At 45.4% G+C, this 126,431-nt stretch overlaps 1 protein-coding gene, 1 long non-coding RNA gene and 1 other non-coding gene across 3 annotated transcripts; 2 read left to right on the top strand and 1 right to left on the bottom strand.

The window, feature by feature from the left end:
• Positions 1-49,405: 49,405 nt before the first annotated feature.
• GPD1L (glycerol-3-phosphate dehydrogenase 1 like) lies at positions 49,406-107,098 on the bottom strand. Its single transcript, XM_043595605.1, has 8 exons — positions 106,827-107,098; positions 92,958-93,135; positions 85,039-85,179; positions 83,376-83,514; positions 70,300-70,412; positions 60,534-60,767; positions 60,133-60,239; positions 49,406-52,317 (listed from the first exon to the last, which is right to left on the bottom strand). Exons 1-8 carry the CDS (start codon positions 106,871-106,873, stop codon positions 52,221-52,223), a joined length of 1,056 nt encoding a protein of 351 aa, XP_043451540.1. The 5' UTR covers positions 106,874-107,098; the 3' UTR covers positions 49,406-52,220.
• Positions 107,099-107,176: 78 nt separating this feature from the next.
• Positions 107,177-125,549, top strand: LOC122492083. Its single transcript, XR_006299532.1, has 3 exons — positions 107,177-108,605; positions 119,780-119,882; positions 125,410-125,549. It is a non-coding gene; the product is annotated as an uncharacterized LOC122492083 (long non-coding RNA).
• On the top strand, positions 117,235-117,307 carry TRNAQ-CUG. The gene has a single exon. It is a non-coding gene; the product is annotated as a tRNA-Gln (tRNA).
• Positions 125,550-126,431: the final 882 nt, after the last annotated feature.

Raw genomic sequence — 126,431 nt, 5'->3', positions numbered from 1 at the left:
CCCAGTTCCTCACCTGCCACAGGTGGGTCTTATTGAGGCTGCAGGAAGCTTGTGGTAGCCCTTCACCAATCCCCCTCCCCACCCCGGGCCCAGCTGGCTCACTTCAGCTGCCAGCAGGAGGAACAGTCTTCCAAATCTCCTTTCTCCCTACTTCAGGGCCCTTACTGGAAACTAATGGCGCGCTCAGATTGGGTACTTTGAAGAGTTTAGCAAAGGGACTACATAGGAAGTTGGGACAAGGATGGGCAACCTCCAGGGAGGGTGCAGTTCCCCAGGGTCAGGACTAGGTGGCGCTGTTACTGCTCCTGGGCCTGGGGGAGGGAGGACAGGAGAGGCTGGATGGTGGGGGTAGTGCTGTCCTACAAAAGCTAAAGCAGCCAGCCAGTGCCAACCTTGCCGGGAAGAAGTTGGAAGAATAAACACCTGGGCCTCTCCTCCCTCCTCTCATCTCCCTCCTCCCTCCAGCCACCTGCTGAGGCTCCCCATTGGTTAAAGAGGGCAGCCTGGTCCAGGAACAGGATGGGAAAGGGTCGAGGGGACATCCAGAGTCAACCCCCTCAGCGTTGTTATCCTGATTTGATTTAAAGTGGGGAAACAGTAAAGGCTCAAAAAAGATGAAATACAGGTGAATGGATGACACTCCCTGGAGGGATGGCCCCGTCATTCTCTTTGTAAATATGTCTTTGAATCCAAGTTCCTTGATATTATCAGAGCAAGATTTTTATTTGGTGGTGATGGTGGAGGGAGTGGGACATAAGCTAAATATATTCCAATCTTATTTTAAAATCTATTTATGTCAAGTAGCCTCATTGGGAAAGGGTTTCTCTCACCAGGCTGGGCCTGGGCTGGGCTAAGAGTGGGGGTGGTTAAGAGGCAACAGTGGTGAAGGATCCCCCTGCCCCAGAACCCTGGAAAGCACTGTCCTTTCAATGGGAAGACACCCAACATTTTTTCCCTTTTTCCAGTAGGTTTACAGTATGACTTCAGCTCAGTTCTTCCTTTTCTCTCATGGTTCAACTAAGACTGGCTTCTAACAAAGACTAAGCTGAGACACATTAGTCTCTCTGCTAGTAAGCAGTCAATATTTGTGGTATCCTAGGACTGAATACCATAGGCAAATGCAAGAGGCTTGGACTGACCTCAGGCATGAACAAAGGTGGCCAAATATTGCTGGTCCTTGGAGCTCTCTGCACCTTATCTGGGAGGCAGTAAGATAGCCAGAAGCACAGTTTCTGAAGCCAGAATACCTGCCTTTGAATCTCAGCTCTGCAATTTATATCGCTGTGTGACCATTGGCAACTGACTTAACTTCTCTATGCTTTGGATTCCTCTGCTGGAAACTAAGAATCTTAATAGGAACATTTGCCTTTTTTGTGCTATTGTCAGAATTACATCAATCAATACTGTAAAGCACTGAGACAGCTGCCACCTGCCACCAAAGAGCAATAATCATTGGCAATTACGATCTCATAGTGTCATGGCAAGTATCAAATGAGTTCATACATGGTAAGGTACTCAGCGTTGTTCCAGAACATAGGAATGTTAGATATCATTTTCAGCCTTCATTCATTCGTGCAACAAGTATTTAGTGAGCAGCCGCCGTGGGCAAGCCCTGGTCTGGGCATGGAGTGGGTGGGGGTGCAGGTGCAGAGGTGAAGAATAGACTAATATCCCTGCCCTTCTGGAGCTTACAGTCTAATACTAATTAGTAGCACAGAGCAGAGGTAGGCTTACCATAACGAGGCTTACGCTGTAAACTCCTCAGATAAACTCCTCAGTTGCACAGACCCTTCCAACGTTTTTATTTTTTTTGGGACAGAGAGAGACAGAGCATGAACGGGGGAGGGGCAGAGAGAGAGGGAGACACAGAATCGGAAACAGGCTCCAGGCTCTGAGCCATCAGCCCAGAGCCCGACGCGGGGCTCGAACTCACGGACCGCGAGATCGTGACCTGGCTGAAGTCGGACGCCTAACCGACTGCGCCACCCAGGCGCCCCTCACAGACCCTTCCAAAAGCTGTATGAGGGCCCCTACCAATGTCTTTACATTTCTTGCCTAACTTTATATTTATAATTGTGCATTGTCTTTCTTAAAGATGGCTCTCAAAATTGAAAAAGCTTCTGACCCCACAAGCCCGGAGTCTGCCTTAACGTTTATTATCGGTAGTAATTATTATTTGCCTTGAAGTTTATTATCAGTAGTAATAATTATTATTTGGGTGATAATCATGATTTTTTCTTTATTTCAAGTTTTTATTTGAATTCCAGTCAATTCAAGGGGTGCCTGGATGGCTCGGTCGGTTAAGCGTCTGACTCTCGATTTCAACTCAGGTCGTGATCTCACAGTTCCTGGGATCCAGCCCCGCATCCAGCTCCGTACTGGCAGCACAAAGCCTGCTTGGGATTCTCTCTCTCTCCCCCTCCCCCTCCTTTTAAACATTTTTAAAAATAAATAAATAAATTCTAGTTGGTTAAGATAATAATCATGATTATTTGCTGGGAAATGAGGCAATGCTGTAGGTGACTTCTGATGTTTTATATTATTACCCTGCATCTTTATGCTTTTAAGTGTCCCAAAGATGTGTCCCACCTTGTGGACTCACAGGCAGGGGATAGAGCCTTGTGTATCCAGATAGGGGTTATGGCATCTCCTCCTTCGTCACCTCCCCCTATTGCCTTTGGCACACTGTGCCATCTAGTTAAGCCCGAAAGCCCATCTGAAAAGAAAATTGCTTGTACCAGCTGCTTCTCATGACAAGTCTCAAGGCTGTGGGCTGGGCTAGGAAGGTGGGAAGGAGGCTTAGAGACCATGGAGCCCCAAACCCTCAATTCACAGAGGCAAGAGCAAGTTGGGTGGGTGGGTGCCCAGAGCCAGGACGTGAACTCGATACTTTTCCCTACGGCAGCCTGGATCCCACCCCTCCAGATCAGGAACAACGCACATTTGTCAAAATATCATGGAATGTGCGTGCAGGTGTTTCTTCCACAATGCGTCTGCTGCTCAGGTATCTGCAACACACATGTAACTATAATTTCCAACCTGCCTGATGAAGTGGCCTGTTTGGATGGCAAATAAGACTTTGTTCCCTCTGAATGCCTCTGTACACAGAGTGTGCCCCACTACCTCGCCCCGTGCAGCTGACTTGGGGAAACAAACATATTTGTTGATAGGCACAGCCATTAAAGTCATACACAGAAAAGTTAGTTTACAGGGTTGTAGCCAAGTTTCTCTCCTTTTGCTTTGTCGGACTGGAAGTATCTAAGCTAGTAGGTTTTAAAGAGTTTGACATTTTAACCATAGCGAGGCGTGGTTTCATATCAATGTCTTGTACTATTTATTGCCATTCTGGAAAAAAAAAAGTATAAAATAGAATTGCCTGTCGTATAGCTCTTTGGGGGAAATTATGTGCAAACTTAATTTACTCCTTAAACCAGACAAGCATATATAATTGTCTGCTGTGGCTAGGGTTGCAGTTTTAAAGAGAGCTGGGAATAGCGGTAGGTGAAAAATAGAAGATTTGGATGACAGCTTTCAAATAATTACTCCATTAGAGCTGGTTTATTAACTTTGGATATGAAATGAATATATCTATGGCATACTTGTCCCAAGAACAAATTATCTTTAACCTTCTCGATATATCCAAATGCCCACACAACTTTCAAAAATTATACTGGGCAACCTCGCCTTTAAAAATGTCTTTCATAAAATAGTCATTTGCATAAAGATTCTTTACAAGTTAAATAACTCAGTTGCACATGATTTTTCAGAGCGTAGCTTTAAAGTACTGGGGAATCTGAAATGGGTGGTAATTTTTATTTCAATTGTTCTGTTTTTCCAGCCGATTCCTTCCTTTTTATAACATGTTGTATAAACTTCCATTGGAACCAGGGAGGAGGGGCGCCTGGGTGGCTCAGTCCGTTGAGCGTCCGAGTTTGGCTCAGGTCATGATCTCATGGTTCATGAGTTTAAGCCCCGCTTTGGGCTGACAGCTCAGAGCCTGGAGCCTGCTTCGGATTCAGTGTCTCCCTTTCTCTCTGCCCCTGCCCTGCTTGCACTCTGTCTCTCTCTCAAAAAGTGAATAAACGTTTAAAAACAAGAAAGAAAGAAAGAAAGAAAGAAAGAAAGAAAGAAAGAAAGAAAGAAAGAAAGAAAGAAAGAAAGAAAGAAACAAAGAAACAAACAAACCAGGGACGATCTGTTTTGCCTAGGTGTCATATTATTTGTATCCCCTCTGACTCTCAAAACTGTCCTACCTTGAGGATATGCTACCTGGTTGCCCCAATTATCATGCAAGTCACACTGGGTTCTGAGGTCTCCCAATGGAGATCTCTGTCCCTTTTCTTTTTATCCTTGTGTCCTCAGTGCCTTCAACAGGATCTGACACGTGGCAGGTACTCAGGAAATGTTTACCGGAGGATCGAGGGCCAGTCACTAAAGGACTGATATTTCTTATAGAGATACATTGATTAAGCCCAGTCTTAATGATTCCCTTATATCTACTGAATTGTATTTGAGCCTATTAGCTAATCAGCACTTGGCCATTAGGAAGTAAACATGGATTAGATAGAAGTCAGGAAGTGGGGGCGCCTGGGTGGCGCAGTCGGTTAAGCCTCCGACTTCAGCCAGGTCGCGATCTCGCGGTCCATGAGTTCGAGCCCCGCATCAGGCTCTGGGCTGATGGCTCAGAGCCTGGAGCCTGTTTCCGATTCTGTGTCTCCTACTCTCTCTGCCCCTCCCCCGTTCATGCTCTCTCTCTGTCCCAAAAATAAATAAACGTTGAAAAAAAAAAAAAAAAAAGAAGTCAGGAAGTGTTCCAAAAACCAGCAATGATCCTAGAATCTTTTTTTTTTTTAATTTTTTTTTAACGTTTATTTTTGAGACAGAGAGAGACAGAGCATGAACAGGGGAGGGGCAGAGAGAGAGGGAGACACAGAATCTGAAACGGGCTCCAGGCTCTGAGCTGTCAGCACAGAGCCTGATGCGGGGCTCAAACTCACAGACCGTGAGATCATGACCTGAGCTGAAGTCGGACGCTCAACCGACTGAGCCACCCAGGCGCCCCAGAATCTTTTGATTTAAAAGGATCAGCCACTGCAGGACCGGTTTGGAAAATGCAATCTACCCCTGCAGGCAAAAATTATTAAGATCTTTCAATATTGACAGTACTATTATGTGCTGGAAAGATAAAATTATTTATAGTGTATGGCTTGCCCGTGGCTGTAGAATGATGTATTTTGATCTCGAAAACGTAAAAATGATACTTTATGAAATTATAATGACTGTATAATCCTTCACGAAGAGATCTAGAATACTTGGAGAAAGGCATACTAAGATTCGGTTTTAATTTAGAAGTTTACTTTTATTTAGCAGAGTAGTAGAAATAGTAGTTTTTGCTGTTTAAATTTATTCCCTTGCCGATATCTTTCCCAAAACATAAATCTCGAAACCACCACAACTAGAGTAAGATTTCCCTCTGATAATGAAGAATATTCAGGAACATTTTCATTGGGTGATTCGAATCTTGTAGCTAGCTGTTTAAGGAAATGCCTACCGTGAGCACTTTGTGCCCCCAAATCATAAAAGCAATAAAACTTTATTGCATAACATTCCATCAGTAAAGAAATGCAAGAAATGAAAATTACTTCTTCCCCAGGCCGCTCTCCAGAAGTAACCATCATTTTCATTTTCAATTTAAGCAGCATTTAAAAAAAAAAATCTTTGAAATTATAAATAAATATGCTAACATCAATGCGAGGGTACTTTTTTCCCAGAGGGCAATATCTCTTTACTTTTTATTGGCGTATAAATCACTTTCCAGTCATAATGCTAAGATCTAATGATCCAAAGGATCATTTCCTTTTTTAAAAAACTTTTTATTTTAAAATGATTACAGTCTCCTTTTGGGCTGAATATTTGTATCCCCCCCCAAATTCGTAAGTTGTAGCCCAAATCCCCAAGGTGATAGTGTTTGGAGATGAGTGGTGTCATCTTGGATGACCCAAGGATTAGTGCCCTGGTTTTGTTGTTGTTGTTGCTGTTTTTAATATTTTATTTTTTAAGTACAGCCAATGTGGGGCTCGAACTCACGACCCTGAGGTTAAGGGTCGCATGCTCCACCAACTGAGGCAGCTAGGCACCCCAGGATTAGTGCCCTGGTAAGAAGAGGTCAGCCAGCTAGCTTGCTCTCTTTCCAGCCCAGAGGAGGGCTTTCACCAGAACCTGACCATGCTAACACCCTGATCTTGGCCTTCTAGCCTCCGGAACGGTGAGAAAGAACTTTCTCCCGGTTGTAAGCCACCCAGTCTTTGGTACATTGTTATAGCAGCACAAACTGACTAAGAAAAGTCTCAAAAGAAGTTGCAAAATTAGTAGAGAGATTCCCTTCCCAAAATTAGTAGAGAGATTAGTAGAGAGGTACCCTTCACCCAGCTTCCCCTAGTGGTTACATCTGATAACTATAGTATGCTGTCTAAACCAGGAAACTGCCAAGATCATTTCTTTTTGAAACATCTAATTATTTTGGGAAAGTCCTGCTATAAATATGACAGGAGGCTCCTAGGATTCTTTATACCCAGATTATTCTACAAGATATCTACATCATAGGGGCGCCTGGGTGGCGCAGTCGGTTAAGCGTCCGACTTCAGCCAGGTCACGATCTCGTGGTCCGTGAGTTCGAGCCCCGCGTCAGGCTCTGGGCTGATGGCTCAGAGCCTGGAGCCTGTTTCTGATTCTGTGTCTCCCTCTGTCTCTGCCCCTCCCCCATTCATGCTCTGTCTCTCTCTGTCCCAAAAAAAATAAATAAAAACGTTGAAAAAAAAAAAAAGATATCTACATCATAGAAGGACCTATTAACAAATACTATTATTATATGTAATCTGACATCAAGTCACAGGCTGGATAGATGTCAACACAGAATATTTCATGGACCTTGGTGGACTATGTGTTGGTTTAAATTCTGTGCCATCCCAGTTTCCAGAAGCTGAATTTAAAGTAACAAACAGGAGCACTTGAGTGACTCAGTCGGTTAAGCGTCTGACCCGATTACAGCTCAGGTTATTGATCTCCTGTGGGGCACTGGACTGACCACTGTATAGCGTGCTTGGGATTTTGTCCCTCTCTTTCTCTCCCCCCACCCCGCCCCCACCCCTCCCTTGCTCATGTTCTCTGTCTCTCAAAATAAATAAACATTTTTTTTTATTTTTAAAAAATGTTTATTTTTGAGAGAGACAGAGAGCTTGAGGGGGGGGGGGGATGCAGAGAGAGAGGGAGACACAGAATCCAAATCAGGCTCCAGGCTCCAAGCTGTCAGCACAGAGCCCAATGCGGGGCTTGAACCCATGGACGGTGAGATCATGACCTGAGCCGAAGTCAGACGCCCAACTGATTGAGCTACCCAGGCGCCCCTAAACATTTTTTTTTAAATAATAAGGTAACAAATGACATTAGTGGGTCAAACACATTTATACTTAATGGTAAGGATTTTGGAAATAAGTTTTTCTTTAAAGTATACCAATATTTTAGCTGTAACATAAAACCAAGCCTCGGGGTGCCTGGGTGACTCAGTCGATTAAGGATCTGGCTCTTGATTTCGGCTCAGGTCATGAGCTAGAAGTTCATGGGCTCAAGCCCTGAGTTGGGCTCTGTGCTGACAGCTTGGAGCCTGCTTGGGATTCTCTCTTGCTCTTTGTCCCTCCCCTGCTCATTCTCTCTCTCTCTCTCTGTCTCTCTCTCTCTCTCTCCACCCCCCGACTCATTCAAAATAAATAAATAAACAAACAAACATTAAAAAATAACAACAACACCTATGCCTGTAAGGCTGCACTTACATTCGCTTCTCAAAAGCTCTGGGTTCTCACTGAGTTTGTAAACACCTACATTTAGTGGGTCGTTTTCTTCACTCAAGATTGCATTTATCAAAATCTGAGAAAACAAATCATACGCTAATGTGGGTATTGCCACAATGCAGTTTTGTGGTTATCGAGCAGGTGGTTTGGGGCTTGGAAAACATGACAGTCTATTTTTATAGGAAAGAACTACTGAACACAGGAAAACAACAAGTCAAAGGAATCTTTAAAATAAAAAATCTATTTATTTATTCAAGAAATACTAAAGATCACTTGGTAGGCAGACACAGGCCTGAGCACAGGGTAGGTAATGCTGGATTACACTTTTTTTTTTTTCCACATTTTGACATCTCAACAACAGACAACTGGCTAATGGCTAAGTGTGGCTAATGGGTTAGACATTTTTAAAAATTTTTTGACATCTCAAATAGAGAGGTTGCTTAAAATCACTGTTGGCCATATGGCAGTTGTAATGTAGTTGTCCCTGCCTATGCATTTGTGAATTTAACTGTAATTCCTGGTTGTAAAACTGGTTAACTGCCAACCATCAGTGGTTTGATCAAAAATTCATTTAGGAAGCATTTGAAGAAGGAAGAGAAGTCCTAGGTGTTGTCTGAAAATCTTCTGTTGACCCTTCTAGTAAGATCTAGGAAGCACGGGGGGTGCCTGGGTGGCTCAGTTGGTTAAGATCTGTGCCGATCGCTTGCTCAGAGCCTGGAGCCTGCTTCAGATTCGGTGTCTCCTTCTCTCTCTGCCCCTCCCCTGCTCACACTTTGTCTCACTCTGTTTCTCAAAAATAAATAAATGTAAAAAAAAAAAAAAAAGATGTGGATATATGGGTATAAAATTGTTTTAATTTTTTTGTATGATTGAGCATTTTCAAAATAAAATTAAAAATAAAAATTAAATAAATCTAAAAGAGTCTATCAATAAATATAAAATAACAATTCTAAATGATAGGAGTCCTAGTCTCCTAGTTTAGTCAACAGAGTTGGGGTTTTTTTTTTCCTTTTTAAGATTTTTATTTATTTTTATTTTTTATCTTTAAGATTTTTTTCATGTTTATTTATTTTTGAGAGAGAGAGAGAGACAGAGAGACAGAGCACAAGCAGGGAAGGGACAGAGAAAGGGAGACACAGAATCTGAAGGAGGCTCCATGCTCCAAGCTGTCAGCACAGGGCCTGACACGGACCTTGAACCCATGGGCTGCGAGATCATAACCTGAGCTGAAGTCGGATGCTTAACTGACTGAACACCCCAAGTACCCCATGATGTATTTTAAAGCCAATGGAATTTTAGATTTGAAGAAATACAGTGGGTCCTAGGGTGGAGGAAAATACAGTGGTCTCTCACAGTGTGGGAGCTTACAGCAGAAGAGGAGGGGACATGTACCTTAGAGCACATTGTGTTAAGTGCTATAATGGGGTGGTGGGAGAACATCTCTAAAGTAACCCTTACATTTTAGAGCTTACAGCTTGCATTGGGCTTCCACATTTGTATAGTACATTGTATCTTCTTAACCATCTTGTGGGGTGGCCGCACGATTAGCCTAGTCTACCTCGGTTGAATGAATGAGCCCATAAAGAAACCGCGGCCCAAAAAGATGAATGATCTTATGGATAATCCATATTATTATTAGAATGATACAACTAGTAAGGGCTCGGTCTAAGACTTGATTCTTCCAACAACTGTTCCTTCTAAACCATTTTTTGGGGGGGGAGGTTGGGATCCCTGGAAGCAGAGCCCGAGCCAATGATGCCCCTATGCAAGTGATCTGTTGGGTTGTTATCTCAGAAAAATCCTGTAAGGAGGAAAGGAGGCAGGATAGAACCAAGGATTGAAGCAAAGCAAAGATGTGAGTTCAGCCAAAGTCCAGCCTCAACCTGATCCCAAGGGAGCCCTGCAGAAGGAATTTCTCATCTTGAGGTAAGGGGGCTGGGCTTGTATACTCCTACATCAGTCTGTTAGCAGCTGTCGGTACCCCACCTTCTCCTGTAGGGCGTAGGCATCGCTGAGCAAAGTGGCTCTGAAGGTGGTCCTCTGGGGAAGGTGAGGAGCTGTAACCTATTAGCCGCCAAAACTCAATGGTAGCTTAGGGAATGGGTATACCAGCCAGGTAGAGGGTGGGGCAGCAAATAGTATCCACAACACCGTTGCTGTTCTTGGTATTATCAGAGACATGGCCTAACATACTTTGTTAGGTGAAGCCTTTTGAGATACCGAATTCCCTGGCTAATGAGCGTCCCATGAAATATTGTGAGCCGGTAGCATTTAGCCACTAGGACTGTTCTGAGAGTTAGACAATGTTTACCGCAAAATAGAGTTAAAGAGAGACTCTGTGTACTGCTTTATCTGTTTACGACAGAGGTCATAAACCAGTGGTCAACGGGCAGGATTTTGGCTCACAGATGTGTTTCATTTGGCCCGTACAGTGTTTCAACATTTTTAAAAGCCTAGCAGCTGACACTTAAAATGGTGGAGAGTCCCTATAAAGATGTGGATTCCTGGCTTCCATCGAACATTTGGAAAGGAGGCTGGGCCAGCATGCCAGTGCTCTAACTAGTGTCTCAATGTGGAGCAAGCTGAGTACTGGCTGCCCCTGGCAGACAGGTGTCCCCACCTCCTGGGTCCACCTCTCACTGGCGTTACGTCTGTCACTGGGTCCTGAGAGTACTTTAGTTAACGGCCTCAGGTGTGTACTCCGTGCAATACCTTGGAGGTGTTTTTTGGAAAATGAAGGGAAAGGTGTACACAGTTGTCTCAGTTTCCCATCCGTGTCTAGTGTAATTAAACATTTTTATGAAGGATAATGTATGTACAGAAAAGTGCACACCTCACAACGTTCAGCTCAGTGTGTGTTCACGAATGAAATACATCTGTGTCACAGCACCCAAATCAGAAACCAAAACATTTCCAGTGCCCCAAACGCCCCCTTGGACTCCCTCCACTCTCCCCTGCCCCAGGGCCCCTGCTATCCTCACCTCTATCAACATGGAGTCGTTTTTTCTGTTTTTAGAGTTGATAACAATGGAATTGCCTATTTGGTATCATTTTGGAGATGTTTTCAATAGGAAATGTCTGACTCCAGTTTGCAATACAAGAATACATTTTACTCTCCTACCAGGCACTTCAGAGAGCATTCTGTCCTCATCATAGAATAATTGCATTTCCAGCGGGACACAATTTAATTGCATTGAGTTTTTCTGTATACTCCTGGGAAGAACTTGGTCAAATAGACATTGTACATGAGGAGAGCCATTTGGGTCCAAGAGGAGTTCCATCCTGGTATTCTGCCTGTGAGTACTGGCTCCAGGAGCAGAGATGTTCACTGTCAGAGAAGATTCTGGAACACCCCAGAGAAATCAGGTTTACTTACAGCAATAGCTTTTATATTTGGCCAACAAATGGTTAACAACCCCCTAGTCAATGCCCAGCCCTGTCGGGAAGGTGAAAGAGAAGCTTTCCCTCCAGATCTCATACTCAGTCTGGCCTGGATAGAAACAAGTGGTTAACTGTTTACAGTTCAAGGTGATCTGAATTCACAACTCTTGAGTCAGACTACCCAGGTTTGAAATCATGTCACCACCAGTCAGTTGTGTGACGTTGGCTCAGCTCCTTAAGCTCTCTGTGCCTCCATTTTCTCATGACTGAGAGAGGTTATAATATTGTATGTCGCAGGGATACCTGGGTGGCTCAGTCAGTTAAGCGTCCGACTTCAGCTCAGGTCACGGTTTCCAGGTTCGCGGGTTTAAGCCCCGCATCAGGCTCTGTGCTGACAGGACGGGACTCACTTCGGATCCTCTGTCTCCCTCTCTGCCCCGCCCCCACCTACGTGTGCATGCTCTCTCTCAAAGCATTTAAAAAATATAGTATATATCGTAGTTATAGTATTATAACTGAGGTTATAATAGTACCTGCCTCGTGGGACTGTTGGGAGAATTAAATGAAATCAAGTAAATGAAGAGCTTGGCACGGTGCCTACCACATGGTGACAGCTCAGTAAATATCAACATTATTGTTATTGTAAAGGAGTGGAAGACATAGGAGGGGAACTGAGGAGGGGCCATAACCCAGGATGGATGGGGAAGGAAATCCTCACTGTAGGTGATCGTCTGGCAGTATTGAAGCCGTCCTTCAAGAGTTAACCAGATGTCACCCAGGTCAACCAAGAGGAGAAAGGACTGGAATAGGGTGGAGAGAGGAAGGATGTTTGGGAAGAAAGAATTAGCCTGTGCAAAAGACAAAGGGCATGAGCATGTCCTGGGCACTGCACTCCAGTGTGTTTGCCTGGACAACCTCAGACATGGCAGGAAATGAGCCTGGCGAGGTACACGAGAATCATATCGTGCAGAATGTTAGGAAAAGAGATAGGAAACCTAGAATTAAGGCCAAGTAGGGGCACCCGGGTGGCTCAGTTGGTTAAGTGTCCGACTCTTGGTTTCAGCTCAGGTCTTGATCTCACGGTTCATGAGATCAAGCCCCACATCCGGCTCTGCACTGACAGCATGGAGCCTGCTTGGGATTCTCTCTCTCCCTCTCTCTCTGCCCCTCCCCTTCTCATGCTCTCTCCTGCTTTCTCTCTCAAAATAAATAAATAAACAAACAAAAATAAGGCCAAGTACGTTACTGCATGTGCTTTCAAGGTCATACTGCAGCACTGAGTAAGAGGCCACCCAAGGATCTCACAGTTGTCCAGGCTACTTACTATTAATTAAGGACTCAGACTTTTGGGAAGGTCCATGAAATTAGTAGATTTGTATCTAGCAGAGATGCAAATAAATTCTGTCTGGTAGAAAAGATAATCTCAAAGGTTAACCAGCTTTGTATGTAATTTAGCAAAATTATTCTTTCTCTTTTAAGAAAGTCTTTTTAAAACCTCAGTTCCTTGGGGCACCTGGGTGGCGTAGTCAGTTGAGCATCGGATTCTTGATTTTGGCTAAGGTCATGATCCCAGGGTCGTGGGATCGAGCCCTGGGCCCAGCTCCACGCTGAGTGTGGAGCCTGCTTAAGATTCTCTCTCTCTCCGTCTGTCCCCCTCCCCTTCTGGTGCATGCACGTGCACTCTTTCTCTCTCTCTAACAATAATAATAATAATAATAAAAACCTCAGTTCCCTTGAATGTTTCCTGGTCCAGAGTTATTTTCTCACTGGTTTCCTCGCTAATGAAGTCAATAATTTTTAACATTTTCTATATTTGGATGAAAGTCTTATTTTTAAGTTTTAAAAATTATGCTAAGAGGTATCGATTTTAACCTGAAACCAGTAGGAAAACATTGAAGTATTTTATGCGGGAGAATGATGTAATTATACCAGTGTTTTAGAAAGTTCATTTTTGCAGCAGTGTGGCAAGGAACAAGTCGCTTATGTGAAATTTAAGTTCGAAAGCCGGTGGACATTTGGTGAAAGTAATGATGAGAATTTCCGAATATCCTGTGGGCAGGCAGTAATTTCTGTATGGAAATTCTATCATGTATAGAATCAGAGGGGAATGGTATTCACACTATAGTTTAGAAGGATATCCTGTATATTAATATATGCTAACAACATTATGGTAATGAGTGATCATAAATATTTTAAGTAGATAAAAGAAGTCGTGCCCTAGGGTTCCTATTGGAAGCACATTAGCCACGTGCCCTCGGATCCGCAGTGAGAATGAGTTGTAGCTTGCCTGCAGCTGGAAAGAAAGCCAGCTTATCTGATTTGAAGCTGCCTCTGACCCTTCTTTCCTCTCCCCATATTCTCCAAATCCAGGAGGTGAAGTGATAAAAGAAAACATGTTGGGAAGCTCACGTTGCCTGAGAACACTGCCTCTAGTGGGAGAAACTAGACCTGGAGGGAAACACGCTCTTCCTGCCCTTGACATTTTGAACCATTTGAATGTACAGGTGTTTTGCATCCTGCTGTGCCAGTTGTGCACTGCACAAAGGAGCCATTATCTGGAGAGGCACCCAGGTGCCCGCATAGCAGGCATTTTAGATCTGGATACATTTTCTGGCAGTTGGCATTAAGTGCCTTGGATCAGGAGTGCCCTTTTTGCACAGAGGCACCAAATGGACTAGTGTGGCCTTAGAAATGATTTTTTTTAAATTTTTTTAATTAAAAAGAATGTTTATTTTTGAGCGAGAGAGAGACAAAGCGTGAGCAGAGAGAGAGGGAGACACAGAATCCGAAGCAGGCTTCAGGCTCTGAGCTGTCAGCACAGAGCCCAACGTGGGGTTTGAACTCACGAACCGTGAGACCATGACCTGAGCTGAAACCAAGAGCCACCCAAGTACCCCTATTTTTTTCGCAGTGTATTTAAAACGTGCTAATATATTGGATTCCTAGAATTTTCAGGGCTGGCATTCTGAAGTGTTTTTCTCATATTACACATTACTATACCACTTTTTCTTCCTTAAGGTGTATCTATTTCTTCAAAGTTCTGGAAGTTGGGCTAAAGCCACAGGTTCTTTGCCTTATTGTTTTATTTTCATCATGTCTATAGATGCATCAGGGCACCTGGCTGACTCAGTCAGTAAAGCAACTATTGATCTCGGGTTTGTGAGTTCCCTCCCCACGTTGGGTATACAGATTACTTTCAAAAATAAAATAAAATCTGGGGCACTTAGGTGGCTCAGTCAGTTAAGCGTCTGACTCTTGGTTTTGGCTCAGGTCATGATCTCGAGGTTCGTGAGATCAAGCCCTGCATTGGGATTCTCTCTCTCTCCCTCTCTCTCTGTCCCTCCCCCCCCCACTCTCTCTGTCTCTTTCTCAAAATAAATAAACAAGTATTTTTTTAATAAAAAATTAAGATCTTGTAAATAAAGAAAGAAAAATAACTGCTCAGCATCTATTTCCTCTTTATTTATTTTATTTTTTTAATATGAAATCTATTGTCAAATTGGTTTCCATACAACACCCAGTGCTCATCCCAACAGGTGCCCTCCTCAATACCCATCACCCACCCTCCCCTCCCTCCCACCCCCCATCAACCCTCAGTTTATTCTCAGTTTTTAAGAGTCTTTTATGGTTTGGCTCCCTCCCTCTCTAACTTTTTTTTCCTTTCCCCTACCCCATGGTCTTCCGTCAAGTTTCTCAGGAACCACATAAGAGTGAACACATATGGTATCTGTCTTTCTCTGTATGGCTTTTTCACTTAGCATCACACTCTCCAGTTCCATCCACGTTGCTACAAAAGACCAGATTTCATTCTTTCTCATTGCCACGTAGTATTCCATTGTGTATATAAACCACGGTTTCTTTATCCATTCATCAGTTGGTGGACATTTAGGCTCTTTCCATCATCTGGCTATTGTTCAAAGTGCTGCTATAAACACTGGGGTACAAGTGCCCCTATGCACCAGCACTCCTGTATCCTTTGGGTAAATTCCTAGCAGTGCTATTGCTGGGTCATAGGGTAGATCTATTTTTAATTTTTTGAGGAACCTCCACACTGTTTTCCAGAGCGGCTGCACCACTTTGCATCCCCATATTTCTTCTTTAAAACATTATCCTCAGGGCGCCTGGGTGGCTCAGCTTGTTGGGCCTCCAATTCTTGATTTTGGCTCAGGTCGTGATCTCATGGTTCGTGAGATCCAGCGAAGATCTTTGCACTGACATCTTCAGAGCCTGCTTAGGATTCTCTTGTCTCCCTCCTTCTCTGCTCTCCCCCCCCCTCCTCAAAATAAATAAACATAAAAAAGAATAAAACATTATCCAGGTTTTCCTGTAGAAAACCATTTCTTTTTTTTATTCTCAACCACATGGTTTACATGGGATTGATCCTACCCTCAGTTCTAGGGCTGGACCCTGATTGACTCAAATCACCGTGTGGGCACTTGCCTGGCTTAAGAAAAGGTATATAACCCAACTGACACCAGTGAGAGATATTTGTTGGGGCTATTTTGCCACCACAGAAGAAGAAAGCCTAAAGCTGCCAGAGGAAAGGTAGTTGGTATAATGAGAATAAATCTGAAAACATAGAGGGAAAGAATTTTCCATGGTGACATCATTTGGGCCCTGACTCACGCTGCTCCTGAAGCCAGCCTTGCCTTGGGTATTTTGATTCTATGAGCCAACATAGTCCATTTATTATTAAGGCAGTTTGGGATTTTGGAGGTTTTAAGGGGGAGATTGGTTTTGTTTGGCTTTGATTTTTGTCATATGAAACACATGATCCTTACCTAATGTGTTCTCTTTTTAATGGGATTTGGATTTATCCATTTTCAGACCACTGTCTGAAAGGATGAATCTAGGCTCCAGTAAATCATTTTTTTAAAACAACTATTTGCTCCTAAAAAGCACTTAACACAAATTGCTGGGGAGAGAACGCCTCGCATTATTTGAAAATTACAGCTATACTTTTCTTGGCCCCTAATCAGAACTGAGTGCCCTGACCGCTCTTTCTTGATATTTTCCTTTGGTAAAAATGAGCTTCGACTTATGGGTGTAGCAGATGGGTCCAACTAGGAGACAGAAGACTATAATAGGTTGACTAGGGGAAGTTGTACATAAGGAAGTATTCGCTATGATGCAAGAGTAACCGTAAGGCAAACGGAAATTATACGGTACCCTAAGGCCGAGGGAGCATACCCGAGGAAGGGCAGACTTGGAAGGTGTTTACATCTCGTTGGAGAAGGTATGGTTCATTCAGCCCAGAGGACAGCAGAGAGTTTGTGGTTCGGCGAGGCCAACGCTGGTCTGCGGCTGCCGGGAAACCATAGGTCACCCTCTGGAATGCAGCCTAGTGAAAGGTGGCATGGGCGGGCAGTGGGAGTCTGGCCAGGGGCAAGAGCCCTTCAGGACACGCCAGCTACACGAGAGCTTTGGTTTCCAAGTCAAACGGGTTATGGGAAGGTTATTGCCAGGCCAAAGCTACACTGTCAAGGAGAGACTGTATTCCCGGCCCGTGGCTGGGGCGGGCCCTGTCAGATGTCCTCGAACCCATACGGCCTAGCGGGGTGGACTCCAGGAAAAGCAGGAAGCGACTCGTCCTCCTGCAGTGTCCTCCCAGTTTCCTCTGCGGAGAAAGCTTGATTATCACCGGGAGAGATGCTTCGAAGAATTCTAAATTGATGACCAACACGGTGTTTTTCAAAGGGCACACCTCTGTCCAACCCTTCAGGTACTATTTGGAGGAGTGGTGTGGGGAAGAAGACAGAAGCAGACAGATCTCACTCACCCCGACTCTGAGAGGGGCTAAGGGTTTCCTGAAAGGGTGGAGCTCAGCCTAGGGAGGTCCCTACTAGAATGTGTTCTGTGCACTGGAATGAATCCAAAAAAAAAAAAAAAAAAAAAAAGGGATGTGCTGTGCTAAGCAAAAGGGCACAATTTATTTGCTGTCAGACGCTTCATAGCCTTCAGTGTGCTCATGTGTAATGAATTTCCCCCCAGACTACTTGAATTTTAATCCTTTTCCCTTCAGGCCTGGCTAACCTGTAAGGACGCCTAGAGCAGGTCAGTTTTTCTCAAAAGGCCCACAAGAATCTCCTTCCTTCTTCTCTTCCTCTTCTCTTTCTTCATCTTCTTTTTTAAGTGTTTATTTCTTTATTTTGAGAGAGAGAGAGGGTGTGTGAGAGGGGTAGGGACAGAGAGAGAGAGAGAGAGGAAGAATTCCAAGCAGGCTCCACCTGGTCAGCATAGAGCCTGATGCGGGGCTCGAACTCACAAAACTGTGAGATCATGACCTGAGCCGAAATCAAGAGTCAGATGCTTAACCGACTGAGCCACCCAGGCGGCCCTCTCCCCTTTCTTTCTTTCTTTCTTTTTTTTTTTTTTTAACATTTATTTATTTTTGAGACAGAGAGAGACAGAGCATGAACGGGGGAGGGTCAGAGAAAGAGGGAGACACAGAATCAGAAGCAGGCTCCAGGCTCTGAGCTGTCAGCACAGAGCCCGACGCGGGGCTCGAACTCACGGACCGTGAGATCGTGACCTGAGCCGAAGTCGGACGCTTAACCGACTGAGCCACCCAGGAGCCCCTCTCCCCTTTCTTTTTAAAGTAAGTAGCGACCAAGAGCCAAGTGCAACTAAATGAAGTGGTAAGTACGGCCAGGACCCCTAGCTGGTGCCGTCAGTGTCCCACAGCATCCTCGGTTTCTTCACCACCCCCTGCGCACAGGCTCCCAGCCTAAGTCTTTGGTGTCTTCGTCCTAGAATGGCCCTCGCGCAGCCAGAGGCCTCATTGCAAACACCTGGCAGTTCACAAGCGTCCTTCCCCCCCGACGAGTCCTTAACTCCGGTGGAAGTGAGCCAGAATGGCCCTCAGTGGGATTTGGCTTGCTCTTACGCTGCAGCATGGGCCTCGTCCCCTGCCTGTCCCACCGTCTGGTCCCTCCGGGTTTGTCCTGGGAGCGCTTCCTGGTATGTCACTTTCACAAGCATCCTAGTCCCAGGGTCTGTTTCTGGGAAATCCAGACGTTCCTATTTAACAGTCAGGAGAAATTGAGAGGTAAATTACCCAAGCTCTAAATAACTAAATAGATGATAGGTGGGTAGGTAGGTAGTTGGAAGGCAGATAAAATATAAATAAAGTGACACTGAGATTTTAAGCTTTATTTTCTTTATTTTGAGAGAGAGAGAGAGAGAGAGAGAGTGCGGGTGCACGTGCAGGGGCAGGAAGGGGGGAGAGAGAGGGGGAGAGAGAGATTAGGAGAGAGAGAATCTCAAGCAGGCTTTGCACTGCCTGCCCAGAGCCTGACACGGGGCTCGATTTCACAAACCGTGAGATCATGACCTAAGCCGAATTAAAGAGTCAGACACTTAACCAACTGAGCCGCCCCGGTTCCCCAACACTGAGACAGAAACCTGGCTTTCTTCTGATTCTCAAATCTGCATGCCTGACCGTAATATTCAATACTGCTTCATGAAACAAGGTCATCCATTAACGTAGAAGTGTCTCCAGAGAAGGACAGCTCTGGGAAAAGGAAGGGCCAGCCACACCGACTCAGCCACCTGTGTATCCCCGATGCCAGGGTGCTCTAAAGTTAATTCTCTGAGGGAAGACTATACTGTACTCAGCTTCACTTCCCCCTCCCTGTGGGACCCAGCAATCTCCAAGCATCAGGAACTGATACCTGGCTATGATAAACTTTTCAGTACACCATGATGGAAAGGGGAAAAAAATGTCAATATGGTAAATTTTGCATGATACCAAATGTATTCAGTTTAAAGGATTCTTCTTTACTCTGAGATTACGTCCTTTGTACACTTTTAATGTTTAAATATCTTTTTTTACATAAGATAGTAACAGTAAAAGTAGATAGCAGTTGATTTTTTAAAATGTTTATTTATTTTGAGAGAGAGAGAGAGAGAGAGCGCACAAACAGGAAAGGGCAGAGAGAGAGACAGAGAGAGAGAGAATCCCAAACAGGTTCTGTGCTGTCAGCACAGAACCCAACACCGGGCTTGAACTCACAAACCGTGAGATCATGACCCGAGCCGAGATTCAGAGTCAGACACTTAACTGACTGAGCCACCCAGGTGCCACACAGTTGATTTTTTTTTTAAATGGTCTAGGGGTGCCTGGGTGGGTCAGTTGGTTGAGCGCCTGACTTTGGCTCAGGTCATGGTCTCACGGTTCATGAGTTCGAGCCTCGTATCAGGCTCTCTGTGCTCAGTGCCGAGCCCACTTTGGTTCCCCTGTCCCTCTCTGCCCCTGCCCCTCCCCTGTTTGCGTTCTAAACATTAAATAAACATTAAAATTTTTTAAAATAAAAAAAATGGCCTAATGTGACACCATTAAATTTGTTAACCTCGTCATTACAGATTTTTTTAAGGCAGGGGTGGGAGTTGTGGGGCAATTTTATTCATCTGAAAATTCAGTTATCTATAATTTCGCGTCCTGGGAGGGGATGGATGGTAGGGCTAGGATCTGCAGGTGTCAGACAGCCTTCTTATTTGAGCAGAACTCTTCCTTAATTGTGATCACCAGTGTTAATCAGGATTGCTTTGGTGGCCAGTGACAGAAACCCAGTGATCGTAGACAAAAAGTGATTTTGCAAGGTTCTCATCACTTCAAGAAGGTCCTGGTCGGCCTCACAGACAATGGAACTAAGTGCTCCAAAACCACCGTGTGACTCTCCAGCTTTCCGGGCACACCAGTTATGTTTTGCTATATAGCAAACTACTCCACAATTTAGCAGCTGAAAACAATGACAGTCATTTATGATGATCGTGAATCTGCAATTTGGGACAGGGCTCGGCCGAGAAGGGAAGTCTCATCTCTGCTTCGTGTGGTATCAGCGGGAGACCTCAACTAAGGGTTGGGAGATCTGCTTCTAAGAGAGTTCAGTCAGGCTGACAAGTTGGTGCTGTCACCTGGAAAGTCTTTCTCCGGGTGTCTCTCTGTGTGGGTCTATCCACGTAGCTCCTCATAGCGTGAGAGCCAGATGTCAAGGACAAGCCTCAGGGAGAGAACCAGAGGAAGCTGTATTGCCTCTGTGAGCTGGCCTCAAAGTCAGATCGTATCACTCTGCCTTTTCTAACAGTGGTGGCAGTCACAGAGGTCCCCTTGTTTCAAAGGATGGGGATAGTCATCAACTCCGTCTCTTGATAGGGAGCAGCCAGGCTCTAGAAAAGTGGGTGGGATGAGAAATACTTCTGTGGCCATTTTTTTTTGTAAACACAATCTGCCACAACATGTATTTTCTTCATTCCCTTGGGTAGGTTTCTGCCAGGTATGGACAACATGGCCATTCATGATCTTCAGGCTCCAAGCTTTAGCCCCTCTTGCCTTTGGCCCCATTTGAGGTGGACCTTTGCACCAATTACAGTGGTAAGAGATTGAATAATGTGGTTTGGCTTATTTTGAGTCAGGGACCTACCACTCTACCAATCACTGTGGCCTAAGGGGCGAGCATGGGATTAGGGATAAGACAGGGGCGAGGCACAGAGCCACAGGAGGGGAGGAGTGCTATCATGAGCTGACAACCACCACAGGCAAGAAGTCCCGACTTTAAGATATGCTCTCTTGGAGGACTTGCTATAAAGGCTGCCCTTCCCGTCCTTCAGTGGGGGACCAGGCATGCGGCCAGGGCCCTGATAAATGGGCTCCCTGTTTGCAACCCTCAGAGAAGACTTGTATTACTTTATAGACCCAATTCTGAGAATATAACTACAGCTTTGGGTGGAAGTTGTAAGAGATTTATGTCTAAAGAAACAAACCCAGCAGGCTTAGCAATAAATGGGATTCATTTCTTTCTGGAAGTTTCTGCCCTGAGAAAGGGATGAAGTTTCAAGCTATATAATCCTTGACGGCTGCAAGCTACCCACATATGTTTCTCAAAACAACTTCTTTGGTTGAACACTTCAGCTTTTGAATGCCAACTCCGGTGCTAAAAAACCAGAAGCCACTTGAGACCATCTGAATAAAATCTAGATAATTTGGGGACCGGATATTCAAGACCTTCCACAGTCTGGCTCCGGCTGAAAATTACCACCATCTCCACTACTAATTTAAGCTTTAACAAGTGGAATTTAAAATAACCTTTTAAATACCTTTCAATAATTTTATTTTTCACCGGTGGTATTTTCCAAAGGAGGTGACTTATGGGCCATCTTTGTGTTCTTCTTCATATCTTCCTGTATTTTAGGAAACCTAATAAGCACTACTTGGGGGGAAATAAAATTCTTCCCTCAACAGAGGGATCCTGTCAAGTGCTGCTGGAACTCTTTGGTGGGAGAGAACACATTGCCCAGCAAGGCTGTCCGTCTTCTGTCGCCAGACAGTTATCATCCTGAGAAGGTCAGTCCATTAAACCTGAACTTGCCTCTCTCTTGCCCAGGGATGCACTTCCGGGCCCTGAACCGAGGTGCACAATTCTACTGTTTCCCCCGACTGCTCTCTGGATATTTTAAGATCCCCATCAAGTGCACCCCACGCAATCCATCCGCGCACTTTTTGTCACCAGTTAATCCTATCCAGGATTCACCATCCTGGTTTCCCTCCGGACGGATCTTAATTTTAAATATTCCCACTGACAGAGGAGCACCTGTGTTCAGTTCAGTATGTCTTCATTCCTTCACCAACTCTGCACTGGGCACCTAGTTGCCAGCTGGGCTCTGGGAGCTAATGAAGGGCAAGGAGGACCCAATCCCTACCTCACCAAGCTTAAAGTGTCTCAAAGAAGATAGGGACAGTCAGAGTACCGGGGGGCCGATATTTTTCCCAAGACGATGACTCCTTTTCCCCACCTGTACAGCCTAACACTGTATCATCTTCCTTGGTTTCTGTAACAGCCCTTTTTCACATGGATGGGGACAATGCCAGGCAACTGGCATCCTGTACCTCTATGGATTTGTTTTATACTTCTATCCAATAGCAGTTCCCATTGTATCGTGTGGGTTTCAGCTCAGCATTCTGATGTGTTGAAATCATTTAAATATGGATCATGCCATTTTTTTTCATTTGCCCTCTCTCCCTGTTCGGGGTCCTCGGCAAAGTTGATAAGTGTGACTTTTAAGATTTTTGTGTTTAAATTAATCGTTGATTTTGCAAATGTGGACAAAGCAAAACAAAACAAAATGTGGACAAAGCAATAAGCACTACCCTACGAAATACCACACCAGTTCAAAGATCCTCATATATACTTAGATGAATGAATATGTACTTTTCTCTGACATTTTAAAAAATTTCCTTTGCTATTTTCCAAATCATTTGATTGTTTATTTTTTCCCCCCAGAGAGTCCTAGCAATTCAATGTAGACTGGTTGTAGCATCTCAGACATAATCAATGGCAGAATTAAATTACAAAGAAATATAATATCTGTACATCAATACAAACACCTGTTGTTTGCAGAATTGTCCAAATTACCATACCTCCACTAACCCCTGCCTTATCCCTTTAGAAAGGAAAATTGGGTCATTTGAATGTAATGCCCAATTTAACTTCATTTGTAGGTATCAAATAGAATAACCCTTAAATGAACATCTCAGGTCAACAATGGCATCTGCTAAACAATTTTGTTGGTAATTTTAAAGCCACGGACTAGTCATGAAGATTCTATTTTTATGCCTATTGTTGAGAGCATCAAGTATCAACAGGAAAGCCAATCCTACTGAGTGAGATCAGCTAATCTAGACAATGGGTTGTCCAGCCACTGCTACCAAGGTTTCTGGTTGAGCTTGCAGAGAGTTCAGAAGTCTCTTCCCAACCCTGGAGCAACTTCTGGTTCCATGTGCTTCACAGAACAACGATCAGAGGCAGACCAGGGGGCCTGGATGATCTATCATTCTCTGATTTCTGGGGGGAGCTCACATTCAGTGAAGACAGGGAAATAAACATGGTTTCTGCTTGTGTTGGCACAGCCTGTTTCAGGGCTGGGTGCACGCATGTGGGTGTGTGCGTATGTGTGCACTTGTGCGTGTGGACTCCTTGCCGGCAAGGACCTGTCTCTGCCCGGTATTTTTGGAGCATGCAGTGTTGATCAGGTGAAATTCCTAAACCAAATATTGCTTCTCATCTTGCTGTTTACAGGGACTGACAGATTTCTTTTATTATCTAAAATTTTTAAATGTTTTTATTTATTTTTGAGAGAGAGAGAGAGAGAGAGAGAGAACAAGCAGGGGAGGGGCAGAGAGAGAGGGAGACACAGAAACCCAAGCAGGCTCCAAGCTGTCGGCACAGAGCCTGACGCGGGGCTCCAACCAAAGATCATGACCTGAGCTGAAGTTGGACGCTTAACCAACTGAGCCACCCAGGAGCCCCCTTTTATTATCTAAACTAAAAACACTTTATACCTTCCAAGAAGTTTATGGACTCTTCACATATGAAAGTGGGCCTGGTTTGATCATCTTGGAAAGCAAGCTGTCTGGAAGTACTTTGAGAAATTAGATGTGTGAATATGTACTGATGGTCCAGCATTCCCCACTCCTGGGTATATGCCTCAGAGAAACTCACTCCTATACCCATGAGGACGTGTGGAGAACATTCATTGCAGCATCCTATGTGTGAGAGAGGGTGATCGTGTCCATCACTAGGAGAGTAGGCTGTTAAAGAGAGGCAGACCATGGAATTCTAGAATCAATGAACTGAAGATACATACAATAATATGGACAGATTTTGAAAATAAAAGGTTGAATGATTAAACTTTGAAAGTAGAAAGAGCCAACCAGCTGTCTCAACCTCCCCAGGGAATCTGTTATGAATGTAGGCTCTCTAGCCCCGTGCAGACCTTCAGAATCGGTGTCTGGGGTGGAGCCCAGAGATCTGTGTTTTTCCCCAGGTAATTCTGATGCAGCTAAATTCAGATTACCATTCACGTGCATTTCAAATGCATACATACATCACACAATTCTCTGTGCCTCTCTAAGGCAGGGTCATATCCAAAGAAATACGACACATTGCAATGTGTGCTCATGGAGAGAATCCAATAAAATAAAATAAATACAGCAGTGAAGCATGGCTCAGAGAGAAGATGATAGTGATAAGCCGAATAATATGAGTAACTTAGTTTTGTAATTGAGGTTAAATATACTTGTCTGGTTCTGAAAATCCCAACAGAGAACTGGACAATAGAGGGACATCAGACACAGGGAATCTCCTTTGCCCTGTGTTTTTTTTTTTTTTTTCAACGTTTATTTATTTTTGGGACAGAGAGAGACAGAGCATGAACGGGGGAGGGGCAGAGAGAGAGGGAGACACAGAATCGGAAACAGGCTCCAGGCTCTGAGCCATCAGCTCAGAGCCCGACGCGGGGCTCGAACTCACGGACCGCGAGATCGTGACCTGGCTGAAGTCGGACGCTTAACCGACTGCGCCACCCAGGCACCCCTGCCCTGTGTTTTGAGTCCACTGACTTCGGTGACCAGCAGAGATGAAGTCAGTGATTTGGGCTGTTTGTGCCTGTCAGTTCCTCCTGTTCCCACTCAGCAAATATTTAAAGACTGTCAGTTTGAAGGACACCTGGGTGGCTCAATCAGTTAAGCGTTCTGACTCTTGGTTTTGGCTCAGGTCGTGATCTTGCGGTTCATGAGTTCAAGCCTCAAATCAGTCTCTGTGCCGACAATGTGGATCCTGCTTAGGATTCTCTGTCTCCCTCTCTCTCTGCCCCTCCCCCACTCTCAAAAACAAATAAACATTAAAGAAAGAAGAGTTTGAGGGGTTACCAAATTATTAGCCTGCCCAAAATGTCCGTATATTTTATTCCGGCCCTGAGAGGGTTACCTTATTTTAAGATACCTGTAAAGCAGGTGAGAGGCCCATGCACATTCTCCACTAATCATTTAGCCAGTGGATCGCATGACCCATCATGGCCCAATGACAGAGAAGCTGAAGTGACCACAGAATGGCCAACTTGTCTCCTGTTTTGTTTTGTTTTTTCTCTTTGGTTTGAGAATCTGACTTTTGACTGTTGAGCAAAGCAGAGGGCTGGTTTCCTTGGCTGAGTCTGCAAGCATTAGACAATGAAGGTGTCAAAGGGTCAGAGGCACCTCAGAGGTATAGCGGTGAGCAGGCCGCCACTACCCCAGCGAGGGGACCTGGGAGTTGATGGTAGAGGGTCTGCGGGCTGGGAGTGGAGAAGGCTGGGTTCCCAGTGGGTCCTGAGAGCAAGACCACATTATTTATCATCCGTTCCAAACCGAAGGACATTCCACATTGATAATAGGACGGTCATCTAATCCCCAGACTTTATTCCGATTTCGCGACATGACCCATTAATGTCCTTTTTCCACCCAGGATCTGATCCCATACTATGCGTTGCATTTAGCTGTCCTTTTTCTTTAGTTTCCTTTAACCTAAGATAATCTCTTAGTCTTTATTGTCTTTTATGACCTTGACGTTTTCCGAGAGTATGGATGGGCCATTTGTTTTGTAGACTGTCCCTTCATTTGGGTTTGTCCAGGGTCTTAGTGATTAGGTTCGGTTTGTGTATTTTTGGCAAGAATGTCACAGGAGCACTGCTGTGGTGACTTGTTCAGTACATCTGTCTGGAGGCATCTGATGTGTGTTTGTCCCGTTAGTGATGATTTAGTCACTGGGTTAAAGTGCCTGTCAGATTTCTCCATGTGAAGTGATCATTTCCCCACTTTGTAATCACAGTCACCTTTTAAGGAAACTATGTAAATATCAAATAGTAGGGGGGGTTCTGAGAGTCAAAGGGGGTGCTGTTGACATTCCAGCTGAGATAACCCAAGTAAACTGGGGTTATTCTAGGGAAAGTAGGACATATGGTCCCCCTTGTTCTGAAGGACTTTTGTGACTTCCTGGCCAATGGCCACGTTGCTCCCAGCCACACCTCATGGGTTACATTTATGGGGAGGCGTTTTCTGCGCCTCCCCCACTCTGCCCCCATTCCACCTTGCAGAGACGTCCATCAGAGACTGGTAACACTTAAGCATACTTCTGACTCTGCCCCTCAGACTGAGGGCTCCTTGAAAGCAAGGAACTCATCATTTCATCTTTATTTCCTAGGACCTTACTTGGAGCTGATACAAGAGAGACACTACCTAGCTGAATTCATACTGGCTTTCTCTGAACCTTGCCTTTCTCACCTTAGGCAAAGATAATGAACTTTACTGAGTTGTCCTTAAGAATCTACTGTAATGAGATTTTTTTTTTTAAATTTATTTATTTTGAGACAGAGAGAGAGAGAGAATGATCTGGGGAGGGGCAGAGAGAGAGGGGGACAGAAAATCTGAAGCCGGCTCTGTGCTGACAGCAGTAAGCCTGATGTGGGGCTCAAATTCACAAACCATGAGATCATGACCTGAGCCAAAGTTGGACGCTAAACTGACTGAGCCACCCAGACACCCCTGTAATGAGATTTTATAAGTAAAAGCACTTGGTAACCAGGAAAGTGCTGGAGAAGTCCAAGGCATTGCTGTGAGTAGCTCAGAAAGGCCCAGATGGGCACAGCTGGGTCTCCTCTCAAACCTGGTAGGGAGCAACCCAAATTTAGATCTGAAATCTGCTTGTCCACTCCTATTCCTGAGGGTCGTTCCTGTGGCTGTCTTCTTTGTCTCAGTAGTCTCAGGACCCAGCACAGAGCACAACCAGACGCGCTCAATAATTGTTCGAAAAGAACACCTGCTTGAGTGAGTGAATTTAGCCCCGTTCTGTCTTCTTCGTGTTCAATCCTCCCAAAAGAAATTTAAGAACTGACACTCTATATGATACAGTATTGTGTAACCATTTGGAAAGACTGTTCATGAAGAGACCTATAACAAGTAAAGAGAATGAATTAGTAATTAAAAAAAAAAAAAAACTACCCAGAAAATAGGCCCCACACCCAAATGGCTTCACTGGTAAATTCCACCAAACATTTGAAGAATGATTGCCAAATCTTCACAAACTTTTCCTAAAAAGGAAACACTAGGAGGGAACACTTCCCAACCCATTCTGTGATGCAAGTTTTACCAAAACTAGACAAAGACATCATAAGAAAACTACAGGTCAATATCTCTTATGAATATAGATTTTTAAATCCTCAGCAAATTACTAGTATGTACAATCCAGCAATAAGAAGAATTGTACATCATGACCAAGTGGATTCCATCCCAGGAATGCGAAGTTGGCAACATATGAAAATTGATCTATGTAATGTACCACATTAATAGAATAAAAGGGAAAAAGCCACATGATCATCTCAACAGACACAGAAAAGAAATTTGAAAAAACCCTGTACCGTTCATGATAAAAACACTCAATAAACTGAGAATAGAAAGGAATCTCCTAAACCTAATAAAAACAAAATAAAACAAACCTACAGCTAACATCATATGTAATGGTGGAAGACAAAATGATTTCTTCCTAAAATCAAGAACAAGATAAGAATGTCTGCTCTCGGGGCACCTGGGCGGTTCAATTGGTTAAGCGTCTGACTTCCGCTCAGGTCATGATCTCATGGTTCATGAGTTCGAGCCCTGCATCGGGCTCTGTGCTGACAGCTCACAGCCTGGAGTCTGCTTTGCACTTGATTTTAGTCAAAGGGCTGAGAAGCGATTGGAGTCTGCTTTGGCTTCTGTAGCTCCCTCTCTGTCTGCGCCTCCCCCACTAGAACTCTGTCTCTGTCTCTCTCTCTCCAAAATAAATAAACCTTAAAAAAAATAAAAAAAAAGAATATCTGCTCTCACCACTTCTACTCAACATTCAACTAATCAATAAGCTATTTAGTCAAGAAACTGAAATAAAAGGCATCCAAATTGAAAAGGAAGATGTGGGGCGCCTGGGTGGCGCAGTCGGTTAAGCGTCCGACTTCAGCCAGGTCACGATCTTGCGGTCCGTGAGTTCGAGCCCCGAGTCGGGCTCTGGGGTGATGGCTCAGAGCCTGGAGCCTGTTTCCGATTCTGTGTCTCCCTCTCTCTCTGCCCCTCCCCCGTTCATGCTCTGTCTCTCTCTGTCCCAAAAATAAACATTGAAAAAAAAAATTTTGGGGCGCCTGGGTGGCGCAGTCGGTTAAGCGTCTGACTTCAGCCAGGTCACGATCTCGCGGTCCGTGAGTTCGAGCCCCACATCGGGCTCTGGGCTGATGGCTCAGAGCCTGGAGCCTGTTTCCGATTCTGTGTCTCCCTCTCTCTCTGCCCCTCCCCCGTTCATGCTCTGTCTCTCTCTGTCCCAAAAATAAATAAACGTTGAAAAAAATAAAAAAAATTTAAAAAAAAGAAAAAAAAATTTTTTTAAAAAAAGAAAAGGAAGATGTAAAACTATATGTCACCTATTTGCAGATGACATGATCATATCATTATATATATATATATATATATATAATTATAGAAGTTTCACTAAAAATTATTAAACATGGTTAAGCCTGGTACTCTTGATTGTACATCATGGCCAAGTGGAATTCAGGTCATGATCTCATGGTGCATGGGTTTGAGCTTCACGTCGGGCTCTGCACTCACAGCACGGAGCCTGCTTGCAATTCTCCCTCTCTATCTCTAAATAATAAACAAACTTAAAAAAAAATCACAGATGTTCAAAGGACCCAAAATAACTAAAACAGTCAAAAAGGAAGAACTAAGCAAGAGGATTTCTCTATTTGAAAACTTTCTCTCTAAAGCTACAGTAATTGAGACAGTGTGGTATGGATATAAGGATCCATGAAATAGAATTGAGAGTCTAGAGGTGCCTGGCTGGTTCAGTTGGTACAGCATATGACTTTTTTTTTTTTTTAAGTTTATTTATTTTTTGAGACAGAGAGAGAGAGAGAGAGAGAGATAGTGAGAGACAGAGAAAGAGAGCACGGCAGAGGGGTAGAGAGACAGGGAGAGAGAGAATCCCAAGCAGGCCCCTCCCTGTCAGCTCAGAGCCCAACATAGGGCTCATACTCACAAGCCTCGAGACCATGACCTGAGCAGAAATCGAGTTGGATGCCCAACCGACTGAGCCACCTAGATGCCCCAAGCATCCCAGGGTCATGAGTTCAAGCCCCATGTTGGGTGTGGAGCCTATTTAAAAAAAAAAAAAAAAAATTAAGTAAAAAACAAACAAATAAATAAATTAAATAATTGAAAGTGTAGGAAGAAACCCATTTATCTATGGCCAGTTTGTTTTTGACAAAGGTATCAAGACCATTCAATGGAGCAAGAAGTCTCTTTAATTAATGGTGCTGGGACAACTGGATAGCCACATGCAAAAGAATGGAGTTGACCCGTGCCTCATGCTATCGCCATATACAAAACCTAGCTCAAAATGAATCAAAGACCTAAATGCAAAACTACAAAACTTTCGTAAGAACACATAGGCTTAAATCTTCATGACTCTGGATTGGGCAATGGTTTCTTCGATATGACACCAAAAGCACAAGCAAGAAGAGAAAAAGCAGGTAAATAGGACTTAATCAGAATTTAGAATTTTGGGGCGCCTGGGTGGCGCAGTCGGTTGAGCATCCGACTTCAGCCAGGTCACGATCTCGCGGTCCGTGAGTTCGAGCCCCACGTCAGGCTCTGGGCCGATGGCTCAGAGCCTGGAGCCTGTTTCCGATTCTGTGTCTCCCTCTCTCTCTGCCCCTCCCCTGTTCATGCTCTGTCTCTCTCTGTCCCAAAAATAAATAAACGTTGAAAAAAAAAATTAAAAAAAAAAAAAAAAGAATTTAGAATTTTGTGCTGCAAGGACACAATCAAGAAAATGAAAAGAAAATCCTCTGAATGGCAGAAAATATTTGCAAATCATGTCTGACAGGGAACTTGCAACTAGACTATATAAGGAATTCTTACAACTCAGTATGAAAAAGACAAATAATTCAACTTAAAAATGAACGTAGGATCTGATTACACATGTCTCTAAGAAGATATACAAATGGCTGAGAAGTATATGAAGAAATGTTTAACATCAGTAGTCATCAGAAGTGCAAATCAAAACCATAATCAGATACCACTCATATGCACTAGGATGGCTGTAATTAAAAAGACAGATAATAACAGGTGTTGGTAAGTATATGGAAAACTTGGAACATTTGTGCACTGTTGGTGGGAATGCAAAATAGCATAGCTGCTGTGGAAAACAATGTGACTGTTCCTCAAAATGTTAAATATAGAGTTACCATATAACCCAGCAATTCCAGTCCTAAGAGCAAACCCAAGAGAATTAAAAAAAAAAAAAAAAAAGTCCACACAAAAACCTGTACATGCATATTCATAGCAGCATTTTTCATAATAACTAAAAAGTGGAAACGACCCCCCCCCCATGAACTGATGAATGTGGTATAGCCATGCCATGGAATATGATTCAGCTCTAAAAAGAAATGAGGTACTGATTCATGCTACAACATGAACCTTAAAAACACCGTGGTAAGTGAAATAAGCCAGATGCAACAGACCACATATTATAGGATTCCATTTGTATAAAATGTCCAGAGCAGGCAAATCCATACAGACAGAAAGTAGATATAAGTGGATGCCAGCAGCTGAGGGCAGGGGACAATGGGGAGTGACTGCTAATGGGTATAGAGTTTCCATATAGAGTGACCAACCTTCTCAGTTTGCCTGGGACTGAGAGATTTCCTTGGGGACGTGGTAGGATTTTCCAGTATTAAAGCTGGGACAGTCTCAAGCAAACCAGGATGAACTGGTCACCCTATTCCATATGTGCAAATGAATATGTCATATTTGGTTGTCTCTGGGTTGCTTTTTAGCTCACAAATTCTTTGAGATTGTATTTCTGGGGGGGAAAAAAAAAACACGACAACACGTGCTCAAAGAGAGAAACAAGAAAAGCCTGTTTTTCTTTCCCCGTATGGTACATGATACTCCCTGGGCAAGCTTGTGTTCACACCTTAGACCTTCCCAGGGTATCACAGCCACCAGTACCAGTGTTCCCTGATTGTGGGAGAAGCGTGGGTAGCGTGCACCTAAAAAATACCCCTGCTCAGTTTCTAACCCCAGACTAATTAAATCAGAACATCTAGGGATGGGACTTAAGCCATGAGTATTTTTTTTTTTTTTTCAAAGCTGCCCTGGTGATTCAAATGTGCAGCCAGGTGTGAGAACCAATGGTGATGTGATCTGACAGTTGCCCAGCCCCCTTTCCCCTTACTTCCAGCTGGCACCAGCCCCTCTCATGATTGGATCACCAGATGCTGAGGAATATGAGCTGAGCCAATCAGAGTCTCTCTCAGGAATTTGAAGAAGACCTTTTGGGGGAAACTTGAGAAAGGTTGGAGGGGCCATGGTAGGTCACAGGCGGAGAATTGGGGAGGGTTGGGGGAAGCATGGGGGCCAAAGGAAATTGAGGAAGACCAAGGAAAAGACAGGGGGACCCAAGCAGAAGGTCACAGACCAGCTGTGCGAGTCCTGCCCTGCTTCCATTCCAGGGTTTTCCTCATTTTAGTCCATTGTGTTTTTATAACCAAGTCTCATTTCCTGGGGCACCTGGATGGCTCAGTTGCTTAAATGTCCTACTCTTGATTTCAGCTCAGGTCATGATCTCACGGTTCATGAGATCAAGCCCCGCTTTAGGGTCTAGGCTGAGAGCAGGGAACTTGGGATTCTCTGTCTCGTACCTCCTCTCCCTCTCTCTCCCAAAAATAAATAAATAAACATTTTTTTTTAAATCCTCATTTTCTTAGCAGTAGAGCGTATTGTATTGTCTATAGACAGCTACAACAATATCTCCATCCCACATGCTCTCCTCAGGGTGATCTCGCCATTCCCTCATTGGGAGATGGCTTTTAATTCCTCTCTCCTTGACTATATGCTGTAGCCAATGGAATGCAAGTAACACTATGTGACTTTCAGGGCTAGGTCAGAAAAGCCATATAGCTTGCAACCTGTTTTCTTGGAATCTTCACTCAGGGAGGCCTGAGCCACCACGTAAGCAATCTGACGACTCCGAGACAGCCATTTGCATAGGTCACGTGTAAGCGGTCCAGTTGACAGTCCCAGCTGAGACTTAGCCATCCAATCATCCCTACCAAAGCACCAGATAGGACCCAGACCAACCTATCTACCAGCCGAGAACCACTGAGTGACCTCCGTCAACCCCATGAGAACGGCTCGGCCTGAGCCCTGCCTGCAGTGCAGACTCACTTAATCCACGAGATAATAAAATAGTTGTGGTTTAATCAATAAGGTTGGTGTAATTTATTACCCAGCAACAGTACCTGGAAGAGGTAGTCTAAGAAAACCTATATTCCTTGTCATCAAAAGAGCATGAGGAACCCACGCAACTCTATCTCTCCGGGTCTGTCCCCGTTCCTCACTCACCTTAACTTAGTTTTCACCAGGCCTCAGCCACCCACCTCCCACTGGCAGCAGGTGACCTTGAATTGTGGATAGGAATTGCTGATGATTTTCAGTCAGAATCGTTCCTAGTAACCCACAGCACAATTATAAACCCACAGCACTATTAAAAGTATTATGAGAAAATTTAAGCGATGTATTTTTTTAATTGTGGTAAAATATACACAACATAAAACTTAACCATTTTAAGCATACATTTCGCTGCCATTATGTGCATTCCTGTTATACAGCCCCATCGCCACCCTCCATCTCCAGAACTTTTTCATTTCGCTACCCTGAAACCCTGTATCCATTAGACAACTCCCCATCTTCCCCGCCTCAGCCCCAGGCAACCACCATTCTCCCTTCTGTCTCTGATTTTTATTGCTCTAGGCACCTCAAGTAAGTGAAAACATACAGTATTTGCCCGTTTATGTGGGGCTCATTTCACTTAGCATAATGTCTTTAAGGTTCATCCATGTTACGGATGTGTCATAATCGCCCGACTTTCTAAGGCTGAAGAATATTCCATTGTATGCATAAACCACATTTTGTGTATCCAGCCGCCCATTGACGGACGCTTAGGTTGCTTCCACCTTTTCACTGTTGTGAATAATGCCGCTATGAACGTGGGTGTGCAAATATCTGTTTGGGTCCTTGATTTCAATTTTTTTGGGGGGTGGAATTGTTGGAGCCTGTGGTAACTCTATTTTTGCCAAGGAATCACTGTATTATACAGTTTTCAAAGGCAGTTGCACTGTTTTACGTTCTCAGTAGCAATGCACAAGGCCTCCAATTTCTGTACATCATCGCTAACATTTGTTGTTTTCTTTCTTTTTCTTCCTTTCTTCCTTTCTTGCATAGCCATCCTAATGGATAGAAGGTGGTATTGTGGTTTGGATTGCATTTCCCTAATGATTAGTGATGTTGAGGATCTTTTCAATAAATGTGCTTATTGACCATTTGTATCTTTTCTTTGGAGAAGGGTCTATTCAAGTCCTTTGGCCACTTTTTAATCAGGTTGTTCGTTTTTCTGTTGTTGAGTTGGAGGAGTTCTTTATACATTCTGAATAATAGCCCCTTATCAGGTACATGATTTGTAAATATTTTCTCCCGTTCTGTGGGATGTCTATAAGCAATATGAAAAGAGCTGGGGAAGGCTTTCGAAGCATAGTACCAAAACAGAATTATCAAGAAAAGAGTTGATGGATGTGACTACTTAGAAATATAAGTGCTGGCTGTAATAGAAATACCATAGAGGCGCCTGGGTGGCTCAGTAGGTTAAGCGTCCAACTTCAGTTCAGGTCATGATCTCATAGTTCATGAGTTTGGGTCAGTCATGTCAGTCTCTGTGCTGACAGCTCAGAGTCTGGACCCTGCTTCAGACTCTGTCTCCCTCTCTCTCTACCCCTCCCCCACTCACGCTCCGTGTCTCTCTCTCTCTCTCTCAAAAATAAATAAACATTAAGAAAAAAAAAAAAGAAATACCATAAGCCAAGTCAAAAGTCAAATGATACAAGAAATGTTGAGGGGCAATATCTGGCAATGGATTTTTAACATATACCAAATAAAACTCAATAAGCAAACAATGCACCTCAATAAAACCAGGGGTGCCCCGGTGACTCAGTCAGTTAAGCATCCGACTCTCAATTTCAGCTCAGGTCATGATCCTGGTTCTGGAATCGAGCCCTGCGTCAGGCTCTGCACTGATAGTGGGAAGCCTACTTGGGATTTTCTCTCTCCCTGTCTCTCTGCCCCTCCCCAACTTTCTCTCTAAATAAACACACATTTTTTAAAAATTAAATAGGGCAAAAGACACAAATACGCAGTTACAAAAGAAGATACACATAATCTTTTCTGCACATCCATTATACACATAGAGCCTCCATGAAGTCCCATGGTTAAGGGTCAATAAATGCTTCAACCTTCTCTAATTTCAGCCTTCCAAATAAATGAACATGCCTGAGCATTTCCTGTAAGTTGCTGACTGCTTAATGCAGGCAACTTTATCCCTGACTTTTGCAATGCTGCTGTCTGAAGACTGGCCACAATTTTTGCAGAAATGATAGCCCCGTAAGAAAAAGTGCTGGTTTTCAGTCATGAACATACCAACTGTAAATTCCATTACATTGGTAATTTTGCAGTGTTTGGCTTTAACGACCTGTTGTGTTTTCTATTTGATGAGCAGGTCCTTCTGAGTGTCTCAGATTTCTTGCAAGTAAACTTCTTTCCTTTTCTAAATGTTATTATCTCTGAATCTTGAATTTACTGGTAATCAATGAAATGCAAATTAAAATACCAAGATGCCATTCTCACTTATTAAACGGACGGATTTGTGTTTTCAAAGATACTCTTCAATGCCAACTAGGTGGTCCCACCTGCGTGGCAATTGGTTATATTTATTGAGAGCTTTTAAAATATACCCTTTAAACCCTATAATTCCAGCACCAGCAATCAACCAATGGATGTAATTAAGTTGTATATCCTAAAATGAAAAAAACAAACAGTAAAATATGCCATCAACTTACAAATAGGTAAATATGCTTTTAATGCCGCGGGAAAATGCTCTTGATTTAATATAAATGAGAGAAGTGGGATCCTATAAGGTGATTCCGATTTTGACAATAAAACCATGTACGTGGCATTAAAAAGTATGAGAAAGAAGAAAGCATTTTAGTTACTTCCTCTTTAGTGGAGAAGAAGAGAAGTTACTCTTTTTTGCTGCCATTTAGTAACAGAACACTAAAACTTACAAGGTTCAGTTAATTGGGAATTCTATGTAATGTTCTGTATTAGGGTCAGTTAAGGCGAGTGGGACCAGATGTGGTGGTTAGAAATGAAGAAAAGAAGAGCAAGAGAGATCACATAATGTAGGGGAGGCAGGGGGAGAGACAGAAAAACCTGGAAATTTAGGCAGAATGAACAAATGAAGCACTATTGTGTGTTCTCTCTGTGTCTGTCTGTCTGTCTGTCTCTGTGTCTGTCTCTCTGTCTTGCACACACACACACACACACACACACACTGTTCAGGCTGTTGTTTGAGAAGGTTCTGTAGCAGGAACCAACAAAGAAGTCAGCCCTCTGAACTGACAAGAACACAGACTCTCCCACAGATACAAGCACCACAGTGGAAGAAAAATGGTGTTCACATCAAGTCCTTGTCAGTAGAGCGCGTGCAGGCTGGAGATTGCAAAGGACATCAGAGACTTCTCAGAAGTCGTGGTGGGTTGTTCTGGAAGGAAAACAAACCTTGTTCGAATTGCTCAACACCCCTCTGTGGAAATCACCAGTGAACATCATGTACGTGCTCCCACCTCCGGGAAGTAGGAACATCCGGCTCAGGCTACTGAATTATTTACTGGAGTTCTAATTTTAAAGAATGAAACCAGTTTTGGGGCCCCTGGGTGGCTCAGTTGGTTAAGCATCGACTTTTTTTTAAAGAATATTTTCTTTTTTTAAGTTTATTTTAAGAGAGAGAGAGAGAGAGCAAGCATGGGAGGGGCAGAGAGAGACAGACAGAATCTCAAGCGGGCTCCACACTCAGCGCAGAGCCCCATGAGGGGCTCGACCTTACGAACCGTGACATCATGACCTGAGCCGAAATCTAGAGCACAGGCTATTATGTACAAAGGACGTGTGTGTGCGGACACGCACGGGGCCGGCCTGTAAGGTAATCAGAGAGGCAGCGTACCAGCAAATGCAGCAAAAGTCCTTAGCAGATTTCAAAACAGGAGTAATTGCCGATGGCAGGCAGGTGCCACACCTCTGGGCCGGTTTTGCTGGCTTCCGCGGATGCAGAACTGGCCCCGTGGAAAGAGCTTTCACCTGCCGGGTCCCATAAGGTCTGTCCTCTCTCAAACCGAGCCTCGTACCTTGAATTGCCCAGGCTGGAGACCTCTCTACTGGATGCAACCCCCACCCCCACCCCACCCCCAAGGAGTCTGCTCTCAGTAACAGGGACTGTCCCGGAGCTGGAATCAGGAAACGCTGACAGACTCGGGAGATCTGGCACTTGGTAGCCGGAAGACAGAGCGGGGCTCCCCGGCCCAGTGTGAGAGAATGGACGAGGCAAAGAGCTCAGCAGTTCAGCAACCCGTGCAGAGAACCCGGGAGGCTATTTGACGCCTGTCCGTGCTTGGCGTGGATTGCAGGAGCCTCGGGGGGGCCTTTGATTCTCACAGTCGCTCCTCTCAGTGAGTCAAGGTGGCACGAACGCGGAGGTGGCTGAAAAAGAGCAGAGACAGGAGATTCAGAGGACCTCCCACGGGTGTCTGTGACTTGGACAGTGGCAGGATGTACAGGACAAACATAGCTTCCCTCCCCTCCCTCCTGTTTCCTTTAACTGGGAGAAGTGGCCTCGGCCACAGGGCCGGGGCATGGCCGTGTCACGACGCGACACGGAGGTGGGGCAGGATTGTGAGCGGCCGGGAGTCGCGGACAAAGCCCCAGCCGAGTGGTAAAACCCTCCGTGGACGCGCGAGGTGGGGCCGCAGTGCCCGCCGTGGCCTGGGAGACGGCTGTCGTATTGTAGCTACTGCCAGGAGATCCCGATGGGTCGGCAGGGGCCAGAGACACACGTTAGGAAGCCAGTGGCGGGAGGAAAATCCCTGGGGAGGTCAGGAGCGCGGAGGCAGCTAGGTCTGCTTGTTGCTGTTGGCTGCCACGGCTTCCTTTGCAAAGATAATAACATCGGGATTGGGTTTGTTCAAAAAGAGATACATCCTGGTGTCTCCCCAAGATGTTTATTCTTATTGTATTTGATCTGTCGGCAGGAGCAAGGGAGATGCCATTAATGGGTAAACGCTGCTAAAAGCAGTAGCCATTCCTTGCAGAGCAAGTTCGTAAACCGAATGCTGAAAAGGAGCCCCGAGAAAGGTAGCGCATCCTTGGCCGCATGCCCTTCGCAGGGGCTTCAGCTGTGTTTTCTTAGAAACAGAGACCATCTTTGTCAACAGAGCTTTGAACATCCACTCAGGGAGGGAGGTCAGAGAGCAGAAGGTGGAACTGGCCGTCACGCTCCAGTTCCTTAGAAAAGGGTCATGTGAACCCTTCTCAGCCGTCCAGTCAGTTTTGGTAAACAGAATTGCAGTCTTTTTCTTTTTTTAGAGAGAGAGAGAAAGAGCATGAGCAGGGGAAGGGCAGGGAGGGGGACAGAGAGAGAGAGAGAGAGAGTCCCAAGCAGGCTCCATGCTCAGGGCAGAGCTTGAAGCGGGGCTCAGTCCCACAAACGTGAGATCATGACCTGAGCCGAAATCAAGAGTCAAACGCTTAACCGACTGAGCCACCCAGGCGCCCGCAGAATTGCGATCTGGATGGCTTGAAGCTTATAGAATAAATATTCCTAAATTAAAGTGGTTTACAGAAACAAGCTGGGGTTGCTCCTAAGGGGTATGTGTGGTCAGGGCTTCTCAGGCCTGGCTTCTCAGTGGAATGACCCCGGGAGTCGGGACCCACTCTAGACCAGTGAAATCTGAACCTCTGCAAAGCGGGTAGGTCATTGGCATTGCTTCAGCCACCTTCCAGGTGGTTTCCACACGGACCCAGGGGAAGAAATGGTGGTGTAGAGCAACACTTTTCAGACTTGAATGGGCAAATGAATCACCTGGGGATCCCCTTAAACTTCAGAGTTTCATTCAGGCATGTCTGGGAAGGTCTGGAGAGGACGCATTCCTACAGAGTTTCCGGGGAGGCGGTGCTGTCCGTCCAGGGGCCACACTTAGGACAACAAGGGTCCCTAGAAACTGCTTCTCTAACTAGGGGGATTGGACCAAGGATTTTCACCAATAAAGCACAGTTCAAAGTCAGTAATAAACCTTTTCATCGTTTTGGTCGAAAAGAACTTTCCTTTGTCGTGTGTGTGAGGAGGACAAAGGTAAGCAGTCAGATCAGATAAGCCGAAATCAGAAGAACAATTTGCATATTCGGTTACATTTTTCAGTAAGTGGTGCTTCAGCTGAAAGATCAGTAAACAAAAGATCGTATGTTTTGGAATATTATTCGGTCATAAAAAGGAACGAAGTTCTGATATATTCTACAACATGGATCTCGAAAATATTATGCTAACTGAAAGAAATTAGTTATAAAAGGCCACATAGTCTATATTCCGTTTACATGAAATGTCCAGAATTGGCATTTTTACAGAGACAGAAAGTAACTCTCTGGCTTATGGCTGGAGAGATGTGGAAATAAGGGGCTTAATAGCTAAAGGGCACGGGGTTCTTCCTGAGGTCATAAAAATGTCGCCAAATTGACTACTGGAAAACCATTGGATGATACTCTTTAAATGTGTGAATTGTATGATATGTGAACTATATCTTATTCAAGTTGTCAAATAATTACTGAAATAAGGGGCGCCTGGGTGGCTCAGTTGGTTAAGCGTCCGACTCTTGACTTCAGCTCAAGTCATGATCTCACGGTCTGTGAGTTTGGCCCTGCCCTGGGCTCTGTGCTGACAGCGCAGAGCCTGCTTGGGATTTTCTCTCTCCCCTCCTCTTTGCCCCTCCCCTGCTCACACACACACTCTCTCAAAATAAATAGATAAACTTAAAAAAAAAGTTACTGAAATAAGATCTTTGCAGTTCATAAAATCAACCAAACATATCAGAATATGTCATATCCTTTACGTATTACATATACAGTATACATTATATTCTTTGTGTGCCATCTTTATATTATATAAATATATTTATGTATATTTATATGTATAACATACAAAATCATATACAAATATACTCCTACTATTCCATCTACAAATAGACTTGTAGGAGCAAGTCTATTAAAAAAAAAAAAAGGCAAACAACCCCACAGGAAAACAGAGGATATGCATAGATAACTCACAAAAGAGGAAACAGGAGAGGCCAATATACACATGGAGAGAGGCCCAGCCTCTTTGGAAATCAGGGAGACTCACATTCACATTTCAACCAGCTAGGGGCACCTGACTGGCTAAGTCAGTGGAGTGTGTGACTCTTGATCTCAGGGTTGTGAGTCTGAGTCCCAGGTTGGATGTAGAGATTACTTAAAAATAAAATCTTAAAAAAAATATATCGATAAGATACCATTTCAGCCCCATCAGATTGGCAAAGAAATTACAAAAATCAGTATGACAACACTGATGCTAAATGCGGAGAAGTGAGAATTCTCCGGTATTATAGCTGGTTGGAGAATAGATTGGTTCAAAATATTTGGAAAACGATTTAGTGATGCTTCAGCAAATTTGGAGTGTGTGTACCCCGTGACTTACTAGCATATACATTTGAGAAAGTCTCACCCATGTATACAGGAGGCACGCATAGGAACATTGTCCCATTTTTTCTGTATTAGTAAAAAAACTCCAAGTGACCCACATACCATCAGTAGGGAAATGGATAACTCTATTGGGGTTTATTTTTTTGTATATGGAGAATTAGACTGCAGTTAAAAATACATGAATTTTGGGGCGCCTGGGTGGTGCAGTCGGTTAAGCGTCCGACTTCAGCCAGGTCACGATCTCGCGGTCCGTGAGTTCGAGCCCCGCGTCGGGCTCTGGGCTGATGGCTCAGAGCCTGGAGCCTGTTTCCGATTCTGTGTCTCCCTCTCTCTCTGCCCCTCCCCCGTTCATGCTCTGTCTCTCTCTGTCCCCAAAATAAATAAACGTTGAAAAAAAATACATGAATTTGAGCTCTTCTGTGTAACAAAAATATTTAAAATATGATTCATATTATCCCATAGAAATGAGACTAAATAGAGCAAAGGTACAGGAGAAAGTCAGGTTTACAAATACGTATATTGCTTGGGTCCGACACACCACCATTCTGCCACATCGTACTGGTGAAGCGGGTCACAAGCCCAAGCACTGATTCGGGGAGCGGGAAATAGAATCCACGTGTAAAGCCTCACGGCTGAGGGCGTGGATGCAGGGAGGGCTGCAGAACTGGAGCCATGATGGAAATCTACACATCGCCACGTGTTTATGTGACATGGTCAACATTATTGTGAGGGCAGAAACCAACGGGAACAGAGCGCCCCCTAGACATCAGCTCTGGGCTGCACGCCGAGGTATCCACAGCACCTTCTGGCTCAGGGAGATAGAGTCTAGTCCGGAAGACAGAAACCATACGCAAAAAGATCAGTAACATTCAACCTAAGGAGAGAATTGACCTATGCACTGAAGAAAAGGTAAGATTCGGTGGCCAGTGGAGTAAGGGACACTCTGGGAAGGAGAGGAGGCTGGAGAAAAGGAGGTTGGTGGTAGCCGTGCCTCTCTGCCTTTAAACTGATCTAATGCCACGTCCCCTGAAATGACATAAGTTATGGGAAAGTGGTTGGAACACAGTAGCTTCTGAATAAATGTTAACAGAATCTAGAAGTTTAGCTCCAACCCTGATGTCCCTCTATATCCCGCTCACTGTCTCAGCTGCTACCACACTATCCTTTTGTCTCTTACTCACTAGGCTCTCTGCCATCCCAGGGCCTTAGCACATGCTGTTTCTTTACTTAGAACACTTCTCCCTCCCCTATTTAATTGTACAGCATCCTGATACAAGTTTAAGGGTCACCTCCTTAGGGAAGCCTTCCCTGACTTCCCAGACTCAGCCAGTGCCGTCCTTACAAGCTCCCTTAGCATATTATATGCCCTCAGTTAGTGTCCCCTTGATTCAGTGATGGTTGAATAACCCTTGTGCAGGACTGCCCTCAAGTGATTACTCCGGGCATTTGCCACAACTGATTTTTAAACGGGCTCCCAATGGCTTTCACACTTTTTTTGACCGCAGAACCCAAAGAGAATGGGACACAACGTGTCCATTAGAAGGTGCTCAGCATCCCTAATCATCAAGGAAATGCAAATCAAAACCACAATGAGATAGCACCTCTCGCAGACTAGTATGGCTATTACAAAAGAGAGAGAATGTGTCGGTGAGGTTGTGAAGAAAAGGTAATCCTCGTGCACTGTTGGTGGGAATGTACAGTTGCTATGAAAAACAGCATGGAGGTTCCCCCCCCCCCCAAAAAGATAAAAATAGAACTACCATATGATCCTACAATCCCACTTCTTGGTATATATCTGAAAGGAAATGTAATCAGTATCTTGAAGCGGTATCCCAACCCCCATGTTCATTGTAGCATTATCCACAATACTGAGACGTGGAAACCACCTAATTGTCTGCCAGTGAATGGATGGACAGATGAAGAAGATGTGGTATATATACAACGGAGTATTAGGCATAAAAGGAAGGAAGTCTTGCCATTGGCAACAACATGGATGAACCGGGAAGACATTATGCCAAGTGGATTCAGCCAACAGAAAGGCAAATACTGTATGATCTCACTTATATGTGGAATCTGAAAAAGGCGAGGTCATGGAAGCAGACTGTGGAACGGTGGTTGTCAGGGCCTGAGGGGAGGGGCAGATGGGGAGATGTTGGTCAAAGTGTACAGACCTTCTGGGGCGCCTGGGTGACTCAGTTCAGCGTCTGACTTCGGCTCAGGTCACGATCTCAGTGTTTGTGAGTTCGAGCCCCGCATCAGGCTCTGCTCGGAGCCTGGAGCCTGCTTTGGATTCTGCGTCTCCCTCTCTCTCTCTCTGCCCTTCCCCCGCTCACACTCTGTCTCTCTCTCTCTTTCTCTCTCTCTCAAAAATAAAGAAGCATTTTTAAAAGTGTACAGACTTTCAGTGACAAGACGATCAAGTTCTGGGGATCAGCAGCAGGTGACTACAGTTGCTAATACTCTATTATATAGGTGAAATTTGCTAAGAGAGTAGATCTTAGGGTCTTTCATCACCATTACTACAATAAAAAGGTAACAGCTATATGAATCCTGAATAAGTTAACTAGCTTGATTGTGGTAATCATTTCACAATGTATTCGTACAGAGAATCATCCCATTCACACCTAAATACACGCAACCGTTGTTTGTCAATTATACCTCAATAAAGCTAGAAAGAAAATGACAAGGGCCCCTGAATGAGTAAACCCTGAGTAATGGGGTGTGAGATTTGTAAATTCCTCAAAGAAATAAAGTGTGAACTTCTGTCCAGTCTTATGTAGCTACTTCTGGGCCTTGGGCTTCCCCTTCCTTCCATATCTCACGGATACCTCCTTAATCCGCTCTGACTTCATGAGTGCCTCGCCCAAACAGCACCTCTGCTCCTCGTTCCCTTTTGATCCATAGTCCAGAATGTTCTCTTGCCCCCAGGCGTCTCTCCACAGAAGGCCCTAAGCAATTCAAACCAAATATGGATTTGTCTTTTTCTCCCCAGATTCTTTTCCTCTTAAAGTTCTTTAATGTGCTCAGGGAACTGTGAAAAGCAAAGTACATGTGTTCTGACTTCTCCAGAGACCTGACATTATTCACAGATAAGAAAATTGAAGCCTAGGGAGGTGAAGCAACTTGTCCAAAGTCACACAGGTCCAGAAATTGAATCCCCACCTGACTCCAAAGTCTTGATATGGGAGGTGGACCCGTTTTATGGGGCCAGAAGCTTTCACAACTTGGGGGGCAAGAGGTGATCTCTTTTTAAGAAGAAGCATACAGGGGAGCCTCGTGACTCGGCTAAACGTCTGACTCTTGATTTGGGCTCGGGTCATGATCTCTCGATTCTTGAGTTTGAGCCCCATATCAGGCTCTGTGCTGATGGGTTGGGATTCTCTCTTTTTCCTTCTCTCTCTGCCCCTTCAGCTCTCTCTCTCTCTCTCTCTGCCTGTCTCTCTCTCTCAAAGTCAGTAAATAAACTTAAAAAAAAAAAAGAAAGAAAAAAAGAATACAAATTTAAGAAAACAAAGGCACAGGGCCATAGAAAGAACCTGTACAAGTACGGGTTCTTGGTGCTTCCATTTCACTAGCTTCCTGAAAAAAACGGCCTCTAAATGAAAATTATGCCATCTCCAAAGATAACAGACAGGCAAACCAGAGGTAAGATCAGGATGCAAAGAGGTTTTTTTTTCCTTTATATACCACCCTCCTTGCTGAAACTTCTTTAAAGCATGAAAGATGCATTTTTTAGAAATATTTCCCCAAGTATGTTCTTGGGGGTCTTTCCTGAAAACAAAAAGCGGGAAGCAGATATTTTTGCTTTTGTCAGAATGTGGGTATCAGAACGTGAGGGAGAAGAAGACGGGGATTTTAAAAGACAGACATAAATGGGTATCCAACATCCTGGAAGGGAAAGAGATCCAGAAGGAAAAAAATCTAATCAGATGTGTAAGTGGATACAGGGCCAGGGTGTAGACAAAACTGCTGTGCATAAAAATTTGTGGTCGGTTTTGAGTTAAAAGTCGGAATGAAACATAGACACTGGACAACTGCCTAGCACAGACTCGGCTTAGTTCATAAGAAATGCATGGCCTTGGGGCACCTGGGTGGCTCAGTCAGTTAAGCGTCCGACTTCGGCTCAGGTCAAGATCTCACAGAACTCACAAGAACGTGAGTTCGAGCCCCGCATCGGGCTCTGTGCTGACGGCTCAGAGCCTGGAGCCTGCCTCACATTTTGTGTCTCCCTCTCTGTCTGCCCCTTCCCTGCTCATGCTGTGTCTCTCTCTGTCTCAAAAATAAACATTAAAAAAAAATTAAAAAAAAAAAAAAAAAGAAATGCATGGCCTTCCAAACACTTGACCAAAAGTCCCAAGAACAGTGAACGATGCCATTTTTTTTGGCAGGCTGCCAAATGCCTAGGAAAAGTCCTTCCCAAAGAGTGACCTCTAGTGGACAGGAGGGTCATAGCTCCCTGGAACCCGGAATTTCCTCAGACAAGCGTCTTAACGCCTTTCAGCTTGTTTTTTCACAAGAGCGTTCCAGAGTTTGGCTTAAACAGTGAATGTGTGGTGTTTAAAAACTGTATTAATATTTCTTCTTTCAACATTGCTTGTAAATGGCTAACTTAACGGCCCATCCTGTGCCTGTATCAACCTTTGGTACCACCAACTATCACAACTGTTAGTTAAGATGGCTACTTTAATAATTGCTGTTTTGAACACCAAATTTTACCTTCTACAATGAAACCGGTAGGAAGGACTTCTGAATTCTTGATAAATACAAAATTTCATGTTTTTTGGATTTATGGGTTTGCTTTAGGTCTCTATTATAAGGGAATCCCTAATGGAGGGATCTGATGGACGTTAGAGGAGTAATTAGGAAAAGAAAGTGAGATCAGAAGCTTGAATTGAAGTCACCCTTTTGAAGGTTAATTTGGCAGTGCTCGTTAAAACATAAAACACACATACCTCTGAGCCAGCAGTTCCGGTTTTAGGGCTTTATCCTTTAGATTTTACTCACATAAGTGAGCTGAGATTCATGTGCGAGGCTGTTTACAGCAGCAATTATTGTAATAAGAGAAATAGAGGAAACCACTTAAATATTCATTGTAATAAATTATGAAATAGTCATAAATAAAGTAGGATGCAGATATTTAAAGGATATGGGAGAGTCATATTCTTCAATAGTAAGACTATAAAAGAAAGTTTTAGGGGCGCCTGCCTGGCTCAGTTGGTAGAGTGTATGACTCCTGATCTCGTACGTTTGAGCCCCACATTGGGGTGAAGAGATTACTTAAAAATAAAATCTAAAAAAAAGTTTTAGAACAGTGTTACGTTTTAAACTCTCATACGTGCATGAACATAGGACGTGTACGCAAGTTTGCAGAAAGACTTGTTTGATTTTGCCTATGAACAGCCATTGTTCAAAAGGGGTGATGTAGGGTGTTAGGAACACAAACTCTTAAGCCAAGCTGCTTGAATTCAAATCCTGCCTTTGTCAGTGATGATCTCTGTGATTTTGCCAAGTCCTTTAGCCTCTTTGTATCTCAGTTTCCCCCTCTGTATAGGGGGATGATAAATTTCCAGGATTAAATAAACTCATATATATGAAACACTAGAAGAGTGCTAAATGTGCTTTGCTGCTATTACTTTAATTTACAGTTTCCGAAACTACGTGTTGATATATTTAGGGAAATTAGGTGAAGGGGACTTGGAATCTCTCTGTACTACCTTTGCAACTTCCTGTGGATCTATAATCATTTCAAAATAAAATGTTTTTAATTTTTTAATGTTTATTTTATTTTTGAGAGAGAGAGAGAGAGTGAGAGACAGAACTTGAGTGGGGGAGGGGCAGAGAGAAAGGGAGACAGAATCCGACATGGGCTCCAGCTCTGAGCTGTCAGCACAGAGCCTGACGCGGGGCTCGAACCCACGAACTACAAGATCATGACCTGAGCCTAAGTCGGACACTTAACAGACTGAGCCACCCAGGCCCCCCAAAATAAAAAGTTTTTTTAAAACACAGCTTAAAATAAGCAACTGATGTGAAAGACTGTGAAGACAGAATGTTCTACAAAAAAAGCAAGGTGCAGAACACAGTGTTTAGTAAGCCCTTTTGTGTAGAAAAATGAGGAAGGGAATAAGAATATAGATTTGCCTATGTAAAATGAAATTCTAGAAGGGCATATTAGAAACTAGTAACAGTGGCTACTTGGGAAGTGGGCAATAGACTTTATGTTTGAACTAAGTGGCTGTGATACCAATTCAAAAATATTTAAAAATAAATAAGGGCAGTAGGACACTCTAGTGTTAAAGACGAGCATGTTATAAATCCTGGACCGTGCTGGCATTGATTCTGGAGAAGGAGGGATGATTATGTACACCAAGTCTTGGACTGAGCTAGTTTAGTTCTGTGGAGGAGAGGAACAGACATACCCACAGGCTTACCCACCCACATTCCTGCACAGCATCTTGTGTCCAAACAAAAGATGCCCAAATGGATACTAACCATGATGCTGTAATGACCAATGGGTAAATTCTCCCAAATTTCTTGATATTTCTGTAAGCTCTGGCTCTTACCTCCTCAAACGTCTTTTTAGCGACATCTTAGGTAAGTTATGCTAGCTGCTATTAACAAATAGCTCCTAAATCTCAGGGGTGTAATACAGCAGTGAGTTTTTATCTTTATACCTGTTATAATACAATGTGGACCAACGGTGGGGGAACATTCTCCATGTAAGGATCCAGGATGAAAGACACCCTGTCATCTTCCACATATAGCTTGCGGGTCATCCTGGAAATTGATAACCAATCAGCACACAAGAAGAACAAAGAATCGAACAACATAACCAACCCCCAAAAGTGGCATTTTTTTTCTTTCCTCTTGCCAGTGGCCAGAACTCAATCACCTAAAACTGTTGGGTTGCTAAGAAATATATTTCAACCGTGTGCGTCACAAAATAATTAATTTAGTGAACATGTAGAATTATCTCTGTCGCAAGCAACTAGTGATAGGATCACACGATTCTTCTCCTTTCATGTTAACGATTTCCTGCTTTTCACGGACTTTTTTACAAGGGATCCTGAACTAGACTGCATACATATCATTCCCACTTGCTCCAGTACCACTGGACCTTCCGTCCAAACCAAAGGTAACATGGCTTACTTTAGAAACTTGAATCACTTATAACTTCAGTAAATTGGTAGAATATTATGCTTAGAGTCTCCTAATCTAACTTATTTCCTCAAAAAAAAAAAAAAAGTTCACCATCAACTTACTTTATATACCGTCACAAAAATTTACAAAGATTATGTGGTAAAATTATAATGGCAACGCATTACGGAAAATCACACACACTTGATGGCATACAATTAATTCTGGACAAATTTCAGCCTTTATTTTTTCAAAAACTGTGCCGTTCTCTTGTGAACTATCACACGTGTGCTGGGTCTTCTTATCCTCTACTTATCTCCTAAGTTCCTGAATATTTGCTTTGCTGCTTTCCGTTCACATCTTTAGGTTTGTTTTTACAGTTTGCTAATTCCATCTCTAGTTCCTGCCAAATCTACTCTTTAATCTGTCCAGTGATGTCATTTAAATTACATTCATCTCTACACATTCTTTTTTTTTTGAGACAGAGAGAGACAGAGCATCAACGGGGGAGGGGCAGAGAGAGAGGGAGACACAGAATCGGAAACAGGCTCCAGGCTCTGAGCCATCAGCCCAGAGCCCGATGCGGGGCTCGAACTCACGGAACGTGAGATCATGACCTGAGCTGAAGTCGGACGCTTAACCGACTGAGCCACCCAGGCGCCCCTCATCTCTACATATTCTAATAGGTTTGTTTTCAAGTCTGCTTAGTGGAGTTATTTTTTTCTGTAGTAATTTGTCCTTAATTATTTCATTTCTCTTTTTATGTTTTTACTTTCAAAATTACCGTTCAGAGCGTCTACCATATTGCTCAATTATCTGAAACCTTGAGCATCTAATTCTTCTGTTTAAGAAAATCTATTGAATTTCACTCATAATGAGATATTTTGTAACTCTTTAAGTGCAGTCACCATCTGTCACCAATGTTATTACAGTATTATTGACTATATTCCCTATGCTGTACTTTTAATCTTTGGGGCTTATTTATTTTATAACTGGAAGTCTGTACATCTCAATCCTCATCACCTATTTTGCCCACCCGCCCACCCCTCCCTCTGGCAACCAACAGTTTGTTCTCTGTATTTAGAAGTCTGGTTTTCTGTTTTGTTTTTTAGTCTCCATATATAACAGAAATTACATGGTACTTGTCTTTTCTTAGCATAATACCCTGTGGGTCCATCCATATACATACACCACATTTCTTTATCCATGCATCTATCAATGGACCTCTAGGTTGCTTCCCTATCTTGGCTCTTGTAAACAAGGCTGTAATAAACATAGGAGTGCGTGTATCTTTTCAAATTAGTGTTTTCATTTTTGGAGGGTGAATACCCAGTAGTGGAATTATTGGAACATGCGGTGACTCTTATTTTTAATTTTTTGAGGAACCTCCATGGTTCTTCAAAAGCCCTACACCGTGGCTGCACCAATTTACCTTCCCACCAACAGTGCGTGAAGGTTCCCTTTTCTCTACACCCGGGCCAACACTTGTTAGTATTATTTTTTTAATGTTTATTTTTGAGAGAGAGAGAGAGAGAGACAGAGTACAAGTGGGGGAGGGGCAGAGAGAGACGGAGACACCGAACTCATAGCAGGCTGACAGCACAGAGCCCGATGCGGGGCTCGAACCCATGAACTGTGAGATCATGACCCGAGTTGAAGTCAGATGCTCAATGAACTGAGCCATCCAGGCGCCCCTTGTTTTATAATTTTTAAAGTGCATATGCAGTGAGACTGATTTATGCGAAGCCTGTGCGGCTGGGACCCAGAGTGGGTGTTTGCGCTGGTTTTGTATTCGGTTCTGCCACTTACCTACTGGCATGACTGGGCCCATGTTCCAATTGTTTTTCTTTTTGCTTGTGGTTTCCTGGGTATCAGAATTCAAACCCCAAACCCGTCTGTGGTGTTGGGCTCACGGTTACAAGTTTTCAGCAGAGACCTTTTTCTCCACGTGCAACACCTTCCTTGTTTGTGCCTACGCATGGGTTTTCTTGGCCAGTTTCTTCCCCTGACAGTGTAGCCCGTGGAAGGCTGTAGTTCTAGCATTAAGCTTTACAATCCTAACCCTTCGATATCGGAGAGCACCCCCCCTCCTTCCCCTGGAAGCCAGAGAGCCACCTTACTGCTCTAGCTGTCCGTCTCTAATTATTTCAGCCTCCTGGGGATTTCCCTTACATTCTGGTGAGATCAGCCCTGCGTATAAAAGGGATGCTGGTTATATATTCCTAGCTTTTGTAGGTATTTGAGGTGGTGGTGGTGGTGGGGATTTCAAATGTATTAGTCCACTGCACGGCTAGAACTAGAAGGCCTCCACCCTACGATGATGATTATATAAAAATATCACCAAGCAATGGGAAGGAACAAAGGCAAATGGAAATAGATGTGTTTGAGGAGTGGGATTAGAGATGAGAACTTCGTTTTAGAAATTACCCTTTTATTATTGTTAATGCAACACAATTCAGGAAAAAAAAAAGAGCTGACCTAAATAACTAAAACTCTTAGCGAAGCCAGTTTGTTAAAAAAGGGCCAGCAGCACAGGTTGGGTCATTAAATGTTTATTAAATCAAGCTTTTAAATTATATCCACCTACAGTCTGTAAACAGATACAGTACGCACGTAAGTAAAAGGCTCTCGGATTAGAAGTGGTGGAAAAACGAAAGATCCCTCTGTACACGGGCGCCTCATCCCTCCGCGGGCCGATGCCATGGGGCCAGGTTTTAGTTACGAGCTGAATGATAAACCAGTTTAGCTGAACTCCACCTGCTAGGATGGATTTCAAGACAGATATTTGTTCCACATGATAGTAGGCTGGATTATAGCAAGGCAACAGTGTAGTTTTTACATTCACAGATTGGCTGAACAAATTAAGCTTTTCTTCTAGATGTCTCCCTCCCTATTACCATAATTAGTAAGAAATGAGAATTAAAATAAATGATGGACCACAGGTGGTTACAAAAATAGATAACTCGTAGAGTAATAAATATCTACAGTTAGCAGAGCACAAACTTATAAAATTTGTCTTTTTCCATAGTGTGCAGAATATTGTAAGTATGTTCAAGAGGTACAGTCAGCAGACTTCAGATCAGTGAGAGAACATTCGTAAAGAAAAAAACCATCAAGTACAAAACCCAGATTAGGAAGCCGAATGCAGATGAGAATATACGTAAGACAAAATCCTAACTCCTCACATCTAATTATCCTACTTAATAGACACCACGATTAGCTTACAGCCCTTTACGTATCTTAAAAAGTAACTCTTTGTTACCTATGTACAAATTTTAAAAAAGAGTAATCATGAGACAAGCAATAATTGATTGACTTAACAGTGGCACTAAAATCAATAAAATTTGTAGATTTTGTGTGCTTTCATATACTTCTGTGTATAGGGATTTAAAATGCCCCCCAAAATGCTTTGGATTGAGTTTTTAAAATTCCCACAAAAATCTATCCTACGGTCATTTCAGGTATAGAAGGGAAAAAGCCCCAAACTGAAAGAAAAAAAAAAAAAAAGTCAGAATCCTACAAAGTGACTGAAAATCCATGAATATGTAAGTGACATTCATACGTTCCCTTAACACTTACCAAGTGCTATGTAAGGTAACTATAATGCTATCCTGAAATCAGTCTCATTTGAGAAGATACAGTGATTCCCATTCTAATTCTAGAATTAAAAGCACTTATTTGACATAATGTGCGTTTCAGCGAGGTTGACATCTACCTGTTGTACTGACAGTGTCACCTTAAATAAAGCTTCATCCAACAGTCACGGCAGGCCTGAACTGTAAAAGCTCGGGGCTAACACCACCACAGGTAGGTGGCTATTCATCCTAACTTTTGCAGGGAGTGAAGGGTACACTGGAGCTGTCCTCAGGTCACCCCAGCCTCGAACAGCGTTCCCTTGAAAACTCGGCAAGTTTCTTTACCAAAAACACCTCCGTAGTCTAGAATGTGTTCGAGACCTGCCGGGTTAGAGAAGTTCCGCTGACACACTGACGTGCATTGTCCACCTTCAAGAGGGATGTGCACGGGCAGCTTTCCCCAAACACACTTGACCTTGCCAGGGAACACCTGAACAACCCGCGATCCCAGGACGCTCACTTCCCGTGGAGCATGGTTTGAGAAGTGCCGATCTGGGTAGGATTTCTCAAGTAGTGGTTCTCAAATTGTAGTGAGCATCAGAAACACATGGAAGGCAGACTGAAGCATAGATACCTTACCCCGCTTCAGTGCCTGGGGTGGGGCCTGGGAACCTGCATTTCTAAGAGGCTCCAAGTGAAGCTGATGGAATGAGGACCGCGCTTTGAGTGGCATGCATCTAGACAATGCCCCACGCACATGTCGGCGGCAGAAAGCCCTGCTAGAATCTCAGCAAAGGCTGCACATGGCATCTGCCACAACCAGTTAGCTGCAGGTCTTCCAGCCCGGTGATGCCTGAGGTCTGGGCACCTTGCTGGGGTGGGGGGGGACGCTGGACTTGACTCCCAGCTCGGCCCCCACTCGCCAGGTGACCAGGGCACGGGACTGCAACTCAAAAGACGAATAACAGAAGCCCCCTCTCAGTGGATCTGTGAGGCTTAGAGGAAATGTTTGCACAAAGGTCTGCCTAACAAAAAGCATCAAACAAGGGTCATTAATCAGAAGAACGGGTCAGTCACAGCAGGAAAATCCCCAATGCATTTTCTGCCTTCCGCCACTGCTAAGCCTTTATGAAAGGAAGCACATTCTGGCAGCCAGGGAAGAGAAAAGGGGCTAAAAATGCAGAGAACTGCAGCAAGGGGGAGATACATTAAGTGGATCACCTCATTAGAAGTATCTAATTGTCAAAAGAGAATCAACCCACAATCGAAGTAGTTAACTATGCTGGCTTTGAGCTAGAGTTTGAGTTACAGTATGTTGATCTTTGAACACGCTCACTCCTCCATTCTACCACGTTAATGCTGGTTCGGTCTTAACATGAAGATGATGAGGACAAAAAAAAATCCCTTCGCTCAAATGCATATGGATACAATGTAAAAAAATTTAGCTGAGATAGTTCCCATCTGCAAAGCTACCACGGTGGGAAATTTTCAAAAGTAATTTTTAAAAAGGACCTTTAATTTTGGTTCATAGAAACATCCACGGCATGAGAGATGAACACAGACACGCACGTTCACACACGTGTCTAGTTGTTGCCCAACACATCTTAGCCGGCGAACTGCTTCTGGCAATTCAAACACCAACCGGTAAAAATTCATACACACACTCACGATGGGATTAGGGTCAAGCGAACGTCGTATTGCCAAGTCCCAGTTTCCATTTGAACGAAAAAGACTGATCAAGAAAGGCAGCACGGTCCCCAGCACACCGCACGAGCCACTTTATACGTGCTCTGGATGGCTCTGGAGACAAGACAACATCTCTTGCACGGGTTTGCCTTCGTAGCAGATCTGATACACGGCTGTAAACAACGGGAACCTGGTTGGGAAAAAAGAATGTGAAAAGACAAATTAGGCCATCTGGTTTACCCCCCTGGACAAAGTCGTCTTCCTCTCCTGCCTAACGGATCGCAGGCAGGCGTGCTTCTCTGGACAACACAGTGAACGCCTTCCACATCCGTTACTTGGTCGGCAGAGAGCCTCTGCACTGCGGCTCTCGTCGGTACGACCCAGACCACCCTCTGCCGACTTGTTTGGAATGCACGGTCTACAGAGGAGTCATGGTCATCCTCGCAAGGGCCATCTGTGGTCATTTACATGCAGCTCAGGCTCTTGGTCAAGTCTGGAGCGAGTCCAAGTTTCTGTCACTGTGTTAAAAGGCGGGAGAATAAATTTTAACTTGCAAGGAGGTACTGCTCTCCCTTCTCCAAAGGGGATCACCCAAGGACAGAGATGAGGCAGCCCACACGTTACCAGAAATAGTTCAGGCCTGGAACACTCCTGCAAGAATCAATGTGGGCACCCACAATTAGCAAAGCACTGATCTCAAGTTGGAAGCCGCGCTGTGAACACAAATATAAAGGAAGGTTTGAAATGGCCGAGGGTATAAAGGTTTGTGCTAATAAACCACTGTGAGAAAAGACAGCATTATCCCCAGGGTACAGCTGGCTCAGCAAGTATTTTTTAATTTATTTTTTTAATGTTGATTTTTTTATTTTTTAAAGAGAGAGAGAGAGAGAGAGAGAGAGAGAGAGAGAGAGGAATCCCAAGCAGGCTCCACACTGTCAGAGCAGAGCCCAACACGGGACTCAATCCCACAAACCAGGAGATCATGACCTGAGCCGAAATCAAGAGTCGGATGCTTAACTGACTAAGCCACCCAGGGATACCAGTATTTTTTTTTAAGTTTATTTATTTAAGTAATCTTTACACCCAACATGGGGTTTGAAGAGATCAACCCCGAGATCAAGAGTCACATGCTCTTCCAACTGAGCCAGCCAGGAACCCCTCAGCAAGGATTTTTTTTAACGGCAGATATCACTAAGGAAGTAACAGTTAATTTCAATCAGGCTTGAAACAGTTAATTTCAATCACACACACACACACACACACACACACACACACACACGCTTACAGCCCAAAGTGAGTTTGACAGAATCAATAGAGTCTTAAAGGCCATTCTGAAAATGATCTAGCTGGAATCCTTTAATGACAACTTAATTTAAGAAGAGCAAACAGCTCTGATAGGTCATACGTCTATCACTGGCACAGAATGTTTTGTTATTTTTTTTTGGAGTCAAATCTGACTCCATAGCCTATGAGCTCTGGGCAAGTTTCACAACCCCTCTCACCCTGTTTGCAATGTAATATGGGGCCAGACCTGTTGTCTTACGTGACTTCTATTTAATGTGTACAGTGTGCACGGTGGGTATGCAGTAAGTGACAGCTTCTACACACAGTCACAAGATGGCCAGCGCGTCCTAGCAAGCTCCCAGAGGACAGAGCCCCAGTCTCTTTTGTTCACCTCTGCATCCTCAGTGCATGGTTGGTGGGGAGGGGCTACTCAGGTGCTCAGCGAGTGTTTATTGAATGGACTACTGTGAACGGGAGTGAGAGCCTGCAGACTTTTGCCCCTTTTTTCTTTCCATGGCTTAGTCTTCCCGTCCCTATGATGAGAAACTGTGCGTCCCCAAAGCACGGGGGCAGGTGACGAGTGGCCACCCAAAGCCATTCCCAACCCCCTTCTCTCTTTACCAACGTTGCCAATAGCCTAGTGCTCACTTTCCCAGCCTTTGCTTCTCCTAGAATTAGTCAATGAAGCAAGTTCTAGTGAGCAAGACACAACACATCCGCGAAGGGCTTCTGGGGAAGGCACTCCTCTCCCCGAGAGGCACTGGAGGGAAACTCTGCTCCCCAGGACTGCATCTGCCCTGGGTCTCCGAGTGCAGCTGTGTGAGTGTGTGAGGTATGGAACTGCTGCCGCCATCTTGAGCTTTTGAGGGAAAGCCAATGGAATCACTGAGATTCTAGTCTTTTTTCATTTAAATCCAAATCAGTTAACATATAGTGTAATAATGGTTTCAGGAGTAGAACCCGGTGACTCATCCCCTACCTATAACACCCACTGCTCATCCCAACAAGTGCCCTCCTGATGCTCATCACCCATCTAGCCCATCCCCCCACCCCCATCCACCCTCAGTGTGTTCTCTGTATTTAAGAGTCTCTTATGGTTTGTCTCCCTGTTTTTATCTTATTTTTTCCCTCCTTCCCCTGTGTTCATCTGTTTACTGAGATTCTAATATTAAGGCACCGTGCCAACACCAATAACGTCCACCTCCAAAATCCTTGTTCTATGAGAAAAATAGACCTATTGTTTGAGCATTTAAAAAAAATTTTTTTATGCTTGAGAGAGAGAGAGAGAGAGAGAGAGAGAGAGAGAGTGTGTGTGTGTGTGTGAGCAGGGGAGGGGCAGGGAGAGAGGGAGACCAGAATCCCAAGCAGGCTCCAGGCTCTGAGTTCTCAGCACAAAGCCCAATGTGAGGCTCAAACTCATGGACCATGAGATCATGACCTGAACCAAAGACACCTAATCGCCTGTGCCACCCAGGTGCCCCACGTTTGAGGCGTTTTTAACGGGGCATTGCTCTTGCAGCCAAAAGTACCCCTGAGTTTCACAACCAGCACCTTCCAAAATGGATTATGTAGATGGGATGCTAACAAGATATATGGGGTATGGGGGAAAGAATTTCTATGGACAAGTAACTTCTTTAATTCTCACAACCACCCTGTGAGGTGGATAATAACATTACCCCCACTTCATAGACAAGGAAACTGAGGCACAGTTTCTGACTCTGGAGCCAACATTCAACCCCTCGGCCATACTGACCGTCTAAATGCTATTTTCTATAACGTAAAACGCTACAAGGCCAATTAGATCCATTTGGGGAACTCTCTAAATGAGGTTAGAGGTGAAAGGAGGGCAAAAGACAATATTTCACAGAAAAATATCGACATAAGCCGATCAATCAGCCATCCCACTAATGGATACTGAGGGCTTACAAAGTGTCAGGCTTCAGCCAGGTGCAGGCTGTAAGGTGTTATAAATCAGGCCCCGGGGCGCCTGGCTGGCTCCTGATCTCAGGGTCATTGAGTTCAAACCCCAATGACTGGGTGTAGAGATCACTTAAATAAATAAAACTTAAAATTAAGAAAAAAAAAAAGATGCCTAGGTGGCTGGTCGGTTAAGTGTCTAACTTCGGCTCAGGTCGTGATCTCACAGTTCGCAATGTCGAGCCCCTCATCGGGCTCTCTGCTGTCAGCATGGAGCCTGCATCAGATCCTCTGTTCCTTTCTCTCTCTGCCCCTGCCCCACTTGTATTCTCTTTCTCTCTCTCTCTCTCTCTCTCTCTCTCTCTCTCAAAAAATAAATAAAACATTTAAAAGAAATAAAAAATAAATAAGGCCCCAGCCATCAAGGAGCTTACAACACTGTTCTGGCCTGAATTGTGCTTACAGTCCCCAAGTTCATCCAATGAAGCCCCAATCCCCAGTACCTATATTTGGAGAGAGGGCCCATGAGAAGGTAATTAAGGGGTTCATAAGTGTGGGCCCTAAACCAGTATGGCTGGTGTCCTTACGAAAAAAGGAGATTAGGACTCACACATGGACAGAGGGAAGACCGTGTGAAGACACAGGGGGAAGATGGCCATTTACAAGCCAAGAAGAGAGGCCTCCGAGGAAGGCACCTGCAGACACGTTGACCTTAAACCTCCAGAACTGTGAGAAAACAAACTTCTGCTGCGTAAGCCTCGCGGTCTGTGGGATTTTGTAACGGCAGCCCTCACAAATGAATACAAACATGTTACACTCACACATGCTCACAAAGATGCACGCACCGGAAATTTAATAAAGCCAAGCTGACAGCAGAAGAAAAACCCAGACAACTTTACTCTGTATCCAGGGGAGACTGGTTAAATAAACCGTGGTTCTCCCACACAGTGGGATGTTCTGCAGCCATTAAATGAGATGTATAGGTGTGGATGGGGCACGATCTTCAAATCATATCCTAACGTGAAGAAAAGCAAGGGACAGAGCCGAACGAGGAGCACAGCACCCATTACAGAAACGGAAGCAGATACTAAAAACTCAGAGAGTGCCTGCGGCTAAGGTGGGGATCAAGAGCCACTTTTCACTGTGTGCCTTGTTCCAGAATTTGGCTTTCTTTAAGTTTTATTTGAGAGAGAGAGAGAGAGAGAGAGAGCGCGCAAGCCTGCAGGGGAGGTGCAGAGGGAGAGGGAGAGAGAGAATTCTAAGCAGGCTCCAGGCTCAGCGCAGAGTTCAATCCCACAACCCTGGGATCATGACCTGAGCTGAAATGAAGAGTCAGATGCTGTATTATGCACAGTGAAATAAGCCAGTCAGAGAAGGACAGATACCATATGTTTTCACTCATATGTGGATCTTGAGAAACTGAACAGAAGACCATGGGGGAAGGGAAAAAAATAGTTACCAACAGAGAGAGAGGGAGGCAAGTCATAGGAGACTCTTAAATACAGAGAACAAACTCAGGGTGGACAGGGGGTGGGGGAGAGGGGAAAGTGGGTGATGGGCATTGAGGGGGGCACTTGTTGGGATGAGCGCTGGGTGCTGCATGTAAGCGATGAACTACGGGAATCTACCCCAAAAACCAAGAGCACGCTTTACATACTGTATGTTGGCCAATTTGACTGTGAATTATATTAAGAAAAAAAAAAAAAAGAATTAAACCCAATGAAATAAAAAAAAATAAAACGAGAAAAAAAAAGAGATGCTTGGGGAGCCTGGGTGACTCAGTAAGTATCCGACTCTTGGTTTCCACTCAGGTCATGACCTCACGGGGTCAGGCCCTGCATCGGGTTCCGTGCTGAGAGCGGGGAGCCTGCTTGGGATTCTGTCTCTCCCTCTCTCTCCGGCCCTCCCCGACTTGTGTGTGCACATTCTCTCTCTCCCTCTCTAAATACATTTTTTTTAAAAAGCATCAAATTTCTTTTTTTAACAAGAGCATGTGCTCCCTGCCCACCCCCTCCAAATCTGAAGAAAGAAAGTGAAACTGTACATTTATGTAATAAGCCCACAGCACACGAGCAGAGGTACGGTCTACACCTGGGGCCCGCGAGCCACAGCCTGAGAAGCCAGTCTACTCTGTGGCCTGTTTTGTACTGCCCGCAAGCTAAGTACGATTCTTACATGTTTCAAAGGCCGTAAAAGGAAAAAAAAAAAGGATATATGACAGAGAGCTATATGCAAGCTACAAAGACTAAATATTTATTATGTGGTTCTTTCCACAACAAGTTTGCTGGCCGCCTGTGTAAACAATATGTTCAAAGCGGGGAAAGTTATTTGTGTCTGGAGGATATGGATGAAGGCTTCTCCGAGGACAGACCCGGGCCACCCCGAGGATGGTCAGGGCTGACGTGGACGTCGAGCAGGGCCGTCCAGGCAGACCAGACAGCAGGAGGACAGACGCACACAGAAGTCCGAGAAGGAGGCGTCTGGGGCAAAGGGAGGTCTGCTTCAATGAAGAAGGGGTCGTAGGGGTTAACAGGAAGGTTAGAAAGTACAGCTGGAACACGACTGAGAGGCTGCCCCAGATGCCAACCTAAAGGACTCGCTCTGGATGTGCAGGAAGCTTGTGAATGTGAACACTCCAGGGAGAAGGCACCGTGGCAATCACAGGTCCACCAGTTCCATTCGGTGGATAATGAAAACTGGGGCACAGGACAGATAAAAATATGACCTACCCAGGACCACCTGGCTCGTAAGCCACAAGGGGGCCTTAAATGCTGCCCTCCGGCTCACTGCTGTTTCTGTAGCCAGGGAGAAGAGAAGGGAGAGGAGACGGAAAGGGAGGAAGACCCGGGTAGTGATGGCTGGGATGAAAAAGGGAAAAAATCAAGGTGAGAGGTGATGTCGAGGGCAGAGAGCGGAGGGAGGCTCGGCCTGAGCGGCTCTGGGAGGCGGTGTAGGGGAAGGGAGGGCCCCACAGGATCTGCACTGCGGCCTGGGGGGAGCGTGCTGTGCCCTAGAACCCGGCAGCGACCTCATTAAGCCCAGGCTCAGGCCTGTTCAGTTTCTAATCAGAAGAACGAAAGTGGGACAGGACAGAGGAGGGGCATCCGCTCAGAGGTGAGTGTCGCCTGCTTGATTACACCTGCTTTTTCAAACAGGCGGGTACTGATCCCAGAATGCCAGTTCCATTCCGCGGCCTCCCCGAGCTCCACGATGACTACGTAACCCCGGCCAACTCGTCCAATGATAGGATCCTATCGAATACACCCCACGGTAGCACACAGATGCCACTTTAAAACCGTGACTGGGAGATAATCATCATCCGCCAACAGCCAAGTATTTTCCTAAGACTTAAAAAAAATTCCTGATACATACTTAACGGTCATCAAAGTGGGCCCGCCACAAACACACTACTGTGTGCAGTTAAGTACGTGAGGAAAACCGGGGCACATCAGAGGCGGGATCTTCCTTTCAGTCGCGATTTAAAGGTAGTTCTCCACCTCCGGAGGCCTGTTTGTGACTTCCATCTCTGCCAGGCCGCTCTGCAAAGCCATTTCAGAGAACTAAAATGCAAATTAAAGACGGAAGACCAATGCCCTGCCCTCCTTCGTTTCCACTTGTTCGTGGGGAGCGCGAAGGCTGCTCAGTCTGTACTGGTCCCGAGAGGACAGCTGGGCGTAGGGGAGGGAACGGTGTGTGGTCGGGAACAGCAGATGTCCGGACTGGATGAAGAGGATGAAGGGAACACACCAGCACGCACGTCCGTAACCACCACCGACCGGCTCAGCGAGAAGCGTGTGCTCCAGATTGGCCACTATTGGCAGCTTCACCGTTACCCGGCCCCCTCCTCTTCCGGGCGACCAGGCCTCCCCCCTCCCTCCCGAAGAGTTCAGGATACACAGAATACGTCCATGTGCGCATTTATTAGATGGTGTCTAATATCAGCTGGCATCCTGGTTAGGGATGAAGGTTCAGCCAACCAGCAAGATAAAGGGCTGTGTGGCAGGTAGGCCACAGGGCGGCCACGGAGAGGGTGGCAGCTTTTGTGGTGCTATAGGGTTTACTCCCTCGATCGAGTGGCAAATGGAGCCGGCCCAAGCCCACCTTGAATAGTTTCGCAGCTCGGAAGGGTCACAGAGGACCCAGAGACTGCAAAGCTGCTCACCAGACCTTAACACAGGGCACTTCCTGTGTTAGAATTCCAGAGTAACCTCCACTTTCCTCTTTTCTCAATTGTTTGACATTTTATTAACAACACTGTATCTTTTTTTTTTTTTTTAAATCTTATTTATTCATTCTGAGAGAGAGAGGGAGGAAGAGCAGAGAGAGACGAGAATCCCAAGCAGGCTCTACACTGTGAGCACAGAGCCCAACGCGGGACTCAGACTCACAGATCTGTAAGATCATAACCTGAGCCAACATCAAGAGCTGGATGTTCAATGGACTGAGCCCCCCCAGGCGCCCCTCAAGACTACATCTGTTTATAACATTTTCTTTTTAATTTAAAACCTAGGACACGGGGCTGTTGGCAAACATCCTGCAGGAAAAAGCAGAACCTCAAACTTCACGTTTTGTAACGAGCTTCACGGAATTGAGTTCTGCTCCCTGAGGTGGGGCCCGGGTCTGTGTCAGCGCTCCTTTCCAGGGCAGGAAGAAGTTTGCGTCGCGCTAAGGACGGAACTAATCCAGGGGAGTTCTGCACGCACCTGTCAAGCAGCTGTGCCCGTGCGCACCGGCCGGGCTGGCGGTCAGGAGGGAAGCAGGGGGTGGCCCCCCTCTGGTCGCAGGGACATTGCGGGGAACTTACTTGTCGATCAGCCCCTTCTGTTTCAGGATCCGGTACACTTCAGCAGAAGTCTGAGGTCCCTGGAGCTTCTGTCCATTCAGCATGTCTTTCTCCAACTCTTCAATGGTCTTAAAAACAAGGATGCAAACGCTATGGTAAAGACTAGAGAATCCCTTCTTTCAAGAGGTGAGCTGGGGAAGGGAGCTGCGATCCGCCCCCCTACGAGCCAAGGAAAGAGAGACCTACAAGCTACAGGGCTAAGGCCTCAGTACTCTTAAGGGAAAGGAGACAGGCATGGGCAGGACACGCCCAGCAAACGACAAATGGTGGGCTCTATCCCCGCTGCACTGTGGCTCGCTGCACTGTGGCCCAAGAGTCTCAAGTGAGGGAGGAGGGGTGGGCGAGGGCAGGCCAGGGGCTACCTTCCCGGTTCTGGCAAATGCCTCGGCCACCCTGCGGTTCCGGCCTCCGTAGCAGGTGGTGATCAGGTCGGCCACGCCGCAGCTCTCCAGGAAGGTGGCCGTGGACACCTGGCCCTTGCAGAAGATCTTGGCGAAAGCGATCATCTCCATGAGCCCCAGGCGGATGACGGCAGCTTTGGTGTTGTCTCCGCTGTGGAGGCCATCGCAGAACCCGGCGCCCACGGCTACGATGTTCTGGAAGGAATCGGGGAAGCCCGGGCATGCCCGTCACAAACCCGCCGCAGACAAGGGGGCTGGGAAGGTGGGGGCAGAGGCGGAGGCAGGGACCCCCGGCCCGCGGTCGGAACGCTCCGCCCCAGCGACCCCAGCGTCGGCTCCTGTGCCCTGACTGTCAAAGACGAAAGGAGGGACCAGCCTTCTGTGCTCCCGTTCGTAGGACCAAGAGCCCGGGTCTGGGGTTAGTAGGAGACAGCAGCTGAGGAACATCAGCCAGAGAGCTAGAACGGTTGCTCGTAGTCTCTGGCTAAACATTGTTTGCACAAACTGACTTTCTGTCTTTTTTGTTTCCAAATGCCTTATTCAGCTTGAACGGTCATACGGGAAGGTATGCAGGTCACAAGCACACGGCTCGATGATATGCTCCCAAACCAAACACCGCCCTGTAACCGGAACCCTGATCCAGAAACAGAACGGAACCAGTGCCCCAGAATGCCACCCTCACACCCTCTTCCAGTCTGCACCCCCAAAAGGTAGCCAGTCTCCTGGCTTCTACCAGCATAGATTTGCTTTACCTGTCTTGAAATTTTATGTGAAAAGAGGCACACAGTATGTAACCGTTTGTGTCTTTGTCTCAGTTGGAAATCATGTTTGTGAGATTTAGCTGTATTTTTACCTACAGCACACTGATTTTCATTGCTGTTCTGCACTCCACCGTGTGAATACAGTGCAGTTTGTTTTAAAATTTTTTTAATGTTTATTCATTTTTGAGAGACAGAGAGAGACAGAGCATGAGTAGGGGAGGGGCAGGGAGAGAGGGAGACACAGAATCCGAAGCAGGCTCCAGGCTCTGAGCCGTCAGCACACAGCCCGACGCAGGGCTCGAACTCGCGGACGGCGAGATCATGACCTGAGCCGAAGTCAGATGCTTAACCGACTGAGCCACCCTTGGCACTGGGGTAGTTCCCAGTTTGGGGCCACAGCAAATGGTGCTGCTGTGGCCACGCTGGCCCATATCCCTTGGTGACCACAAGCAGGCATTTCGGTTGGGTGTGTACCCAGCAGTGGAGTTGCTCGGTCCGTAGGTCTACGTATGTGCCGGTCAAGTTTCAGCCTTTTGCCTCATGCAATTATCCCTATGCAAGCACTCGTGGGGCCCCCGCTCTTGCATGAACTCGCCACACACAAGGCAGATGAGACACAGACCTGCCTCTCCAGAAGCGGATAATCTGGTTCAGGGGTCAGCAAACGAAGGGCCAACTGCATGTTTGGGTAAATAATGTCGTACTGGAAGCCAGGCACCCTGCTTATTTTGTGTACCATCGGTGGTTGCCCTGGCGCTGTTAACAACAGATTTGAGTCGTTGCGACACAGACCATAGGGGCCGCAAAGCCCACAACATTTCCTGTGTGGCCCTTACAGAAAAAGTTTGCCTACCTCTGGCCTAACGGGACAACAAAACGTGTGACGATAATTATAACCTGGGCAGAAAGTGATGTTCTGCAAGAGGTACCGAAAATCTGATTTTCCTTTCAACCCGTGTGTCTTAAGCATGCCGTGTGGGGGCGGGCCCTGGTGGCAGAGGACGTGGGGGCTGAGGGCGCCCCCAGGGAGGAGCTGCAAAGACAGAATGCGGCCCAAAGCTTGTCCTCAAAGAGTTGACGATAGGGGCGCTGGCTGGCTCAGTCAGTTAAGCGTCTGACTTTGGCTCAGGTTGTGATCTCGCGGTTCATCAGATCGAGCCCTTCATTGGGGTCTGTGCTGGCAGCACAGAGCCTGCTTCGGATCCTCTGTCCCTGTCTCTCTCTCAAAAATAAATAAACATTTTTTTTAAAAAGTTGACACAGGGCGCTTGGGTGGCTCAGTCCGTTAAGCGACTGACTTCAGCTTGGGTCATGATCTCACAGCCCATGAGTTCGAGCCCCATGTCAGACTCTGTGCTGACAGCTCAGAGCCTGGAACCTGCTTCAGATTCTGTGTCTCCCTCTCTCTGCCCCTCCCCTGCTCGCACTCTCTCTCTCTCTCTCTCTCGCTCAAAAATAAACAATAAAAAAAATGTTATAAAAAGATCAGAGACCCGACATGAACACGTGCAGGTTTTGGATGAATTCACACTTTCTGTGTTCTCGATAGTCTCCCCGGGAGGTTATGAGCTGTTCGGACAGAGCAACCAAGCAGCCTCGAGGGGGGTCAGTCTCGCCCTACAGAGGCCCGACTCCATTTAGACCCTGCTTCCTACAGCTGCAGGTAGAGCTGACGAGGAATCGGGTCTTCTGCAGAGCGCTTAGGTTTCCAAAAGCTACCGACTTCTGTCCGGACCCTGCAAAAGCCTCCCAACCCCTTCCGGCCACACAGGCAAAGTGAACTTCAGGCTTCGTGAGGCCCCGACGGCGGCCATCTCTCCCCAAGCACCCACTGTGTGCGCTCACTGACGCAGGAAGTGGGCGGTTCCTGGCGTGGCACACTCTAGGGTCTGGCAGCATCCGGAAGAGAGGAGGGGACAGGCAGTGTGAGAGGAGCCCTGAGGTGCGGAGGGGCAAAACAGCACCCTGACCTTTTACGTGGGGCGCTGTGCAAAGACGAGCCGGGGATGGTAAGAACACGCAGGGCTGGGTCCAGACAGACCCAGACACCCCTCCTGGCAGAGGAGCCGGACTAAGCAAGCCATGGGGAGGCACCAAAAGCACACGCACGATATCCAGATGGTCTCTGGTTCTGACTGTGCTGTGTGACCTTGGGAAAATTGCTCCACCTCTCTGAGACTTCTTGGCCTCAGTATTAAAATTTGGGGCTTAGAGAAGATCTCTCAAGGCCTTTCTAAGGTGGTGACATCCCTCCAGGAAAGCTGGTACAGCTGTGGCCTGCCCTGGGGCTGCAGATAAGTGGGACAGTGCTGAGGCAACAAAGAGACACCTGGGGACCTGTAGGAGGACTGACCACCAGGCCGTGAGGCCAACTGCCGGGTGAGCCTGCCAAATGGTTTTATTGAAGTTACCATCGCAACATGTCAAGGACCCAGATGGTTAGACTGTTAAAATGGCTCTCCGACGCTCCCTCGACTGTCTCCTGTGCCCCCTTCGCCACGATGGGACCCATTCTGGGGGTTACTTGACAGACCAACCACAATACGAGGCTATATATCGAAGGAGATAAAACAGCTTCCTTCCACCAGGGGGCTCCTAGACACAGAGGAGAGAGGGATTATTTACGAAGTGCCCCCCGTGAGGCCCCTGTGCACAGTCTCACCGGCACTCTCCGGAGAGCCCTCACACGTGTGTACCCAGCCCCCTGACGGGCTCAGGGAGGTTCAGCGGCTTCCCAGGAAGACCGGCCCTACGTCCGGCCCCTCAGGCCCACTCTCTTCCCTGGGCCTTACTGCTTCCAGGGTGTGGCTAACCTGGCCCGGCCACTCCCACCCCACCTAGGGTCAGAGACCTTCCTGAACCCTCTGCAGCCAGTCAGGTGTCAAAGGGGAGTGCCTCTCTGGCCTTCAGGAAGGCTTAGGAAGTAAACAGGGTAGGCTTAGGAGAAGAAAAGATTTATGGAAGGAAATAACAAAAACAACACTTAATCTTATCGAACCTCTAAGTGCTTCCTGTAGTATTAACTGGTTTAATCGTCACAACATTCCTACAAGGCGGGTCCCATTATCATGCAAAGAGGAGGTGAGGAAACCCACACACAGGGGACGTAGTTCCCCCAAGGTCACACAGTGGGTACCTGCCCGACCAGGCAGCCTGGCCCCAGAGTTCTCTCCAGGGGGTAGATCACACTGGGCCGCTGGGGGTCAGTGAATGAAAGGCACAGAGGGGCCACCTCAGATTCAAGATAAGAACTTTCTAACAGGAAGAGCTGACCTCACTAAATCTAAAAGACGTGGAGGTAAAGGAGTGAGCCCTCGGTCACTGGAAGCATCCAAGCAGGAGCTGTACTGGATGAGCCCTGAGCTCCAGAGTAATGCTTCTGACCTTTCGTGTCACTGCTCCCAGAGAAAAAGCAAATGAGGGTGTCCAAGGCCTGGGACTGCAGCCGGCCTCTTGGCCCTCCTGTCACCCCCTTCCCCACAGGGCACACAGGTCAGGATCACCCCAGTTTCCCCCAGACGGCTGACCTCCCCACTTTAGAAGGTGGGGGAGGAGGAGCAGGAGACCACGGCAGGGTAAACTCCTCCCTTCTAAGGGGACCCTGGGCGCCGATCCAGTTTAATCGCCTTATGATGGATCTTGAAACCCTCACTCTCTCCCCTCCACCACTTATCACTGTCAAAAGAAAAATAAACACATTGAGCCAGTCAGATCGTGTTTGAATAGCATCCGAGCAGATGTCCTCTGAGATCACTCAGCTGTGAAAGTTATCATTATCCACTGTGCATTTAAATCTGCTTTAAACTATTCTGGAGCTAAAAATACCATGATTTTCAGAAGACAGGCGCGCGCGTAAGCCCTTCCCCATTTCCTGGGTTGTGGCAACGTTCAGAGGCAATCATTCGCCCTGAAGTGCCATCTTTGCAATTCTGAGCCAGGGCGGGTTAGATGGGACTCGATTCCTTCCACTCCTAGCCTCCCACAGAAAGAACATAAAAGTGGAGAAGCCGGTCGAGGCCGCCCGCAGGCTATGCAAACACGCTCCCCACCTAGGAGGCAGGGCGCCAGTGAAACGCAGGCCGCGGTCACTGCTTCCTGTATCCCCAACACTCCACCCGATTCTGCCTGAGGCCACGTACCGGAGCTTTGGGCCTAAGGGAGAACTCTGACTGCACAGTGTGGGCCTACCCCCAGCAAGGCTGGCAGGTTAGACTCTGCGTAGGGCGGACTGGCTGAGGTGTCAACCCCGCCCGCACGCAGCCCACCAGGCTGGGCACCCCGATGAGATGCGGCCTTAGAAATTTCTGCAGTGATGTAAATGCCTTACATCTGCTCGCCCCACCGGGTAGCCAGGAGCCACTGGGACTCACCAAAGACTCGTGTGGGGCCGGAGTCTTTGAAACTGAACTGTTAATTTTTTTTTTTTTTTTTAAGTTTTAACAAATTCGAATGTAAATGCAAGTGGCCACACGTGGCTAGCGGGACCCATCAGTGGCCCCGGCACTAGGCACGAGGTGGTGCAGCACAGCATGGCTTATCACAGCTAAAGCCCTGGAAGAAACGTGCACGCCCAGCAGTAGGGGTGTGTCAGGTAGCTGTGGCACAGGTTAGGGGTTTATCTCCCCACCTACTCTCCTCCTCCAGAGTCACAGCGTCCCTGACTTTGATGCAAATACGTGGCTAACCAGGGGACCCGACGTCCCTTGCAGCTAGGTGTAGTCACACGATGAGGTACTGCTCATTCACATGAAACCATCTGCCTCCTGCAGATGTGATGGCTAGAGCTCTGGTCACCTCGTTTGTTGTTGTTGTTTTTTAACATTTATTTATTTTGAGAGACGGAGAACGCAAGCCGAGGAGGGGCAGAGAGAGGGAGGGAGAGAACCCCAAGCAGGCTCCATCCACGCTGTCAGCACAGAGAGCACAGAGCCTGACACGGGGCTGGATCCCACAAACCACTAGATGATGACCTGGGCTGAAACCAAGAGTTGGATGCTTAACTGACAGAGCCACCCAGGCACCCCTCTGGTTACCATTTTAAAACATGAAGACAAGCTGGGGCGCCTGGGTGGCTCAGTGGGTTGAGCGTCCGACTTCGGCTCAGGTCATGATCTTGCGGTTCGTGGGTTCGAGCCCCACGTCGGGCTCTGTGCTGACAGCTCGGGGCCTGGAGCCTGCTTCGGATTCTGTCTCCCCCTTTCTCTCCATCCCACCCCTGCTTGTGCTCTGTCTCTTTCAAAAATGAATAAACATTAAAAAAAATTAAAACAAAACACAAAGACAAGGGCCAATCCTTGTGAGCTGTTAGGAGCCTGGCTCCCTGAGGATTGTGTGGAGAGGAGCTTTCTTTCGGATTGAGGATGTTTACATAAGAAAGAAATTCACTTCTATGGCGTTCAGGGGCTATTATTTTGGTTCTCTGCTAATGAAACCCAATCCTGATAAAGCATCTCTGACGCCACACACAGAAGAGTAGATAACTGTACAACTCCATTATAAAAATTCTAGAAAACATAAACAGTAGTGAACAAAAACAGAACAGCCTGGCTGGGGTGGGGACTGAAAAGGGACACAGAGAATCCCTTGGGGATGATGGAAATGTTCCCTATCGTGATTTTCAGGGTTATGTACACACCTGTTAAAACCCACTGTCTTAGGAACTTAAATGGATGCAGTTTAATGTACACGAATTATGCTTAAATAAAGCTGATATTTAAAAAAGAATATCGCCTTACTGGAGATTAATATAGGTCAGAGGTAAAGGACATTCTGAAGGCAGTAAAATGCACTGTTCTAATATGATTTTGCAGAAAACCGTTACATTTTCTTTTTGGTTTTATCCTTGTAGTGAGTTGTTTTCAATTTTTATTTTTGTAGCTCAAACGTCATGTTTTTGAGCACAAAAAAGGGACAGTGTACATTTCTTTGATTGCTAGTATAGACATTGCTAAAGATTGTTAATTTAATGTGAAAGAGGCAAACATGTGATACTGTTTGAACAGTAAGACCCAGTTTTTGTTTTTAAAAGCAGCCCTACGCCTACGTATGCTCACTAAAAAGACTGGAAGGGTATACAAAGCATCAACAGTGCGTATCTTAGGACATAGGGGCTATCGGTGATTTTTACTTTCTTTACATCCATCTGTTGTGTGAAACAGTGAACGTGCACTACTTTTATAATCAGGAAAAAACAACAGACTATTAATGGATGTTGGGGGAAAAAAAGGCAAGGGAAAAAATTAAATTTCCTGACAACCTACAGGCCACTGACAGGCCTTTGAGACAGGAAGAGTGACCTTCCTCTAGGGACTCAGCTGCCTGGATGTTGATACTTTGCTAAGGGCAAAAGGCAAATCTTAGCTTAACAACATCCCGACCTCCAGGAGCCTACGTCTCCTTTAACGTATAAAAATGCCTTTGGAAACTTCCTTTATCTCTACCCCCCAAATCTATGTTAGCAATCATCCTCCAAGCATATGGCCCCTGATACACATCTAAAGGGTCTCGCGACTCAAGTTTTAGTAGGCAGGAGTAAATGACATTTTCCTAACAACAGCTGGCCCCCTCAAGGTCCTGGAAACCTCGCTTCCAAAATTCCTTAGAGACTTTCCCGATCCCTAACCCCTCCCAACTTGAAAGTAGACAGTCAGTCACCCCTCACAGCCCCAGTGCAGCTCTTTCTGCCCAGGGGTTCTGTCCCTGTGCTTTAGTGAAACCACCTTTTTGCACCGACGATGTCTCAAGAATTCTCTCTTGACCGTTTGCTCTGAACCCCAACATTTCCACATCATCAATTACGTACTAAAAGAAACGTATGTCCATCTGTCCTTGCTTTGGCAGCCTCTGACAAGGGAGGGATTCATTCTATTCAACTGGGCACAAACCAGAAAAGTCAGGCTGTACATCGTAACCAAAGAACACCAGACTAAGATTCTTGGAACCCGCTTCCACACTCCGACTGTGCCAATATTCGCTACGTTTGAGTGATTTACTCTCTCTGGATCGCCATCTCCTTATCCGTGTGACCAAATGGTTAGCCTCAATTACTGCCAAAGTGCCTGTTTCTCGGTTTTCAAAAATCCCAGCTCTGATGCAAGCCGACGGGAATGATGGTAACTGATCCTGTTTCAAAGGATAGCCAGAGGAAGCATGATGAATGGTCCTCAACCCCATCTGTCTCTGCCCCCCACGAACCACTCTCTGTCCTGGTAGCAGGCACAGATCCGCTATGGGCTTCCTGCCAAGAAAAATGAAAAGCCAGTCTAAGCCCAGACACAAGACCAGCATGAGGTCCCATTAGCAGAAGCTTTTCCAGAGCCCTCAATCTAGAATCTTTCTTTCCCCCCCCTCCCCCCACCCCAAACACCCTTTGTCCCGGGCAGGATCTCACAGCTTCTCCAACCACCACCAGAAACATCCAGTCGCTTAAAAACAATTTTGGAGCAACACAGGCTGGGGCTGAGCAATTAGGCGTTCACGAGGCCCCTGTTGTCAACTGGTCATTAGTTTAATGAAGGACTATTAAAAACACATAAAAATCTCAACCAACAAAAATAAACCAAGCAGCCAAAGCCAGGGTCTTCACTGTGTAACAGGGCCCGCCAGTCGCGGGAGGGACGCCCCACGCGGACATCCAGAAGTAGGGGCGTGTGCTGCCTGGGAGCCCCAGGCTTTAGCTGGCTTTCGTTCCTAAAATCCTCATGGTGTAAGGACCTGTGACCACACACACACACGATATTAATTCTAGAAAGTGGTGTTAAATTCTGATGAGACAAAAAGGAGGTACGTTCGATCTAGAGAGAGGGCGGGAAGGCAGTCTTTGGTTTCTCGTCTCTTCAGTGTTCTTTCAGTCTTTGCCATTTTTACCTGCCAGACTGCATGACTTCCTTCCCGAGGTGCTCAAATTCCTGAAAAGCGGCTTTTGTTACAAAAGAAATGGCTCAAAAGGGACTGGGGGGGGGGGGGGTATTCATTCACATTGAGGTCTTTTTTTTTTTTTTTTTTTTTTTGAGAAGGCAGTTCTAGCAGCTGATTCCAGGGGGAGAAGGATCAAAAAGGCCAGCCAGCTCCTCACTCGCTGTTTCCCAGAGTCAGGCGAGAGAGGGACCCACGACCGAGACTTTTATAGGCAGAGCGGAACAAGTCAGGAGCCCCTGTGGAAACCCTTCCCTTTACCCTCCCAGGCCACTGGCCAGTAGAAGCTGCTTATGTAATCGGACCATTTCCCTTTCCGGACAAAGATAAAACCATGCTTGTGGTGCCTGGGTGGCTCAGTCGGTTACGCATCCGACTCTGGCTCAGGGCATGATCTCACGGTTCGTGGGTTTGTGGGTTCGAGCCCCGTGTCGGGCTCTGTGCTGACAGCTCAGAGCCTGGAGCCTGCTTGGGATTCTGTGTCTCCCTCTCTCTCTTCTCCTTCCCCCGCTCATGCTCTGTGTCTCTTTCTCTCTTAAAAATAAATAAACATTAAAAAAAAAATCTTTTTAAACCATTCTTGGAAAAACCTTTGTCAGCAGCAGACTATTTTTCCATTAAAAAGAACAACCAACCAAACTATCAAAGCAACCGAGTAGCATAATTCAGAGGCAAGAAGTCCCTTTCTGGCTCAAGACAACATAGGAGAGAAATATATGAATTAATGGAATGCTTTGGTCTCTGGTAAAATTCTATGATCAAGAGACTTTCCACGCTTTTTAAATATTAATGCTGCCAGTTTCCCAAAGAATAAAACACCACACTTTCCCCAGATTTCCAAGTAAAAGCAAACCCCAGTGGGAGAGGAACTTCCCACCACCCAGGAAAGGCTGGGGCAAAGCCGGAAGTGAAACACAAGGCTCTCAATTCACTATTCTTCGCTGAAGCGCAGGCATGAACACAGAGCCCACTCTTCAGGCTCAGATTCAACACCGCTAACAGTGGCCGGCCGCAATTAGCTCCTCGAGCAGAAATAACAAGGCTGACTTTACCTTCAGAGCACCACAAAGTTCGACGGTGTCTGCATCATCAACCACAGTAATTCGAAAATTCGGAGTCTGCAGAAGTTCTTTGAAGAGAAGGCCATTCTCCATTATCTTGCTGCCTAAGGAAAGGTTACCCAAAAAAGGCAATTGAGAGGAATGCGGAATCTTAGCTTCCCCGTCTAACCCGGTTTAAAATGTTTTTCTTACTACGATATGTGTATGTATCACAGAAAATGCAGCAAATTCAGAGGAATAGAACTTGAAAATAAAAATGTTCCATAATTCTACTGCAGATGATCATTAACAATTTGGCACACATCTTTAAGTTCCTGAAATATGAGTAGACATAGTTCTTCTCCGAATTGGCAACATAATATATATGTGGTTTCATAATCTGCTCTCTCCATTTTATGGCATGAATAACTTTCACTGACATAGTTTCTACATCATCTTAAATAGCAGCTTTCTCTTTTCCTGGGGAAGTGTATTCTATTTTATCTAAGTATCTTTCAATGTTTAACACCTAGCGACTTTCTGCTACCACGAACACCTATGGACCAACGTCTACGTTTACATCTGTAACAGATTTGTGTTCAAACCACCCACCCTGTCCTTTCCACGGGGAAGAGTGCATTCCTTTCCACTAATGTTAGGCTTGACCACACGGAGTGCCTGGACTGAAAGCAAGTGGGACATATTTCCGCACCTCTTAACTTCGGGCTCGGTCATGTGATTTGCCGTGGTCAACAGGACACTAGCCGACGTGACGCAGGAGGTCTTGCAGTCGGCTTGTGCAGAAGTGGGGCTGGTTTCCTTGTACCGCTGCCTTCACTGTGAGAACGTTCCCCGGCTAGCCCCTTGGGCCGAGCAGGAAGATGACGGACACACGGAGCGGAGAAACACCCAGCTGAGAGCAGCCGACCCCAAGGGGACCCACGGGTGTCAGCTGTGCTCTAGGCCACCGAGATTCTGCGATCTTACTTAGCATCAGGATGGCGAGAGAGAACCCATACAGACGCCAACAACTGTGTTCATGGACTAAATAGTGGAAGATGCAAATGCATTCAAAAGAGTACTTGCTTTCGCTACCGCCATGTCCGTGCCTGGAATGGGAGGGACACTTTCTCATGTTTTGTTTAGGAACTCAGGCCTAAGACTCAAACAAAACTTTACACATAAAGCCTGTTGTGAAATCTGCTCTGATGGGCGAGGGTGCGGCGTGGGGCTCAGCTCTGGGAAGGCTCTGGAAATCAGATCATAAAACTTCCCAGCCAAGTCGTGGCTCTCAAGTCACACACAGACGGCAGAAAGCTCACTGAGCACTATCCGATTTGGGCTCCGCCCGCCTCTAGGTCCACAAGCTCGTTCCCACGCGGGTCTCTGCACATTACCATCACCTGGGGACCTTTAACTGCACCGAAGCCCAGGCCACATCCCAGGCCAATTAAATCAGTCTCCAGGGCAGCAGGCATCAGTAACTTGTGAAGGGCCCCAGGTGACTCCTGCAGACAAGTTTGCAAACTCCTGATTTAACCTCCTGCAGGCTCAACTCCCTCATGAGTGAACCGTAGGGCACTCTCAGGACTGCTGTGGGGTTAAATAAGAAGCGGGTGTGAAAACAGCCTATTAGAGCACACAGAGGTCCTATGTAATGACGATGGGGATAGCTGACACATGCTTATGGCTGATTCTCCCCGTTTACAGACAGGAGGCCCAGAGAGGTTTACCAACTTGCCCAGGATCACACAGCTCAGAGGAGACAGAGCCCAATTCTACCCCAGGTGCTCTGAGTCTCTATGCTATGCTTCCTGAGTGTGGCCGGGGGCGGGGAGGGTTGAGGGGAGGAAGACAGACCAGAAACAAACAAACAAACAAACAAACAAATCACAGAGCTGTATTTTTCCAATGCAGAAAAGAAGTGATTGTCAGCAATTACGAGTACATCCATAATTAATATGTGAAAAGAATCCAGGGGGGAGTGGAAGGTGAGGGGCGCCTACATGGGGTTCATGACCACGTTCTGCCTCCTTCTGTTTGTTTTGTTTAAATAAATTTCCCACAACGAAATGTTTAAAATGTCTACACCCAATACTCAGAAACACATTTTCTATTCCACAAGCATTGCTATTATCTATGATTTAGCTGAGTTCTCCAAATATTAGAACTGTGTCAGTTTGAGCAAACGGTCGTCTTCCTTTTTCAAACAGTCTAGCAGACCACGCGGGTGATTCTGTGCACTCCTGTTTCATCACCTGGGTTGGGTAAACTCGCCCCCCCGCCCCCCCGCCCCCCCGCCTCCCCGCCTCCACATCATGACATCATCACAGTCTTTCTCCTGTGTCCCTCACCGTGGGCCACGGCTCAGAGCCTCCAGCATGAAGGACGATCGTTAAGCATCACAGACAAGCCCTTCGCTCAAGTCACTACAATCCAGCTGTCTGCGGCTGGAAGCAAGGTGCTGTTGTGAGCAATGTGACAGACAAGACAGGCAGGGAGGAAGGTGCTCTCCACGTGCCACTGATACAGGTGGGGTCTGTCGGTTCCTCTGTGGCTGCAAATTACGTACAGTGTCCCTTAGAGAAGTGGGCTTGGTTGACAGCAATCCCACCTTTTCTCAGATGTAACTTCAAGAAAATTATTATAAGTCCTAGACAGGAAAGCACTAACTGTGTTATTACCAGTCCTAAGTAGTGGTAAGGCAAGCAGGGACCCAGACCAGAACGGGTAATCCCAACAGCCGTGGAGAAGGGCTGCCCCAAACTCAGTATGAACCAAAAGACAGGGGTGTCTCGCTTCTCTTTCGTGCCAAGTTTTAGAGATAATCAGCCTGTTTATAAAGTCTCCTTCAAAACCCTCTTGCGGTCTGTGATTCCACATTTGTTTGTGTATTTGGAAGCTCCAGAAGGAGCTTATGAATCCTTGACACTTAGCAGATGCTGGATACATAATAGGTTTCGAAAAATATTCGTGAGGTGACGGTAAGTCTCTAGTTTTGTGAAGCCAGTCCCAAGAATGAAGGGAACTCTCACCGCAAGGGGGCACCACAGTTCAGCGTGCTGGTTAGTATTTTTACAAGATCCTGAAAACAAGGCTGTTTTTTCCATCTTCCTCCACAGAAGATTCAAGGGGGCTAAAACTCCTGAGTCTACCATAACTAAGAATGAGTTGGTTGCTAATATTATCAAGAAAGGAGATCTGGATTAACCACCGTGGCAACCACCCAATGCAGGAAGTTAATGTTGATACAATTATCTAACATGCAACTCCTCTATTCCGATCTCGCCAATTACTGCAAGGTTGGCAGCCATGACATCTTTCCCCTCCCCCAACCCAGGATCCCACTGCATTTGGTAGTCACATCTCTTGAGTCACCGTTAACCCAGGACCACTCCTTAGCCTTTCATTCTTTCATGACACTGGCATTTTTGAAGAATGCAAACGAACTGTTTTGTAACACATCCTTTACTTTGGGCTTGTCTGGTTATTTCCTCGTGGTTAATTCAGGTTATATAAGATAATTTAGGCATTTATCACCTTTATGTTCTCTGCTCCTTTCAGTGTTTTACTTAACTTAATTCAAGTCACTCTTGCCAACCATTATCCAATCCAGAGAGAAGGCAGAGGGCACACTGGATACATAGAAGCCAGAGGGAAAGAGACACAACCTTGTGTGCATTTGTCTGTTTTTACAAACCAAAAGAGCCTCATGTACCCAACTAGAAGCTTTGCTACAATGACTAGGGCTTAGAGGTATGTAAAAATTCTAGCTAAAATCTATAGGTAGACAGAGGTTTCAATCAAGGACTGGAGAGGGCATCTCAGCCTTACAGAAGAATGATGGCGACTAGCCATATGCAACCAACTTAATGTGGGGGACAAAGGCAAAAGAAAAAATGAACTTTCCTTACAACTTGCAGCCCATTGACAAGTCCTTGAGGGGCAGAGTGACCTTCCTCTAGGGACTCAGCTGCCTTGATGTTGATACTTCGCTAAGGGCAAAAGGCGATCTTAGCTTAACAGTATCCTGACTTCCAGGATCCTGTAAGTCTACTTTAACATATAAAAATTCCTTTGGGAGGCCCCTGGGTGGCTCAGTTGGTTGAGTGTCTGACTCTTGGTTTTGGCTCACGTCATGATCTCGCGGTTTGTGGGTTCCAGCCCCACATCGGGCTCCGTGTGGGCAGTGTAGAGCCTGCTTGGGATTCTCTGTCTCCCTCTCTCTGCTGCTCCCCTGCTCAAGCTCTCTCTCTCTCTCAAAATAAATAAACACAAAAAGAAAATTCCTTTGGAAACTTCCTTTATCTCTATCCCCCCAAGATATATGTTACTAATCATCCTTCAAGCATATGGCCCAGTGCTACACATCTAAAGGGTCTCATGACTAACGTTTTATTAGACAGCAGTACTAAATGATCTTTTCCATTTTTAAAAATGTTTTAAATGTTTATTTACTTTAAGAAAACCACCTATTTGCACCAAAGATGTCTCAAGAATTCTTACTTGACTGTTTGCTCCTGAACCCCAACATTTCCACATCAAACTGATTGCCAAAACTGATGGCCGATTTATTATTGGCAAACAGGACTGAGTTGGAACAAACAACTGTTTTTAAATAAAAGGAATGACATAATTTCACAGGCTACACCAAAATCACAGATGGATAAAAGAATTAATACTGAAAGAATAAAACCTACATATTGACTAATTTTTTTTTTTTTTTTTTTTCTGGAAGGATACTTAGAAACTGCTGACAGGGATTCCCTTTGGGAAGAAAGAGGAAAATCACAATTTTTTTTTGTTTGTTTAATAGATGCTATTGCTACCACGTTTTCAGTCTGGCAAATGCATGTGGAAATTTCATGTTTTTCCTTTTTTCATATGAACAATTCCTGTGACAAGACAGATTACCTTATTCCCTAATTTCTTACCGTTCAGTGTTGGCACAGAAAATAGGTTACATAAGTTTAATGCTTCTTGTGATAAATGTGAGGGGTTGGCCATTTGGTGATTAAGGCTGCAGGATGTTTGCGCGGCAGACCTATCCTTGGCTACCTCATACTGTGTCAGACTGTATTTGATTAAAAGCGATCAATCTCGCGATTTTATATAATTGGCTCCAATCTGTTAAACTATTTGCTAAATAAATTAGATCAACCAGTAAAGTTCACAGTATCTTCCAGTAGGGCAGTGTAAGGTGGACAGCAGATTCGAGACTATTCCCTCCTGCCCAGGTGATCGTGTGTAAGTAACTCACTCTTCATCTACCAAGCAGGGAATGGACTGAAGGACTCCAGAAGCTCCTTCCTGTGCTGCTAGCCTGTAACTGCTGGAGTTCCTGTGGATCTGTCTGTGAAGAGAACTAGCCCCCTTCCGTGCAGAGGAGCTCCAGAGGTGGGCCCAGAGATTAGATAAACCCTTGTATCTTCCTTCACAGGAATGATCCTGAGTTACTGGCGAGTTAGGAACCCACTATAAAGGACACTGTTACATGTATCTAAAGAGAACGAGCTTGGAGTCAGACAGTCCCGATTCAAATCTTGGCTCAACCGATGACTGTATAATCTTGGGTAAGTCGCTATAACTCCTTAAGATTTGCTGAATGTTCTTATTGTTTTTAACTCTCTTAAAGTTTTATTTTAATTCCAGATAGTTAACACACCGTGTTATATTAGTTTCAGGTGTACGATATAGTGATTCAGCACTTCCATACATCACCCAGTGCTCATCACAAATGCACTCCTTAATCCCCATCACATATATAATCCATCCCCCCACCCCTCTGGTAACCATCATCAGTTCTCTATAATTAAGAGTCTGTTTCTTGATCTGTCTCTCTTTCTCATTTTTCCCTTTGCTTGTTTTCTCTTAAATTCCACATATGAGTGAAATCATATGGCATTTATCTTTCTCTGACATATTTTGCTTAGCATTATACTCTCTATATATTGTTGCAAATGGCAAGATTTCATTCTTTTTCTTGGCTGAGTAATACTGCATTCCATTATAGATATAGATATATAGATATCTCACATCTTTGCCCACTCACCAACCAATGGACACTTGGGCTGCTTCCATATCTTGCCTACTGTAAATAATACTGCAATAAACATATGTTCTTGTATTTTTTGGGGTAAATACTTAGTAGTGAGATTGCTGGGTCATAGGGTAGTTCTATTTTTGACTTTTTGAGGAAACTTCATACCGTTTTCCACAGTGGCTGCACCAGTTTGCATTCCCACCAATGGTGCAAGAGGGTTCCCTTCTCCACATCCTCACCAGCACCTGTTGTTTCTTGTGTTGTTGATTTTAGCCATTCTAAATGTGGCTGAGGTATGAGGTGTGGCTCACTATAGTTTTGATTCGCATTTCCCTGATGATTAGTCACGTTGAGTGTCTTTTCATGTCCGTTGGCCATCTGGATGTCTTCTTTGGAGAAATGTCTGTTCAGGTCTTCTGCCCATTTTTTAATTGGATTATTTGTGTTGGAGGGGCTGAGATGTAGAAGTTCTTTACATATTTTGGATACTAACCCTTTACCAGATATGTCATTTGCAGATATCTTCTCCCATTCAGTCGGGTGCCTTTTAGTTTTGTTGATTACTTCCTTCATGGTGCAGAAGCTTTTAATTTCGACGTAGTCCCAGTAGTTTATTTTCCCTTTTGTTTCCCTTGCCTCAGACAACATATTTAGAAAGAAGTTGCTATGGCTGATGTCAAAGAAATTACTGCCTGTGCTCTCTTCTAGGAATTCTATGGTTTTAGGTCTCACATTTAGGGCTGTAATCCATTTTGAATTTATTTTTGCACCTGGTGTAAGAAAGTGGTCTAGTTTCATTCTTTTGCAGATAACTGTCCAGTTTTCCCAGCACCAGTTGTTAAAGAGACTGTCGTTTTCCCCTTGTATATTCTTTCCTCCTTTGTCAAAGATTGACCATACAATTGTGAACTTATCTCTGGGATTTCTATTCTGTTCCATTGATCCATGTGTCTATTTTTGTGCCAGTACCATAGAGTTTTGGTTACTACTGCTTTGTAATAAAACTTGAAGTCCGGAAATGTGATGCCTCCAACTTTGCTTTCCTCTTCCAAGGCTGCTTTGGTTATTCAGGGTCTTTTGTGGCACTATACAAATTTTAGGGTACTTTGTTTTAGTTCTGTGAAAAATGTTGTTGGTATTTTGACAGGGATTTCATTAAATGTGTAGATTGCTCTGGGTAGGATAGACATTTTAACAATACTGTTCTTCTAATTCATGAGCATGGAATGTCTTTCTGTTGGTGTCATCTTCAGTCTCTTTCATCAATGGTTTATAGTTTCCAGAGTACAGATCTTTTACCTCTTTGGTTAGGTTTACTCCTAGGTATCTTATTTTCGATGCAATGGGATTCAATGGGATTGCTCTCTTAATTTCTCTTTCTACTACTTTATTATTGGTGTACAGAAATGCAACAGATTTCTGTACATTGATTTTGTACGCTGTGACTTTAGTGAGTTCATGTAGCAGTTTTTTGGTGGAGGTTTTTGGTGGAGTATCATGTCATCTGCAAATAGTCCAACTTTTACTTCTTCCTTACAGATCTATCTGGATTCCTTTTCTTTTTGTTGTCCGACTGCCGTGGCCAGGACTCGCGGTACTATGCTGGATAAAAGTTGTGAGAGTAGACATCCTTATCCTTGTCTTCTTCCTGACCTTAGGGGAGAAGCTCTGTTTTTCCCTATTAAGGATGATGTTAGCTGCGAGTTTTTCACATATGGCCTTTATTATGTTGAGGTATGTTCCCTCTAAATTTACTTTCTTGAGGTTTCTATCATGAATGGATGTTGTACTTTGTCAAGTGCTTTTCTGTACCTGTAGAAATGACCATGTGGTCTTATCCTTTCTCTTACTTATGTGAAGTATCACATTGGCTGATTTGCAAATATTGACCCACCCTTGCAACCCAGGAATAAATCCCACATGATCGTGGTGAACAATGTGTTTAATGTATTGTTGAATTTGGTTTGCTAGTATTTTCTGAAGAATTTTTACATCTATGTTCATCAGGGATACTGGTCTGTAGTTCTCTCTTTTTTCAATTTTTTAAAATCGTTATTTATTTTTGAAAGAGTGAGTGCAAGCAGGGGAGGAACAGAGAGACACACACACACACACACACACACACACACACACAATCAAAAGCAGGCTCCAGACTCCGAGTGGTCGGCACAGAGCCTGATATAAGGCTCGAACTCATGAACTGCGAGATCATGACCTGAGCTGAAGTCAGATGCTTAACTGACTGAGCCACCCAGGGACCCCTGTAATTCTTTTTTAGTGGTGTCTTTATCTGGTTTTGGTATCATGGTACTGCTTGCCTCATCGAATAAATCTGGAAGTTTTCCTTCCATTTCTATTTTTTTTTTTTTGAATAGTTTAAGAAGAACAGATATCAACTCTTCTTTAAATATTTGGTAGAATTCGCCTGAAGCCAACTGGCTCTGGACTTTGTTGGGAGGTGGGTTTTGTTTTTAAATGTTTATTTACTAATTTAGAGAGACAGAGAGAGAGAGGGCACGCACGGGGGTAGGGACAGAGAGAGAGGGAAGGAATCCCAAGTAGGGTCCATGCTGTCAGTGTGGAGCCCAACGCAGGGCTTTATCTTGTGATTGTGAGATCATGATCTGGGCAGAAATCAAGAGTCGGAGGCTTAATTGACTAAGCCACCCAAGGTGTCCCACGGGAGTTTTTTGATTACTGATTCAATTTCTTGTCTGGTTATTGGTCTGTTCAAGTTTTCTACTTATTTCTGTTTCAGTTTTGATAGTTTATAAGCATCTAGGAATTGACCCATTTCTTCCAGTTTGTCCAATTTGTCGGCATATAGTTGTTCATACTATTCTCTTCTAATTGCTTATATTTCTGTGGTGTTGACTATTATTTCTCCCCTCTCATTTGTGATTTTGTTTGTGTTCTTTCTCTTTTTGTCTTGATAAATCTGGCTAGAGGTTTATAAATTTTATTGATTTTTTTCAAAGAACCAGCTCCTGGTTTCATTGATCTGTTCTACTGATTTTTTTTTTTAGTTTCTATAGAATTTATTTCTGCTCTAATCTTTATTATCTCCTTCCTTCTGCTGGTTTTAGGTTTTGTTTGTTGTTCTTCTAGCTCCTTTAGGTGTAAGTTTAGGTTGTTTGAGATTTTTCTTGCTTCCTGAGGTAGACCTATATTGCTATAAACTTCCTTCTTAGAACTGCTTTTGCTGCATTGCAGAGGTTTTGGACCTTTGTGTTTTCATTTTCATTTGTTTTCACATACTTTTTCATTTCCTGATTTCCTGGTTAACCCATTCCTTGTTTAGTAGTATGTTATTTAACCTCCATGTATCTGTGGTCTTTCCAGATTTTTTTCTTCTGGTTGACTTCTAGTTTCATAGTGTTGTGGGCAGAAAAGGTACATGGTATGATATCAACCTTCTTGTATTTGCTGAGGCCCGTTTTGTGGGCTAATATGTGATCTATTCTGGAGAATGTCCTATGTGCACTTGAAAAGAATGTGTATTTTGCTCTTTTAGGATGGAATGTTCTGAATACATCTGTTAAATCAATCTGTTTCAGTGTGTCATTCAAAGCCTTGTTTCCTCGCTGATTTTCTGTTTAGATGATCTTTCCATTGATGTAAGTGAACTGATAGAGCCCCCTAGTATTACTGTATTATTATCAATTAGTTGTTTCATGTTTGTTATTGGCTGTTTTATATATGTGGATACTGCCATGTTGGGTACAAAAATATTTACAATTGTTATATCTTCTTGTTAGACTGTCCCCTTTATGACACATAGTGTCCTTCTTTGTGTCCTATTACAGTGTGTGGGGTGTTTTTTTTGTTGTTTTTTAATGTTTATTTAGTTTTGAGAGACAGAGAGAGACAAAGCATGAGCGGTGGAGGGGCAGAGAGAGAGGGAGACACAAAATTTGAAGCAGGCTCCAGGCTCTGAGCTGTCAGCAGAGAGCCTGACGCGGGGCTCAAACTCTGAGTGGCGAGATCATGACCTGAGCCAAAGTTGGATGCTTAACCAACTGCGCCACCCAGGCGCCCCTACAGTGATTTTTTTTTTTAATGTTTATTTTTTGAGAGAGACAATGCAAGTGGGGGAGGGGCAGAGAGACAGGGGGACACAGGATCCAAAGCTGACTGTGCACTGACAGCAGTGAGTCTGATGCAGGGTTCGAACTCACAAGTAGTGAGATCATGACCTGAGCTGAAGTCAGATGCTCAACTAACTGAGCCACCCAGGTACCCCTTACAGTGTCTGGTTTAAATGTTTTTTTAAATGTTTATTTATTTTTGAGAGAGAGAGAGAGAAAGAGAGCGAGCAAGCATATGCACACATGCAAGGAGGGGCAGGGCAGAGAGAGAGAGGGAAACACAGAATCCAAAGCAGGCTCCAGGCTCTGAGCTGTCAGCACAGAACCCGACGCGGGGCTCGAACTCACAAACTGTGAGATTATGACCTGAGCCGAAGTCTGAAGTTCAACCAACTGAGGCACCCAGGTGCTCCTACGGGTGTTTGTTCTAAAGTCTATTTTGTCCAGTATAAGATTGCTATTTCAGCTTTCTTTTGACATCCATTTGCATGATAGATGGTTCTGCATCCCCGTGCTTTTGGTCTGCAGGTGTCTTTAGGTCTGCATATCGATGTAGGCAACATATATGGGTCTTGTTTTTTTATCCGTTCTGACACCCTATGTCTTTTGACTGGAGCATTTAGTCCATTTACATTCAAAGTAATTACTGACAGATATGTATTTATTGCCATTTTATTACTTGTTTTGTGGTTGTTCCTGAAGATTTTCTCTGATCCTTTCTTGTTTTTCTCCCTTTCATGTTTTACTAATTTTGTTTAGTAATATATTTGGATTTCTTTCTCTTTATTCTTTGCATATTTATTCGTGGTTTTGATATATGGTTACCATTAGGTTTGTATATAACATCTGCATACGGCAGTCTATATTAAGTTTAAGGTCATTTAAGTTTGAACCCATTCTTCTCTCCTCTCCTCCCTGTTTTAGGTATATGTTATTATATTTCATATCCTTTTTTTGTGAGTTCTTTGTCTGATTATCCCTAGTTTCCACAATGTCAATGCACTTAAAAAGAAAAAGAAAAAGAAGTAACAATGTCCTAAGTTGCAGACATCTATAAAAATCTGGTTCCAAAGGCAAGGGAATTAAAAGCAAAAATGAACTATTGGGACCTCATGAAGAGAAAAAGCTTCTGAACTGCAAAGGAAACAAATCAACAAAACTAAAAGGCAACCGACGGAATGGGAAAAGATATTTGCAAACGACATATCAGACAAAGGGCTAGTATCCAAAATCTACAAAGAACTCACCAAACTCCACACCTGAAAAACAAATAATCTGGTGAAGAAATGGGCAGAAGACATGAATAGACCCTTCTCTAAAGAAGACATCCAGATGGCCAACTGACACATGAAAAGATGCTCAACATCGCTCCTCATCAGGGAAATACAAATCAAAACCACACTCAGATATCACCTCAAGCCAGTCAGAGTGGCCAAAATGAACAAATCAGGAGACTATAGATGCTGGAGAGGATGTGGAGAAACGGGAACCCTCTTGCACTGTTGGTGGGAATGCAAATTGGTGCAGCCGCTCTGGAAAACAGTGTGGAGGTTCCTCCAAAAATTAAAACTAGATCTACCCTATGACCCAGCAATAGCACTGCTAGGAATTTACCCAAGGGATACAGGAGTGTTGATGCATAGGGGCACTTGTACCCCAAAGTTTATAGCAGCACTTTCAACAATAGCCAAATGATGGAAAGAGCCTAAATGTCCATCAACTGATGAGTAGATAAAGAAACTGTGGTTTATATACACAATGGAATACTACGTGGCAATGAGAAAGAATGAAATCTGTCCTTTTGTAGCAACGTGGATGGAACTGGAGAGTGTTATGCTAAGTGTAATAAGTCATACAGAGAAAGACAGATACCATATGGTTTCACTCTTATGTGGATCCTGAGAAACTTAACAGAAGACCATGGGGGAGGGGAAGGAAAAGGAAAAAAAAAAAAAAAAAGTTAGAGAGGGAGAGAGCCAAACCATAAGAGACTCTTAAAAACTGAGAATAAACTGAGGGTTGATGGGGGGTGGGAGGTGGGGGGGGGGTGATGGGCATTGAGGAGGGCACCTGTTGGGATGAGCACTGGGTGTCGTGTGGAAACCAATTTGACAATAAATTTCATATTTAAAAAAAAAAGAATCTGGGGCTATCTTTTCCCATGCCTGATCTCTCTCAGAGCTTCCTTTTACAAAGCTGCACGGAGAATCATTCACATTGCTGGTATGTCTGACAAGGGTCGAGTTAAGTTCTGGAGCGGTAGATAAGCTTAAACTTGCGCAAGGCATCTGCAAATCCGGTGCTGTTACTTTTCTACGAGTCCTTTAATGTGGTACGTGGGCACCTGAGAATTCCAAAGCCCTTTTTAAAAGAAGTGAAAATCTTCACAACCCCAATGTTGTAGAAGAGTAGAAAGAGCTTTCTATTTTAGGAAACAGGACGGCCAAATTCGTGCCTGGGTTCTCTACCCCGTGTGACCACGGGGCAGGTAACTTATTCACTGAGCTTTGGACTATTCACCTGAAAACAGGGATTCTCCCCACCAATTTTTATCATTCCAATTTTTGGTATATGGGTTGTCGAACTGAGCACTGGAATCCAATGAGGATCCAGATACTGGCATTTGTGAATTTAAAAAATCTGGGTTTTCTAATGCCAGGACAGCCCCACCATGGATGTAATCACCTGTTTGTCTGTGTAAGCAACTTTGCATTTTTGGATCATGGCAGGTCAGAATGGTCTCCTGGCTTTCCTTCATTCTGGAGGCTGGTGAAACATTTTTGTACCCCAGAATGGCCTCCCTGTATAAAACCCCCACCCCACTGAATATTCACTCCAGGAATGTTATGGGGGCAAGGAAGAGTCCGCTACAAAAAATAACAGAAATTGAAAATGTATGTTTTAAAACACCGAATGTCTGGGCTCCCAGCCCCTCCCCGCCCTGCAGCCAACCTCACCGATGGTGGTCTCACAGAACTTCTCTGCAGCCACCTCGCTGGCAATGTTGGCTCCCATGAGCACGCTGACGTCAATGCCCATCTTCTCCCGGATGATGTCGGAGATGAGCTTCAGCCCCTCAGGACCTTCGTCTATGCCCTGTAAGGATGCCAACAAGTTAGGGGAAAACAAATGACCGAATGAAAGAGGCATGACACAGTCACTTTGTAAATAACAGATTCAGGCAACCAATGGCGTATGCGATGTAGAAAAAAAAACAGCGCTTATAAGAGTAACATACACACCATGTATACAGTGTTAAAAGAGTAACAATAAAACGCAAAGAAAATAAACACACGTAACCACCCAGAACATGACCTACACCACTGAAGCCTTGTGTGTCCCTTCCCAAGTTCATCCTCCTTCTCACTACTGGTCCTCACCCCTACTATCCTGAAGGCTGTGTACTCTGCTCCCTTCTGTTCTTGACCATTCTGCCACATAAAGCTATCCCTAAATATGTGAGGCCATTATGCCTGCTTTTGAAAGGCTGTAAGTGCAATTGTACCTTTGGTCTGTGATGTGCTCTTTGGTGCTACATTATTAGTTTAGACATTCATCCATGTGGTTACATGAATGCTCTGGTTTGTTCCCATTTACCACCATGTAGTATTACCGCTATTCATTTATCCATTCTATTGATGACGGACGTATGAGTTATTCCAAGTTTGCTCTCATGAACATTCATCCACGAACCCCTCTAAAACACAGTCTCTCTAGAGGTTCCTAACCTTTTTACCATGTGGCCCCCGCATCGTTTTATGGACTCATTCTCAGAATCTGATATGCATAAAGCAAAATGCAGGAGATCACCCAGGAAGCCAATTACGTTGAAATTTAGTTATCAAAGTGCTAAAAGAAACAAAACCAAATTTGTGACAAAGTAATATACATGCTATTTTATTAACGCAATTAGAAAGATGATGCGGCAGGTTTAACAATTACCGTAATTTCAAGGTAGTGATCAGCATAAATGACACCTGGAGATAGCTGAAGCCATTGTACAGTGGTAGGAAAATACCCGTGACCTCTACTGAGAGCAGGGCCACAGGCACTGCTTAATGCCACTGTGACCGAAAACCTGGCTTTGTGGCTGGCATTCAACACCAAAAGAAATGCCCATTTTAGTCACAGGTTAAAATGAATAAAAACGTAATTTTTCTCCCCACCTGAATTCTGTCTGTGGACCTCTGGGGGTGGTTTGTGGACTTCTAGTTAAAAACTCCCTCTTTGGGGAATATATCCAGGAGTGGAAACAAACGAGGATTAATTTCCCAGCAACACAAACCACCAGTGATTTCTAGAACACAGCAGAGACCCATGTCCTGGACAGGAAGGTTCATCAGGAGGAGCCCACCCTCACATCACTGCCACCGCTAACCACTACCTCCCCCCCCCCCCCCCCCCCCCCCGCCCCATCCCCAACGCTGAGCTCAGCTAGCCTCCTGGGGTGTGTTAATGATTCCCTTCCAGGCATCTTTAAAACAAAAGAAAACAAAAAAACTGCCATAACCTCCCTTTCAGATCCTATTTCCAACAGATGGACGTGAGAGGATGTGAAATTCCCCTGTAACCGACAGACATCCCGCCCCGCTCCCCTGCCTGGGGTCAGAGGCACGTTACCTTGATGAGGGTGATTCCCAGGGCTTTCTTGGGCACTCTCCCGGTGATCTCATCACAGATTCTGTGAATGAACTGGTGGGGAATGACAAACACCAGCAGGTCTGCATCCTGCACGGCCTCGCTGAGGTTTGGGACAGCAATCTGCAGCGGTGAGGAGGAAACAGTTACTCGCACACCAAAATAGGCCTCGCCCAATGATTTCATCCACTGACCGTTTATCAGATGCCTACTGTGCGCAGAGTGCCGCGCAGACAGACGGGAAAGGCACGCGGGCCTGCGCTCTGCCTTCTCCTTCAGGACACCCATCTGAAGCTGGGGCGGGGGGGGGGGTGCTCCCTCTGTTGCTTAGCAGGTGGGCAAGTGACTTACCTTCTCCATGCCTCAATTTCCTTACCTATAAAAGGGAGTCATAATAATGCTGTATGGGTTGCTCTCCAGGTCCCCCAGTCTATTTTCTGCCTTTCTTTGCCCTGTTCTGTTCCCCAGGGGGCTGTTTTTTGTTTTTTGGGTTTTTTTAATTTCAAAGAGAGAAGGCATGAGCGGGGGAGGGGAATAGGGAGAGAGAGAGAGAGAAAGAGAGGGAGAGAATCCCAAGCAGGCTCCACGCTCAGTGTGGAGCTCAACCCAGGGCTCAATCCCACAGCCCTCGCATCACGACCTGAGCCGAAATCGAGAATCAGAGGCTCGACCGACTGAGCCACCCAGGCACCCCACCCCCACCCCAGGAGGCTGCTTTCTGTGGACTGTTTTCCCTGGAGGCCCTTGCTCTCTGCCTTCCACTTGGCCTCAGCCAAAGTGGGGCACCGTCAGGAGAGTTAAGGTTGGGAGGAGAGACAGGTCAGGGTATTTATCAGCCTCCCGGGGCTACTCCTGCCCTGGCTTCATTCTAGTTAAACCTCTTGGCAGGCAGTCCCTCTTCCATGGCCAGCTCTGGCCAGGCTGGTTGGTTTGGTGAGACCGCTCTGCCCCCTCGCCCTTTCACAGGTGGTTATGACTGCCTGCTGTTGCTAAACTCTGAGCGCTCCAGCAAGACCTTTTGGTTTCCTCGACCCTGACCATAGCTCTATAAACAGTCCCGCACCAAAGTCTCCTAGGTGAGGCACTTTGAGGGTGCTGTGGTGAATAGTAAGTGGTTTCGATCGTGTTTGGCACTTGGTACCCACTCCATCCCCGTCAGCTATTATGGCGATTGCTTCCCTTCAGATGACTATGAAGATGGATTTTAGAATCGGACACAGGCAGAGAAACACACATGCACGCGCCCGCACACGCACACACACACACTCGAGCAGAAGTAAAGGCGACCGGTGGGGACGTGGGGCCACGTGATCCCTAGCAGAAGACTGCTTACTGCTCCCCGATGTCTGATCTCCCCTTCTTCCTCAGCACAAGAAGCCTGAGTTTGGAGCCAGGCTCATAAATGCCCAGAAAGTTTACATTCCTCAGCTTCCCTTGCAGCTAGGTGCCCCTTGTGATTAGGTTCTGACCAACGGGGTGTCAGTGGAAGCGCTGTGACTTCTGGGAAATCCCTGTTGTCAGGGGGGAACGTGAAGAGATGGCTGGACAACGAGGAAGAAACCAAATGCTGCGATGGCAGAACAGGAGGATCACAAGAGTCCCTGACACCATTAACACGTCACTAATACGATAAACATCTCTTACACGAGACGGGAAAAAGCAAGTATTTACTTTCCTTAGGTCACTGCTATGATAGGTCTTCTGTCACATGCACCTGAACCGGACTGTAACTGATACTCCCATTAAGCATTGCTGGTTCCCCAAACGAAGCGACTGGAGGAAGATTCCTCTCTGAGGACGTGCTATGTATGGGCCACAGGAGCGTCATTCGGGATGGCTAAGCCTCCTGGGAAATCTAGTCTGGGCGTTGTGATGGAGACCGCCAGCTCCTCACCAAAATTCCTTCTTGCCTTCCTCCATAATCACAGAGCTGGAAGCTGGTCACTAGTCACCTCGCTAGAGACTACATTTCCCAGCAGCCCCTGCAGTTACACAGGCCAAAGACCAAGCTCCCTTGCATTTGGAGATTCTACCTCCTCCAAAAGAGCAATTTCTTGATCAATCCCATTAGCCTCCGAATGCCAATTCCCAGCTGCTTTGTCCTTGAGTGACAAAGCAGTTTATGCTCTTACATTTATTTGCCTGTGGTCCGACCCAGTGCCCTCCCAGCCTTTGTAAAAACTCTGCTCCCTCACTCCGCCTAGGGTTGCCGGCCTTTCTTAGGAGGGGGTTTTCAATCTGTACGCCCTCATACAGCGCCTGGCAGCCTGAATTTTAGTTAAAATCTTTTTTCTTCTCTAGACCTATTGATCCTCCTCTTCCCCATCCATCCTCAACATACACACACACGCACACACACATGCACATGCATACATGTGCACACACCTCCGTGTCTGCCTTTTCAGGGCATTTTCCAACATGGTAAAATGGAAAAGACACCAGAACCAAAGAGAAAATATGGAAAAGATGTACATTTGAGTCCCATATCTGCAAATGATCAGCTGTATGACCTTGGACAAGTGACGTATCTTCACTGACCTTAATCACCCCATATACGAAGGGGTATAAAAATCACTTTTCCTACCCAGATACTTCACAGAGACCTTTCAAATTAAGTAATATAAATGACAGCACTTCAAAATGATATGAAAGAGACTGTTTATCAAAAAATCTACCCGCTTTAAAAAAAGAAAGAAAAATCTACCTGCTCCCCACAAATTCTTACCTTATTTCTTTTTTAATTTTAGAGAGAGAGAGAGAGTAGGAGAGAAGGGCAGAGGGAGAAAGAGAGAGAGAGAGAGAGAGAGAGAATCTTTTTTTTTTAATGTTTATTTATCTTAGAGAGAGAGAGAGAGACAGTTGGAGCATGAGAAGGGTAGGGGCAGAGAGAGAGGGAGACACAGAATCCAAAGCAGGCTCCAGGCTCCCAGCTGTCAGCACAGCCCCACACAGGGCTCGAACTCACAAGCTGTGAGATCATGACCTGAGCTGACGTTGGACATTCAACTGACTGAGTTGAGCCACCCAGGTGCCCCAAGAAAGAGAGAATCTTTTTTTTTTTTAATTAATTAATTAATTAATTAATTAATTTTTTCAATATATGAAGTTTATTGTCAAATTGGTTTCCATACAACACCCAGTGCTCATCCCAACAGGTGCCCTCCTCAATGCCCATCACCCACCCTCCCATCCCTCCCACCCCCCATCAACCCTCAGTTTGTTCTCAGTTTTTAAGAGTCTCTTATGCTTTGGCTCTCTTCCACTCTAACCTCTTTTTTTTTTTCCTTCCCCTCCCCCATGGGTTTCTGTTAAGTTTCTCAGGATCCACATAAGAGTGAAACCATATGGTATCTGTCTTTCTCTGTATGGCTTATTATTTCACTTAGCACCACAGTCTCCAGTTCCAACCACGTTGCTACAAAGGGCCATATTTCATTCTTTCTCATTGCCACGTAGTACTCCATTGTGTATATAAACCACAATTTCTTTATCCATTCATCAGTTGATGGACATTTAGGCTCAAGAAAGAGAGAATCTTAAGCAGGCTCCACACTCAGCGCAGAGCCCGATGCAGGGCTTGATCCCACAATCCTGGGATCGCGACCTGACCCAAAATCAAGAGTCAGATGCTCAACCGACTGAGCCACCCAGATGCTCCAAATTCTTACCTTTTAAGGACTCCACCCATCCCTGTGTCTCTTGTTAAAAGACATGCAAGGAAGCTGCCAGCTGGTCTGGATTTCTTTCTGTCTCTTACATTTCCTTCTCGAATAAATCAAACAACTTGTAGTTGGCTGGGAATGCGATGGGTCTCTAGAGCAATGGGACTGGGGGCTCACTTAGCACGTACAGACATTCCTTCACTCTCCTCGGTGGAGTGCTGAGGGTTTAGCCCACAGAAGCAATGTGTAATACGAGTTATATTTGTATGGTTCACATGGTCCATTCGCAGAACACTATTCCTCGTGCACAGTATCAAAAGAGCTCTCCTCTTTGGGATGAGCACTGGGTGTTGTATGGAAACCAATGTGACAATAAATTTCATATATTGAAAAAAACAAAAAAGAGCTCTCCTCAACTAGCCCGGTAACTGGAATACCTTCTTGCAGAATAAAACCTTTGGCTAAGACTTTGCCTATCTTTTACTCTCAACAAAATCAAGACACTTTTAGAAATGCTGACCTAGTTCACAGGCTTTCTGTCAAAATCTTTCTGAGGGTGTCCACCATTAAAGATCCTGAAATACATTCAGAAAGACAACTCAGAACAAAAGGGCTTGCCTTACTTAGGTAAGGAGGAAAAATAATCAAATTAGAACCAAGGCATCATGGTTGGTCCACTTAATGTTCAGACTTTCAGGGATCCAGGGCTCTTGGTCCAAGCTTTTATACACACACACACACATATATACACACATATATATCTCATATATATATATATATATATATATATATATATATATAATCATTTAAGACTGAGCTGGTAAAATGTATGTGGAGAAGCCTAAAGGTTCTCTTGTATCCCCCGGATTAGTTATCACTGTAAGTATATGGACACCCTGGCCTAGCTTGATCTCCGGTCAGCTAACTGGACACCCACAGGGAACCCACCTACATTCTTGAGGGAGCGAGTATTTAGGTTAAACACAACAGCATGTGAGTAACACACATAGCGAACTCGTAGCTGGCACACAGCAGAGGTTCAAAAATATTATGGTTCCCTCCTGTTCTTCTAATCTGCATTTTGGCCAAGATGGTAAGTGAAATTTACGTCCTTGGCTCTACATTCAGAAAAATGATCCTCAGATACAGACAACCTTATCTGAAGAGTGTTACATAAATATGCCACTGCTGGTAAGTAAGGTTGCTTCTAGAGAAACACAGCTGTTAACTGCCTGGATTCCCCAATACTACACCAGTAAATATGAACTTATTATGTAGACTGGTGGTGCCCAAAGGGTGGTTCCTGAAGCAACAGATCACCACCACCTGGGAACTTGTCAAAACTGCAGATGTATGAGGGGCACCCGGGTGGCTCAGGAAGTTAAGCGTCTGACTTCAGCTCAGGTCATGATCTCACCGTCTGTGAGTTCGAGCCCCGCATCGGGCTCTGTGCTGACAGCTCAGAGCCTGGAGGCTGCTTCGGATTCTGTGTCTCCCTCTCTCTCTGCCCCTCCCCCGCTTGCACTCACACACGCTCTCTCTCTCTCAAAATAAATAAACAAAAATTCTTTTAAAATGTGAATCCCCAAACATGCTGGGGGGAGTCCAGACTGGTACAACTACTTTGGAAACCAGTGGTGTGATGTGGTGAAATTATAGTTGTGTGTTCCCAGTGACCCTGCGACGCCACCCCTACGAACGCGGGCCATGACAGCAAAGCGCTGGAAACCACGCCAATGTCCATACCAGAGAATGGATACATTCACTTTCACGAACTTACAGGGCTTCAGATATCAACAGAGTCCTGGGAGCAGCTGGTACTTCCTTTCCTCCCTCTGTCCACACACAGGCACATGGGTGGGTGGTGGAGTCAGTCAGTGTGGGGGTTGGGCTCTGAGTGGCAATGGCTGTTGACTCCTCTAGGTTACTTCTTTCCCCTCCTCCTCCCTCCTGGCTCCCATGCTCCCAGGTAAGGGCTTCAGCTTCACAGACCTACTTGGCAGGTTCCCCTCCCCAGCACTCCTTGAGCACTGCACCAGGAACTGCAGAAAAACAGAAAACTAGAAAGTCAGGTTCATGCACTCAGGAGTGAACAGGTACATAAGGGCCTGACACAAAGCACAGTGGACGGAACGTACTAATAAAGCATGTAGTTTACAGAAGGGAAGGAACCATCGATCTGACAAGAATGAGAAATGAAACTTGGGAATTTCCTCCTCCAAGCATGGGTCAGAGATGACCTCAGAGGCCTTTCACGGCAGTGGGAACAGAGGCTCCCTTTGTTCTTCCCCTCGGATATTTGGACAACTTAACTTCTGAGCTCAGAACCGTAGGGATCCTTTCTCTCCCTGCCAACAACACCAATAACTGCCCGGCCCCAGCGTAGTGATACGGAGCAGAAAGTTCTCATTGTCCAAAAGACAATGGATCCAACAGGATGCGTCCACCAGGAATCAAACCCTAGCCTCTAGTCATGTGACCCTGGGCAGGTTCATTAACTTCACTGAGCCTCAGTCTCTTCCGCCATAAAATCAACATCATCGTTCTAATAGGAAAACTGATAGTATCAACCTAAGAGGGTTACTGAGAGCATTAAATGAGACAAGATATATAAACTACTTAGCACAGTGCTTAATAGCAGTGTACCCTGTAACCAAAAGCCAAACATCAAGGGTGCCTGGGTGGCTCCGTCGGTAAAGCATCTGAGTGTTGATTTCGGCTCAGGTCATGATCTCACGGTTCGTGAGATGGAGCCCCACTTCGGGCTCTGCGCTAATAGCCCAGAGCCTGGTTGGGACTCTCTCTCTCTCTCTCTCTCTCTCTCTCTCTCTCTGTCTCTCTCTCTGCCCATCTTTCTCTGCCCCTCCCCCACTCATGCTTGAGCTCCTGCACTCTCTCTCTCTCTCTCTCAAAATAAATAAACATTTGGGGAAAAAAAACAACAAGCCAAACAACAGTCTTTAGTGAGCAAGGTCTTTGTATCTCCAAACTTCCTGGCATGTATCAGTTTACAAATCTGTCCCCCTGCTGGGCTCCTTGAGGAAAGCTGCGGTTGGTCGGTTGGTCGGTCATCTTCTCCCCCTTCCTGTCTCTGACAACTGTCACTGTGCTTTGCAAGAGCTGTACATGTGCATAAATGTTGATAAGTATACGTAGGGATGAGTATTTCATTAACAAAGTAGAGTTTTTCCCGGTTACCCAGAGAATCAGGCAGATAGGAATCGGGCAGTCACAATGGTCTGCTTTTCAGACTACTGCAGAAAACCACCAAGGGGCGAATCTGGCAACAGAAGTTCACAGATTCCACGCATCTCAGGCTAGCAGTACAGTGCACGCTTTTTGTTCCTCTTGCTCATTTCTTCCTCCCCCCATTTCCTCCAAGTCCCTGGAATGAGGCCAGGCAATTAACCTGTATTTTTCCCTCTCAGCCTAATAAGCCTGAATTTTAAACTGTCAGTCTTACAATTTTCTATTTTCTCCAATCTCGGTCTGTAATTTAGGCCTTGACCCTAATTTTAATTACAGACCGTTGCATTAGCTGTCCTCACAAGTAGACTCAAGTCTATGTGCTTAGAAAGGGAATACCAGGACAGGGGCATCACAAGTGGCAGAAGGCAAAGGTTGTTGGCTCCATCTTTGATGGGACCGACACTTTGAATGCCAAGAGAGTAGCCTGCGATGGGCTGAACTGTGTCCCCTCCCCCCAAAAGTCGTATGTTGAATTACTAACCTTAGTAGCTCGGAATATGACTATATTTAAAGACAGAGTCATTGCAGAGGTGATTACATTAAGATGAGTTCACTAGAGTAGGCCCTAATACAACATGACTGGTGCCCTCATAAGAGGGGGAGGTTAGGACACAGACACACAGAAGGAAGGCCATGTGAAGGTGCCGGAAGAAGGCGGCCATCTCCAAGTCAAAGAGAGCCTCAAAAGAAACCAGCCTGGCGACACCCTCATCTTGGACTTGAACCCTCCAGAACTGTGAGGAAATAAATTTCTGTTGTTTAAGCCACCTTTCCTATTGTACTTTCTTACGGCAGCCTTAGCAAACGAATAGAAAGCCCATCTTCAGAGTCAGGCAAACCAAAACTGACCAAGCCAAGAAGCTGGTGGTAGAAAGGAACAAAGGAGGAAGGAAGGAAATAGTTTTCGCACTCCCCCAAGCCCCAAGTGCGAACTCAGCCAAGCGTAACTTTCAGAATTGACCCAAAGTACTATCTATCCCAAAGTCTTACCACATTTTCTGGCAGCTTGTGTCCTGGGAGATATTTCACATTTTCATGGTCATTATTTATAATGTCTGTCAGTTTTCTCCCATTAACGGTTTCTTCAAAGACCCACATCTTGACTGTGGAGGCAAACTTCTTAAGTTTCTTGACATTATTACCAATTATTTTTGCAACAGCTGAACCCCTACAAAAGAAACAGTGAAGAAGAAAGAAATTAAACTCACTTGGGCAGAAGAGAAAAAGCATTCAATTATAATTGAGAAGAATCCTGTTCTGACTCTGATTCAAGCACTGGGTTTATAACTTAACAGGTGATGTCCTATCAACCACAAGCCATTGGAAGCGTAGTTGTTTTCACCTGGAAGGAACACCCTCCCCACCCCCCGTGATCAGAAAAGCCCCCAGCATTTGGTACAAGGTGAAAAACAGCACCCCTTGAAACTAGTAAGCATCAACCTATCTTGGAAGACAGTATCACAGGCAGAAGAGAAACCCACCTAGAAGACGGCATAAAAATAAAACCTGGAGTGTACCCCAAGCCTCCGAGGCAACCAGGCTCTGTTTCACATCCATCATGAGATTAAAATGTAGCTACCGTAGAACAAATTGTGTTCTGGTGAAGTGCAAAGGCCCAAGTTACAGTCGTCATGGAAAGACAAGGACCTGAGTGACTTCCAGAAAAGGAGCAGGGCAAGGGCGCGAGGCTCAGATGCCTGGGTATTTGGTCCCCCCAGCAGACGTCCACCCAGCCGGCCTCTCGCCCAACAGACTCCCGGTTTATCCTGCATCTCTGTTCCCCAAGCACATTCTGGTAACTAATTGGCATCCCACAGGCTTTGCCACAGGGGAAGAGAAGGCACTCCCAACTAGTTGACACGGGTCGTCTGGGGCTGGTGGCCACCGCAGCAGCTCTGTTCCCGGTCAGCCCAGGCATCTCTGCGCCCATCTCACGATGCCTCTGAGTGCACAGTGGGCCACGGGCGGCTGATTCGGCCGGGAAGACTGTGAATGGAGAAAGTCACTTTCCTGGTGCGGGAAGCAAGTCCTTCTACCTCGTTCACGTCTCTGAGTGGGTGGTAAGCTTTTGAGAGCAGAGAACACATCACCTTTTCTCTACTGAATCACTGGCATCTAGCCCAATGTGTCATACACAGTAGGCGCCCAGTAAATATGTGATAACGGGGATGAATGGGTGCACGGGTGATCGGATGAAGTTATTGGTGAGACCAGGGAGGAGGCAGAACAAGATCCCTGGATGACCTCGCGTGTAATGTAACTGGAGTTTCCCTACTTATTTTTGTCATGTCATTTTCAGCACCCACGAACCCCAAAGGATGTACAGACATGGTCTGATGGGCTTAGTGCTTAACAGTTGCAACAGTCATTTGAATTTCCGGAACTAACTCATTTCGGCAGATGCTACAGGTTTGCCTTTGGCTGCAGATGCTTGGTTTCCCCAAGAGGAGTTTGTAAAGACAGGAGCAAATGGATTCCAGTAAGATCACACGGAGGGATCTAGAGGTTCTGGCTTGTTTTCCTGCCGGATTTACTACATTTGGATTCCTCGTGCCCAATGCCCCGTGTCGGTCTGCTCACTCGCCCAGAATCACACTTGCTCTCTGTGACCTTGTGGGAGTTACTCAATGCCCGGGAACGCCTCTGTGAGCCTGAGCTGTGACCGCCACGGGAGTTCCTGAGCAGCTGTTTCCCAGATTAGCATTAGGGTGACAGTGATCGTGGGGAGCATCTTGGCCTCTCTTCTACAAAGCGTCAGGAGAATCGGATTAATCGGTATTTAGCTAACAAACTGTCCTGCTGGCTTCGAGTAAGAATTTCACAGGTAAAGGTACAGAGCTTTGATTTCTTTTGTGAGGGAGGGCAGCACCAAAGTCCGGGGCTTGTGGTGCAGAGCAGCAGTTCTCCAGGCTGGCGGCCCCGTCAGTCCCTGTGGAGCTTTAAAAAGTACTGAGGCCTGATCTGACTCCGGAAGTACAGGTTTCATTGGTCTGGGGTGTGGCCCAGGCCTCCGGATTTCTAAAGCTCCCAGGTAATCTAATTTACAGCCAAAGTTGAGAACAACTAGCTTGGTTTATCCATTTATCTTAGGAAAGGGAAGGTGATCGGGATCGTGGGAAGAAGCATGGAGTTTAATTCAAGGACAAATGTAGCAAGGAGAAGAACAGAAACATTCTGGTGTCTGTAAGGCCTCGTCTTGTTCTTTCTGATTAATTTACACAATAATCTGCTTTTGTTTTTAAGATCAGTACTTAAAACACGGTATTTTATTGTTTTAAGCTCTTTTATAATCTGGTAAAATCTCCACATTGAACCAAATATTTTGTTTGCTGTCCAGCTTTCTTTTCTTTTTAACATTTATTCATTTTTGAGAGACAGAGTGCAAGCAGGGGAGGGGCAGAGAGAGAGACAGACAGACAGAATCCGAAGCAGGCTCCAGGCTGAGCTGTCAGCACAGAACCCGACATGGGGCTCAAACTCATGAACCATGAGATCATGACCTGCGCTCAAGTCAGAAGCTTAACTGACTGAGCCACCCAGGTGCCCCTGCTGTCCACCTCTCTTCAGTATTGTTTATAAAACCACCAAAAGTATAATCCGCCTTGACATAACAAAAGCCATATATGACGAACCCTCAGCTGACATCATACTGAGTGTTCTCACCACCAAAAATGTGGAAAGGGGGCAGTCAGAAGCTTTTTATTTTAGGAAATAAATGTTTATCATTTGTTTTTATTTTCTATTTTGTAATTTTCATTTTTATCCAAGATACTTATCACCTTGATTTGTGATGGTTTCACAGGTATATCCGTATCTCCAAACCCATCAAACTGCACACAATATGTCCAGTGACTTTTATGTATCAATTACACTTCAAAAAAGCTGTTTTTTTTAAAAAAGGAAGTATGTATAATCTACACCCCAAACTCCTTTGTGACTCTGAAAGGATACTAGCTGTGTTCATTCCATAGATATTATTACTTTTTTTTTTTAATGTTTATTTGTTTCAGAAGAGAGAGAGAGAGAGACAGAGAGAGACAGAGAGAGAGAGAGAATGAGCAGGGGAGGGGCAGAGACAGAAGCCCAAGCAGGCTCTGCACTGTCAGCACAGAGCCTGATGCAGGGCTTGAAGTCACGAATAGTGAGATCATGACCTGAGCAGAAGTCGAGTCACAGGCTTAACCGACTGAGCCACCCAAGTGCCCCCTACTTCTCACCAACATGAAGGAACAGGATGAAATAGAGCAAACGAAGTGCTCTGGAGGGACCTGAGTCTTTGGAAGGGACTGGAGGTTATTGCAAGTGATGTACCCTGTTCTAAAAAAAAACACACAACAAACCACACAAAAAAACAAAAAACAACAAACAAAAAGGGGGCTGGCCTGCAGACAGCCGGTCCAAAAACACTCACAGATACTAGAACTGAGCTTAAACTAAGAGTAGTGGCTATAGTCCACGAAGGCAGTTCGTACGTGGCTTGCTTGTGGCTGGAGCGGGGCTTCCCCGGCCACACTGGCGGAGCTCTCCCTGTTTCAGTGTCGTGCTACGGCACAAGCATAGCCAGGCACGGATCTCACACTGCAGGGGTCAAGGGCGCAGGCAGCCATTTCCACACCTGGCCCGGCTCATTCATCTCCTAAACGACAGGTGGGACAGCGACCTTTCAGGTCCTTTCCGGGTCTATGACTGCGTCCAGTGTTTTCCCAGGTGAGGAACAGGTGTACCCCCGGTTGGCTGAGTGCTACTCCCACACACGCCACCAAAGGACACTGACTCACTTGTGCCCTTTCAACTCCTATGGCCCTCTGAGAGAGTGTAGAATGTCTCATTTAAGTGCTGCTGTGTTGTCCCCACCTCTCTAGCATGTGCTAATTTCCCTTCTTCACCAAGTCGCCAAGTGCCTCAGCCTCTGAGCCTTGGCAGGGGGCAAACAGTATTTGGCAAGAGCTCTGTAACGCTGTTCTGTTTTCATTCTACTGGTTGTTGTCACCTCCTACGTGTGATATTTACAGTAGTGACAGGTTTTCCTTTAAAGTCAACTTTTAAACAAAGTGTAATAAGCAAATAACGCAGGGGTGAAGCAGAGCCAAAGCCATAAGGGTGGAGCCTGCAAGATAGAAGTTTAATCCTGTCCAAACTCTTCACCTTGAAGATTAAGACAGGGAGGATCGGAGTCACTCTGACCTTCTATCATGCAACCAGGTACTGGCAGAACTGGAAGAGGGACTCAGGTCTGCTTGCGGCCAGTCCTGAGTCTTTGCCTAGATGTATAAAATCACACTTCCCGCGAAACTGTGCGGACTAGGGGCGCCTGGGTGGCTCAGTCAGTTAAGCCACCGACTTCAGCTCAACTCATGATCTCGTGGTTCACGGAATTTGAGCCCCACGTCGGGCTCTATGCTGACAGCTCGGAGCCTGGAGCCTGCTTCGGATTCTGTGTCTCCTCTCTCCCTCCCCCACTCTCAAAAATAAATAAACAGAAAGAAGGAAAGAAAGGAAAGAAAAGAAGAAAAAAAGAAAGAAAGAAAGAAAGAAAGAGAAAGAAAGAAAGAAAGAAAGAAAGAGAAAGAAAGAAAGAAAGAGAAAGGAAAGAAAGAAAGAAAGAAAAAGAAAGAAAGAAAGAAAGAAAGAAAGAAAAAGAAAGAAAGAAAGAAAAAGAAAGAAAGAGAAAGAAGGAAAGAAAGAAAGAAAGAAAGAAAAAGAAAGAAAGAAAGAAAAAGAAAGAAAGAAAGAAAGAGAAAGAAAAAGAGAAAGAAGGAAAGAAAGAAAGAAAGAAAAAGAAAGAAAGAAAGAAAGAGAAAGAAAAAGAAAGAGAAAGAAGGAAAGAAAGAAAGAAAGAAAGAAAGAAAGAAAGAAAGAAAAAGAAAGAAAGAAAGAAAGAGAAAGAAAGAAAGAAAGAAAGAAAGAAATCACGGAGACTGATTTGCAACTTCTACAATGCTATGCAAATGAGCTTAGAAGGGACAGGCAGGAGGAGGGATGTTCCAGTGCCAGCTACCTACTGGGACTTAAGATCTCCCTTTAATCTTTACTGCAGCCCCAAGAGAGGTCCTCATTATCCCCTTTAACTTCACAGGTGAATAAGCTGAGGATCAGACGGTAAGTTACCCAAAGGTTATGCTGCCCATCTAGAGCCAGCAGTTCTGATCCAGATCTGTCTCCAAAGCCCACGCCTTCCGCCACTTTAGATCTGCCTTGGTGCAGAGCCATCCTTTGTTGAAAATGCATGGTGCACACCTAACAAGTGTAGACACTGCTAGGCGAGTCCGCACCCTCATGGAGTGTGGAGAGTGGTGAATGGAAACTGGCGTCGCTGCGGCACGCGCACAAAGAAGAGTAACTGTGCATTGGTGACCAAAGTCGCTAAGCAGATGACGCGGTGACACATCAGAGGTCAGGGAGAGCTGGGAGGAAGCACGGCGGGGAGAGGGCTTCACCTTGGGGAGGTGCGGAGCCTTCCAGGCCCTGGAGCAAAGGTGCAGGAACAGGTGGGGCCCAGAGATTATCTTCTGCTTTTACCTGGAACCAACACTAGTAGGGACAGGAGGAGGAGGGGGGAGGAGGAAAGAGCGGGAGAGGGGGAAGGGGAGAGGTCAAGGAAGGAAAGGGAGAGACAGGGGAGGAGCCAGTGGGGGAGAAAGGGAGGGAGAGGATGGCATTGCAGGGGAGGGGCAGAGGGCAGGGGTGGGGGCCAGCCCAGAAAGGGGTAGGCCTACCAGATGTCAGGCACTGGTTTTTGTTGCCGTTTTTATTGAAATATCATTGACATATAACATTGTGTAAGTTTAAGATGTACAACTTGTTGATTTGATACATTTATATACTGCAATAAGATTACCACCAAAGCACTACTTTAAACATCTTACCCATATTATGTTTCATTCCTCAGCAACCCTTTGAGGAAGTTGATATTATCATCATATATAATGATTATTACATAGTATATGTAATACATATATTAGAATATCCATCTGTTATTATCCCCATTTTTTACATGAAGAAACCGAAGCCCAGAGACCACCCAGGTAGACCAAGAGTCACGCTCCAGGCCATGTCTTCAACACTCTGCTCTCCCTCCCTGGGTCCCAGCTGGATAGACACCCACCTGCTGGAGGTCCTAACCTCCAGCTTGGCAGGCCCACCTGACCCCTTGGCATTCACTCTCTTGCCTTCTGGCCCCTTCTTCTCTAAAGAGCTGAGTATTTTCAGCAGGCTGGGGATGTGCTCCATCAGCCAAGGAATGGCCACCTATCAAGTTAGGAGCAAACTTGACAGAATTCTTCACAGAGTGCAAAATCCTTCTTGGCCAGAAAGGACCCTCCAGTCCCTCCTTCTTGTTACTAAGGAAGTTGAGGCCCAGCGAGAAGAATTAACAAGGGTTCAGCCAGATTTTCCACATTCCATGCCCCAGTCTCTTCTGGAGCTGATCCTAACTATGGAACCAAGAAAAGGGTGGTCAATTTTGTTTTAAATAACATCTGCTTTTATACTCATAAAAGCAATACATGAAAGATGAAAAGACAATTATGAATAATCTCACCACCCAGGGAGAACTACTGTTAACATTTTGTGTAATTCTTTGCGTTCAAGGGCTTTTTAAAGTACAATCAAATGCCAGAGTATTAGATGCAAATGTGAAAAATGAAGTATTTTAAAAACTGATTCAACTTGGTGAATGTTCATTTGATCTCTGGATAGGGAAGCTTTCTAAGCTTAAAATCAAAGGAAGAAACCACAGAGGGAAAAAGATCAATGTGAACAACTTCACAAAGAAAAGGAGGGGGGAAACATGAAAAAAGCCTTTCCATCTATCAAAATTCAAAAGGGCCGAAGAAAAAGCTTAAGGTAGAATGTTACATTTAACCAAAAAAAAAAAAAAAAGAATGCAAAATTGTACACTCCACATGACGGGCAATTAACAAAATACATACCACCTCGCACCCATTAAGATGGTTACTACAGGGGAAAAAAACCCAAACAAACCCAGAAAATAACGAATGTTAGTGAACGCGTGCGGAAATTGGAACCCTTGTGCACTGCTGGCGGGAATGTAAAACAGGGCAATTGTTATGGAAAGCAACACAGTGGTTGGCCAAAAAACCAAAAATAGAATTACTGTATTATCCAACAATTCCACCTCAAGGTGTGTACCCAAGAGAACTGAAAGCAGGCACTCAGATGTTTGCACACCCATATTCAGAGCAGCATTACAGTGGTCCCCCTCATCTGCCCTTTCCATTCTCTGGTTTCACTTACCCTCCACCCCCACCCCACCCCCCACCCCCGGGTGCCAGGTCCCTGGTGTGGGCAGATAGCCGGCCATCTCTCGTCACCACAAGAAAGGCGACGACAGGGCACTTAGGTATTTTGAGAGTGATGAACCACATTCACGTAACTTTTATTACAGTCTCTTGTTTTAATTGTTCTATTTTATTCGTTATTATCGTTAATCTCTTACTGTGCCTAATTTATACATTAAACGTTGTCATTGGTACATACGTAGAGGAAAGAACACAGTATTTACAGGGTTCTGTACTATCTGCAGAGGGTGGAAGAAACCCAAGTGTCCACTAATGGATGAATGAATAAACAAAATGTCCTACATAAACACAGTGAAATATTTTTCAGCCTTAAAAGGGAAACACATTTTGACACGCTACACCAGGAATGAGCCTTGAGGACATTATGCTAAGTGAAGTAAGCCAGCTACAAGAAAGACAAATACTGTATGGTCCCACTTACAGGAGGTACCATAATTATAGGAACTCCCTCTTGCTGCTGGTGGAATCTAACCACCAAATAGAGAAGTCCGAACTAGCCTGCTGACGAATGAGAGACACACAGCCCAGTCACTCCTGTCAGCTGGCAGGAGCCTGCTCCCTGCCAGACACACAAAGGACGTCACCTAGGACCAAGAATCCCAGGCAACCCATCACTGGACTGCAGCCTTATGAGTGAGACCAGGCTAGACCAGCAGAAGAAGTTCCCAGCTTAGTTCGGATTGTTGATCCCAAGAATCACGAAGGTCTCTCAAAAAATAAATAAATGTTTAAAAAAATTAAAAAAAAAAATGGATTGAGTTCCCAGCTCCCAAATGTGGAAGGGACTGAGCCCCAAAAGACAATGATGGCAACCGAAATTTAAGAAAAGAGAGTGGGTTCACCAAGGCAATGCTCAGAGATTAAGGAGCGAAAGTTGGAAGTGACAGATTTTTCACTCAGATGTAAGGTTTTTCTAACAAGTTGCTAGATTAATTTTAGGAAGATGAGTTGCCTTAAAAATAGTAAACTATGATCATCTGCCATGTGTACAAGAGGGGGGAGTGCCTGCTCTGGAGGGAAACAATGATTTTCAAGGAGTCCTTTCAATCTGTTCATTCTTTCTTTCTTTTTTGAAGATTTTATTTTTAAGTAATCTCTCCACCCAGCGTGGAGCTCAAACCCACAACGCCGAGATCAAGAGTTCCGTGTTCTACCAGCTAAGCCAGCCAGGTGCCCCTCAATTTGATTTTTCTTTTTTTCCCCTGTTTTTTAAGTAGGCCTCACACCCAGTGTGGAGCTTGAGCTCACAACCGTGAGATCATGACCCGAGCTGAATTCAAGAGTCAGACGCTCAACCGACTGAACCACCCAGGCACCCCCAATTTGATTTCTCTTGATTGGAATACTGTTATATTAACTTTTGTTGGGAGGGTCAGATAGGAGATAGTCAATATTTCTACGACAGTGAGGTCTGTCCTCAGGTACACGAATGCTTCTCTCTGAAAAGGACAAGAATTTATGGAAACACAGCCATTAAGCATCGAAGCTTCAACTCCACCTTATGAACCACTGACCCCAAATGGTCTTCTCTTGACCTCCATTTTGTCACCTAAAATAGGGATAATATAGTACTGCACAGACTTGTTAGGAGGCTTAAGTGAAGAAATGCACACACCTGACATACAAAAGATGACCTCCCAGGGAGGGAAGGAAGCGGAATAGAATAAGGCTGGCAGAGGTGAAAGGTCAGAGAGAACTGAGGGCTTCCAACACACCCCTAACAAGCAGCCATGATTTTTTATACCGATCTTCTTCAGCTGATGATGGGGTTATGTCCCAATAGATCCCCTGTAAGTTTAAAATATCCTAAAATACCTGGTATCCCTAACCTCTCGAACACCATAGCTTCAACAAGCCCCCAACACTTCCATTAGCATACGGTTGGGCAAAAATATCGAACACAAAGCCTGCTTCACAAAGAAGCGCTGACTAGCTCAAGTAAATGGCTGAACCCCGCACGGAACGTGACACACGGAATGGCCATGTGGATACAGAATGGCTGTCCACGTACTGCTTGTTCACCCTCGTGACCAGTGGCTGGCCGGGGGCTGTAGCCGCGGCCTGGCACCATGCCAGGGGATCCACTGCATGGCGCCAGCCCTGGGGGAGAGCCAAATCCACAATTCAAAGGGTGGTATCTACTGAATACTCATAAATATATTTTTTTTAATGTTTATTTACTTCTGAGAGGGAGGGAGAGAGAGACAGAGCATGAGCAGGGAAGGGGCAGAGACAGACGGGGAGACACAGATGTCGAAGCAGGCTCCAGGCTCCGAGCTGTGAGCACGGGGCCTGACACGGGGCTAGAACCCACGAACCGTGAGATCGTGACCTGAGCCGAAGTCGGATGCTTAACCGACGGAGCCACCCAGGCGCCCCTCTACTGAATACTTATAAAGCATAAAGTCGAAAAAGTGCAAGTCAAACCATCATACGTTGGGGACCTTCTGTACTGAACAGAGTTCAGTTAAGAGGTGATGGAAATGGGAGATTAAGTATCAGGGCTTTCTCTTTTTTAGCTGCACAAACTTCTTACTCTGGTTCACAGAGGAACTCTGGATCTTTTCTCAGTTCAGCTCCCACCCAGCCTGTCACTAAACTGTTCCTCCAGCTTCCAAAGCAGAGAGGTACATCAGTGCCACCTGTGGACAGGGACGGGCTTATTTCTGACCCCAGAGGAGCTAATTTACAGCCACTCAGATGGCCTCTGAGTGGGCATGTAGCAAAACTCAGCACAGAAACTGAGTAACACAGACCAAAGAGTGACAGAAGGGGGCTAAGGGCCACAGAGCTACATTCCAGATGGTTCCAGCAGACCAAAAAAACATTCAGCTTCAGTCTTCAGTCCAAAGTAGGCCAAAGCTCTCCCTGACCTTCAGTCAAGCTGTGGGGTGATGGTGAAAACAAGGACAAGAGATAACTCATCAAATTCCTCCAGCTGCGTATCAGTTACGTTCGTTGTCTTTTACCTTCTCTCCCTTCTCTGCCTCTGCTTCTTGGTCAGAGTCCAACTGGATCATTTGGTGACCTAATGATGGTACCGGTCAAGGTTGATCCAATAAACACAGTGGTCACGGTAGCTGACGTCTACTGAGTGCCAGTCTCTCTGCACTCTTCCTGAGTCATGCCATTTAATCCTGACCAAAATCCTAGATACCAGGTACCAATATCATAACCAAGGATTCTTGAAGACACAGTTTGCTCAAGGCCTTACAGCTGGCAAGTAGGGGACCAGGACTGAAACCCAAGGAGTGGGAATCCCAAGCCCCTCCTTAGACCACTCATTGTACCACACTGCCTCCAAAGGAGGTTTGGGACTTGGACATAGGCTCCCTACCACCCAGAGGTTTGGGTGTAAATACAGCCCTGAGGTTTTAGTTCTAGCACTGAATCTTGCCAGGTGTCTGGGTCATTTTCCCAACCTTCTGGTAAAGAAACTTTGTTTCATCTTTGGAGGAACTTAGGAAGCTTTAGGGTTTGTTTTGTTTTGTTGTTGTTTTTCTGAGTTACCAGGGCCATGCAAAGTCACGCAGGTCAGGAAGCGCCGCCCTGCATCCGCCTCTGGCCTCCTGTCTCTGACCTGTCTACAGGAAAGGAGGTGCCAAAGGGCAGGACGGGGGCATGTTATACAACCCCTTTATGTGACTCCCATGTCATTCCTGGCTGAAGCTCCCGGTCAAGTCAGCTAGATTCAGTCTTCCGTTGTCTGTATTGCAAGTAATGATCGTTTACGTGGGGGAGGCACTCGAATGTGAGGATGACAGCTATGGGTTTAGATGTGACAACACCTTTACTTACTTAAGCTCTCTCAGCTACTGCCAAGTCCCAAGTTTAAACACTGCTTAAGCCACTTCACATTCTGCAAGTAAGGTTCAAATCTGGAAGGGCAGGTCCATCTTCTAGATAATATTTTAAAATTCGCAAAAGGCTTGGAAGGCGCCTGGGTGGCTCAGTCAGTTAAGCATCCGACTTCAGCTTAGGTCACGATCTCGTGGTCCGCGGGTTCGAGCCCCGCGTCGGGCTCTGGGCTGATGGCTCAGAGCCTGGAGCCTGGTTCCGATTCTGTGTCTCCCTCTCTCTCTGACCCTCCCCCGTTCATGCTCTGTCTCTCTCTGTCTCAAAAATAAATAAACGTTAAAAAAAAATTAAGAAAAATAAAATAAAATAAAATTCGCAAAAGGCTAAAGTCCTGTAAGGAAAAAAAATCTGTCCCCACCGCAGGGAATATGAGTCATCAAGGGTAGGTAGTAGCCTCGGTGATAATTCTGATGCAAGTGATCTTTGGATCACATTTTAAGAAACACTATTTAAAACGTAACATCTAATCTCATGACAGATATTTCATTTATCTTCCAACTTATCTCAGCCCTGAAGGTACATTCCTTTCAGGCAGGGATTATGTGCAATTGTGGAAAGGCCACAGGACCTACATGGGGCAAACACATGCCTACTGACCAGAGAGAGCTGAATGCCCCACAGGCCCTATGGAGCCTCCGCAAGCTGTTTTCAGTTCCTGAATTTCTGAATCTCTCCGGGGAGGTCGCGATCCTCTCTCTAGGACTGGAGTGGCTCCGCCCCCAGGGCAGTGGCAGGGAAGCCACAATGTTCCTGTCTGATCCCATAATTAATGGAGCTGGGCAGCTGGCCTAAACCATCAGGATGGCACATTTCTCAATTGCTGTGCTCTAAGGTCACCAGCCAAGTTCTACTCCATTTCCTTGGGCTGAAGTGGGCCAAGAAAACAGTCAAGTACATCAGTGTGAAGTCGTGGGAAGGTAGCCAAATCCCACTGGAGGGGGCAGGAGGTTTGCTTCCCTCCTCCAGCTCCAGGCCCAAACACAGCATGGCAAAGCTGTGCTACTTCGGCACCTTGCAAATTAGGAAAAGGCTCTGTCATCCGTGGTTCTGTGTCCTCTTACAGAAGAGGAAACCAGTGTCAAAAGAACACGTGCTAACAGTGCTTTCTTTTCCAGTCCCATGGCCAACAGGGCCGCTGTAATCTCATTCAAGTGACCTTGGGACCTAAACTGGCAAAGCCAACCTACAAGTCCAAATGAAGCTTTGCAGTGGATAGGTACCAACTCCAATAAATGTTGCGTAGAACCCTGTGGTTGGTCGAAAAAGGGAGTTTACAGAAAAAGTCATAATACCCTAGTATTTGCAGGGCAGAGAAGGAAAGGGCTATATGTAAGCATTCACTTGCATCTGATGGGGTCTCTTCACAAAGGCCGGAAGCAACTGATAATACTGATTTTCCTCCAGGAGATAACCTGGGAAACAAGTCTGAGTGTAAGATATTTCACTGGGTTTTTTTTTGCAGGGTGTTTGGTAACTTCTGGTTTTTGAATGTGAATATATTACATAATCAATATAATTACATTTTTAAAAATTAGTTTTCAAACATTCGTTTAATTTTTATTTGGCATATGCCGGGCATCAGGGTAGATGCTGTCCTCAAGAGCTGGATAGGGAGGGGTGGAAACAGATAATGAAATAAATCATTACTATGGGTGATGGGGGGCGGGGGGGGGGGGTGGCACCGAGAGAGGCCACTGGCCTTGCCGGGATGGAAAAGTGGAGAACCAGATAAGGTTTACTTCAAGGACTGAAAGGGCACAACTCTGTACTATTTATTCTATACCAGTCCCTCAGATGTACGGGGGGAAAAAAAGTGCACAACAATGGGAAAGTAACTGAAAATATCAGAGGCTGTATTACATTCCACTTCCTCCCTCCCACCTGGCCCCGCTTTCCTCTACACTCACCCAACATACGAGAGAAGCAAAGTTTGATAAAGGGAACTAAAAGGGCTGACATTTACAAAGTGCTCAGAAGAGCGCCTGTCACAAAGTGCTGGTATAAATGTGAAAAGTCAAATAGAGCCTAACGGAGACGTGAAGCTTCGCAAATATCCCTCCCGAGAATTCCCAACGCCGCTGGACTACTCCGGGAGCCAGGCCTGTCGGAACTTGGATTTTCTTATCTGCACAACCTTACTAAGATACGGGACGCCTCAGAAGCGGTGGGCGAGACCCGCACTTGGAAGGGCAACGCTGGTCCCGCCCACGACCTGGGTGGCAAGCGCCCTTTAGCCCCCTCCCCCTCTGCCTTGGTTTCCTCAACAACGAAACTACAGTAAAAATGCTCGAGTCTCCACCAATTCCTCCACCCCGGCGATCCGCCGAGGAGAATGGAGAACGCTCTCAGAATGGTGCGCAAGACACCCGGGCGTGGCGAGCAGGTGGCCTCCGTGCGCCCGCCGCGCGGTGACGAGAGCGCAGACAGGTGCCCGCCGACGCGCAGTGCCCTCTCGCCGCGCTGCCCCCCGCGGGCACGCGGGCCCAGGGCCTCCCGGGCCAGTGCCTCGGCGCGGCCTCCCCGGGCGCGCGGTGCCCAGCCCGGCCGCGAGGCCGCCCGCCCCGCCTCCCTGCGCGCGGTGCCCGGTGCCCACGCTGCGGCGGGGACGCGCGGCCCTAGCCCGCCCGGGAGAGGGGCTTCCTGGAGGCGGAGCCCGCGCCGCCGGCCCGCCGCCGCTCACCAGTTCCCCGAGCCCACGATGCACACTTTCAGGGGAGCCGCTGCCATCGCCAGGCTGGAACGCAGCAGCCCGGCCCGTGCCTCCCCAGCCGGCCGCCCGCCTGCCTCCGCGCCCACGGCTTTGCCCACAGCGGCTCGCGAGGGCCCCGCCCCTCCCGCCTCTCCGCCAATGGCCGCGACCACCGCCGCCCGGGCGCCCCGGGCCACAGCTGACAGCCTGGGAGGGCCCGCCCAGCCACTCCCGAGAACCACTGCGCACGCCTGAGCCTGGCCGGCCTCCGGGCTCGGCTCCGGCGCCGACCCGCCCCTGCCCGAGGCATGCCGGGACTTGTAGTCCACGCCCCGCCGCCCTCCGCAGCCGCGTGCCCCCGGACCGCGGCCGCCGCCGCGCCACGTGCAGACGCGGGTGGTTGCGCCTCTGCTGTCTCGCAGCGCCAGGGGCTGCAGCCCGGTCCCCGCAGAGCAAACCCTTCCGGACCCGGCGTGGTGCCCACCCCGGCTGGCGTTCTTCTCCCCACGCGGGAAGAGCGGCTAGGCTGCAGCTTGGAACCGAGAGGATCCCAGGGTGACTCTAGAGTCGACCGACCTGGACCAGAGCGCAAAGTACCCACACCTGCCTCTTGAGGCTCTGCCTCGTTTGTGGAGACAGGAAACAGCCTGGCACCCCTTGAACTGCGTAGTGGATTTGTGTTTTCTGGGGCCTTCTGGACGTAGCTGGACTGTACCTGAGCTTCAGGATGGACACTTTTTGGGTAGTCAAGAGAGAGAGAGAGGCCTGGGCACCTGCGGCATCGCACTCCCCCACTTGCTTGGCAGGACGTGCCTCCTCGTTATCTTTGCCCCAGGATTCCTGGAGAGCTTGTGGGTCTGAGGCTACTCCTTCCTAACAAATAGAACATTCTTGATTCATTCTGAGTGTCACTTTCCCCCAGGCACCGTGCTAGATGCTGGGTTACGCAAGTGGCTCTCTGGAGCTTTGAAAAATCGCCGTGCCCGGGCACCACCCCAAATCATCAGAATCTCCCGGGATGGGACACAAGCATCAGAATTCTTTCCAGTTCAAGATGATTGCAAAAGGCAGTAAAGATGAGAACCAAAGAGCTTAAAAATCAGTGAGACTGGCTGAAGAAACGAATGCTCTAATCCCTAGAAAAGTACTAGGCCCATTATGTTTGATGCTCAGAGGATTAACAATGATTTTTGTTTTCATTTTTGCATCGTGTGAAAAGTGTATGTTTATTACTTACACTGTTTATTTAAGGGAATACTTAAAGGAGTGGGTGAGACAGATTTTCTCCATTCCTTCACTGACGGTTTGCTCTCAATTATTTTGAGCTAATGGAAAGACATCTAGGCAGGGATGATATGAAAAATAGACTTTTCAAGCTTTATTAGTTTTTTCTTGCATTTTTGTTAGGAGATGAGGTTGTCAAATAATGAATTTATGGACTTGGGGAGTATCCATGCGTTGCAAAAATTCATACCAAGCGATCCATTTTTCGCCTTTGCCTGAACGTTTTATACCTCATCTGGAAACTCCTGTTCTCTAATGTCGCAATGACACCTGCATGGTAATGAGCTGCCGGCTATTCTGTGGGTACATCCTTCAAAGCCTTGTCACCCAGTGTTTACTGAGGACCCGATATGCACCACGCATTGTGCCAGAACATAGTGAGTGCTCATTTATTTCTACAGACCGGTTACAAAGACTAAGACAAAAACTAAATAGGTGAAACCCGTGAACATAATGTTGAGAGAATAAAGCAAGTCAGAAGAGAAGGTAAGCGATGTGATTCCATTTCTATTATTAGAGAAACAGGCAAAATTACACGCGTCAGTAGGGATACATACACGCATCGTAAAACTGTAAAGGAAGACGAGGAAAAGACGAACACGAAATGCAGGATTGCGGTGAGGGTGGAGGGGAGGGTTGGTTATTCTTTGTAACTTCTGCATATATTATAAACACTTTTTTTTTTTAATTTTTTTGACGTTTATTTAGTTTTGAGACAGGGAGAGACAGCATGAACGGGGGAGGGTCAGGGAGAGAGGGAGACACAGAATCTGAAACAGGCTCCAGGCTCTGAGCTGTCAGCACAGAGCCCGACGCGGGGCTCGAACTCACAGACCGCGAGATCATGACCTGGGCCGAAGTCGGCTGCTTAACCGACTGAGCCACCCAGGCGCCCCCACAGTATTGTTTTTAATGTAACTAGACCCTCCATTCCTCTGGCTCCAGAGCACATTTTTCGCAGTTGTGTTAAGCCCTTCCCACCAACCTCCTACACAGGCGCTAACACCCTCCTCTAGGCCCTTCTGACTTCCACTGGCTGCTGGGTCCCAGAGCCAATGCTGCACATTACATGACAGCAGCCTCCCATTTGCGGGTAGCACGATCTGTTCTGGTTATCGCTTGCTGCGTAACAAACCACCCCCAGACTTAGGTCTTAAAAAAACAACCACATTCAATTATTTAGTCCCCGAACCTGCGGTGTAGGCCAGGCTCGGAGGGGAAGGGTCATTCCACCGTGGGGACGGACGGGCAAATAGGACTGGAGGGTCCATCTCCGGGAGGGCTTGTTCCCACGGCTGGCTAGTTAGTGTTGGCTGCTAGCTTGGGGCTCAGCCTCCGCTGCGGGCTGCAGTCCTGTGGGCCTGAGTCTTTGTGTGACCTCTCCGGAAGAAGCGTCCCCGTGGCAAAGTGCCTGGGCTCCACCAGCAAGCATCCAGAGAGAACTGAAATGGAAGTTGCCAGTTTCTTAAGACCCAAACCCCCAAATTGTCACAGCCTCACTTCTGATTTTTCGGTCAAGAAATCACAGAGCCCAAATTCTAGGGAAAGGGACATATAACGAATCCTTCCAATTAAAGTAAGCCAGATTAAAAAAAGAAGTTATTAAAATTATAAGGAAAAGAAAATACATGTATAGTACTCTGCTGTGTTTATTGAAACATAAAGTCATGGGTTTGAACTGAGCAGGTCCACTTATAGGCAGATTTTTTTCAATAAATGTGCATACAGTACTGTAAATGCTATTTTCTGTTCCTTATGATTTTCTTTTTTTTTTTTTTTTTATTAAATTTTTTTTTTTTCAACGTTTATTTATTTTTGGGACAGAGAGAGACAGAGCATGAACGGGGGAGGGGCAGAGAGACAGGGAGACACAGAATCGGAAACAGGCTCCAGGCTCTGAGCCATCAGCCCAGAGCCTGACGCGGGGCTCGAACTCACGGACCGCGAGATCGTGACCTGGCTGAAGTCGGACGCTTAACCGACTGCGCCACCCAGGCGCCCCCCTTATGATTTTCTTAATAACATTTTCTTTTATTTTGTTGTAACAATGTAGTGTGTAATATACATAACATACAAAATACGTGTTAATTGACTGTTTATGTTGTCAGTAAGCCTTCCGGTCAATAGTAGGCTATTAGTAGTTGAGTTTGGGGGGAGTCAAAAGTTATATAAGGATTTTCAACTGGCGGGGCGGGGGGGGGTGTTTGTCAGCACCGCTAACGCCTTGCCTTGTTCAAGGGTCATCTGTGTATTTTCATACCTCAAGTGAGGAAATTGAGGCACAGACTCCAAAAAGACTTTCTAAACATCCTGTGGGGAGTCAGGGCCAGCCTGTTTGTTTTTTTTTTTTAATTTTTTTTTTTTTTAACGTTTATTTATTTTTGAGACAGAGAGAGACAGAGCATGAACAGGGGAGGGTCAGAGAGAGAGGGAGACACAGAATCCGAAGCAGGCTCCAGGCTCTGAGCCATCAGCCCAGAGCCCGACACGGGGCTCGAACTCACAGACCGCGAAATTGTGACCTGAGTTGAAGTCGGACACTCAACTGACTGAGCCACCCAGGCGCCCCAGGGCCAGCCTTTTTGGATTCCATATCCTATCTATACTCATCTAACTATGCATTCATTCAATACATGTTCACTGAGCACCTACTATGTGCCAGTCACTGTACTGCGTCCCAGGGTTTAAATATTAGACAAGAGAGGTGGGGTCCCTTCCCTCTTAGAAACTTAAATTTAGAGGGAGATAGAGGCCAATTAATAAATAATTACCCTATGGTGTGGTAAATGCTACTGGTTTGCTATGGCAGCCCAGGGAGGAAAAAAAAAAAAAAAACCACTCCGGTCCCAGACTTTGGGTTTCTGGAAAGGCTTCTCAAATAAAGTAAGATTTCTGCTGAAGCCTGAAGGGAAAGGTGGTGTCAGCAACGTGAGGGGGCGGGAGTGCACAAGTGAGCCCTTCCAGGCGGAGGGAACAGCGTAGGCAAAGATTCAGAGACTAGAGAGAGAATGACATATTCAGGAACTGAGAGGAGGTCAGTGTGGATGGAGGGAAGGACAAATCACCAGCTTGTGTCATGGGAAGAGTCCTCTGGATGAATTAATTCGTGGGAGGAGGGCCAGGAGGCAGAGGCCAGGGAAGAGCCTGCTGTGGTATTCTCTATGAGAAATGACAGTGGCTTAGACTAGGGTGGAGAGACCCATGTGGTGGGGATGGTGATGGGGAGGAGTCAGTGAAACTGAGACGTACCTAGGAAGCAGAAAAATAAGACTGACTCCTTTCTTGAGTGGAGAGAGGAAGGAATCTAGCGGGCTTGGGCAAATGAACGAATATCGCTTGCTAAAACAGGGAAAGAAGAATGGATCTGGAGAGAAGGATGGTGAGCTCTGGACAAGTTAAGCTTAAGGAGGGGTGCCTGGCTGGCTCAGTCATTTGAACGTGCACCTCTTGATACGAGGTTGTGAGTTTGAACCCCACCTTGGGTGTAGAGATTACTTAAAAAATAACATCTTTACAAAAAAGAGAAAAGGTAAGCTTGAGGAGCCCATCTGGTATTCAAGTTCAGATTTCAGGGAGGCATTTGGATACGTGGGTCTGAGATAGACTCGTTTGCAATTCATTAGCATATAAGGGGAAAGTCCAGTGGTCGGTGCCTAGAACAATGCCAGGCACAGAGTGGATGCTCAGTAAATGTTTGTTGAACGGAAGTGATTGAGATCACTCAAACGGGCCAAGTAAGAAAGCAAGACGAACCAGGACAGGATTCTGAAATGGACTAAATAGTGCAAAGAAAGTCTAAAGCAGAGGAGTCTGAGGAGATAAAGAGCTGCAAGAACGTAAAGTATGGAAGACGGCATTTCAAGAAGGAGGGATGGTCGTAAGGAGGTTTGAGAGTGGTAAGGTAAGATACAGCTGGAGAAAGACGGCTGCTGGCAGAGCCCCTGGGTACGGTTGTGCAGGTAGTGCACTGCACCATGCCAGTGAGCACAATGGACATTGTGGATATGGCAGATTATTATGCTTAAGATGACCATTTTCTGACAGATGGAAGCAAGTGCCTTGACGGAGGGGCACCTTTCCTAGTCCACACAAAGGTATTTTATGGATTAGCTACCACCCTGGTTGCTGGTGACCCTGGTGAGAATAGTTTCTCTTCAGTTTGTGCACAGAGTATCAACCCAGCTTGCAGTGAGTGGAAGTATAAATGGAAGGCAAAGAAGAATCTCTCTCTCTCTCTCTCTCTCTCTCTCTCTCTGCCCCTCATGTGCTCCCTCTCTTCTCTCTCTCTCAAAAAAAAAAAAAAAAAAAAGTGGAGCTTGAAATTGTGCAGACAATGTTTTCTAGAAATTTGGCTGACAATAGAAGATAAGGGATAGGGACATATGGGAAGAGAAAGGCAAAACTAAAGAGGAATAGGAAGAAATCTTAGGATGTGGGAGTTTTGTTGTTTTGGTTTTGGTTTTGGTTTGGTTTTATGTGTAAAGGCTAGAACAGTTTATGTGGAAGAGGTTAGAACATGTTGTGAGTGAGTAGAAGTGAGTAGAGAGTGAGAGATTGAAAATACAGGACAGAAGTGAGAAAGTGAGAGACGGATTAGCCTTAAGTTAGATGAGACTCTTTGAGGAGGGCATACCTGAGTGAATTAAAGAAGCCAGTCATGGGAAGATGGATAGAAAAGCATTGCAGAAAGAGAGAATAGCCAGTGCAAAGGCCCTGAGGCAGTAAACAGCCTGTGTTTTTGAGGAACAGAAAACTATAATACAGTAAACAAATGTGAGAGGACAAAATTTCAATCATAAAAGGTAGTCAGGCCATATTAAACTGTAGGGCTCCGTGGACCATGGTATAAAAAAAAGGGGGGGGGTATTTTCTGCCAACCAAATCTGGGCCAACACAAGCATCAAAATAAATAATAACAGTAATAAACTTAAACACTTTGGGTTTTTTTGTTTGTTTGTTTTGAGAGCGACAGAGCATGAGCTGGGGAGGGGCAAAGAGAGGGAGACACAAAATCAAAGCAGGCTCCAGGCTCTGTGCTGAGCCCTGGGCTTGGAGCCTGCTTGGGATTCTCTCTCTCTCTGTCTCTCTGTCTCTCTCTCTCTCTCTCTTCCTCTGCCCCTCTCCTCTGCTCTCTCAAAAAAAAAAAAAATTGATATTGTTACTTATTTTGAAGTCTGACACAGAATTGCCATTTAAAAAAAATTTTTTTTTAACGTTTATTTATTTTTGAGACAGAGAGAGACAGAGCATAAACGGGGGAGGGGCAGAGAGAGAGGGAGACACAGAATCGGAAGTGTGCTCCAGGCTCTGAGCCATCAGCCCAGAGCCCGATGCGGGGCTCGAACCCACGGACTGTGAGATCGTGACCTGAGCTGAAGTCGGACGCTCAACCGACTGAGCCACCCAGGTGCCCCAGAATTGCCATTTTTGAAATTTTTCCAAATAAGCACATAAACTGTTGCCCTGTACTATTCAATTTCATTTCCTCTTAGCATATTTATTTTAACAACCTCAGTCCTATTATTTTAATTTAATCAATACCTTTTCTGGGGCGCCTGGGTGGCGCAGTCGGTTAAGCATCCGACTTCAGCCAGATCGCGATCTTGCGGTCCGTGGGTTCGAGCCCCGCGTCGGGCTCTGGGCTGATGGCTCAGAGCCTGGAGCCTGTTTCCGATTCTGTGTCTCCCTCTCTCTCTGCCCCTCCCCCGTTCATGCTCTGTCTCTCTCTGTCCCAAAAGTAAATAAACGTTGAAAAAAAAATTTTTTTTAAAAATACGTTTTTTGAAGCATTAATGAATTCATATGGTTCAAAACTCAGAAGGATTGGAACAGTATGTAGTGAAATTGTTTCCTGGCCTTTTCCAGAGGTGTCCCAGTTCCCTCCCTTGAGGAAACGCTTGTTACCAGTGACTTGCATATCCTTCCAAGAATCTTCCACAAATAGACAAATGTATTTTTCTTTCCCTCCTCTTAATAATTTACACATTCGTCCTGTTACTTGCCTTTCTACTTAACATTATTTCACATTAAAAACATCAGTCAGGGTGCCTGGGTGGCTCAGTTGGTTGAGTGTCTCACTCTTGATTTTGGCTCAGGTCACGATCTCATGGTCACAGCATCGAGCCCCACATCGGGCTCTATTCTGAGCCTGTAGCTTGCTTGAGATCTTGGGATCTCTCTGCCTCCCTCTCTCTGTCTCTGCCCCCCTCCCAGTCACATGCTCCTGCTTTCTCTCTCTCTCAAGATAAATACATAAACATTTTAAAAAGTCAGTCGATGTCAAACAATTGGCTGTACGTAATGAAAACTTGAAATTGAAAATGGAAAGCAGAAATGTAGCTGTTTAGAAAATTCTCTCTGAAGTCTCTGTTTTTTCTCGTTACTTTAAAGCACAGCAAACTTTTTCACAGGTATTGGTTAAATTCATTCTTCTAATTCCAGGGAGGACTTCTGCTTGGTCTGCCCTGGAGACACATTTCATCCACTACGTCCCCCCAGTACACATCCCCCACCACTTTGCTTCCTAATGATACGACGTACAATCCCCGATGGTGACATTGGTTCTTGGTACAACTAGCTTGAAATGAAATTGCCCATCTATCAGATTGCTACTGAAAGTCTAATGAGAAATTACAGATTTTTGGCTGAAACAATGCCTCATTCTGGAAACTTATATGGCCTTTTATCTCACTTACTTGGGGAATAGAGACATAACGGATAAAAGGCGGTCTTGGCTGCTTGCAAGAACCAAAGAGAGCCCCAGACGCTGAGCATTAACGTGTTCATATCAGTTGTAATGTGCTCACATCAAGGTGGTTTTTTTTTAATTATCAAAGGGGTCTGGGCACCAGGTTTTATTGACAGACTGCATCTTTTCACCAGTCCCTTAGATTGGGACACTGTAAGGATCTGTCCCTTCTTTTAAACATCGCACCGCTATAACCTGCCTTTACCTTAGGACCCAGTTCTTGGCCAAGCGCTGGGTGTTACCATTTATTATATCTGGGGAACCGGCTAGCTTGGATCCCTTGGAGAACGTAGGAGTTTTAAAGATGAACTTTCTAGACTTAGTATTGTACCTTACCAGAGAAAAGCAGGGATATCTATTCCATTTCTGTTTGGGTGAAAATCAAATACCAACTAGCATTTGTTTCTAGAGTTGAGCCTTGTTCATTGGCTGATTCTACAGGTATTTCCTGAACTCCTGCCATGTGCCAGAACTGACAATACGATGTTGACTAAACGAAACAAAGTTCACAGTCCAAAAGGAAGGTTAGATAAAGAAACAAGTATCTTCTATGGAGTCCTGCCCCATATTGTTCTGATAAGAGACAGGGGGCTCTGGGAACAGATGGGAGCCATGCCAAAGCTGGACCCAGGGCACCAGTAAGACTTTCTGGAAGAAAGATTTCTGAAGTGAAGGTTGAGTACAAATTAAATAGGAAAGAGTTTTTGAGGTAGAATAGCATACATGGAAGCTTGAAGGCAAAAGAAAAATAGCCATTGGTTCCTCTGAGGACCTGAAAATTCAGTAAACAGAGGACAGACCAACAGATAAAGACAGATGAGGCCAACCAGTGGACAGGGGCCAGGTAATGTAGGGTTTTGTTATAGGGGTTTGGGTTTTATTTTGGAGGCAATGGGAGAATATTGAAGTGTTTACGCTGAGTGATGTAGTCACATGTCTTTTATTTTTTATTTATTTTTTTAATGTTTATTTATTTATTTTTGAGAGAGAGAGTGAGCGAGCACATGTGCGGGTGGAGGAGGGGCAGAGAGAGAATCCCAAGCAGACTCTGTGCTGTCAGCACAGAGCCCGATCGATACAGGGCTCGATCCCACAAACAGTGAGATCATGACCTGAGCCGAAATCGAGACTCGGACGCTTCGCCGACTGAACCACCCCAGCATCCCAGTCATATTTGTCTTGTAAAAGATCACTCTGGTTGTCGCAAAGAGAATGTTTTAAAAAAGCAACGTAGGGGCGCCTGGGTGGCTCAGTCGGTTAAGCGTCGGACTTCGGCTCAGGTCATAGTCTCGCGGTCCGTGAGTTCAAGCCCCGCGGCGGGCTCTGTGCTGACAGCTCAGAGCCTGGAGCCTGCTTCGGCTTCTGTGCCTTCCTCTCTCTCTCTGACCCTCCCCCGTTCATGCTCTGTCTCTCTCTGTCTCAAAAAATAAACGTTAAAAAAAATTAAAGAAAAAAAAGCAATGTAAAACACATAGTTTTTAAATGATATTGTACTAAATGATCCTAAATGGAAAGTGATAACCCTTCTCCCAGATTTCACGCCCCGGAAATAACCACTTTCAATTACTTTGCTACTTCATCCATTGATTTCCATATTTCTAAATAATGTTCCTATATTACTATTTCTTTTTTCACGAAAGTGTTGTGTCTAAATAAGTACTGCTTTCATATGGTTCTAGAATAAAACACACAGAAAGTAACATAGTAACGAGTACCTCTCCTACGCCCTCCTCCCAGCCTTCTAGCTCCTACCTAACTCGCTTTCCTCAGGCGACCGGGGTCATTAGTTCTCCGTGCACGTCTATACACAAGAAAGTAACAAGACATGTTTACTTGCTCTGCCTTTCCTTTTTTTTTCCACACAAAACGTGGGAGAGTATCTTGTGTCAGTCGTGATAGATAAAGTAGGACGTGTTGCAGTAATAAACAGCCCAAACGTCGAAGCGGCTTCTTTCTCACGCATGTTCCATGGCCATCCTAGGTGCTGTCACATTGTCCCCACCCGCACTGGCCACCCAACAGAGCCTCTGTCATCGGGAGCGGCATGTTTGCAATGCTAAGGGGCAGGGAAGATGACAAATTTCTCACTGGCCCCTACAGCCTTCCTCCCAGAGGTGACCTCTCTCATTTCCGCTCCCATTCATTGACCAGAGCATGTCACACACCTGGCAGTTTCAAGGGGGCAGGAACGTGCAAACTTACCACCGCCCAGGAATCAGAGTTCCAGACACGCTGGCAAGCAGCCCTGACGGTGACCTTTTTTACGTACCGTTCTGCAAATTGCTCTTTTTCAGCTAAGAAATAACTGCATCATTTCACGCCCAAATCACCTCCGATGTTTTGCAATTACATTATAAAATGAGGGGTGCCTGGCTGGCTCAGTTGGCAGAGTGTGTGACTCTGGATCTCTAGGTCGTGAGTTCGAGCCCCACCTTGGGCACGGAGCCTACCTAAAAAACAATAATACAAGTAAAAATAAATAAATAGGGGCTCCTGGGTGACTCGGTTAATCTTCCGACTCAGGCCTCAGGTCATGATCTCACAGATCAGGAGTTGGAGCCCCGCGCTGGGCTCTGCGCTGACAGCTCAGAGCCTGGAGCCTGCTTCTCCCTCTTTCTCTGCCCCTCCCCTGCTCGTGCTCTGTCTCTCTCAAAAATAAATAAACATTAAAATTACATAAAAAAGAAATATTTCATTAATTATGCCACTTGCGTAACCAGAGCATCTTTGCTCTTTTTTTTAAAGCAGATGGACATTTGCATTATTTCTAGTATTTTCCTTTACCAAAAATGCTACAGTGAATATTCCCATGTTGTCTTGCGTGCATGTAAAGATACCTCCAGGATAATTTCCTGTAAGCGGCAGTGCTGGCTCAAAGAGTGGACGGACACCTTTGTGGTTTTGAGAGGTCAGGCCAGTTCACACTGTTCCCAGCAACATGTGACAACACGTACGTCCCCACAGCCTTGCCAACGTGTGCCAAAAGCCACCCTTGGGGGAATTCACCAGTCTGACAGGTGAACACATTCTCATTGTACTTTTGCCTTGCATTTCTCTAACTGTGAATGAGGTTTTCCGCTACTCCTTGATTTTTTAGAATTCAGATGTCTTCTTTTTTTTTTTTTTTTTAATTTTTTATTGCATTTGTTTATTTTTGAGAGACAGAGAGAGACAGCACAAGCCGGGGAGGGACAGAGAGAGAAGGAGACACAGAATCCGAAGCAGGCTCCAGGCTCCGAGCCATCAGCACAGAGCCCGCCGTGGGGCTCAAACCCACGGACTATGAGATCATGACCTGAGCCAAAAGTTGGACACTCAGCCGACTGAGCCACTCGGGCGCCCCAGAATTCCGACGTCTTCTAATAATAAACGAGGATTCACTTCATCAATACTATCCCCCCCACCTCTTGAGCACGCACACACTTCCTCCCCTGCACCCTCTCTGTTCCGTAGTTACATCATGGTTTGGGGTCAATTCAGTAATCAGTTTGCCTTATTATGACAGGTGAGCATAATTAGCTATCCTCCAAGAAGTGTATTATAATCAGATATCCTCTTATATACTCTTTTCCCCCATCCCTGAACTTAATAATTGTTTTTTAATTATTTTTTTTTAATATTTATTTATTTTTGAGCGAGAGAGACAGAGAGCTTGAGTGAAGGAGGGACAGAGAGAGACACACACAGAATCTAAAGCAGGCTTCAGGCTCCGAGCTCTGCACGCAGCCCAGCCCTGGGCTGGAACTCACGAACCATGAGATCATGACCTGAGCCAAAGTCAGACACTTAGACTGAGCCACCCAGGCGCCCCAGTAATTGCCTCTTTCTTTTAACACATATTTTTTTCTACTAATTCTTAAAGTTTTTCTCATTTGCTTCATTAGATTGAGTATGTTCCCATCAGTAGTTTTTCCCAAAGAGCAAATGTAATAAATAATTTATTGATTCCGTTTTTCCCCCTGGCAATTTCTTTCCCAAAGCCGTATGTCTTTTTTTTTTTTTAATTTTTTAAATGTCTGATTTTATATTTGAGAGAGAGACAGAGCATGGACAGGGGAGGAGCAGAGAGACTGAGGCAGAATCCAAAGCAGGCTCCAGGCTCCGAGCTGTCAGCACAGAGCCTGATGCAGGACTCGAACTCAGGAGCAGTGAGAGCATGACCTGAGCCGAAGTCAGACACTTAACTGACTGAGTCACCCACGTGCCCCTCCAAAGCCATGTGTCTTTTATGCCATCTGGCACTATTTGCTCTTTAAGGCTGTTCTTGGATTCCAAGTCCTCCTATTTCTTGGATTACTCTTTATTTATAAAGTAGAGCATATCAGTTAGTAACTCCCAGAAAATTGTTTTTCTCTCTTTATTTTTTTAAACGTTTATTTATTTATTTTTTGGAGGTGGAGGGAAGAGAGAGAAGCAGAGAGAGAATCCCAAGCGGTCTCCAATGCTGTCAGCACAGAGCCTGACGCATGGCTCAATCTCACAAACTGAGATCATGACCTGAGCTGAAATCAAGAGTCGCCGTTTAGCTGACTGAACCACCCAGGCACCCCTGTTTTTCTCTCTTTAATGCCTTTCTTCTGACCTTAGCTTTGATATAGAACTAGTGTGACATTCTTGCATAAAGATCATTTTCTTTCCAAATTATGAAGACACTGCCCCATCAGTGATTGGTATCCAGTGATGTTCTGAAGAAATAACGGTTCAATTCTGAATCTGATTGGTGAAGCGTTTTCTGTACTCTGGGGCCCATTCCTCCTTTTTCCTTTAGTAAAGTCACGTCTAACTTTTAGCCTCACTGGAGATTACACTTCCTAGCCTTCCGTATGGTGCTTTCTAGACAGGGGACCAGGCTCTGGACAGGGGACCAGGCTCTGGCCAGTACAGTGTGAGTTGAAACTGTTTTCCATTTCAGGTTGTGACCTGGGAAGAATCAGCCTACTTTCCACTTTTCCTTCTTCCCTGTGCTGGGGTGTGGACATAATGGCCCCCTTGAACTCAGAATTGGAAACTAGATGGTAAAGATTCCTGAGCTGGCCTTCCAGCCCTGGACTCAACCTCCGAACTATGACGTTAGTTAGCGATTCATTTCTACTTTGATTATCCACTCCATCCTTCTATCTGTTTCAGATCCTTCCCCCAAACGTTGTTCCTTTCTATATGACCTGTTTTTTTCCCTCACTTGGAAAGTTTTAGGATTCATTTTATCCCCCGTGTCCTGAAATGGCATGATTATAACCCCGTCATGGGCCTTTCTAAGTTCAGTGATGCATTTTCAATCAGAATTACTGTGTTTTTCAGTTCTGTGAATTTTTTTGGTCTCATTTCTTCAACAAGTAGCTCTTTCCCATTTTCTCTGTGGTTTCTCTCTGAAACTTTGCTCATGTAGCGTTATGTCATTCCTCATTTCTGTTTGCCTGTCCCACGCTCACTTTCTGGATTTTATCTTTCAACTCTTTTTGGTGTTTTTTGTTTTGTTTTGTTTTAATTTTTTTAATGTTTATTTATTTTTGAGAGAGTGAGAGAGAGACAGAGCACGAGCAGGGGAGGGTCAGAGAGAGGGAGACACAGAATCTGAAGCAGGCTCCGGGCTCCGAGCTGTCAGCACAGAGCTGACATGGGGCTCAAACTCACAGTCTGCAAGATCATGACCTGAGCTGAAGTTGGATGCTTAACTGACTGAGCCACCCAGGCGCCCCAGGTTTTGTTTTTGTTTCTTAAGGCTATGTTGTTTTCAGTTTCCAAGAGTTCTTTCGCATTATTCTTTTTAACTCTTTGAAAACATTAAATGTAGGGTGTTGTCTTTCAATGTGTTGTTGTTTTTACTTTACCTTACTTGCGTTGTCTCTCATGTTGGAAGCTTTTGCCGATGTTGGATGGTGTGTGCTGTGTGGTTCATATTTAAGAGTGAGGTGTCTCTAGAGGTGCCTGGGTGGCTCAGTCGGTTAAGTGTCCGACTCCTGACCTCGGCTCAGGTCATGATCTCCCAGTTTGTGAGTTTAAGCCCCACACTGGGTTTTGCAATAACAGCTTGGAACCTGCTTGGGATTCTGTCTCTCCCTCTCTCTGCCCTTCCTCTGCTCTCTCGCTCTCTCTCTTAAAGTAAATAAACTAAAAAAAAAAAAAAAAAAAAAAAAAGTGAAGCAGCTCTAGATACGTTGGCAGGGCTTGTCAACAGAGGGTGACTGGGTGGCAAACAGGTTCTTTTGGCAAGCACACCCACATGTCCGTTTCCTGATGACTTTTCTCCAGAGCACACTAATTTCTCAAGAGGAGGGTTCTATAGTTTCCTGGTTGGAGGCGGGGGAGGGGGGACATATATCTCACCCTCGAACTTGTGGAAAGGAGGGACATCACCCCTACACTCCAAACCAGCTTTCATTTGTAAAAGTGTTACTGATTCACTTTAGCAAGTCACGGATTACGGCGTATGCATGTTCTAATACACGTGTGTTTGCTTATTCATTTAACCAATATTTATAAAGAGTCCTCCACTCTGTGTATGTGTATGTGTTTGAGAGAGAGAGAGAGAGAGAGAGAGAGAGAGAGAGAGAGAGATTCAGGGAGACAGGGAAAGAGATACTGGGAAGACAAAATTTCTGTCTTGGCTTGCAGCCGATGTGATCACCATGTATGTCCAGGTAATGACTGTGGTAATGAGGACAGCATAGAGGCACCGGGGCAGTGCTAGGCAGGGAGGTCATCTGCGGGAAGGAGTCCAGTGGGGAGGGACTCTACTCCTTTCTGCTTATTTCACAGATACCGAGTTTTCTTTCCTGCTTGCCCCGATGATATATTATAGACTAATATGCTTTGATAAAAGCTTTGACACGTCAAGACCCCTATCGGTCATTCATATCTTGGTATTGATTCCATTAACCAGGTAATCACTTACACTTAACTGAACTGTGGAACGTCAAATGGTAAGAAACAAAGATCTCGAAACGCCGATGTATCTGCGAAAGCTGAATATATCCGCTCGCCTGGAAAGAGCTATGTTGTCCAGGTCCGATGTCCCAGAGCGGACACCAAAAGGACTAGATACAAACAAAAAAGGACCAAGCAACAACTGAGGCAGTCTTGTGAGCTCATGTCTCTGGGCGGCGCACAAGGAGGATTGTAAATTCTTCCTTGGGAAGCGTCACCTTCCTTCCAGGCACCGCATCACCGAGTCTGGGAAGCTTGGATTCAAATAGGTCCAGGAGGGTTTCTGTAAGATTCTGGTGGGCCCAGAACAGGATTCAGCAGACAGGATTGTTTGAAGATGATCAAAACTTAGCAGGGTTTTCTTGTTGTTTGGTTTTGTTTTTAAACAGGGACCACGTGCTTACAGAAATGTGGAGTGGGCCAGGCAATGTTGCAGGCAGGTGGAGGTTCTCCAGGCGGGACATTCCTGAGTTAGGGAGAGCACTAAGGGGGCTTGGAATAAAGGAAGTGGCCTCTGGCAGTGTGAGAGGGATGTAGGGAAGGGAAGCATGCCTGTTTGGAAGAGGAACTTAACAAACTTGGCGGCTTTATCTAGATTCTTAGGGACACCCTCCTCCCCCACTTCTAAAAATCTTCTTTGGGTGATCTTGGCTCCCTTCCATGCAATGCAGTAAAGAGCAAGTTGAAAAACTGATGGCCATTTAGATGAATCAAAAGGAACTCACCCAGTCCTTTTGGGCAGGTGTACCCATTCAGACACCTTCTTTCTCTCTAGATGGTCTCTTTCCATTGCCTTTCTCTGCCTTGGGTCTTTGTTCTCATTTTCCTATTCCACATTCTCTCTCCCTACTTATTCCCACGTTTTAATTTCCCTGTGCTGCCCAGGATCCACCCCTGTGGACGTTTCCTGAGCTGTACGTTTCCTCTATTACTGTAAGGTCAAGATCCTTCACCTCTATCACCTTTGAACTTCAGGAAATTGTACCGAATGTGGAACAGATTGACGAATGTCTTCATAGATAAAGATCTCTGATAACTTAGTAGAGAGAAAACTGAATATCTTAGCAGAAACATGAGCACGGGATATGAAAAGACCATTTGTAGCAGCAGAAACACAAATGACCAGTAAACATGAAGAAATGTTAAGGATCAGCGGTAGTTCAAACATTGCAAGAGGAAACAACACTATGGTTCAACTTCTTGTCTAGTAGTTGACATAGATGTTAAAAACTTACAGTATGCTAATACCCAACGTTCACGAAGATGGGAGGGAAGGAGCCCTGTCATACTCTACAGATGGGAATACAGAAGTGGCATCATTTCCCAAGACAATAAATTGGCTTTATTCCACTTCTATTGAAACATCTTAAAGGTGGGCAAAGAGAGATAATAGCGTATTACACATATGTTTAATTATGTATGTAAATAATAAATTAATATCAGTATGTAATATCGTAAAATTAGCAACAACCTAAGTGTCGAACAGTAGGTTATATTATATAGTTCAATGCCATCTAACCATTAAAATGATGTTATGGAAAATAATGATATTAGAATAATCAAGATACATCAAATGAAAAAGTTTATAAAATTATGTGTATATGTATAGGTAGGTATCACCAAATGACAAAACTAAAACAATTTGAGTTTGGTGTCTTTTAGTCAGGAGAAAACAATTCATGGACTGGGGGAGTACAGTACCTCACAAGGAGTGGAGTTCTCTTCCTGAGGGATCTGAGGCAAGAGCAAGTTTTCTAGAACAGTAGAAGAGGCAATGTGGAAATAGAGCAAGAGTGGCTCAGAGACTGTGGATTTCCTTGTAAGGCTAACAAGTGCTGTTTTCTAGGATAAGGTGAGCTAAGCTAACGCCGAGTCAGAGGATTGTGATTGGTATACGTTGGGTTTCTTTGGTAGGTGTTTCCTGTTTTCCCTAAGTGCTGACTTAGGTTTACATTTGTGATGTGGACCAGGCCACTGGAGTGGCCTCCATTTTGTGGGTCCCAGTATACAAATTACCTTGATCAGTATACACGCACATGCCACACACACACACACACACACACACACACCCCTGCATGTTAATGGAAAAACAATCAAATGATTGAATACCAAATTATTCAAAATATTAACAGTGGCTATATGTAGGTGATAGAGAACAGATGATCTTTTAAAATTTATCAATGTCTTTTAACTTTGGTGTAATGATATGCATTATTTCCAAAGCAAATCAACAACAGTAAAATATTTTCAAGCCAACTAGAATTCAAGTTTCCCTTGGTTATCCTAGGTGAAGAGTGAGGCAATTATAAGTGGAACAATCACTTACATTTGAAGAGAGGTCCCCAGACCTTAACACAAAGGAAGGAACAAACATTTTTCTTCTGGTTTCATACGATACAGAGGCTCTGTTCCCAAGGGGCAGAAGATACAGAATGACTCTTCCCAAAAGATGGTGAGAATTCCTGATTCTGTTTGAAGAACATAGGATTTCCTTTTTTTTTTTTTTTTTTTAATGTTTATTTATTTTGAGACAGAGAGAAAGAGAGCATGGGCAGGGAAGGGGCAGAGAGAGAGGGAGACACAGAATCCGAAGCAGGCTCCAGGCTCTGAGTTGCCAGCACAGAGCCCAGCATGGCAGCTCGAACTCACCGGCCATGAGATCATGATCTGAGCCGAAGTCAGCCGCTCAACCAATTGAGCCACCCAGGTGTCCCAGGACATAAGGTTTCTGAGCCTCTGCCATTTTAGACCATGCTTTATGGGCTGCCATCAGATAAAGCTGATAAGGACTCAGGGCTGATGGTCTCTTGGTTTCTGGAAGAGAGTCTGGGTGAATTTCCAGAGACAGGACTATAATTTTTGTGGTGAAATCACAAGAAGAGAGCTGGGCGGAGACAGAACAGGCTCCCGCAGAAGGGTGGAGATAGAGTCTATGTTTCTATTGATCAGTGCTGCCTCCCGAATAGCACCACCACAACCAATTGAAAAGATAATGCTTAGGGGGCCTGGCTGGTTGAGTCCAAGGAGCATGAGACTCTTGATCTCGGGGCTGTGAGTCTGAGCCCCACCTTGGGTATAGAGATTACTTAATTAAATAAATAATTAAACTTAAAAAAAAAAAAAAAAGATAACACTGAGTTTATTGCTGACTGTACATTACCTGCCCAGAGAGCTTTGGCAGTGGCTAGAAGGAGGAAAGTAAGATTGAAACTGATTTAAGATTGGGACTTTGGCTCATGGTGGTTCTTTCACCGCAAGTGACGTGGTGAGGATTGGGTTAGGATCAGGATACAACCATCTAGGATTGGTGAGGATTTTGAGGTGAAGGATTCAAAGAAGCTTAAGGTGCCAAAGTGTCTGTTGATGGCTTCCCCTGAAGAGTTGACGGGTCTCTCAGGAAGTTCCTGTCATGAACAATCCATCCATTTGTCTGAGCAGAGTCTTCTGGAATAAAAAGGCGTGCTAAAGAGGGCGGTGGGATGCTAACGTTAAATTATTGCGGGGAGTTTCAGTCCTCAGCTCCAAAGTTCTGTGTGGGGGATGGTTTCCACTCTCGAATTTAATGTTGAGAATAAGAGTTCTCATTTTTATATATTTTCGCTCATCTTGCTTTCCCAGGTTGGCTGCCTTACCGGGAAGAGAATACATTGACTGCAGTAAGTACATTCACCTGCCATTTGGATTCCTTTTTTTAAAATTTTTTTTAATGTTTATTTATTTTTGAGACAGAGACAGCATGAACGGGGGAGGGTCAGAGAGAGAGGGAGACACAGAATCGGAAGCAGGCTCCAGGCTCTGAGCACAGGCTCTGAGCCTCAGCACAGAGCCCGCCGCGGGGCTCGAACTCACGGACCGCGAGATCGTGACCTGAGCCGAAGTCGGACGCTTAACCGACCGAGCCACCCAGGTGCCCCTAAAAAACAATTTTAAAGGGCCTTGTTCTATGATATTTTAATCATTACTGTCTTGGAATATGTAGCTGAGCAATTAGCATACTCCTTTTATGCAGAACTTCTTCATTATTTTTTAGATGGAATTCGTCCATTGCTCTTGTATCTGGCAGGAATGCATGCAAAGTATACAGTCCATGTCAAATTATTGTTTCCCAGATTCTAAAAGAGTTGAAATGAGCCTTTCTGCGGGTTCTTTGTGGCTCCACCAAAATAATCTTTTTTTAAATTTTTTTTTTCAATGTTTATTTATTTTTGGGACAGAGAGAGACAGAGCATGAACGGGGGAGGGGCAGAGAGAGACAGGGAGACACAGAATCGGAAACAGGCTCCAGGCTCCGAGCCATCAGCCCAGAGCCCGCCGTGGGGCTCGAACTCAGGGACTGCGAGATCGTGACCTGGCTGAAGTCGGACGCTTAACCGACTGAGCCACCCAGGTGCCCCCATTTGGATTCCTTATATTAGGTGAGCTCTTATACCAATCAGCCCTGTGTTGTTTTTCATATTTACCGTTTCCTGGCATTTCCTGGATGCCGTGCCTTTGGCCAGTCCCAAGCTCTTTATGTAAGCCATTTAATCAACAGATTTTCATTAAACATTTACCACAAGTCAGGTTCTGTGCTAAGCATTCTATAGTCACCATTCATTTATTCACTCATTCAACAATTTTTCAACGAATACCTATTTGGT

The sequence above is a fragment of the Prionailurus bengalensis genome, chromosome C2 (genome assembly GCF_016509475.1).
Source record: "Prionailurus bengalensis isolate Pbe53 chromosome C2, Fcat_Pben_1.1_paternal_pri, whole genome shotgun sequence".
Classification (NCBI taxonomy): domain Eukaryota; kingdom Metazoa; phylum Chordata; class Mammalia; order Carnivora; family Felidae; genus Prionailurus; species Prionailurus bengalensis.
This window is presented reverse-complemented; position numbering and strand designations above follow the sequence as displayed.

Excerpts from the sequence above, each read along its gene's own strand:
- GPD1L (XM_043595605.1), bottom strand. The coding sequence starts at position 106,873 with ATGGCAGCGGCTCCCCTGAAAGTGTGCATCGTGGGCTCGGGGAACTG. Across the intron at positions 70,413-83,375 it reads GTTCTGTGAGACCACCATCG|GCAGCAAGATAATGGAGAAT; the intron begins GTGAGGTTGGCT and ends ACCTTTCCTTAG. Across the intron at positions 52,318-60,132 it reads CAGAAGGGGCTGATCGACAA|GTTCCCGTTGTTTACAGCCG; the intron begins GTAAGTTCCCCG and ends TTTCCCAACCAG.